We start from the raw sequence: 144,179 nt of genomic DNA, 5'->3' as shown, positions 1-144,179 counted from the left end.
TTCAGTCAATCAACTCATATCATTTGAAGTATGCAGTGTGGATTCTAAAGAACAAACAGCTGTCTGAAAAATGGGACCCTGCTTCAACTTATTCTGTATATTTCAGCCCCAATCAGATCCTAACTGAAACCAAATTTAAATCTACAGAATTTTGTTTTGTTGCTATTGAACAGTATGTCCATACCTATGGCCCTCGAAAGTGCATCTAAACAAGCCACTTGCAACTAAACAAGCCAAAGTTGACTGTTGAAAGGAGCTGAAGGCTTCAGTTAGCTTGATCTGTCCCCCTGCCCTCGAAATGGTGCAGAAACATGACTTTGCTACAGGGTAAAAGTCTTCCAAATTTCCAGTGCTAAAACCACAACTTTAATACTGACCATGGGTTGTTTTTTGTTTGTTTGCTTTTTCTTTTGCTACTAAATAAAGAGTAAGCAATACCAATATGCACTTACTGATCAAAGTGGCACCCAGGTTACTACATGATCTATCATTACTGATAAGTTTTCTGTGTTCCCATTATATTCAACCTGCTTCTTGTAAACCATGACAAAAAAATACGTTCTACAGCATGTTCATCATAACAAAAAAAAAAAAAAGAAAAAAATAAAAACCACCAGCAGCAGGCATCAAATTCACCTTATGCTATCATATACAGAGGACAGAAAATGTTCCTATTCTCTCTTCTCATCTCTATTTTCTCTTGTGGCACATTTTTAAATGTACCTGCACATTAGACATATGTAATCCTATTATTTCTGAAAGGTTTCATTAGTATATGAAATAAAACTCCTGGGTATTATGCTGGTCATACCTATTCTTATGTAAATGAGCAAGCTTTTGAAGCAACAGTACATAAGTTTCTTTAAATGAGGTTGAAGAAGTCTCCTAACTGCAATATACAGTGTCATTATTGCTTCATTCTGTACAAGAACACCTTTGGCAAATTCTAGAATTGTCTATAATAACCTTTGTTGCAGTCAGGCTTTTCTCCTTCTATGCCATAATAGACTGAGACTACTAGTTTACAATATTGCCTATCATGCAAGTACAAGGCCTGGCCTTTTGTACTGTGAATTTTATTCCATTTTTGCTATATCAGTTTGGCAGAAAATATCCCACTTTGGTTTTCTATTAAAGATGCCTCCAAGCTTTGTCTTAGTGCATTTCATCACCATGCTCCTAGTCATTTTGCCAAATTTATTCAATATACATATTGACTGAAGGGCCCATGACTGATTTTTGCAGAACTTAATTAGTTAACTCCCTCTGACATTTCTAACACTCCATTTTTTTCTCTTCAGTATGGTTTACCTGTTTCATATTTCTTCCAATGATTTCTATCTTTGCCTGCCCTGAACCTTTATGATTGCATTGATCTGCCTTCTTACACACTGACAACTGCCCTGTCCTCCAATAACCCATGTTTACTTCTTTCTTAGGGCACCACAAAAATGGCTGGAAAAAAATTTCCTGTCAAGTGTCCAGCTTCATCACCTGATTTTTTTATCCAGCTTGGAAAGGGTTTGGGTTATTTAGTAAGCTTTGGGGTTTTTAACCTTTACTGATTCTTTACAATGAATTGCAGACCTTTCTCTTGATAACAGCATTCAAATTTATGGTAGAAGTACTTTCTAAACAAAAACAAAAAACAAAAAACCAACCAAACAAACAAAAACCAACCAACAAACAAACAAACAGATTTGTCTATTATATTCTCTTCATAAAATATTTCACAAAAAAGTGCTTAATTAATGGTCTTTGATGGCTGTGAAGGAAAACCTCTATGCAACTCAGCAACATCAAGGTGCTGTGAAAAAAGAAAATCCTCTAAGTGAGCTATTAATAAGTTTCCCAAGAGAATGAACATCCAGTGGTTCCTCTTCAAACAGACCAAGAAACTGTTTTGAGTCCTGTTTAGAAAGTTAATAGGAACTCGATAGGTCAATTTAAAACTTCTGATGTGGATCACTGTTTCAGTCTTTAAAGAAAAGTGTCTAGAGGAAAAGCTTATTTTGTATTCCTGTGTGGTGTCATTGTATGGCCTATTGCCTAACACTTTAATGCTTTCCATAGTCCAAGGCTATGTGAAGGTTACTGACAGGCTATTCTTCCATTTGCCACCTTCTTCATATCTTTAGTTAAGGGCTAAGATACAAACCATTATTTTAAGCTATAAAACCAGTTAAATAGTGAAGCTGCTGCTTTTGAAGAACGCTTTGTTCTGTCAATCCATTACACTTCACACCTTGTCAAAAGCAAGTGATCCTTACTCAGTCAAAGTATCTAAGTGTATATGCTAGTGTATAGTTTTGAATTCTGCATGTTCTTTAAAAAATGATACCAGTTACTTTTCTGGTATCAAATTGTTGGCTATTATCAAACATTTTTTCCTTATTTGAATTTTCTCTTTAATCTCAACCTGCAGCATGAGTTACTTCGCCTGTTTCCACTAAATGAGGTGATGTTTTGTGTACAACCGGTGTTTATTCATAACATCAGTTCTAGGTATCCCTCATACAAATAGACCACACCCATGACGTTGACATTTGTTAAGCAAAACAGTTTCTGAAGAAGTTAACTATCAAAGTGTCAGACAGCAATCAAATGGTTGATTACGATTGGATGAGAATTGTCACATTTTCCTTAAATAAAGGGAAAAAAAGAAAAGGTTCCCATAAAAGTTTAACAGGACTCCACAAATTCAGATACCATTTTAGAAGCTCATGCTGTGGTATACAACCTTCTTTTCAAACTTTCTCTACCTGTTCCTTTGTGGTCTCCAAGGTTCATGGAAAATAGCCTGCCTTTGAGCAACAAGTTCCCTGTTCTTGAGGGGAAACATACCACATCTACATTCGAACTCAATCGAAGTTGATTTTCCATAAATCTATTGGGATTATATGTTTATCATTTTCTAGGATGAATGTAGACCCACACGTTTCCAACAGAAAGCAAGAAATAAAATAAGCAGTGTTCCTCCTATAAGTAGCACCTTTTCAACTTTTACTGTATTTCCAAACACTGTATGACAGAACTGACTGGTCTTCATCTGTAGGGTTCAACTCCTCCATCTGAGGTCGAGAGCAGGCTCAGGACCCTGCAGGATACATAGACTCTTCTTCAGTCTTGCAGACCACCAGAACTGGGGCTCTTGACACCAGGTTCCTTGTGCCATCGATGACCACTCAGCAGTAAAGGATGCACTTTCTCATTCTTCCTCGCACAGTTTGTAGGTGGGGCTCCCTTCTTGTAACCCCAGCTACCACACTAGGAAAACACCACTGGTGCCCTCTGCCAGGTTCCTCCCCACTGCCTGGTATGCCATATTCATCTGCGTACTTTGTGTACAGATATTATAGTTTATGGGTTAAATATCTTACTGCATTTCACACAGTCTCTGTGTGTGATTAAACACTGAAAGTTTGCATTTCCAGTTCTTTTGTCCTTCCCACTCCCAGGATGACCCTTCTATTCATTCTCAATTTTCTTGGTTTACAATGTGCCCTGGAAAACCTGTTCAGCTAGTTTTTAGTTTCTTCAGTTGATTAACTTTTCTGTTACTAAGCCAGGATCAAGAATACTTTCTGGTAGCTCTATTCTGTCTTCTTGCTCACTAAACTTTGCAATATGATTGATTACACTTGAATAAACTGGAGAATAATGGTAGAATAAGCGTTGTTTGGTGCCCTGACACATGACCACTGCTTTTTTTTCCCCACAATCATGTATGACTTTCTAGAACAATAAATTTAGTATTCAGATTGGAATAAATGGCTATATCTCTTTAGAGAACAGGGATCTATAGTTTTTAGTGGACATCTTAATGTATTGTCTTGGAAATTGTCTAATTTTCTCTTTTGACACAGCCCACAGTTTTCATACCAGGCATCAAATGACAATAATTGGCATATTCTGGCAACCTGAATGATACAGAATCATTCCACAGCCAGCCTGACTCCTTAGTTTTTTGGTTTTTTCCTGAGCAGGTTTCTAGCCAGGCTGCATTGCTATCCAAGCCAGAGGGGACAGGCTGGGATGAGCTTGGATCCATGCCATAGCAGAGGGGTTCTGCCTGAGCAGCTGACAAGTGACATGGAAGAGTGCAGCTGAACCAAGGATGCTGGTGCTGCACAAAGGTGCTCCCATTATGCTCAAAGCATGAAGACGAGTGATGTGGCGAGTTCTCTGTGCTCCTTTGCCTCTGGATCCTGGCAGTCATCTCTTCCCAGAAGCCTGGGCTAGCACTTACACAGGGGGACCCAAATTTTAAATTCCCTCATCTCTTCCATTCCAATGCTTCTAGACATCAACATTCCCAAAGACTGTCAGCTACCTATCCCCATCAGTAGTCAACCCTCATTAATTTTTCTTACAGATTCTCATCACCCTCTGAGCCATGTTAAAGAAGTTACAACTCATATGCAACAAAGTTTTTACTGAAGGCTTTAGTTTTAGTTTTGCTTAATGGCATAAAAGCTAGAAACATGTATTTTTTTCCCCTGTAGAGCTTTTAGAGTTGTTAGAGTTAGCAGCTTTTAAGCATTGCTTCAGGTATGTAATTTTCAAAAGTTAAAATTTGACAATTTAACTCTACCAAAAGTTCTTCTTTAGTCACCTGAAGTCTAAAATGTTTGCCCTTTCCTGCTCTATCCTGGTCTTTTAAATATGGCCAATTTGCTTCACTTTAGTGTTAGCTACATGCATGAAGCTGTATTTTTAACCTTCCTCCGAATCTGACTACACAAAAAGTCACATTTAAGTTTCTGAGCTCCACAGGATAGGAGGGCAATGTATGTTAATCTTCCAGTTTAACCTCTTTTACAACATTACCACACGTTTTTTGTGACATTTCTTTGGGCATTAAAGCACATAATTTTTTTCCTTTCACTGCAGTGGCAGTGGTCATTTCTTTAGCTTTTGTTAAGTAATAGAAAAGTCAAACCATATTATTATTCTATTACTTCTAGAGATGAAAAAATACAGAAAAAAATTCTACCTTTTCATTCCATTTGGGGAGGGAAACAATAATTTTTTCTGATATTTAGTTTGTGGTGAAATTGTGATTTGTAATTGGAATATTCTCTCAAAATAGACTGGAAATATTAAGTTGTAGAAATCTTCAAAATAATCATAATGAACACAGTAATTTCAAGTTTTAGCTTAATCAGGCATGCTCTGATTGGAGAAACTAACAAAGAAAATATGAGGTATGCTAGCATTACCAAAACAGGAATAGAAAGCTTTCTCTATAAAATGTCTATTATTTGCATACTGATCATTCATTACAGCACCAGAACTTTTAATAAAGTTTGAAAATATACTGACACATTTGGTTAATCTTTAATACAGTGCTGTGTTAACTAGACCACAATATGCCTAAAATATGTCATATTCATTTTGCAGGCTTTATCTCTGAAAAATATTTTTTTTCTTTATCTGTATGCCCATGCTGCTGCTACTTACTTACTATTTCTAAGTCCTACAAAAATGACACCTCTTTTTCTATAAGCCAAAAAGATTGGTACCTTTCTGCCCCCTAGACAACATTGCTGTTCCATTTTTTTAAAGATTAAAATCACTCAAAAACAGTGAAACATACATTACATATCCTGGCATTCAGTATTGCTCCATCCTTAGTACCCACATAATGACCCACTAGTTTTCCCCAAGGCCTTCCTCCCTTTTCTAGCAAAATTCTTGCAGTCCTTCATGACTTCTGGAAACCTTCTGGAGTTCAAGTAGTGGTTCTACCATGTTCCGTTTAAAACACTACAATAGGCACACTGAAGCTTTCCTAGTCGCCAGCTTGCCACTTACCATATTTATTCAATAAGGTAGAATATTTGCATGAGCCTTCCATAACTCCAGATCACATTTGAGGTCTTAGCAACTCAGAGACTATTTCTACCTCTTAGTTTTGCTAGAGGCAAGTTAGGCTCAATGGCTGCAATGACACATTAATTTTGTTACTTCTTTACTCCTATATTGGCAATTCAGGAGTCATCTTCCTACACTGCTTTGTCACTATTCCCATCCCATAAGCTGCTTCTCTTACCTGTAGAGACTTTTTCTGTCTGGAAAGTGACTGGATGTCACATGCTATTTAAGGGCTAGCGTACGCAGACCACTAATTTCTGTCTCCGCTTGTGCCTTAAGAATATTTCTTAGGTATCTAGGATGGTGGGGACAAATTTTTCTGGTGTATGTTTTTCAAACTTACAGTGCAACATGACTGCAGAGGTTGGCCTCCTCCTTGCCACTAAAGAGAGGAGGGTGGGACCAATTCCTTGCAGAAAACAAATATCACATGCTGTGTCGTGAATACAATAACTGCACAAAGTCACCAGCAAGATGACATGCCCCAAAACTAGGGGCAAGCTCTCCTAAAATGGGATTGAAAACACAAGAACAACACATCATGTAGTGTACCACCTGACACTGACAAGCAGAAATCATCAAAGGAAAGAATGTAACAAAAGGCCAAGCATAGTGCAACTCTCCCTCTGGTTGTAGCCTCCTCGATTCAGTCCCTAACAAGAAAACTACAATCAGCAGTGGTCCCCCAGTGCCCAGTTGTGCAAGTTGTTCATCTCAAGGCCTGACCTTCTGTCCAGCAGAGTTATTCTCCATGACTGTGGCAATCCTTCTGAGCTCACTTAGATGCATTTTTTTGCTTACAGTATCCCATGCAAATGACTTACATAAATGAGTTGTGTCGTGCCACAAAGTACTTCCTTCAGATTGCTTTTTAAACACAGTGCCTGATGATTTAACTAAGCAGCCTATAGTTCTGGTATTCAACAAACAAACAAGCATCAATTCCCTATTATTTTTGTTCATGATATCTGTAATTTTACAGATCTGAACTTCCACAGAGATAGGACAGAGACAACTGTTGGAGAACTGCTTGTCAAGGCTAGATGGGTTAAAATATCATAGTGATTCTAAAGTTATATTGATATGTCCTGCAGCATCAAATTTAACACAGAAATGTAAAATATTTTGAATTATAGTCACTTAGAAAAACTAATTTTCCCACAGAACAGCTACTGCAAAGATTTATTCATCCTTTTCCTGTATTACAGGCTTTAGATCACCAACCTGATAGCCTTAGTGTGAAAACTAGCTTTTTGACACATATTAGAGGGTAAAATTAAAAAAAAAAAAAAAAAGCATGTAATTACATATTTTTCCAAGACAAAAGTAACAATTACACTGATAGGTAACAAAAAAAAAAAAAAAAAAGTTCTTTTGCACTTCCCAAAGAATAAGAGTTTTAAAGTTGTAACAATTGTCTCTATACTCCTTTATGAAGGTGAACTAGATGAACTACTGGACTTATTAGCATTTGCTTTTCCTTGCAGTGGTATTATGTATTTACAGTCAGCCATTCTTCCTTTTTTAAAGTTGCTGATATGGTAGTTATCAAAATGAAACGAGTCACTCACCTCTTGAAGCCACCGGTTCAGATTTTTACTGGCTCAGGTACTTGCCACACAATGTATTCCTCATTTTTAATTTGCTTTAGTGCTAACAGATAATAGTGTGCTATTTCTGAGTTTCAGCTCTCAAGGACAAGCTGGCATTTAAGGGCTGGTGACTCCTTTGCATGCTTCTTTGTGCCAGACCTAGAAAGGCCTGTGAGCAAAGGAAAGCTGAACTGCTACCTAACCAATGATCCTTTAACTTATAGCAAAAGTGACTTTCATCACATCCAGGAGGAGAATTGTAACTTGTCATAATTTAGCAGGCCTTGCATTTTAATCTGAATATATGAAAGTAATTCGAGGTTCTGTTTCATGTTAAGATGCAGTGTAACGTACGGGTTTCTATGCTTGTTTTATTATGTGGATTTGAATAGATCTTAGGCAGCCACTATCTCTGTCCCCTTTGTGCCTCAGGGTTTATTAATTGTGAACAATGGGTCACTGTCTCTGAGAATGAAGAGAGGCTAATGCTTCCTAAGTACATTATTGCCTATTCATTTGCCCCTAAAATCATTTGGCTAAATTTCATCTGTTCTTCCATCTGTGAAATCATCATTTAGCTGAATGGTGATTATGCAGAGTTGCTTTTCAGTTCTTCATTACTATTTAATAGCTGTGCTGTCTTTAAAAGATTGCCTTATTTATACTATAGCTTGAATACTTGAATCAACTGTGACTTCATTTATGATGAACCCTCTCCTTTTTCCTCACTGAGTTGCAGTGGTGGGAGCTCCAGCATAGCTATACTACTGGAAAGCACCATATGTTTTTTTGTCTCCCTACATTCAGACCTGAAATGAGCAAGTTTAAGCTTGTCTCTCTACACCAAAGCCACCACTGTGAGTGTTGAACTGTAGGTGAAACTGAACTATGCTTGAACAGGGTTGTAAGTGATAAAAAATTTTACACCATTTCCATGTAGTTTATCCATCATCCCATTTCTTCTTAATCACAGTGGCCTCCTCTGGCCATAGAAATCCTTAGATAAAACGAAATGAGCACGAACTTCTATCTAGTACTATGTTTTAATGCTTGCAGAAGTACCAAGACCACACTGTGAAGTTTCTTTCTTTACTACCTGTATTAAAACTTCATCTGTACAGAATATTTTCTTGTGTTCATACCTGGGATGTATCATGGTATTACTGTGCTTTTGTCTTCTTTTGAAACTAGTTTAAATTTGTAGGGTTTTTTGTTTTGGTTTGGTTTTTTTTTCTGAATCTAGCCTTTTGGCAAAGAATCACATTCCTCTATTAATAAAACTAATATATCCTGCAGCTGATTTTCTAGCAAGAATAAAATTTAAAAAGCAAGTGAAGTTTGCGTTATCCTGCTGGTCCTAGAACAGGCAGTGTCAGGTTATTAAGCTGTTAGCCATGGCCAGCCTGTAACAGGTACATCGCACTCCTAAGCCACAGCCCAACCTGAGCCAACAATCCCTCCCTTATATTTGATAATCACTTGTCTCATGGCTCATCTCCACCAGTAGCTTCAGGGTACCCTTTCTGCACAAAGATAAGTACTGTCTTCTAAAGTACTTTGGCCACTGTCAGGCAGATCACTATTTTCCAGATGTATGCTATTAATAATGAACAAAAAAGAAATCAGAAAAAAATCACAAAACTTACTTGAAGTTGTATATACTTTACATTCTACCTCATCACAACTTACTCTCACATTTGAGAAGCACGATAAGAAAGCAATTGATTTTAATTTCTTTCAAACAAATGAGCCACAGTTCTCAACTGTGGGGAGAAAAAAAAAGTCCCCATTCAGGGTGGAAGAAAGAGTCATTTTGTTCCCTGCCACAGGCTTTCCTACCAAATGGAATTTAGGTCTACACAGCAAAATCAAACCAAATCTGATTGCAGGAGAGTTAGGCACATTTTATGCAGCATCAGTAGATGTCTTATGTCAGGCTTATAACTCACTGAGCATCCTGGCAACCTGCTCTGGGAACAGGCTCTTTCTGCATTTCACAGTGAAATCACTGTAGAACTGGCATAGCCAGGTATGTGTATGCCCACAGTCCCTCTTCCTGCTGTTTAGATAGATCATTAGGGGTTTTCTTCAAGAAGGTATAAATACAAGCATTAACTTAACTGAGGATTTGCTCTGAGTGGGTATAATCTTAGAATAAAAAAAAATCTTCCTAAACTTCATATTTGGAGAATTATTAAGCTTTTGGTAGAGAATAAAGAGATCTTCTCCTTCAGGTCACTAGTAAACTATCCCAAAATTGTTTTATGATGCTATATTTGTGTAGATATTAATAAACCAATCTTGAACTAAGCTATGTCTTAAAAGTGGCCCTTGAATTTCAGAGAGTCATGTCAATGGTCAACTACATTTAAAAATATTTACATATATCTTATATGACAAACATGAAAAGGTAATTTTTTTTAAATTATTTTTCCACAGTCCATTGTAGGTCTGTGCAAACTTTTTTGGTTTTGTTTTTGCTTTTTTTTAAAAGGCATCATTGGTGGGAATGATGCCTGACTACTGATTATGAGACAGAATTATTTTAGGGAGATTATTAAGGCATATTACAAGCTTACTAACAAAAGTTAATGTGTGTTGCTTACTGATCACACTCCTAGGATGCATAGAGGTAAGTGCAATATACCCTGTAGCTCATAGTGGTGTGAGCTTATATTTTCTTGTGCATAGACATTGCAATGCTGACCTCCATTTAGCTCTGACACAGCCAGGTCTCCAGAAAATTTGTCTTGGCAATTCAACTGCAAAAAGCTAAACAGATTAAGTATATATTTTATCTTGATCAACTGCTAGGAAAATTAATATCCAGTTTTGCCTTATGGGATCAAAACATCTGCCCATAGAATAAGGAAAAACAGAATTGGGTAAAACTGCATATCTCTCAGTCAGTCTCAGTGGGAGTGAGTCAGCACCAGTGAGACCACAGGAGTCCTCTTCATAATTCCAGTGCTAACTGGGTATAATCAAAGTGTAATCTTAACTGGTTTAGTCTATAGCATATGCTTCCTTTTCCCTACCTCCAGTAAATTAAATTATAAAGCTTTTTTTGATGTTATAACTCTATTTGTCTTTACAGAGGTACATTTACCAGTTGAAGTTCAAGTTTCCTTAAATTTGCAGGCAAAAGTGCCTGTCTTTTATTAAGGCTCATTTTTTTTTCATAAAAATAGTGTCACTATGAACAGTCCTACAGGTTCAGTTTGGTTGTTCTGTTCAGCTTGGCTTCGTCTTTACTACTCTTGACTAACATCCAGGTGTTTCTGCCAACAATGCTTTAATCAAAGCTAGCTATCAACCTTATGTGTGCCCCAGATCAACAATGTGAGCTGAAAGCGACCATTAAAGACATCCATAGAAGTGTAATTATCTTTGCACCAAATGTCACTGTGCCAGTTGATAGCTATGCTTGCAGCATGTCACCGTCTTGTGAAAAGAATGCAAGTAATGATAGTTCAGCTCCCACTATTGGCAAACAAGCTTCTCACCTGCTTCAAAAGAAGAAATAAGGACTTTAAGGAGCTTTTTTTGAAAGGGCTATTATTAATAGAGAAAATTCTCTTCTAGTGGTCTCCAAGATTGTTACAAAGTGTATTTATTCTGCTGTTTGTGTCATATTACAGTGATTGGCAAGCTAATAATTTAGCAAGATCTTTCTTCCAGCCATTGACAATTAACCTCTCTTTAGTGGTCAAAGCAAGATTACCATGGCTCCTTGTCCTTCTTAAATAGGCATAAGATGTTGTTTTGCCCTTTTGACATCTTGCTTAAGATTACAGCAGGTTGGAAACCACCTGTTTACCCATGTTGTTTCAGACAGGGTTTGGTGGGCTGCAGTTACCTTCTCTCTGCAAATGTTTTTTTTGGTCAATTCTTGACAGTAGATAATACAGTGCTGTCGTGTGTTATCCCACAGGTGAATCAAAGGGATGCATCTACTAACATGGATGTGGCTTCAATAGTCTTCCAGGTGATCACTGCAAATTGGCACATCCTAATGCCCTGTACCTGCCTGACCATTTTACCTCTTGATTTTAGCTCTTTTTGGGTTTATTCATGATTAGGTCTCATATAATGCATTAGTGAGAATTTGAAAGTATTGAACTCTCGTGCTACGGACAAAAACACTCTTGTCCATTTAAGAAGGGAACTATTTTATTTCAGAGTTACCACAACAATCAAGGACTGGAAAAATACATGGGTTTGTAATTCATGTGTGTAATATGTGACACTGTGGAGCACTGTGGTACAGATTAGTAGATTTTAAAGAATCAGTGTTACCAGAAGTGCAGAAGGAAATCTATTACTAAGAACTTTTTTCTCTACTATTTGTTAACCTGGACATTTTCAGAAGTCTTATCACAGTTATGAGGTCTAACTCACACTTCTCGTCAATAATCAAGGAAACAATATATATTATTGAATATGTATATATTCTCATAAATCTATAGTATATTTTACTTATAGGAGGCCTAAGAAAGCCAGGAAGTTTCAAGTATTCATTTAAATGTCACCCATTACACCAAGTAATGCAGTCAACTTTCAAATAAAACTAGAATTTTATCAAGAACAGGATGGCAAGATTTATTTACAGACATTTTGTGCTAAATTATTGAAGTTTTACATATTCCCTCAGCACTTTTAAAACAACTAACAAATCAATAGCAATAGGCAATTTCCTGTCAAAGTTAGAGAAAAAAACAAACACACAAAATACATACCTGCCTTCCTTTTTCTTTTTCTTCCTACTTCTCTGGGAAACCCACTTTTGGATCTTATTCCCTCACCTCAGCACAAAATATACAGCTAACTCTGCAGGACTATCTCAGTGCGTCTCTGGCCTTTTAATGGTGTGGTGGGATATAATGCCAGCCATTGAAGTATCATATACAAAGATGTGTTGTACAACAGAAAAAAAAAAAAAAAAAAGAAGATACAAACCTTGCCAGAAATAAAATAATTCTATATCCCAAATCTCTTGACCACAGCTTTCCTTTCAACACTGAAGGTTTTGAAATTTCTAGACAAGGGAAACCAAAGAAACAAGTTTTTGTATTAATTTTAAGTAAAATAAGTCATCAGTGTATTTCTGCCCTGCTATATCAAAACAAACTTTCTGCATCTGTCCTTACTGAAAAAGAGGTGTTCCTTTTGTGTCTGATTTTTAGTGATACAAGTACAGCTTTCCAGAGTGCATCCTCGGATCTACTTTGTAACACTAATGCCAGTTGACTTTCAATGATGACAGTGAAATATTTTTAGATGAAGTATGCACATATGCTTTTGTTTTCTGATTTCATTGGAGGATAATGTTTAAAAACAAACAATCAAACAAAACAAAAAACAAACCAAACAAACAAAACAAACAAACAATAAAAAACCACAAAACCCACTTCTATATTTAAGCAAACAGCTATATCACCAGAAGCTTTGTTGTTCTTATAGGAAAGTTTACAGAGCATAAGTTTTAAACATATTAGAGGAAATAAATTATGATGTCTTTGTGTCAGTCTTTGAAATATACACACACACCCCCAAACACATGCTTAGCTTGGGGCGAAAATCTACATATGTTTCTGATTCTGGTAATGTTACTGTCTGTTTGGAGGATTTATTTCCCAAACCAGCACATACCTTCCAAACAAACTCAGACTGTGAACATAGGTTCTCACCACAAAATTTCAAAATATTTACATCTTGGAAGCCAAACTATGGAGCCAACTAATTCACCTCCAGTTTATATTATATGTCTGTGTAACTAAGAAGTGAAGTCTGAAAACTGAGTTGCATTCCTTACTAATGAAGCAATTGAAAATACTTCTGCAAATACAGCATCACAGCATTTCTCTGTCAGTCATTTACATTTTAGCTGACCGATTTTCTAGGGAAAACAGTGATTTCACGTCTGCTGTCTCGATCAGACACCTCAGATGTGTCAGTCATTTGCATGTGGGGTACCTGGCTGGGTACCCCACACAGGCTGCTGTGCTGCAGCACCTCAGCAGCGTCCCAGCACTGGTTTGGGTGGCAGGCACCTGCCCCAGCCAAGGCAATGTGTGGTTGTCACCTCTGCCACACTGTTAGCTGGCTACCTTGGCCCCAAACTCCAGGGGTCTCGATGATATGCAAGAAACTACCTTATGCTTCAGGTATGCTGAATTTTCTGTTTGCTCATAAAAATGAAATTATGACTCAAATTTTAAGTGAAATACACTACAAAGTCATTTTTTATAAAGAAAATTGAAGTTTATTTAAAATTTTTATAAGTCGACATCATAATTGTGTTTTGCTAACACACAGTATTTTTTGTACAAGTAGCTCAAGGTGATTCCCAGGAGAAGACACACTTCTTTATCCCCAGTTACATGTGGGAAAATCATACATCAAATCCAACATGGGGTTCTGTGTTTCACATAGTAAGTCGTTAGCGCTATGACAGTGATCTTCAGCTGTGGAAGAAGGGGTGATACACAGTTATCCCTCAAAAGCTTAGTATATCAAAAATATCAAATATTCACTAGCAAAATACCCATCAAATGTGTAGTCCCTTTAATTTTGCTACACTTACATGTGCAAGTAAAGGAGAAAGTAATCTGAGCACAAGTATAATAGGCAATATTTGTTTCAATAGAGGTGAAACACAGATCCTTTCAAACAGTGCACACACTACATTCAGTGATAGGACTGAAGGAAAAATACAAAAACTAAGAAACTGAAAAAGGAGTATTCCATCACAAAATAAATCAGAATGGGAAGAGGTTACCTCATTCAAACAAAAAATATAACTTCCTCGGAGAATGAGATAAAGCAGTAGTTTGAAATTAAATCTGAAACAGTAAGCAAAACCCTATTATCTAAAAACTGACCTTGTATGTGGGACATTTTTCTTAAGCAAGAAAAAGTCTTCTGACACCCCTTTTAATATCTGGGAGCCTAGCAATGTTGTATTTTGCTGGCAAAAGACCTTGCCCTGCCTTCATGCAAAGCACATGCAAGTTTGCTTTCTCATGTAGTGAGATGGAGCAAGTCCTGCAGCCATGTTGAGCTACTGAATCCAGTCTAACGGTGCCTTTCAGCAGGGCTGAGCTCAAACTACTGGAGAAATTAGGAGAGGCTCATGCCTGGTTGCATAGAGGCACCCCAAAATGACTCCAAGCAAATAATAAGCTTAAACTAACTTTAATTTGGAACTGAAACAAAATGACAGAAACCAATGCAAGTGGGGGAGTTAATCCAAAATCAGTAAGCACTCCAACAACATTTAATGAACTGCAGGTTCAGTATACCAGTTGGAGGTATTATTACTGTACAAGCACAAAAGAGTTATGATCCGGAGCATGTACACGTTGACTCCAATAGAAGCCTCTCTCACTCCAGAGTACCCAGAAGAAACAATCACTTGTCTGGGGTGGACAAGGACTCACTCAAGTTTATATCCAGGAGAAATGATCACTCAGCAAGGAGGAGGTGAGGGCTCTCAATCCTGGGAATCCTCCTTAGACAGTGTCCCTGATCTAAGAGGAGGGCTCTGGTCACAGTCCTGATGCTCCAAGAAGAACACTCCAAGGGGGCCTTTGGTGGGGGTCCCACTTTATAGCCAGTCTGGATCTGGCAGTGGTCATTGTGAGCACGGTCCAGAAGCTTCTCTGGGTCTGGGCACCTCCCTGGCTGAGGACCCTGTCTGTTGTACTGAGGGTCTCACCACTCCTGCACCCCCAGCTGGGGAAAGGTGAATGTGAGGAGTCACTATGCCCTGGGGAGAGTCATCAGCCTGCTCCTCAGTAACAAGGTGCACACAGAAAATCTATCTGTTTCTTTTCTTTCCATACTGTTTTGCCTATTAGGTGTTTTCTCTCTTTTTTAAATGAAATCCAGTTTCCTCATTCATGTTCTTGTCTGAGTTCACAAGCTGTCCTGGCTCTCCCGTGGTGCTAGGAGGAGAAGGATGAAGGAGATTCCTATCAAAGCTTTGGCCAACTTGGCTTCTTGCCACAGGCTGGAGCAGGAATTGAGAGTCACTGAAAATAACAGGCTTCAGTGCGGTTCACTTTGGCAGCTGCCACCACCAGTGTTGCTGGTCTGTTTTCCCCTGTCACATTGAAGAAATTCACATTTACAACTTCCTCATACTGTGCAGGGGACAGGTGTGAGCAACGAGAGTTTACAGACCCCTCTTTTCAGATTTTTTTTTAATTAGTCTGAATGGGGAGGAATATTATCCAACTCCAGAATGAACAACTGCAGTTTTTCATATATGCACAGACTATATCATGCTCCTTGTCTGAATATATGCCATGTAGAAATCTCCCAGGCATATTAATAGCCATGTTTTAATGTCCTGTATTAACAATGTAAAAAACAAATGTTATACAAATATCCTTCCTAAATTATCAGAAGTAGAGTTCCCCAAATTCACAAGACTTACACAGACCAAGTAAGCAACACAAAACAGAAAAATGTTTTAGTGTCATTTATGCTATCAGCAATTTTCAATTCCATTTTGAAAAGACAGTGACATATTAAACAGCTTTGTCAGAATACATTGACAAGGGAAAATCTCATAATTGAATATCTCTGTTTGGACTGGAGCTTTTTGCTCTTATCAGGACTGATTTATCAGTTCACATGAGAGAAGTCTCCAATACTCTTGGAATGATGTGTTGTCTTTTATTATCTGTATGAGCACATATGGTATCTCACAAAATTCAAGGAAAGTGTTTTAGCACTATACATCACTGACGATCCATCTGCAGCAAGAGTGCAGCATAGAGATTATTCAACGAAACTGATTCTTCTAAATAGACTTCATTTGAAATTTTGTTTACTGAAAAGCAAAAAACCAAACAACTTGTAGAACAGAAAAATGTCTAAGACAGTGGTCAGCACCATCTCCTGCCACTCAGTGATTAGGTGTATGACAGAGAATGATACTTTTCTCTAAAAGAGATAAAGATGATAAATACTTGAGGGATTACTCACTAACTTATGGAAGAGGTTTTTTTTCTGGGGGAACATGAAAAGAAAATGTCTGTGCTGGCTGAACCTCGACTACTGTTTGCTTCCTTCTTCACATCTCCTTGAGGTTATCTCCAGAGCCAGTGTGAATCTCTACAATCTTTTGGACTTTTTCCGTCTTTCCACTTATGAGCCACTTTATTTACTGATGATTGTGAAAACTCTGAAAAGCCCAACATCATTGGCTTGAGACCCCTTCAAGTATGCACAAGCTGAAACTTAAAGGAGATCAAAGAACTGCTGAAGGATGGAAAGAAAAACTTCAAAGAGTAGAGAGTACAAATTAAGCTAAAAAAACAGGAACAACTTCCTGGTCCCTCAGCCAAGTGTAGTTGTGAAACAGTCAAGGGAAATAACGGAAACTCCATTGACTAGAAAAACCCACAAAAAAGCCAATGAGTGAATTAAATCCATTCCATGACTTGTTTCATACCCTACATGCATATCTCCCACAGCACTTTAGGTCAGGCTATGTCTACATTCAGAAAGTTCCACTGATACCTTCAAGTCAAGGTGGAAACTAGACATCTTCTGGTAGATGTCATGATGCCAGCAAAACCATTACTGTGGGCAGTTGTTCCAAAAGAAAAGATCTTTACATAATTCAGGGAGTTGCCAGAGAGATTGGGCCAACAGTAAACATCTTCCGATCTGCTGGATCTGGGTCTATATGAGAGGCTTTGTTAGCAGAGTTACATAAGCATCTGTAGACAAGACTTCAGCTGTCAGACCTTCAGGGTAGCTGAGCTCACATGTAGTAATGCTGACCCAGGAATAAAAGCCATAAGACTATAGATTGACTTACTAGCATCATACAGTGTATTCATGCACTAAGTTTCACTTTATTTGTTAACACAGTGGAAAAAGTATGCCTTGTTTTATGCAGTCCTATAATTCATCTTCAGCAGAATTACAGCTTCATTTTTGCACATGAACGAATGCCAAGCCCTGGCATTTTAACATAATCATTTCTATCTAATTGTGATGCTAGCAAGACTGGTAAATGTGTACACATTTTACACGTAAGTAATGAAACACTGGCGAGAGCTTATGAACACAGTGATGAATTTATAATCTAAAACCAAGCTATGGTATACTAGTGTAATAAGAGTTCATAATTCTTTCTGCAGGCTAAGGAATGTCAATAGGCTGCTTCATAAAATAATGAATGTTTGTAGTAATAATTTCATGGGTCGAATGCAATTTAATAGCCTTTATTTCCAATATAAGTTCATGAAGAATATCAGTGGTAAACAGGTTCTTATGAAATATGTCCTGTCAGAAGTACTATTAAGCTATTATTGGTGTGTTGGTTGCAGTTTTACATGCTGTTACTGTTTATGTGATGATCCAGTTTCATAAAATTTTATGTGCCAATTAAAAGCTGGACATTTGCAATGGCTTTACTGAATATTCTTATCGATCAGTTAGGAGCTGGCATGACTCTGGATTGCATTAGTTTTGTGCTTGCCCAATACATATAACTTCTGAGTGGCTTTTGATTTACACAGTGAGAATCCATAGGCACTTCACATTCTTTGCCTCCATCTGCCTGTGTGAATTTGTGGTGTCAGAAGGTGTCACATTCACCACCCAAGGGATTAATTTCCTAGTTATTCAACAGGGAAAAGGCGAGCAACAGCATCCCACACACAGGCCTGCCAATGCGCTCAGCCTTGACCTGCCCCTAGGGCAGAGCAGATAATGCATTCCCTCTGCTGTTCCCTCTTTAATAAGAGCACCAAGAAGAGTGAAAATCAGTGCTATTAACACTCTTCTGCTAAGAAACGGACCTCAGATCTTCTACCTGTGATTTGAACCAGTGACATAAAGAAAAAGACTTTGTATACTTTTATTGAACTTTGAGATATCTGGGTTCAGCATTTAAATTATACACTTATTTTATATTCAGTGTGTCTCAGACACAGCAAATTCGGTGATTTATTCAAGGATTTTTTTTCAGTAGCAAAGCTGGCCATGGCAGTTCTCATTGCCTATTGCCACTCCCTCACAATACCCCGCTCTCCCCATTGTGTTTTAACAACTGCTTGTGCAGTGAACCAGGTTTAAAAATGGAATGCCATGAAAAAATTATACGAGAACAAAGTGGGAGCTAAGTAAGCCAGCGCTGATATCAAAAGAAAAAGATACGCTACTATGTTCTTGGTTCATCCTGTACTAGTTATGATGAAGGTGGTCCTAAGTATTTATAAATTAACTACACTGAATAGTACAGAATTATTTTTACACTCCAAAGCTTGCAGGATAAATCTATATAATGAAGTAACAAATCATTCTGCAACTGCCATAAACTTATGCTCTGTGTGCGAGCAACAAAAACCAAACAAGAAACTATTAAACTGGTAGTGAGGAGGATGCAGCAATGTATGACAACGACAGCAGGAGCCTGACCTGAGTTCTGACTCAACTCTGTGCAAGTCATTTACAAATGCTTCATTTTTTCCTTTAAAATCTAAATAAAGAAAAAATTCACCTTTCACAGTTAAGAAGCTCTGAACTCTAGAGGAAATGAAAGGAGTTATATAAGTGCAAATTACTGTGCTTGCTCATTTATACTAAGAAAATGTCCATTTTTCATTAAATGTTTTGCGTTGTTCAGAAGAATGAGATCCATATTTTGAAGTAACAAACCTTATTGAGCCCATTCAAATGTCTGGAATATGTGATTCATTCACTGTGTGCAGCAGCATTAAGCTTTGCAATACCTTTGTCTGCGTACCATAGTGAGATTGGCTATGATCTCAAAGCCTGGCAGCCTAGGGCATGATTCAAACTTGGATGGGAGATCTTACGAATGCATGTTATATAGTTTTTTGCCTCAGCAGGTGTCACATTTCCCTGAGTCACTGTTGAATTAAGACCTTTATTTATCATTAGGAAGCAGTGTGCTTTTGGAAGTGCCCTTTACCCAATAATAAAGTAATACCAGGAACCCAGTCACATGGGCAAACTTCATTTTCTGTGGTGGTGTTTTATCAGGGATACTCGTAGGGCTCATAACCCTTATTAGCTGCAAAGCAACATCACATACTTGTTTTCTTTTAGAGAAACACCAAATACTATGAGGTCTTATCTCAACTAGTTTATTTTATCTTAATCCCCTTGGAAAACAAGGGTTTCTACACCTCTTGGCTGTAAGACTAGCCAGTCTGCTAACTCCTACACAGTGTGCCAGCCTGTTGGTCAGTGTTTCAGAGGTTGGTAACCAGTCTCTCTTGGTCTGTTCTGTTTTTATTACTCTCTCTCACCTCCATCCCTATCGGCAAACCTTAGATCTGTTCCTCCCTAATCCACTTTGATGTAACACCATCCACTAACTGACTCACCAGTTAGCAACCACTGTTCTATTTGCAGGGCAGCTGTTTACAGCTGTCTGAAGTAGGATTATCTGCAGAGCCAGTCCAGAAACATTTATGGACTGTGCATTCCAAGTAGTCGCACATTGCCTGCACGTACATATTTTAATTTACTACTTAACATCCTCTAATGTGATGGATAGAGATATTGCCAAAAGTAAAAATAAGCTGTACTTACTACTATAGAATGGGGACAAGAGATTGAAAATTTGAGCAGACAGTTCCTCCACATCAGTTACAAAATTCTAAAGACAGAACAACAGGACAACCTGAGTTTCGAGCCTACTTTGTGACCTGGCCCATCCACGTGCTGATCTCGACTCTAGTGCATCAGAATAGCCTCCAAGCTGCCAACATCAGCCACTTACAGCTGCAAGAAGTGAATCTGCCTTCACTGGTGACATCCTACTAACTTAAGATGTGCCCACTGGGCACAGAAAAAAAATATGGAAGCAGACTGGTAGCTCTGGATCACCTGGAAATCCAGCAGTGGAGGGATATGCACTGAGGAGACAGACACACCACACAGGGGAGTCATTAGTAGAAGGTTGTAAAGCGATCTATATCTGACCTACGAATCTCTAATGCAAAAAGTGTTTCAGAAAAAAATGTCATATAAATGTAATGTATTGTTAGGTTTCACCTAGTGTTACTTAATTTCTCATTCTTGTATTGTTTATGTTGCAAAAGGTAGATGTGCTCAGTATACTAACAAGAGTAATTAATGCCAACGTGTCATTTCCAGGGACTTGCTTTAGGCACTCAAAAGCATGTCCTGTTCCATGAGTTCTAGCAAGTGTGTACATTACCAAAGACTTCCCTATAGAAAGTGTGTTTGTTGAAGCAAATAATTCTTAGCTGCTTAACACTTGCTGTGCAAGTTCTTGGACTTGTTAGTTCCTTCATACCAAGCTCAAGAGAGATCTAAAATCCAACCTAAAAAGGCCAAACACCTGCAAATGTTCAGTGCCTGTTAAACCAGTGGTATTGACATATCCTCCTTTGGATCCATTGGTGAGGCTTTTGCAAAACCTTCAGAAAGACAGCACTCACTTTTCCTTCCTTAGACTTGCAAAGTATTTATATGCTCATGGCTGATGGCTTCCTTGAGATGCTTAGATGGAAATTAACAAAACCATCCATGACCAGATTTTCAGAATTTTGCATGACTATACCTCTCACTACTGAGACTGGAGGAGGGATTTATACTTGAGCTTTGAATACAGGTTGGGTAAAATTGTTTGGCTGTGTCTGTGATGATGTGCATCATCACAAAGGATTCTGAACATGGATTACATCAGTGGGGAATGTAAACAAATCCTTCAAAAGGACAAATGAAGATAAACATACAAAAGAATATTGCCATGTACCTTAGTTGCATGGAGATCCAAGTCTGGAGTTATAAATGAAGTTCTGTATCAGCTGCCATTTGAAGTGGATTCTGAACTGAATCCAAATCTGACAGAAGGCTTCATCTTGTCCTTCCCCACATCTGCTCTCATGTTTGAAATCTTATGAAGTCAATAAGTAGGTCTCAGCATCACTGAACTCAAGACTATGTCCTGAACAGGCTTCAGACTCGAACTCCTTGTCCCAGAACAGCAGAGCTTTGAATGCTGAATCCATATGCCAGAAATACCACCAGGGTTGGGAGTAAAGTGGGATTACATCTATCAACTGCAGTGCTCACTTATGGCAGTTTATACTGATCATGCAGTTATAGCATTTTTCAAAATTTAGTCTTCAGTAGCAGTAAAGTGAAATAATTGTATTGCATGAGTCAGGTAAATGGTTCGGTAATGATCCAAAGACGAGCTTTGGAACAAGGCTAATTTTTTTTAGAAACTGAGTTAACAAGTTTCAATTCAGCAGGGAAAAACATGTATGAGTAAAAATACCTGGGTGATTCCTAGAAACAGCTCTGTCCCAGAGCAGGAGCTGTAAGTCTTCACACACCAAGTGACTCATCAAACAAGAAGTCCGACTCCTGTCCATGGCTGAAATTGCTGAATAAATTGACAGTTATTAAGCATAGTTGCAAGTTGTGAAGCTATTAAGGTGGTCCCCTCTGCCATATCTTTTGGTCATATATTGGGAAAAAAAATAGTCATCCTTAGAAGAGAAGCCTGGGGCTATCTAACAGGGTTAAAAAGTGGTTTGTAAGCACATGCCACTTTACCGACTTCTCTTTCATTGTTACTGGCAGCAGGAACTTGTCAAATCAATATGATTCTAACATACCAGCCCACAGACTTGTGGGGTTTATAGTTTTATTAGGAATACATATGTGTGCTCCTTCGTGCTCTCCTTAGCTCATTTTTTTCACAGCAGGAATCCTCTCAGCATATTTGGCGTGGAGGCACATCAGCACACTACCACCTCCAGTGAGTACCAAGAGGCTTTCCAACAAGAAGCTGATGAACCCGCAGGACTGGAAAAACATAAATGTGAGAGGGGAAGTGTCGGTCTGTTTCATTGTGCCGCTGGCTTTGGAAATCATTTCCTAGGCAGCTTTTTCCAAGAGGCTGCTTGCCCCATCTGCCCGCTGCCAGAACGCCCATGCCAAGTTGGCTCCGCAGCTCTCAGCATCAGAACATGACAAGGGGGCTGTGACACTAGGCTGGAGCGGTGAGTGGGACAGTGGTTATTACTCATTAGCAGTAAGGGAAATGTCCACGGAGAGACCACTTTGTAGCCATTCTTTGCCTTGGGGGTGTCCTGTAGCAGTCACTGCACTAGAGGCCTAATTTATTGCCACCCTTAGGGTAAGTATTTCTGCCACGGAAGTGATGTTTGCTCCCTGCACGTCCCAAGAGAAAAGAGAGAAGGTTAATACTGTCTTCATCTTTAGTCATTTTTTTCACATGTCACCACACACAGTGTGTGTTTCTTTGCCGAAAAGGTCCTTGGGCACTTTTGCATATTTCAATCAGTCACTTCCTCATGCTTTGCTGAGTCTGTTTGTTTGCAGTCTGGAATTGCTGCTTCATTCTTTGTATTGTTTTCTGCAGTGAGTGGAGAAGGCATGTTACCCTGCAAGCTAAAGGTGGTGCAGGCTGTTCTCAACAACATCACTTTAACATAAACCTGTACAAATACAGGTTTTGTTATTTTGCTTTGAGCTTCAGGGAACTTTCCTAGTTTTGCTGCTGCTGCTCCTACAAAGTGCGCAGCTCTCCGAAATGGCTGTCTGCCTGCTAGAAGCTTGCTTTCAGGAGACGGGAACTGGCATTTAACATTTATTCCAGTACAAGAATTTAAAGGAAAAGGTGCTTTTTATTCTCATTTTCACATACAGCTTTTTGTTTGCCCTCCTAGACTGAAAAAAAGGTTAAAATCAGACAACGGAAAGGCAAACAGGCCACTTCACTTGCATGAATGCTGTACCTAGTAGAAAATAAATGACTGGCTTTTTTTTAAATTGAAATTGCCCTTTTTTTCCCTTGTGTTTTCCTCTGAACAGGGAAAGGGGGATAAAAGGAGGGAAATAAAAATGAGTCAGAAAATTATGAATGACATCTAAATGAGTTGCATGGGAAAGTTAGAAAGTTCAAAAATAAGGGCACTGAATTAGGATCACATGTATTAAGAACTAAGTGTAATAGAATTAAAGCAAGATGTACATTAGAAGTTCACATTTCTGGGGTATAGCACAAAGGAAATGATAAGTGAAACCAAGATTTAGGGAGGCTGCAATGCACATTAAAGTTAATATTGGTTGAAGAGAGAGAAAATAAACAGCTAGGCTGAGTTTGTTTGAATTGAGGTGAAGAAACAAAGAAAGTAGTTTCTGATTGAGGTATGATTTCCAAAGGAATGCAGACAATTGAGGACGTGAAAAAGCTGGTACACTGATGACAAAGCAGGAGGAATAAAAAATATATATATATATTTATATATATGCTGTATTCTACTTGCCTGCTTTTGCCACTGAGTGCATGAGCCCTACCTGATCCCTTGACAGCACAGCTTCAACGCAGCTCTGAAAGGTGCAGGAGGAAAACAAACCTGGGGTCTGAAAACACACAGACTGCTCAGGGAGCACATGCAAAACAATGAGTCAGAGCTGTTTCATGTGAGAAAAAGCAACATTGGTCAAAGCAGGGAATTACTTTCATTTATTTTGTTGCTGGCTGACAGTCTGTTTGATCTATGGTTAATGTAAAACTTTTGGACAGTATTTTTAATCTTAGTTGCTTAAATGAAGGCTTTTATGTCCATTTTCAGCACTGAAATGGAGGACACCTGTTTTTCAAAGGTGATGACTTCAGCGAGGTTTGTTGTGGCTCTGTCAATTCCCAGTTAGCTGCCAAAATACAGATTTAGGAGCCCAGCTGTAGTCATCCAAGTACAAAAAGTCCGTCCACAAAGCGTGCTGCTGAAGTGTGGGTGCATGCCTTAAGAGTTCAAAGCAAAGCTGTGGAGAAAAACATGATACGAAAACTTTTTGTTTGTTTTTGAGTTAACTGGGCTGATTTAGATGGTTATTTTATGTGTGTATTACACCACTGCATCAGTATGTGGGTGTGCAGCAAAACTCTGATCGCTCACAGCTCCTCTGAACAGTTGGGTTTTCTCTCATCCTCCGCTAAGTCAAATTAAAACTTTGGCTTGTTAAAAATTTAGCATGCATCTTTTGGTGAGAAAAATTAGTCACTATCATGCCGTGGTCCAACCCCACCAGCCAGTCTCAGGGCAGTGAGGGCAATGCAGGTCAGTGAGCTATGCTGGGTGGAGAAGGCAAGTGTTGGACCAGCGTTCCCAGTACAGAGCTCCAACCTCAACCCTGCCTGCTTCTCACATGGCTCTCATTTCCCTCTTCTCATGTAAAGCCCCTAGAAGTGTGTCAGCAGGAAGGAGATGAACTCACCCATAAAATGCGATGTGCTTTCTCTCCTGAGGCATGGTCAAAATGACTGATTTATTCCCTGCCCTTGCTCTGTGTGATGTCCAGCACAGACAGATGTGTTGTGGGGGCAGGAGAAGGGAGTGGGGTGAAGCAAAAGGATCTGTAGAGTTTTCACCTGTTTGAAGTTTGTGCTGCTGGGAACACAATGCATGACAAATCCTAAGATTGCCTACATTGTTTATTTTTTATGCATTCTCTTAAATATTACTTTGTTTGTTTATACATAGGGAAGGTACAAATGGCTCAGGTAGTAAATTAAATTGTTATTTTCTTTCCTGAATTTCATTTTATTTGCACCGCTCTCTAGAGGATAAAAGTTCCTGTAGGCTTCCCTTCTAATGAGATAGCAAAAGCTTTTTACAATATTGAAACACTGACAAATAAGGCAAAATTATATATTAAAACAAACAAACAAAAAAAAAAAAACACCAAACCCAACAACAACACACCAAAACCAAAACAAACCACAAACCAAAACCAAACAGAACAACAACAACAAGCAGAATAGTAGAGGAAGTACCATTTAGTTCTTCTGAGACAACTGCCATTAATTTATTCTACACCATTAAACTTTGACTTGTTTAAAACGTAGGATGCATCTATTTGTGAGAAAAATGAGGTTATCACTCCTTGTTGACTCATGGCTTTTTCTCATTGTTGGCACAAACCCTCAGCTGAAAAAAAGATAATTATGAAGCTTTTTTAATAGGTATTACTATGGTTTATCTGAAAAAGATGTCCAGTTCAACACTTTTTAATATTAATCAATCAAGTCTTCCACGATCCTTGAAAGGTCCAGATTAACATATTGATTTTACATATCAGCATTTTAACACCTCTTCATGTAGGGGGCTGGAAAAAATGAAGAGCACCAGAAAAAGGGAACAAAGAAGTCCAAAGAGCATATTTAATTGTCCTGTTAATAGCTGATAGAGGCTTTTGATAAACACTGTCCACCCAAGTGCGCTAAAAGCCACACTGAATATCCTTCAGTCTAACCAGCTGCAGGATGAATTGAAGTACCAGTTGAATAGATGGTTAGCCAGGACGTAATATCCATGTTCGAATCCCTGGATTAGTCTTGCAGTTTACACGAGGCAATCCCTGAGGTCTGTGTTGTAACTGTTTCTCATCATCCAAGGATTTCCTTTGGATTAATTAAAAGATTAATGTCTGGAAATCCTTTGCATTTCCTTTCAGCAGCATAAGGAATCAGTGAAGTTATTTGCCCAATTAAACATCTCTGTTTGACTTTCCACCCTTATTTTAAAAGTTTGACAACACAGATAAATTAATATTAATGACAGTTGTCTGCCCTTCCTTGGCTTATCTGTGCTTCATCCTCAGCTGCTGCTGTTATTATATGATGATTTGGGATTTTGTTTGTGTTTAAACTTATGTAAATGGAAGCGCAAATTGGACAGAGTGCTGCAGTTCCTGACATGCGGCTTATAAAGCCCTCATTCCAAAGATTCTTCTCGTTAAACGCACACATCTGAACAACTTTCTCTTCACAAAGTCCTCTCTAGACAGTGAACTACTGCTCTCCTTCAAAAATTTCTATCAGAGGATCTTTCAAACAGCTGACTGCTTTAAAATCCTGCTATTGTCCCCACCTGCTACAAATAGCTTAGCCAACTTTGAACCAAAACCCAAGTCTTTTTACTGGATTATGCATTGCAAAAGGCTTTGGATTATTTTGTATGACTGGACCCCTTGTTCATAACAAGAAGATTATTGTATTAAACAATAAAGAATTTTTGGACTCATGAGGGTTCATATCTTTTAATTCATTTGCTAAAAACTTCAGGATAGAAGGCTCTTGATAATCTTCTAGTGCAATTGACACCACAGTAAATGGTACATTTCTGAACACTAAAAAATACTACGCACAGCCCCTCTCATACTCTAGGTGGCAAAATGAGTGCCACTCATTTATACTGTATATATACTGACTGCAGCACTGAGGGTTGTTAATTTGGCTTATAGTTCAAAAAATGCTTGAGAACTGACAAATTTTAGCACTAGTTATTATTCTGTTATCAGCATTTACATATGGCTGACTGTCTCACAATCTTTCTATTTATTCATGGTTATTTACCCATGGCATGGGTAAATCAAATGAAATTCACAGTGGTAGAAGAGGGTGTCCAGTGAGAAATCCATCATGTGGGAGGTTCCACAAGCACCAGACTCATGAAGCTTCATTTTTTGTGAAGTATTGTCTCATGGCTGACTGTCTTTGTCTTTTTCATTCTGAGCTCAAGGTGAAATTTCTGCCATGGATGGACATTTATCACACCCTCTGATGTGTGCATTCTCATGTTCGTAATAAGGTAGGAGCTTAAATGGCAGCATTTATGACAAAAAGGCACAGCAACGGTCTTGTTCACCTCTGTGACCACTTATTTTCTTAAAATTTGTAGGAATTGAACTATCTTTTAAATCTGTATCTCTCTATCAAAGATTATTGAAATTGGCCAACCTGTTTAAATCCACTCAATGGAGGTAAAAATGCGTATTACCCTGTTTCCATAGGGAACAGAGCTAAAAATTAAGTGGCCTATTTTATAACAGTGGTTCAGATGAAGTGTGTTCCAGCACCATGACCCTGATGAAGTGAGGAATAGAAAGTACTGGAGTCAGACCTGGTGTGAATGAGGGGAGAGGAGGAATCTTGCAAGTTCTGATGATAGCCCGTGTAGCCAGGCTCGTATCCGCCCACGTGGCCAAGGGGATATGTACAGGTCTCTGAGGCTCCAGTGATCTTTGCGAGCCAAAGTTTCTCTGTGAAGAGATGTTAGAGGAAGAATTAGCTGAGATCAAACAGGCGAACAAGGAATTGGTTGGGAGTGAATGCAGTCGAGCAATGCTTATACAAAATGTGATTAAATTGCTACCCACAAGGGAATAAGTACTTGAATAGTGGCAGGAAAGTATTTTTTCACCAGGGATGAGGCAGAATAAGTGCAGATGCCCTCCAAGAAAGCCAGCTACTTTATTTATATCACCACTGAACTCATCTCAGGACCCCACGTCCCATAGGAATTTTGGTCCAGCCTTTGCTTTAATGAATTTGACTCTCTCAGGATAGTAACCTGGAGAAATTTCTGTTTACTTGTAGCAACTTGCTGCTACACCGTGCAATCTGCATTGCCTTACAATGTCTTCTCTTACTGTAATAGCCAGCGACCTTGGAGTGATTTGAACTGTAAATAACTTCTGGGGCTTATCACACAAGGAACAGTGTGCAGAATAATAAAACTGTTACTGTACTTGATACTCTGAGAACTCCAGGTTAGCCTCACCTCCAGCGCAGCAACTAACTACCTTCTCAGGAAAAACAGCAGCAGCTCCCTTCCCCGAGACAAGGATCCATGCTTTGAGAACAGATGGTGCTACTTTCTATGCCAAGCATTCTTCACTTCACTATTTATTAAATTGGCCAGAGCAGAGCGTAAGATCAGCTCTCAAATAATACATGTGAGCTGGGATGTGTGCACTGTTCACGCTGAAACCCCATTTATTCTGAGAACCTTTTATGCTCTTAAGAAGTGAAATATGCACATGACTGCAAAAAAAAGGTCCTCTGTGATTTTTCCTCTAGCTGATTTGTTTTTAACTTGGTTTCTGGTTTATTCTTTGATTCCTTTTTATTTAAATCATTTCTGGAAAATCACAGCAATTGCTTTATTATGCCCTCAATACAGATGGTGTTGGTGCCTAAAGCTGGTGGAGGGGAAGCACGACTGCTTTGACTTCATGTCTTTCTGGTGACCCCTTTGAATCCCTCCTGTGATTTAGGTACATAGTTCTTCATTATTGCTTTATTTCCTCCTAAATTAAGTGCCAAAACCCCTATGTCTTCATGACTAACATGCCCATAGTTCCCAGCAGAGCAGAAAGCAAACTTTCTAGCTTTCCCTTGACTCATCTCTCCAGTAGTGACCCAATATGCTGGGACACCTCACATGGGTTACAGATATTTGCTGTTCTAGAGGGAGAAATTGAGACATTTAGGCACTCAGTATTTCTTAGGATTCAGCCTAGTTGCTACCATATTAATCTTCTCAATTTCAGCTGCCTTGTCAGCAGTGTAATATACCGCAGCATTATGATCCACATTAAAAAAAAAAAAAAAAAAGAGGCCAAACTGAGCTAATATCTGTGAAGCTGCAGTTTCTGGAAGAAAACAATTCCTGTTATTGATTATGACTATTTGATATTTTTGTGTTTTAGAGATTGCTCTGAAAGAAAAGTATGACCCTGAAATAGAAGTTTAAAGCACTTCAGAATGGCCTCAAGTGCTTGACAAATGCAGTTATGCATAACCTGTAATCACTATCTAGAGGGGGGCCTACTCTGCCCTCAGCTGTGAAAAATCACACACCGTGTTTCTTTACAAATGCCTGCAATCGCAGCGGCAAGGCTCCTGACAGAGGCAATACGAGCCACAGGCACTGGAGCTCCGGCCTGTGAATATCGACTGCCCAAAAATGCAAGTTGTTTGACAGAGCCTATGCCCTCTGATCACCTTCGCATTCACTGCATAAGCCTCTCTTCTTTTTCTGCTTTTACCTTTAAATAGAAAATAATTCTGCCTTGTGTTGCATTATATACCATGTTTGTGTTTTCGGTTTGAAGACTGAAAACGGATCTTGTTGCAAATAGACATATGTTCTGGACAACTTAGCTCCTTAAGTAAAGGGATCCTAAGGCTACAAAGATCAAAGTGGCTAAGAAAATGTTAAGTTAGGGAAGTTGTTTAGTGGCCAAAGTCCTAGATTTACAAGCCAGTGGATCCTGCATAATCAAAACAGGTCTCTTACAATTGGTTCCAAAGTCACACTGGTAGGCAGGTTGGAGGACCTGCGGGATGGGTTTACTGAAACTCTACCACCTCTGGAAACAGCAAGCAGTGGTGGGAAGGGAGGGAGAAGGCAACCAGCTGAGCTAGTAGGGCAGCGGTAGAGGAGCTCTCACCTAAGATTGCTCATTTTTCTTTCTGCGTGGCTGGAAGCCATGCCTATTTCCATTTTGGTAGTCCTCACTAGCCAAAAGACTTCAGGAAATCAGCTCTTTTTTTCTTTAGTCAGACCCTCACTAATGCACAGATAGAGCATTGCACAGCATGCTCATTAAAAGGAAAAGTTATGTACTGGGATGTTGGCATAGAGTTGGGTTTGCATGAGGAATCAAATATTCCAAACAGGACAATTGGTTGCTGCTCAGTGGCAATGGGGGTGTCTGTTGCAAGGGTCCTTGCAGCAACATCTTCAGCTGGATCAGGAGACACCACCCCTCAAAACACTGTTTAGCTCATTTTTTATAAACCAGCAAGCCATGGTGCTACATAACCAGCTCAGCACATGCATATGTCATTGCTACTCATACACCTTAACTACAGTAAAAACATCTCTTAAATATCCTATCTACAGACATAAGACTGTACCATATGACCATTTCTGGAGGAATGGTTTCTATTTTCTATTTACAAATGTTTTATCTACATACAATCCAATCACTTCTGCAGCAGGGACACTTTGGGACATCCAGGATGTTAATAAACACATTTAGGCATACAAATTAGACTAGACACTAGTAGGAGTTTCCTTGGGGATAATTTCTAGAACTGTTCAAAATTCCCACCAGATGGACTACAGTAACAATCAGTTAACTACTGTATTACAAAGGTCCAGCCAATCAACTAGTTTCTAGCTGGTCCATCGTCTCGAACCAGTCCATTATCTCATCTATGATGAGATGGTTGGATATTCCTGAACAACCCAAGGGACTGATGATTTGAAAGTACTAGGTGTGCCTACAGGCATAGCGCTCCTACCCAGCTACACTGCAAATATAACTCAAAAACAAGCTTGATTTTTCCTGTTTATAACTCCCAACTTAAGTCTCATAGCTCTTGCCACACCTAGTCTCTTGGATGTAGGATGGAGAAGATGTGGAATAGTTTTCCTGCACTTGATGATAAATCCTCTTCTGAATTAGAATCCCTTTTGCAAAATTTTTTTTCAGCCAAAGCCAAGGGTGATCACTCAGATATTTGTCTTCCCTCCTTCTAGGTGGAGGTGGGTAACTGAAGTCTGAGCTGCAAGCTGGAATGTGGTTTCTGATTTCTGTATTTTGAAGGGAAGATAACAGTTCTAGAATACCTGTTATTTCCTCTACTTTGAGAAAAGAATTAAGAGCATGATCTAGACTTCCATTAGGTTGCCTTAATTAAAAACATATTGAGTTTTTCAATTCTCAACAAAGCTGAAAGAAAACTTGAATTCGGTCTGATAATTTTTCTACTGGAGATACAATTTATTAATATGAAGTTAGCTTCATATTTGAGAATTACAGTAACCCATAAAGTCTATTACTCTTGGTACTCATATTTCATAATGAGCACACTTCTAAAAAGAGGCAACTAAAAAATGGTCTGAGGACAGGAGTGTGGGGGGAAAGGGAAGAAAAGGTAGGGAAGGGAAAAGGAATTTTCTATCTATTTTGATGTAGTAGCACTTATTTCAGCAAAACTACTGTTTTACACAGAATGAGGATCTAAACTGACATGACTAAATCAGTACATAAGCTTCTGACTCACCTAAAAAACAAAAAAGCTGAGGACTCAATGATCCTGGCACTTTATCTTTTTATATGCATTTATGTAAAACAATCATTAAAGGTTTTTACAGTAGTACATTTACTTCTTCCTCTCCAAATAATGACATTCCCATGGTAATCTTTCTTATCTTCAAAGCTTTCATCCTAGCTTTACAGGATTTCTACTGTACAACAGCAGTGTTCACTGAACGCTATCAGCAATGCTATAAATCCACCTGTAGATATTCCAGTAAATGTTCTTTGAGACAGTTACCTTCTAAAATGAAAGATGTAGTGAGCGAGAAAATAATACGAACCTTTTCCCTTGGATCTGGACTCTGCAAAGTCTTGATCTCCCTCATTTTTAACTGTTTGACACAGGAACTTCCAATACTCAATTCCTCAGTAGAAATGGTCTACAGCTTACAGAATCAAACACCTTGTTTTAAGGTTGAAGTGGCTCAAGTAATGCACATGTAGCCAAATTACACTCCGTTTCCAAATTACATGATTGATTTGTATCAAAACAACAGAAAAAGTCTACCTACAAAGTCTTAACCATATGTATTCAGGCAGCTTTGTCTTTTAGCATGAATGTTCCTCAGAGCGTCCAATAGCTTTCCTGTAAGATCAGTGATATTTAACTCTGTGGTTAGCTAGTAAAATATTAAAATAAATTACTGAATGCAAAATAAAAGCAAGAATAATTGCCTAGGGGTACATACTTCAGTGATACGCATGTCACTTGTCTAGATGAAATGATTCCTGATACAGTTCTTGGGGAATAACTCCACTTAATTCCTTCTTCCTTTAGCAATTACCTTCTGAACAGTACACCAGCTGGTGTACAGTGTTACATGTGATTTCACAGCACATGTCATTAGCTTCTTGGTTTTACTTATTGCCAACACTGTGTGATGGGATCCATGCACTCAAAATACAAACCTACTGGAAGTGATTCTTATCTCAACTTAATATTTGGCAATGTAATCATACAAGAAGAAATCAGTTAAAGCTATATATCTCACTTTTTAAGCATATCTGTGTTTGCACAGCTGTGAAGAAATTGTATTCAGCTATTTCTTAAATCACTTCAGGTAACCAGATGAGTTTGCTGGAATGAACAAACACGGTATCAGTAAAATAGAGTAGACCTTAATGCATATCTGAAAAAATGCTTTTATTATTTTAATGTTTATATTATATGCATAAACCAGTTTCCTTATTGTATGTTTTATACTCACAATCAGTTTAAGTGAAGGAGATCAGAGTCCTAGCTAGCTGATTGTCTTAACTGAAATTCTTTCACCAGGCTTTTGGTTTCTGCTTTTCCGTCCTTGTTATAACAAACATCTTCACGTTTGAAGTAATAAAATGCCGTACATTCCCATGGACAAAACCAGAGCTTAAATAAAGCTCAGAAAAGATTTTGCCCAGTCCACATGTCAGACAAACTTGTACAGGCTCAAATTGCAACAGAAGACAAAGATCAGAAATTCCTAGTGGTCTGTACATATGCATTCACTAAAGTTGTTTGTAATTCTTGAGTAATATTGATAGAATTTTGTACAGGCAGAGAGGAAACAATGAGCAGTTTATAAAAATCTCTTTTACTAGGAGTTTGTGAAGACAAAAGCAAACAAAGACAATGAGAAGCCTGCATTCAGATTCCAAAGCTATTTCAGTCATGGGAATGCAAACATGGGTCAGTCTTGTTTTTCAGTAAGATGTGATGAAGTGACTCATAATACAGAGACCAAGCACGAATTAGCACGGTATTACAATGACATGGATGCTGAAAATGTGAGAATTATATACAAGTGAAAGAGAACTCTCAAATTATGTCCACGTAATCTGCATAAATACATGTGAGTTTGTGTGCATGTGCAATATGTGCAGCCTCCCTCCCCCTGTCTTCTAGCACAGAAAAGCTTAAACATAATTTATTTTTTCTTATACTCTTTTACTTATACTTCTTCTTATGCTGGATCACTTTGTGGTCCCCATCCCCCAGATTCCCACAGTAAGGTGGAAAAGGAGGTTCCATCAAGAAAATCCAGTCACATTAAACTGAATGGTGAACAGAAGTCATTTTCATCTAGTAAAGAATTTACCTAAGAAGTTTACTTTCTGTAAGCACCAGTTCTGCAACAACTATCATTCAAATGATAATCCATAGGTGAGGGGGAGGGCACTGTCTTTTCTATGACTATATTAAGTTGTAGGAGTGCTTCAAAAATAGTGCCCATTTTAGGGCTGAGGTCCTAGAGCTCTGCGCTTCGTTCCCAAATTTAAGGCTTCTAGGAGAGTTTCAAAGGATGGAGGCTTACGCTTAGTCTCTGTTCTGGCCCTTGGGTGTTGGGCATCCCCTTCTCCCCACAAGCACCAGGGGGTGAGGTGAGCTGCCACCAACTCCCACACTTCCATGCTGCAGGAAATATTGCAAATATTGCTGCTGCTGCACACTGTGTTAGCTGCTTTGTACATCTCCTGGGTCTCAGTGAATGGCAAGATAATAAAGTGTTTTTCTATAGAGTGCACTTATACTTCCTACATTTATTCTGAAGTCCTGGACACAACTGTGATATAATTGATGATGACGACAATGTAAATTACAGTCTGGATAGAACTTAAAATATCTAAGATACAGATTATGTTTATTATGATGTGGCTTCAAAATTATATCACTATGGTTTCAGAGGTATGATAAATATCAAGACTAACACTAACTCTGAAAATCTGATGCCTGCAATAGCTTTTTAGGTCTGGCTTTTTAGCACAAAGATTGCAAAAGGAACATAAACTGAGTTCTTGAAGTTCATTCTCATATACATATGGGTATTAAGCCACACTAGACACTGAATTCCATTTTCAAACTGTCATTTGGCCACATACTATTTCATCATGATGAACATAAATTAGACTCACAGGTTTTACACAGGTATTCACCATAATCTTTATGACTAAAACACTTTCTTATTTTTCACTTACTATCACTGTGTGGAAGTTTGCAATTCTGTACAGTCAGTACTCTGAGCAGTAAGAAAACATCTTAAGAATGCATTTTTAAATGAATATCACTTAAATACTAAAGATTTTAGCTGCTATGCATGAGAAGTAATGACCCAAATTGCAATAACAAAAATAAGCATCTGGGGCGATGCACATAACAGAATTATTTTAATGGGATTTGTCAAGATACTGTTTTAATATGAATTTGGGGGGGAATATGCATCTATTTAAACATCAGTATTCTCTATTTTTTTTCTAAGTCTACTTTTTAGGTTCCTGAGTAAGCAGTGACCATAAATATTAATGGGATAAAAGTTTTTAGAGCATACTTAAATAGCTATAACATCTTTCTGAGCCAATATTCAATTAATTCTTTAGCATGGCAACTAGATATCTTTTCTGCTTAAGTTGCTATGCTTTCCAGATAAACTTGCCCAAAGAACTCAAGGTTCTGGTCATCAGTGATCATGAAAGTAACTAATGAATTAATTACAAGCATAGATTTCAATATTCTGGTCAAACGCTACTTTAGAAAAACATGATTTCCTTAAGTCCTCCCAAGTTTTTGTTTGGTTTTATTTTTCATTACCTTTTTAAAAACACCTCAACCATGCCACCCCTTCCAAACACCCTAGCCTTAGCTCTGCTAAATTGATCTCATAACTTAAAAGAGGACTGCTGAGGACCTCAACACCTGTGAAATGTCACCATATTTCATTGTAGTTTGGCAACCTTTTTAATTATTATTTTGCTTTCTGTTATTTTCTTTGCTACTTAGGTTTTTTTCTTCAGCAGAAAGTATCTGCACTCTATCGGAACATCAAGACATACTGTTAATCTCAGCATAAATCTTAATTGTGGTAAAATGGGAAAAATGTTCCCTTTTGACAAATCCAGAAAAGACTTTAAAACAGTCAGTGAAGTGGGTTGATACTGAATCACTACTGTTTGATATGGGTATGAAATTTTCATAATAACCTGACAAGTGTTACATGGCTCAGTTTCAGGAACTACAACTCAGTGTCATGGCAGAAGTTTTTGTGTATGGCACTAAGCTGGAAAAGAAATCAGGTGGAAGCCAATAAAAAATTACTGTGATTGTATGTCAATGTGCATATAGGTCTCCAAAATGTTAATCTCTCATAAACTTCATCCTCCAGTGGAACTAAAGGGTTTGTCATGTGGATTAAAAATGTAGGGATATGTTTTGTAAATTGCTCCCCTAGTGGGGTGCCAGAAAACAAGTTCACATTTGAGATGGATGCCTCTGAAGGGAGAAGTCTTAGAGTGGGAAACGGGTTTGTAGCACCATTTTTATAATTAGTTAAGGGCAAATCTCACAGAAACAGCTATTTTAGACATGAACTCATGTGCACATGTATGGTTATGTCCTCATACACGTGGAGAGAATAGTACCAGCACACACCATTATACCGACATCCAAATAAGCCTGTTTGTGCTTTGGAACCTGACACCCCTGAAGGTGTATCATTTTAAAAGATGCACATACAAAAGCTGCATATACATAGTTGTGTTTGCATTTGTGTTGGAGAAAACCTCAGGAGGGCAAGAACTCTGATGTTTATTAGAGCCTCCAAAGTTTCAACACCAGGCTGCTTGTCATTCCTTTTGTAGTCCATTAAATTGTTGGTCTCCACTGTTGGTCCCTTAGTGCTAATGGTGTTTATGCTTTGAAGGGATAGCAAAATAAGAAATAAAACTGACAGGAATCTAACTTGAGTAAAGTGTAAATAACTAAGCAAATTCAGAGCTTCCAAGAGGTAAAGCTACTGCATTGCTTGTGCATCTGAGAAAACAGGAGTCACATCTGGCAATTAGCAGAGTTGGTACTGCACTACGGAGCTGCTCAAAGATTCAGCACTCGGAATCAGATGGAAGAAAATCCCGCACTTTCCCTTCTGCAGCTGTTCTGAGTCTGGGCTGGTTACAAGCACGGCACCTACAGCTGGCATTATAGCACAGTTAGCAATGCACGTACCTAGTAGCGACCAAAGAGGGTGGTAACGTTGTTCAGAGAGTATGCAGTATCTCTCTGCCTTGTATGCTACTGCACTAATTTTCGATTAAAGTATGCTTGAACACTTTTCAATATCCTTTTCCCACCTGTGCAGAGGGCACTAAGCTTGTCTCCAGTCACATAAAGTCTGCTCAGGTGCATAATTTGTTCTTTAGAAAAAGATGTAAATTTCATATGACTTGCATAAATTATGATGAGTCTTAGTCCAAAATATATTCAAGGACTGGACTTCCCTTTCCCTAACTTATATGCCTACAATGCAAATGCCTATACCTGTGCTAGTTAGCTCAGGCTTTACAGTTGTTCAAAGTGAGAAGCAGACAGTTTTAGACATATGTTCATCTACTCTATTTTAGTTGTCCACTCTAGGATGAGATGAATTGCATCACAGAAATGCTTCTTCCTTTCTGTTGTCTATTAAGGAAATCCAGACTGATGATAATAAATTTACAGTTCATCAGATTAATCTCCCTATGCTTTTTAAGTTCAAGAACGCCTTTTACAAGACACTTCCTCTAGGTGTTCATGGTGTCATCCTGAGCCTTGGAGTCCTTACATACAATCCATGTGACAATTTAGTGGCCTTGGTTGAGTTTTTCTTACCCTCTTGTGAATTTGTTTTCCTGCAGGCTTACACTGGGGAGGGGACTGCTTGTTAAAGTACTAAACTTTTAAAGAAGTTATCACCTGTTACATGACTTCCATGAAGCCATAAAATGTAGTTCCAAGAGAGGTTGTCATAACCTTCCAAAGGGCAACCTTGGCGGTACATACAGACTCAGGGATGAGAAGCTGGAAAGCAGCTCTGCAGAGTGGGATCTGGGGGTTCTGGTCAACGGCAAGTTGCACATGAGCCAACAGTGTGCCCTGGCAGCCAAGAGGGCCACCTGTGTCCTGGGTGCATCCAACACAGCATTGCCAGCCAGGCAGGGAGATGATTGTCCCGCTCTGCAGCCTTTCCTGGAGCACGGTGTGCAGTTCTGGGCACCGCAGAATAAAAAGGATATAAAGCTACTGGAGAGTGTCCAGAAGAGGGACACAAAGTTGGTGAAAATTTTGGAGAGGAAGTCGTATGAGGAGCAGCTGAAGTAACTTGGTTTGTTCAGTCTGGAGGAGACTGAGGGGAGACCTCATGGGGCTACAGCTTCCTCACAAGGGGAGGAGGAGGGGCAGCCACTGATCTCTTCTCTTTGGTGACCAATGACAAAACCCAAGGGAATGGGAGGAAGATGTGCCAGGGGAGGTTTAGGTTGGACATTAGGAAAAGGTTCTTCACCCAGAGGGTGGTGGAGCACTGGAACAGGCTCCCCAGGGAAGTAGTAACAGCTCCAAGCCTGACAGTGTTCAAGAAACAATTGGATAACACTCTCAGACACATGGTGTGAATTTTGGAGTTGTCATATTCAGGAACAGGAGTTGGACTCAGTGATCCTTGTGGGCCCCTTCCAACTCAGGACATGATTCTATGATTCTATGGAAGGATGCTAGCCATAAGGTGCACCTGCATTGCCAAGCACCTTTGCAAGGTTTCCCAGAGGCAGATGGACATGCCATAGGGATGCAGCTGGTTGGTGGGCAAGTCCAGTTTCTTTAGCTCTGTGCTCTGCTTTGCCCCAGGAGGAAGAAGCTGTCTCAGCTACTCAAAGGCTGAAACTGGATCTGTTGTGTTGCTGAGGTTCCATCTACTAATTACCTTGAGGATTTCGTGTAAGGCCTTCGGGTGACTTTGGAAATGGTCTGGAGCCAAAGGAAGGAAAGAGGCATGAACCTCTTTCAGTCGTAGAAGTCTGAAGCCAGTTAGTAGAAGGTGCTACACTTTAGAGCACATGAATTTGTTATCCTCACCTACAGCTGCAAATTCTGTGAATTATAGTGATGCTACATGGAGATGAACAGTGCAAAAATCATTGTTCTATGGTGTTTTTTTTTTTAAATTAGCCCAGTGAATTTTATTCATATAAAATATCAAAGCTATGCATTTGCACCTACATGGATATTTTAATATCGTGAGTTACCTGCTCTGAATGAATCTGATTAACTACCAGCTGAATTTTACATGGAGAGCAACAAAGTTCCTTTTGCTAGCAGGAGAGCTGGTTTTGAGTGTTCAAATTCTTGTTTAGCGTGATCTATGGGTAGTCTGGAATCCTGTAACAGGAAAGATTTTGCAGAAAATAGCTGGCTGCCTGATAGAGTCAAAAAGTAGCTGCTGCAGCAGTAAATCGCTGCCATAGTTTTGCATAAAGGCATGTCTAAATGGGGAAACCGAGCTTTATATTTTAGCAACACATATGAAAAATGAAAGTGTCACAAGTGACAAAAAATGGCTATTTCACCTGGGAAGGGATACATATAAAATCAAAGCCTGCCATAAAATTGGATTCTATGATACATTTCCAAATTGGGAAAAAAAACTAGCAGATTAATGTTGTTTGTATATTTTCAGCAGTCCTGCAGTCACCTTGTACTTAGCATTGGCCATGAAATGATGGCAGAATCAAACTTGGTAAATATTTATTTAGCTCTAAGGTATTAAGACTAATCCCCTCAGTTTTCCCCTCTGTTTTCCTGTCACACAAATGTGAAAAAGTTGGCACATGCAAACTTTAATTCACTACTAACCCAAGGGGATATAGAACCATTTCAACTTATAGAGGTGCTTGCATAAGTCGTTACAAAATAATTATATTTTTGCTGCAATATAGGAGAAGTAGTTTAAATTTTGCAGTGCAGAGGCTTTTAACTGACTGGTGAAGCACAGGTCAAAGGCCTGACGTAATGTCCCTGAACCCCATCATTCCACAGGGAGAATTTTGTATTGAGGATTTCTGTGGGGCAACCAGGAGCCAACAGATGCTTGGTGGAGTTTCACTGAATCAGCTTTACATTAGTTCAGAAAATAAGTAAGTGAAAGAACATGGTCCAAATCCTTTTTTTTTTTTTCTTTTGCATCAGCACAGCTTCTTTAATACTTAACACTTGTACACCCTGGAATCATGCCATGCATCTTAACTCTTCTTTGTCCAATTTATTAGTTATGCGTGTTGCACTTCCATGCCAAAGCTCTGACGTGGGGCTCTGGTGTGTTTCAAACATGTCCTCCAGATACCCACTTCTGAGTGCAACCAGCTTTCTGCTCCTGTAGCTGTCCCATTCTGCTTATTCAGCAGATCTCCAAGTCCTGAGGAAGTAAAACAAGCCCACGCCTTCCCTTGTATCTACCTATACAGGGTGGCCTTATGCCACTCTTTCAATGAACTCTGTGGGCTCCTGATGAGGTCCTTACCATGACGGTTTTCTCCTGCAAAGCTGTCACATCATACCCCTTACATCTTTCAAAGGATAGAGTGAATTGAGCCAGGCCTCTTCAGAGCTCCAGCTTCATTTCTGCTCTAATATTCTTCATTTCTCAGGACCGAGTTATGCTAGTCATGCATTCACACATGTGCCCACCTTTACTTGCTGTGTTACCTATGAACATTGAAGAAAATATACCAATTACATTGTCACACAGTTGTGGGGTTTTCTTCCTCCCAAAATGTAACTGGATCTAAATGGATCCGCATACACTGGGTTATTGACACCTACAGTCATTACTAATACAGCAGAGTAAATTATGATCCTTTTTAGTTAAATAATTACAATAAAAAATAAAGGGAAAACTCTTCTGCTACATAGAAATCAAAATGGACTTTTTCTGTGTTTTTTTCATTTAAATGTTGCATTTTGTTCTCAGATTATGTACTTCTAACTATTTCGTCTTTAAAAAATACAGACCACTCGCCAATGAAAAATGTTGCTTGAAAGGAAAAGCCAAAACGGATTCATTAAAAAAATGTCAAAATAAGCAGTTGGTGTTTCTAAAATGAAACATTTTAGGTCTTTTTATACTGCTTCCATATTTTCCAGTCGTAATTATTTGCCAAATTACACTTATTGGTGTGAACAATTTCAGTCACTTTAGAACCATACTTCCAGTGACTTTTCCAGTAATTGAAAAAAAAAATCTATCCTTGTTGTTATAACAATAAAGGATGTAAAAATATTCACTGTAAAATGGAGCAGGAACAATAGACACAGTCATAACAGCTGAATAAGAAACAGTATTTCTGTTCCAGGAAAGTAGCTCAGTAGGCATTTTCCAAGCTGTCTACACTTAATAGTCGTGAGTGGTCTATAGCTGCACCTGAAAGCAAGTCTTCTAGCACCTCACGTAAAACATTCCTTCCTCTTCCAGGTCAAGGTTCCTCTCTTGCCTGTGTTAGATTCTGTATTTGAGTCTCCAATAGCATATCCTCTCATCAGTACTTCAGCAACTTCTTAATTTATCAGTGCTCATGCCGTTTTCTCTCTTTACTGAAGATGTCTAATGTAGTAAACATAATTCAGTAAATAGGGTTTTACATGTTTCAGCTAACTTTTAGTCTTAGAGATTCTCATTCGCACCAGAATTTTCTGCCTTTTTGAAAATGGCATATACACTGTTGTGAAAAGTCTGATTTAAATTCATCTACATTGTCTGGTTAAAAAAATTGTTTTGGTGAAATTTCCCAACTCACTATAACCAAGTCAGATCAGGGCTTCTACGTTGCTAAGATTAACACACAGACTGAACTCTACATGTGTCAGTGACATTGTTTTGTCACACCTGCCACCAACCACACAAAATAAAGTGTATGCAGAAGTCTTTGCAGGATAAGGTCACTCATAAGTCAATTTGCATCTAACGTACCTATTTAGATAAATGTATACAAGCATAAGTGGATAAATGCTACATGTTAGAATGATGACTGGGTTGCAAACATAATTTTGTTTTGCTTAGAACCCAAGAAATGTTCCTCTAGTAGCATGTAACTAGAAAATCAGAAATTACTGTCTGTCTTTTACCTCTGTGCCCCTAATTCTTAAAAGATGTACTTATGTATTACTGATTAGAGATATATAAATATTTAATGGCATAAACCTCTGTCCATAATACACTGAAATCAAAGACTATAGCATTTTTCCTCCTGGAAAGGAGTTGAACAGTACACAATTTATACTATTTTCCACATACATGAGAGAGAATGCAATGTCTTCTGTTTATTGACTGAGCAGGCAGAGACAGCACCAAAATCATCTTTTCTTCTCATACAACCGGCCAGAATGCCAACACCCCAGTTCTTACACATGGTTCATATCCTTACAAATGAAAATGTTTATTATTGTCTCATGTAAGTTGGTTTCCTCCCTTATTTCTAAGATTATTAATAAGAACAGAAGCAATAAGAATACAGGTCATTCTGATTTTGGAGAAGCTTTTTTTATTCAACTGTCTTTCTGAGAGCTTGTGACCTTGACGAAGGCTTCTCATGGGAAACTGAAGTGATACAATCAACAAATGATGCAGCTAAAAATGGCTGTCGGGGCTTGGACTGAGTATTTTAGATAAGTCTCAGCCAAGGATCTATGGAAAATCTTATTACAATTGGTTATACATTTTGTGCTATCAAAGTGTGAAGATCTTCTGTCCTGGTGAAAATGCACTTCATTTCTCATTGAAAACCTACATGTTTTTGTGGGTTAATTTCTATGTTGCCATTTATTCTTGAATGCTCCCTCTCCCCAACAAGATCTGTTAGAATCACTATGCTTCTCAAATAATCACAACTATTTATGCAGTTGATTTAAACCTCATGCTAGTAAAACCTTTCTAAAGCATTGCACCACTATTCAGCTCATAGAAAACCATCAGTTCCTGAAATGCTTAAAAGAGCTGGATTAGGGGTGGTAGGGCTTAAGGATGATTGAGGCTATCTGTTACTTCTCTGTATTTTCCTAGTTAGTTTATTGCTTCATTCAATTGATTGCAAGCAGAGGAAGAACATAACTGATAAAACTAAAGAAACTCTAAAACTAACATAAAATGGCCATTTCAGCTTGAAATTATTAAATTAAATATCCAGACCACTCAAGGCTAGCGGCAGAAGTCCACAGTGGGAAGGTGGATTCTTCTCTGAAAATGCAGCGAATGAACTGGATGCTACACAGCCAAATTGTAAATACTAATACATTTTTGTGTTCATATAACTATAAACAGGTAACAAAGGAAGAGACTAACAGAAAAAAAATGCAGTTCCACAAACTTGGCTCTTAATCTGCAGAACTATGAGATAATGCGGCTGAGGGCTCTCACTGCCCAAAAGTGAATACAGCCACCACTGTGGTGCTTCATGACGGGGTAACTCTGGGAGAAAAATCCGAAAAATAGGATTTGTCAGGTTGGCATCGTTCTTCATGCTCATCAAGTTGTTTAGAGAGCTTAGCTGAAGCAAAAACTGAAGCAGGATAGCAGCTGGTGCAAAAAAGATCCTTAAACAACATTTGATAGACGAAGTACGTGAGAGAAAGCATGGCTCTTTGGCTGAGGGAGGGAGAATTGTAAAAAAGACCTCAATTTATTTCTGCCATTCTACCTATTATACCTAGGATTACTGCAGAAAACAAAGAAATAATGGTGTTGTTCCTTTCAAGTGCAAAGCGTGACTGACTGTGTTTCATTCTGCCTCTATTCCTTCCATAGATTAAAGCCAAGAGTTACAACTGTGTTTTCACAGCAAAATATAGATTCATGAATAAATCAGTAAATAAAAATGATGATTTGCTGCAGGGCAGATGTTAACAAAGCACTTGTGGTAATTAAATTGATATCAAAACCATTTGTAAACAACTCTAGGATTGGCAACCGTCAAAAGCCAAGAGATTCATATTTAATGCTGGTACTTTACTTCAGATGTATTAAAAAAAGAGACACCATATGCTCAGGGGTGGGAACAGGGTGGGTATACCAAAGTAACATTATATAGAAACTATAATAAAATCGCTGTTGAAGAATTGATCCCACATGACATGCTGTTGAATGTACTTGGATGTAAACGAGCTGACAAAAATTAGATAATTAAATAAATAATTAGGCCTTGGAAAATGCTGTTGAAGGATAGCATTAAGGATGCGACTAATTTTACAAGGCATTAGCAGGTGTGAGTTTTTGGTCAGGTGAAATACGTTTTACAGCCTTTTTTTCTCAGGGTATTCACACGTACATGTAACTTAGAGCAAGTTTTCTTCCTTTTAATTAGGTTCTTCTCATACTTAAAGATACCAGCTAAGCCCGTATGCTTCCTTGATTGTGTCTGCTAAAGGATGACATTAGAAGAACGTCAGGTGTTTCAGTATTGTACACCTCACTTAAGATATTCCTTCAAGCTGATTCATTTTGTGTAGACTAAAGAAAGGACTTTTGTATTTCTGTGGCAGGGTGGCCTGTTTTGGATTACTTAATCCTTTCTGAGTGGATTACTGTAAATTAAGGGAAAAAAAATTCTCAGGCCTTGTGAACTTTTAAATAAGGTGTAAGTATACCCTTGCCCCTGACCCCTCCCCTGACAAAAACAATATTATTCCAAACATCATTTTTGCAGAATCTGGAAACATTTGTGAATTTGGGACAGTTTCCAGCAAATGGCAGAATATCTCTTTCTGGAAGACCAAAACAATGAAACAGTAAATATTTCCAAAATGAAATGTTGGTACTTCACATTTAAATGATGCCTTTGTTTAGAAACTGACCTAACTTGAAGGGGTCAGTAAGGTTTATAAAAGCCAAAAATCAAACTCTTTTTTTTTTTTTTGGCACAAATGAAATGACATTTTTCCCATATATTGGCTGGATGACCAAAGAAAAAAAAATCCACTATTCATGTGCCCTTAATCTACACAGATTTTTCCCTTCTTATGTAACAATTTTGATCATGAGGTGATTTCTAGGTAAAGGAGTTACATAATTGCAATTTAAACGTAGTCACTATCAATAAAGGCGCTCCTTTTCTTCACAGATAAAAGAGTATTAATTTCTTTATAAATGCAGCTTTCTCTTGTATATGGGAATAGCTGAACTGATGCAAGGTATTTATGTAGATGAGGACTTCAACCTCACTAACGCTTTCCGTGTGCACCGGTGTACTTCCCTTCGTGCAATGACGCTCCCTAGGACAGACCAATGAATGCTCAGCTGAAAGCCAAGCTTTAAAGATTTTCTGTATGCTTCTAATGGTATCTATTATAAAGCTGTATGGAAACGAAGCACTCTTTGTGTTTGTTTTTAAAATTTAATAAGATTTCTTCAGTTTACGTTTTTTTTTTTTTTCGAAGTATCAAAAGCGTGTAGGTGCATTCTGGACTACCATTTTTAGGCTGAAAGTAGAAAAGCAAATTCTGAATTCAGTTATACATGTAAAAGAGTAAAAATAGCTGTCTAAAATGAATGTGCATTCCTCTTTGCCACACAAAGTTTTAAAATTATTTGTATGTGCTCAAAAAATCATTCAGAGACTGAAACCTTCATTTAGTTTCATGTCGATACTAATTTTTATAGATATTAAAAAATCACATAATATAAACTGCAATGTATGCAGGCTTCATACAGTGGAAACCTCCAGGTATAATAAGGTGATTTTCTTCTCCATTCCATGGTTCACCATGGCATGTTTCAATCTTATGCTGGTTTTTGAATTGCCAGAAGTTAACATGGTTTCAAGCACAAAACATGGATGCAAGCAGCAGAAATACAGCATGTTACTGCAGTTACCTTGTGATTTTACCTTGATGCATCTTTCATATATTGCAAATCCAAGCTGTATCCCTAGGACACAGGCAGGCACAACCTTTGGGTTTGTGTACTCCACTCATCACACTGTGGAAAACCTGCTGCCTTTAACAATCAAGCCACAGAGGAAAAGGAAGTGGGAAAGAAGAAAAGTAAAGTAACAAGATTACACCATTTATAGCAGTTAAAATCTCACCAAGATGTGCTCATTTCTAAGGACAAGAATAAGTGCTTTCAAGGAAAATGAAAGGGCTAAGGGAGGAACACTTAAGAAGATGAAGAGAATAAGTCTGAGAAGAAAAAACAGCAAGTTTCTCCAGGGAATTCTAAACCTGCTTCTTCTCCCATAATTAAGTGAAGCTAGTGTAACAGAGCTGATACTAAAAATGAACAAACGTTCCCATTAAAATGAATGTTAAAACTCGTTTTTCCTTGAATCAAGAACTAACCTCCTGCTGGGGCTGGGACCATGTCAGTGAATCAGGACAATGAAAATATCATTATCAAATGTAGGTATACACTATAAAATTGTGACCTTATTGGGATATATATATATTTATATATATATATTTTTTTTCCCCCAGAAGTCATTTTTCTTCTTTTTGATCCTGTAGAAAAGCAGATTCATTTCAGTTTTTTTTAGTCACGAGAGAAACATCTACTGGGATAGCAAGAATCCTCTTACAGAGCTGAATCAGGACTATCTTGGGTAATTACCCCTCCTCCACCACTGTACCATGTGGGGGCTGGATGAAGCGGCAGGTCAGCGGCTCTCCCTTGTGCAGGGAAATCAGCCAGACCATGGCGGTGTGCCTGGGGGTGTCATTTTGGCCACTGGAGAGACCACTGTCATGGGCAGGGAAGCAGAACTGCAGTATAGGGATGTCCAATTGGCACCCAAGCAGATTGGCAGCACCGTCGGCTTCTGGCTAATAGTTTTGACTAGAAAGCAGCACCAGGGGAAAGGAGATGAAAAGTGAGGTTTAGCATCCTCCCTCTGCTACACCAGCTACAGATCAGGGTATGGTTCTTTGGGTTTCTTTCTCTCATTCTAACTGTACCACAATGCCACTGCTTCTGAAACCTCATGGTAACAGCTCCTCTCCTCTCTTCTCTTCCTCTCTTCTCCTCTCTCTCCTGCCATTCCCTTCACTTTTCTCTCTCTCACATTACTGTGCTCTCTTTTTGCTCATCTTAAGTATACTAATGCTTGTGTCTAGAAAGAAATGTGGTAGTTTTAGAACAAAACAAACAAACTGTGCATTTGTCCATACAGACACATATGAATCAAGGGTGTTTTGTATTTATTGGTGTAATATATCACAATTCAATATAAGTATACATTACCAGTTACAGAAGAGAGAAAGGCAAGAAAATGGGCTTACGGAAGGAGAGCAATACAGTAAAGGGAAGCAGAACAGAAAAAAAACAGAGGAAGCATTGTCCAACTTGCAAATATTCTTCCGAGAGGAATCCTTAAGTTTTCTGCCCTTTTTTTCAATAAGGTAAGTGGCAAGCAGAGAGACCTAATTGGAAACCATGCCATTTCCTCATCTATTATTTTTTGTCTGTCAGAAACGCATATGAGGAATTTACTCAGCTGGCTGTGAGTCTTAAACCTCTTGGCTGAGACAACAGGAATCATGGGTGCATTGTGTAATAGACTGGATGATATGGACTCGTAACCATGGGTATGAAATGTGTTTAGGGTGATTATTGGCAATAACTGCATTACTCCTTCGTGAAAAAAGCACAAGCTTTGGGACTTTTCTGAGATACATTAAAGTTCTTGCACAAATGTGTGAGAGCAGGGCCACTCTGAGTACAAGAGAATCAGTTTTCTAATTGTACTTTGCAATGAAGAGGGAGTCAGTCACTCAGACTTCTCCTTAAAGGGATAGTCTTTGACTGAAACAAGATTTAAGTATGTCATCTTTAATAAGCAAAGTACTGGGCAAATGGGTTTTAAAAATATCATATACCATGTGACTGCATGTATGTTATTCTTGGCTAAGCTTGCTTATGATTTGAATCAAAATATTATGATAGATTTTTCTATGACATGACTAATCCAACTTTACAATATATTCTTAATCTTAGTCAATTCTTAATAATAGTCACAGTTATAGAGCACCCTTCCCCCCAAAACTCCTAAGTGTATCCAGCACTACTACAAACAAAATTTACCCACAATAAGCCAAACTCTGTGCATTTTGGGCTGTTGCCTGAGCCCTTCCCAAACCCATTCAAGGACAACCAGAGCACTGAGTCCACCACTGGGTCAGGAGATGGAGGCACATAAATATGCAGCCCACACTCCCCAGGCCTGCTGGAACCACTGTCAATCTCGCCTGCTGCACGGCCTACAGGGATGCTTTATCCGTGGACTTCTACAAAAGGAATTGGACAGGCACCTTTCTTCGCACAGCACAGAAAATAGCAACTCTGGCGGTTGTTTTGTTGAGGCATAGCCACAGACACAACTGTTCTGACTTTGGCTGAAGAATTGATGAAGAAACATAACCACCTGTTAGCGAATCGCAGAAACTCTGTGTAATAACAAGCCAAGTATCTCATCCAGCTGGAAGCACATGGAAAAAAAAAAGGCAAGTTTTGTTTGGGGTTGTTTCGGTGTGGTTTTATTTTAAAGGGTCATAACGGGTGGTGGTGCGCAAGCATTGCCAGGGAGGCCCCGTCCCATCCATTCGAATGGAAGCGAGAGTTTTCAGAAAAGCACATTGTTCTGCCGCAAATCTATTTGCCGATTCCCACTGAAGTGAATAGCCCTTCATTCCAGCAGGAATTTGCGCCGTCACTTCAAATGTTATGCATATAAGTTAATTTCACACTGCTTCAGGACTTTGTTTTCAAATGATGAAAAGGGTTAAGAAGGGAGAAATAAATGCTTGCCAAACACCCCAGTCTAAATTAAGGGTAAGGGCTTTCTTTTTCATGATGGGGGGAAGGGCAGGTAGGTGGACAGTGGCCAGAAAGGGAGGGAAATATGGACTGGAAATGAAGTACAGTCTTTTGTCCTTCCACAGCTCGAAAATGCTTTTGAACAGGACTGCTGCCAACTGTGGAAAACCATATTTTTATGGAAAAAAATAGCAAAGGATTTACAAGAACTGAGCCAGTGTGTCCTATATGCATTTATACAACATTATGCAAGACTAATTGTTTGGAGCATCATGCCTTCAGGAGTGTTCTAAGCATTGGGGAGCCAAATTTAGCCTTGATATCATGAACTCAAATTTCCTTTTGTATCACAAATTCCCCAGGATGCCTGATTACAACAGTGCTGAATCTGGCACTGGAAGATGTTACCTACAGACTGGGCACAGTTCTGTTTAAATGTGACAAACTGCATTTGCTTCCTTAGCCTCCATGAATCGATGCACATATTTTGGTGCTAGACCTTCAAAACATTTTATTTTAAACAGACTTAATGCCTTTTGTTGTTTTGGAATGAGAAGAAATGAAAATATTATAGCAGATGACAATTTGATTATAGTTGTTACAAATAGGATTTTAAGGGTTGCACTTTCAATTACACTATGGCCCCATTATATTTCTTGTGCATCCTAAGAGTGCTTTAAACTTGGTGTAAATGTAATTATGAGATGTAATTTGCTTTGACTATTAACTATAAAAGGGGATTTATCTATACAGGACTCATCTATACAGGGAAATGCAATAATTACACCCAATTACAACATCTACCTGGAATGTAACATCAGCAAAGCCATACCAGTATAAATTATTCTGCTACAATTACGCTTATCAATTTTCCCATGTAAAAAGGCTCTTAGCATAAATAAAAATTGGACTCTAATGATTAATTCAGTATTACATTTACCTAGGATTATTGGCATGGTGAAATATACTGGTTTCCACAGAATCAAAACAGCAAAGAGTCTAACAACAAAGGGCCAGGCTTTAAAAGTATCAGCAGAGTGGGAAAGCCTCTTTTTTTCCCTTTAAACAAACCATCACACAAATCTGTTTACGCACTTTCAGACAAGACCCTGTGTACCACCTGAGCAACCCTGAGTCCTAATCCCAGAGCAAATTGGCATGAGAACAGTTTTGTACTGGCTGAAGATTAGATTTACGGATTTACATTGATTTCACAAAACTTTGAAAGTCCTTTCAGTTACATTGGTTTGCATAGCAAAATATTGATAAATGTCTAACGTTCATCACAGCTAGCAGTTTGCCTCTAGTATCTCTTTGCCTAAATTCTGTTTTGTTTCGCAGTTACAAATTAATGAGGCCAGTTAATTGGCAAACATTCAGTGTAGCTGAAGACTGGATGAACATACTATTGTGAGCATCTGATAAACCTAACCACGCATAGCTTTGAGAGAAACTGCTGTTCATGTCCACCATTAATTATTACATATTGCACTGTACTGGGGAAAATGTAGGGCTTATATGGAACCTGCTCCCAGTAGATGTCTCAGCAGTAGGCATGGCATATGCAGCTATCCAATATTTTCCTTGAAGTTTTGCAAGGATAGTGCATTTGAAATGAAAAAGCACACCTAGATTGTAAAGAAGCAAGATTCTCAACCCAATTCTTTCGGGCTTCTGTATTTTGCTGTCGAAAATCTGATTTGGGGATACATCCATTGGCATTGTGCCCACGTCACCAACATTCAGATCAGTGCCAAGATGCAGCTAAGAAACTGTGTTTCCTAGAAGAGTTGCCTTTAATTTTGTGACCTGATTACAGTCTGCTTTAATTCCAAGACAGCCCTTAGCTGGACTCCTGGGACCTTGGGCAAAGGCACAAATCCCCTACTCACCTACAGAGTGGGCACTTTGCCCTGTCACCTCACAGCACTGGTCTCCGCCTGTGGCTGGGGCACCATGGCTCCCTCCGGAGCAGCTCTGCCCTCATCCATGACAGCCTTACCCAGAGCAAAGGTATGTGCTGTGCCACAGCCAAGAATCCCCGCAGGCGCTGGCATGACAGAAACCCTCCCTGCTGCCCCCGGCCCGCCCCAGACCCCTCTGCGAGGGCTGCACAGGGCCATATTTGGCGATTTCTCTGGAGGGCTCACGCTGCTCCCTGATGCCTTCAGCCCCAACCTCCTCGTTCTGCCACAGTCTTGACTTCGGGTACAGCCATCTCTTACGGGTTCAGGATGGGGTCCGCATCTTTTCGCACCCGTGCACTCGATGCTCCCTCTGAGCTGCCGACGCCAGCCGTGCAGGGAGGTGCTGTGGGCACGGGTGCCCCTGCCCAGCACCCCGGGGGGTGACCAGGTAGCGCATTACGTGCCTCTCACGAGGGGGTTGCCAACGGCAGAGTAACGGGCGAGGGGACGGCGGCGGGAAAGTTTAGTGTTGGCAAACCCACGGGGATAAAGCCGAGCGCCCGCTGCCCCACCCGGGATCCGCTGCGCCCCGGTCCCGCAGCGGGCGGGCGCCCCCGTGGACGAGGAACGGTCGGTCGTACGGAGGAGAGAGCTGCGCCGGCCGCCTTCTCCAAAGGAGCCCAGAACGGCCCTGACCGGACCCCCGGCGGCCGGGCGAACGCGAACGTCCGTCACCGCGCCCGGCGGAGCTGGCTGCGACCAGTCCTCCGCCGTCCTCCGGGGGACCCCGCCCGGGACATGCGCTGCTGACCGGTCCCCAGGCCGCGGAGCAGCCGCCGCCCGGCCCGGCAGCGCGGGATCCCTCGGCCGCATAGCTCCCCTCTCTCGCTGGCTTCCCGCTGCCTCAGCCGGGCCCGCGTGTGCCGGACAGCGGCTGGGTGGACTCGTGTCGGAGCCTCCCTTCCCCGCAGGGGCGAAACGGGCCGGGAGGGGCGGAGGAGACCGGGTGGCTGCCGGGGGCGGCGGGAGAGGCGAGCTAGAGAAGGCGGGAGCGGAGGCCGGGCGGTGAGTCAACCGGGGCGCGCGGCGCCCCCGACCACGCTCGGGGCGGTGGCGGGCGGGGCGGCAGAGGGGGCGGGGCAGGACGTACCAACAACCCCCCGGGGGAGGACACTCTGGTACCCCCCCTCCCCAACAGCTGCCCGCGCCGCCTGCGTTGCCAAGGGGAACCCCCCGGTGCGCGGGCACATCTGCGAGTCCACAGAGCGGGCCAGGAAAGGCGGGGTCGAGGCGACTTATCCCCGGGAGGTTGGAAAAGTGGGGGGGACGGGGGTCGAGATAGACGCGCGCGGCACACACCTTCATCCCCGCCCCCCCTCCCCGCGGCGGGGTGGTGTGGCCCGTTCTGAGGAGGGCGGGGAGCGGCGCGCAGCGCCTGCCTGCTCAGTGACACACGCACCCGTTGCGGGGAGGCGGCGGCTGGTTGGGGAGAGAGCGAGCGAGCGGGCGGGTGTCGTAGCGGCGGCGACTGGGAGCTGAGCCCGGAGCATGGCAGAGGCCGAAGCCGCTGCGGAGGCTGCTGCTGGTTTCCCCCCTTCGCCGCCTCCTCCCGCCTGCCGGGAACTTTTTCCAGCGGCCGGCGGCCGTGCCTCCCCCCGGTGGTGGTGGCAGCGGCAGCGGCGGCGGCAGCGGCGGCTCCGCTCGGCGGTGTCTCTCGGGCCGGGGCTGGGGCTGCTGGGGCTGGTTTTCTCTCGCTTCTGCTGCAGTAAGTGAAACTTTTTCCTGTTGGCGGCCGGGGCAGGGCGAGGGGGCGGGTGGAGGGAGGAGAGAAACCCGAGCCCCGGCAGCGCCGGGGGACTCGGCCGAGTTGGGGGAAACTTTGTGTGCGCGCCCGGCGGGGCGGCGGTTGCCTGCCGGCCGCCTTCCGCATGGGCATGGCGGGGGGGACGTGGCCGCGTTCACGGGAGCTTCCCCCGAGAACGACTGTGGAAGAGGGCGGCGAGGAGGGCTCGGAGCCGGAGCCTACACCGACCCCGGGAGACCCCCGGGCTCTTTCCTCCGCCTTCTCCCCGAGAACCGCCCCCCCCCCCCGCTAGCGCTGCCGCCGCGACTCGCACTCGCTTCGAGGCCGCGGCCGGTCGAAGCGGGTGCCGGCAGGGCCGTTGTGCCGGCCGGCCCGTTAGCTTCACTTGCCGCGGCGGGGACCGTTACGAGTGTGGGGCCCCGGGACGGGAGCCGCCCCGCTTAGCGCCTCTCCGCGAAGTTTCTTCGGCGGTCGGCTCCGCGCCGCCCGGCTGGCTGGGGCGGCCGCAGCCCGGGGCGGGGCGCCGGGGCAAGTTTGTCCGCTGCTGATCCGGTGGTGGGGCTGGTACATCCCCCCCCTCTCCCCCGCCCTGGCGGGCGGCAGTTTTTCCGCCGTAATTCCCGTCCTGAACGGCAGAATTTCGCTTGTTCGCGGAGATTCACGGCTGCTCCTCCCTCCAGCTTGTGGGAAGGACAGAACGGTGGGTCTTCATCTTCTCCGGGTGTACTTCGGCGAAGGAAGAATTCACTCTTTGCTTCTGGTGTTGCTGGCTTCTTTCGTTGTTTGCTCTTAATTAGGGTGAAATCGGTGCTAGTTACTGTTGGCTTATGGTTTTAGATCGCTTGTTTCTTGTTGTGAAAATGTGTGTGTGTACTCTGTATTACCCTCATCTCGGGCAGCTGCTGCTGGGGCACTGCGGTGTGGGCCCCCCATGTGGCTTGATGTGACCGCTCGTAGGAAAATGCTGCCCCCACCCCCCCTGCTTTTTTCTGTGGAAAACAAGAAAGCAACGTAGCAGTTGGAAACGAAATCAGAGCAGGATTTTTTTTGTTCTTCTTTGCTGCATGCAGTGTAGCGTGTATAGTGTCATCTTTACAGCAGTGAAAGATGAGGGGGAGGAAAAAAAAGTGGACTTGGGCAAGAGCACATCGAAAACCATCATCCTGCTGTTGTATTCCCAGTGCAGTAATGAGTAGTTGGCAAGGGTATTTTATTATAGGCTACACCGTGTCCTTTCCCTTGAAGGAAAGAGGAACAAGTTAGAGGAGGTAGTCTCTGGAGGTTCATGTGATAAAAATACTGAGGAACTTGCAAGCTATGCCATCATAAAGCCATTGTATAGTGTCTGAGAAGTGCTTTTTCAGGGAGGGAGTTGAGGCACTGCTGCTGTAAGATTGTGCTCTTGCATGTAATAGTCTCCCCCCTCTGGCAATGATGTAGCTTTCAGAAAAGATAATGATTATTACTAATTTAAGCTTAAAGACAGGCATTTGTTCAAAGAGCACCCTGTGAAATTGTGTATATCTGTCCCTAAAGAAAAGCAACTATAGGAAAGACAGAAGGGTTTATTTTGGAAAAGGAAGAGTAGTTCACAGTTATTCCTTGTTCTGATGGTGAATCTGTTACTGTTTTAATTTACTGAGAGCTAATGTGTTCACATAAATTTAATTGAGAGGACAGATGTGGTCCTAATCAAGCTGAATAACGACTGCAATACTTGTTACAGCATAAGAGTTCTGCGAGACAAGGTGATTCTCTTGTTAGCCAGAGATTATGAGGGTGCTTCTTTAGAGAAGATGAAATATATGTATGTGAAGTGGTCTAAAAGTTGAATTGCTTGTGCAGAAATTTTTCTGTGTTGCATATAGTATGTCCTGGCTACAGGATCAAGTCTCTAAATTGTCATCTTTCTTATTTTTTTAATAGATCATCAGCTATTAAACAAAGTTACTGTTGAAAAACTGGAACAAGATCTATTGCCTTATTTTATGTTCTCTAGATCTACTTGGCTGACTGTTTTTAAAAAGTGTTTTTCTTCCTCTTTAAAATACATCCAACAGTTTAATTTCTTACACATGAAACTTTGGAGTTCTTAGTTGATGACAAACACACACTTATTAGACAGCATTCGTCTTTTTTGTGGTAAATTGACTTCTTCAGTATTAAGAAGGTGCCACATTTCAAAACCTTAAGGCTTGAAGACTTGGTTTCCATAGTGTTGGCAGACTTCTTGCACTAGCAGTGTTTTTCATCTCCCTACTCTTTTCTGATTAAAAATGTGAAGTTGAAGACTTGGCCTAACCCTGCCAAGCTATTTTTACATGTAAGTATGAAGATAATAGTAACAATGAAGTTAAGAGCATGGATGTGCTGTGTCATGGGCTGGCTTACTATTTTAGACTTGGTGAGTGTAATTCAGATGTCAGTCTTCCCAGATTCCTTTTGACGTATGTGAACTTCACTGATAACACTTCAGAGCATTTGCCGAAAGTGGGAATGTTGTATTGAAATAATGTTCTTTTTCAAGCGGAAAATTTTGAAGTATAACCTATGGATAAAAGGGGGAACTTAAAAACTACTGATGACTTTCATACAGTGAGGTAAAGAGCAGGGAAGATGATTTTTTTTTTTGTCAATATCTTAGTTTTTACAGTACATTATTCACCCCTGAAATTTCCTACAATTGTTTTAATTATCTCTGTCACTCATGAGTGTGAGGCAAAAATGATGGTGGTTGTTAAGAGTGCTCATAAATATATTTTGAGCATGATTAGATGTTGATGGATCTCAAAATTTCTGACTACTGTTGGTGACCATTCTTCCTACTGGTTGGTCATTTCCGATAATTCTAGCGGAAGGAAGAATTGAAAACAGCACTACAAAAAAAAAAAAAACCAAACATGTAGAATAACTTCACTGTAAAATCAGATCAGTTTTTATGCAGTCATTTTGACTGGCAGCTGGAAATGATGAGTTATTTGATCTGTAATTCCTCAGACAAATATTACCAAAAAACCTCCAACACTCAAAAAAAAAAATGAAAGGGGAAGAAAAAGAGCAAATGCATGTGGAATCTGAAATAGCAGCAACTCCAGACTCTGGTGGAACTAGATGGGTTGGATAATGAAGGTTTGGATAACACAAGTATACAGTGTACCATATAAAAAAAAATGAGGTTGCAAATAAAAACAAACAAAAACAAACCCACAAAACAGTACCAAAAAAACTCAAAACAAAATAAACCAACCAACGCAAGCACCCAGAAGTCTGGCAAGTCTATACTTCAGGATAACTCAGTATGTGGTGTGCTGGTTTGGAACTTTTCTTAGCTCTTGTTCGTTGTGGTATGTCTGGTCGTGTTCAAGATCACTGTTGAACTGTGGTGCTCATGAAAAATAAAGAGAAAATAACAAAATGTAGATGCTAATGTTTTAAGAATATATATAGTATAGGTTTATAATCCTTGACTGCTATTTAAATTGTACAAGACAGTTTCAATTTATCTGTAGCACTACATGGAAATAGTGCAAGCTGGCATTGCTCTGAAAGAGATAGTTATAAAACTTGTATGGACAGGGTGAAAGCAGGTTACAGTAATAACAATTTTTAGGATGAATGAAAAGTGAGGACGCCAACTAACATTTTTGGCTTCTACTGTGCAAGGACTCCCATCTATATGGAAATGTAATGTTATTTGAGTTAAGATCTGAATGCTTTGAGTATTATAGAAGAATTGTGATGGTTGTTTAGCCACTCGTGCTACATAAAGGTTTAAGAGCTTATTGATTTAAACAATGTGTTTCTCTCTTGCCTCCTTAATTTTATGTCATGGAATATGAAGATTGCTTGATATTTAACAAAATGATCCTCTAGCAGGATTTATATTTCTTTTAACATTACAGAGTTGAGTATCTTGTTTGGAAACATGGTCAAATCTAGGTTGTTCTCTCTCCTATCACCTTTATGTAGTATTGCTCCCAGGAGGATATTGAGAAATGAAGGACTGTTCTGTAGAAAGAGCATGAAAATATGTGCCTTTAAAGAGCAGCTGTGTCAGCTGATTACCCTTCAGGTGCTGGTGTTAGAGCTTTTAAGGTGTGCAAAAGCACAGATGTAAATGCATCTGCTGTGAAATGGGAAAAGAAATTTGCTATGTGTTGCTTCAGTAAGCAGTGTGTGGGGCTAATAAGTAGTGTTTGTGGAGCTCAAAGAAAAATTGAGTTAGAAGCTCTAGAATTAACAGTCTAAATCTCAATTTTTAGAAAGAAAGTAAGTAGGCAATGGAAGTAGGGTAAGAAATACAAAACCTGGGATACAAACCAGTAGAAGGTAATTTTGCAAAGTGCCAGCTACTTGCAGTGCTGTTAGTAAATGTCCCTTTCTTAGTGTTGATTCAGTTGTCTGTTGAAAAGCAATAAACTTGAGGAGTGTTTCTTTCCAGCCTGTGTTGCACCAGTTGTTCCTGTGGAGGCAGCTTGACCTGCAGTCCTGTGGTTGAATGCGACTTTGTCCAGAGCTCTTTATCTCGGTGTGGCTGCAGATTGATTAGATAAGTCTGCAAAGAAGTGAGGGTGCTGAGATGGCTTGTGTTGTCTGCTTGCTCTGGAGTCTTGGTACGTTGCTTCTTCAAGGTGAGCTGTGTGGTGACAGATCTATTTGCTCTAGCACTGTTTGTGTTTGTACTTGGGCTTCTTGTTTCCAACTTCAAATGAATATGTTGTATTGAATCAGGATTATTTGAACTTTTTTTTTTTTTTATCCTGATGACTGCTATATTGACTGGTATACAGACACTGATGCAGGCATTCCTGTGAGGTATTTTCTTAGGGACCTGACAACTGAATACTAACTGAATGGCTAGATTTTCTTAGTGAAGAATAGCTATAGGTGCAATTAATTAATATTTGTTATGCCATGTGTTGTTGATGTTTGTTGTTTGTTTTATATGATCTTTAAAGGTATGTTCTATCCCGAAATGTTTTATGGTTGTACGTGCAGTTTTGTGTGTGGTGTTTGGTTGGTTTTTAGGATTAGGCTGTTTAAACCAAGATTTTTGAAAAGTACCTATTTGAAGGATGGTCACATTCAGTGCCTCACGTGTCATAGCTATTTGAAATGCAGTCATATATTTATATTGAGAGGATGGAGAAGGTGATGGATGATTGGAGTAGGCATGAGATAGGTTAATCAAGCTTTCTTGTTAGAGGTAAAGGGGTCATTAACGGTGTTCGCAATTCCTGGTTAGAAAGCAGATGGATTGCATAGAAAAGAGTGTCATGGAAGTATGGGAAGAAATCCCAAGAATAACCAAGGAAGAAAAGATGGGAATGACTGAATGTGGATAAAATACAAGGAAATAGATGAGAAGCAATTAAACAGTAAAATGTGCAGTAAAGATGATGTCAGGGAAAATTAATTTTGTTTTTCCATCCATAAAATGAGGAGAGATGAAAAAGCTGTTATGTGAGAATTTATCTTACTCCCCTGAATGTGAAAAGACAGTGAAGTTGTAAAGTAGTGGGTTAAAATGAGGTCTAGTTATGTTTAAGTGCGACTCTTGAGGGGGCTCACAGCCAATACTTGCTGTGGTTCTAGAAAAGCTAGACTGGTGGTTGCTTACTGCACAACTTAGTATACAGGCTCATGGGGAAGAGCTTCAAGGCACAGAACAACATCTTCCAAGTCATAGTAAAAACACCAACCAAACAAACTGGTTTTAGTTACCCACTAGATGAATACTGCAAGCATTATTTTTCTCTTCATTCTTTTAAGGTAATTAACTTTTAGACTTGGTACTCTTTCAAATGTGAACTCAAATTGTTTTTTCTGTCCATGAGTTACCAATAGAATAAAATCAGCAGCAAGAATAAAAACCTTTCAAAGTCTTGAAACTTAATCTCTGTCCTTTTGCCTGTGTTTTCCAAAGTGTGGGGAAATGAGTAGGTAAAGTTTAACATCAGCATGTTGTCAAGAAAGTCACTGTTCAGGTAGTGGAAAGTAATGAGCTTCCAGACTATCTTATCACTACTGCATTCTTCTGTTCAGTATTTTTGCTTCTTTTAAGTTGTTTTTTTCAAGTAGTGTGCAGAAGTAAAAGCAGTTTTAATGTTATAATACTTTAAAAAAGCATGAGTTCGTATTGTCAACTTGAAGGCTAGTCAAGCATGTCTTGCCTTGAGTTGACCTGGTATACTGGGATTACCTGCAGCAGTAGATGGCTCTTGCCGATTTCCCCTCTCTGTCCCCCCTCCTATATCAGATTTTCATTATCTGTCATTTAAGATACCTTTATATGTCTATAGGGATCATTATTTTCTCCTATTAGTCAAAGCTGCTATGACATGACAGTTTTTCAACTTCCTTTAGTAGAATATCTTCTCGGGATTAGTTTGAACACAAGAGAATGTTTTCCTTAAGTGACTGTTGTTTTAAATACTTAGAAGGTGCTAGTGCTATTACTGTAATGCAGTGGCACATGCAGAATTTGAAATAATTGAAATGGCAATCTCTTGCCAAAAAAACATACTCACTTAAAGATGAATAAAGGTTATTCAAACAGGTCTCCATAGTTGATGTGCCTGCAGATCAGGGGAAGAAATAAACTAAGATAACTTGATTAATGTATTAGTTACTTTTGCATCTGTTATTTTCACTAGCCTTTCGGTTAGAAGATTACAAATTAGCGTTTGACTTTTTCTTAATCCTGTTTCGTGTGAGCATTCTTTGCCCACTTCTGTTGCTTCTTTTTTACCTGCAATACTGCCCATGCTGCATATGGTTAAGCTGAAAACTAATTATTGCTTGGACAAGTGCACTTAATAGCAGCCTATTGGATGAAGAGATGCTGGAGACAGAATGTGAAAAAGTTGAGATTATGTTCAAGTTGCATAACTAGCTTTACTTGCCTTTTTTTCCAGTGTACATAATCTGGTAGAACAATGGCCATTTTAGTCAAGCATAAGTTAAATTACATCAAATGCAAGGAAATTGTTCATAATAGCAGAGGTTTGAGGGAACAAAATTTTTGACTTGTATTAACTTGCAGTATTTTTTCCCCAAAGTCCTTCTTTAATTTCTACTACATCACCTGTTTGCCCTTGCCACAATAAAAATGTATTTGGTCAGCTCTGCTGAAGATGATTACTAGAGGTCAGAGAACAAAAAATGAAGAGCTGTTAAGCTTAATTGCATTTTTGAATGTATTTATAAAGGTTGATAGTATTTGCATTATAAAACTCACTGATTGGCCCTTCTCCAGTGATGCTGCTTCTGTGCTTTAAACACTTCGATGCACTCTTGACTTCTAAAGGTAAACTTTCTTGAAGCAGAATGTTATGACTTCTTTAAGGTACTTTAACATTTAAAGAGGCACTGTAGATCTAAAGAAATCAACTATGAGAATGGGATGGTTGTGACCGCACCATTAATCACTACTTTGGAGGTTTAAATGCATCTTGTTGAAAGTTTCAGTGTGTTATTGGTGGCTGAGGTAGAACAAAGTCGTCTTCCTCTGGTAACTGGCAAGTGCGATATATGCATTTATCTAGGATAACCTGTATACAAAGAAGTATGCAGAGTTCTGCATAGTTGTGTTTCAGCAGTTTGTGGTGCCATAGTTCAAGATTCTGCATGTAGCTTATATGGCACGGGATTGGAACTAGACAATCTTCAAGGTCCCTTTCAACCTAAACCATTCTATGATTGTATGTGTATGAGACAACTGTTAAGTTTAATGGCTGTAAAATACTAAGGCTTTTGACTATAGCCAGATTAATTATCACAGTTGATGCATCAGTGTTTTTACGTGAACATTTAATAACTGATGTTACCTGCTGACAAATCAGAATATAAATCTGTTTTTGATGAATACTTTTGTGTAAGCTTCATGTAAGGTCTTTTAAAAATTCTGCTGGGAGTGTTCTGCCTTGCTGAGGACTATGGGATTCTAGGGAACTGTCAGTGAAAGCTCCCTTGGTGGTATAGTTTGAGAGAGCTACTCTACAGTTGTGTTTGCCAAGATTCAAGAGGCATGACTTAGGTGTGATAAATTGATGTGGCTGCAAATAAGGTGAAAACTGAAGTGAAGAAAAGGAGTTGTCTACACAATTTAAGACTGCTCTGAAAAGAGGTCCTGAATTGATTGCTCTAAGTACATAGGACAAGACTGTGGACAAAGGAAGAGTGCTATGAACCTTGAGAGTCTTTTAGCAAGGTTTCCTAAAATGTCCTTGTAGCCAAATTGGTGAGATATGGTTTAGATTAGTGGAATATTAAGTAGGTGGAAACTTGTGTGTACTACTGGACTCTGAAGTTTCTGAGCAGCTGTATGAAGTCCACCTGGACACTTCTTCCTGGTGGCATGCCTTTAAGGATCAGTCCAGGGCCAGTATGTCTGCATTCTGTCTCTTCTTCCACTTCCAGCAAGTTTGTGGATGCTACCAGATTGTGAGGGGCAACTGATATGCTGGAGACTAGGGCTAATTGAGTGGGACATCTGTAGGCTGGAGAAATAACTGGCACAAACCTCATGAATAAACAAAAGCAGATGCCAAGTCTTTCTGGGACAGAGTGACCCCATGCAGCAGTGCAGTTGTGGTCCTAACTGGTGAAAAGCAGCTTTACAGGAGGGAACATAGGGGCCCTTGTGGGTTTAGTATGTGCCTTTGTAGTGTAAAAGGAGCATACTGGGCATGGTCAGACAGTTGAAGGAAGCAATTATTCTCTTCTATTTGGAGCCTGTGAGACTACATCTGGAGTACTATACCCAGTTTTGTGCTCCCAAGTACAAGGCAGATACTGAGGTGTCTGCAGAAGGCCAGTAAGGTAGGGAGTCAGGGGCTGAGAAGTTAGTTTGTTCAGCTTTGGGAAAAGTCTAAAATGGAGAATCCTAATTGCTGGCTATGACTGTTTAATAGGAGGTGAGAGAGAAAATGAAGACAGGTTCTCCTTAGATATGCACAGGGAAAGGGTAAGAGGCAACAGACGCAAGCTACAAGAGAAATTCTAACAACGTCTTGGCAGTATGTTTTTCTACATGGAGAATGAAGCACTGAAATAGGTGATAGAATCTCTGTCCTTGAAAATATTCAGAACCTGGCTATGGTATGACCCTCAGCAACCTGATCTGACTTCAAAGTTGGCTCTGTTTTCAGTTGGGGATCAGATTGGACAACCTCCAGAAGTCCCTTTCAGTCTAAATGAGCCTCATTTTGTGCATGGGTAGACAGGAGCTAGTATACTATAGCTGTGATCCCTGGAAGAAAAGAAGTGGTTGGAAGTCTTTTTCTATTAAGATTAAAATTTTAAAAGTCTGAAACAAGATTTTTCTCTAAAGGAATCACACTGCTAAAGCTTACTTTAAAATTAGATCCCATTAACTCCTAGTGTAATAACTTCTAGAGAATCTCTTAAAGACGTGCTTCCATGTCTTCTGTTACTTCAATAAGTAGCTGATAAAACCAGTCCCTTATAGCACAGAGCTGAGTGGCAGTGTGACAAATACTGAAAATGTAGTTTGGCAGTAAATAGAACAGCTGTTATACAGCATTAACACGCTTGGCTATCAGCTACCAAGGCTTACTGTCCTAATGCAGTTCCTGGACAAAAAGGGTTAACTTGCTGGAATAGCTGGTAGTCAAACTTACTTTCACCTGGGGCCACATCAGCCTCTCCAGTTGCATAGTTACGTTTATACAGTCCAAAAATTAGATTTGGCCCTTTGAAGGCAACCACGAGGCTGATGTGCCTCCAGTGAAAATGAGTTTGACAACCCTGACCTAGGTGTTGTATTGCTGATATGGTGGTAGCTCCCACAGATTACAATAATTTTGCACTTAATAACAGATGCTTCTGTTATTAGATGGTCATTCTGGCACCATCAATTCAACATCAGTGAATAAATTCCAATAGTCTGTACCTATCTATGTTAAAAAAGGACTGCCTGGTATTACAGTTGTTTCCTGTGCAAAGAAAACAAGACAACAGCTGCTGTTCAGTGATTTCAAGATCCTTTGGATTCTGTTGTGAAATCAAAATACTTTGGCCATAAAATTTTTCTAGTGTAAAGTTTGCCAAAATATTTTCCAAGATCCTAAGTATAATATTTTGTCCTGACTGCCTACAATATCATGGGGTTTTTTTTAAATGGGATATTAGAGTACAGTGACAGTTTAAAGGATTGAGGGTTTTTTTCCTCAGTGGGAAAAATGATACCTAGGAAATATCTGCGATGAAAATAAGAATTTACAAAGGCCAACGCTAATGTAATTGGAAAGCTTTTCACAATGAGCTGTGTGTAACATTCACTTGCTGGCTAGCTGCAGTATCAGACGTGCAGGCAACATGAAGAAGGTAAGGGTTGATGGTCTAAGTTGAGCGTGGACTTAAGAGCTAAAAAAAAAAAAAAAAGCCAGCAGTGTCAGCAATGCAGGGGGCAGCAGGCATCCACATGACTTTGTAATGTAGCTGCTAACACATTAGATCGTGTCATGGGCAGCTGAGATTTAGGCATGAAATTTTTAGAATCTGCAGATAACATTCAAACTTTACAAATAATTGAAAATGTGAAGCCAGTGTTTAGCTGTCTTCCTGAATTTAGGAAACTTTGCAACTTCATGTAGTGCAAAGTACAACCTCCCCTCTCCTCCCAAAGACCTCTGTTCTTTCTAGAGTAGGTGATACGTAGGAAGACAACACTGGAGCAGTGAATTACTGAAGGGAATAGGGACTTTCCTAGGGATTGATAGTCTTGTTCCTTCATCTAGGACATCACATGTCAGTGTTCCTGACCAGTTTTTAGTGGTTTTCTAATTTCAGTGCAGGAGGTACAATTGTGGGGGCAGGGAATGCTGACTACAACTGTTGCTGTATGCTTAACAGAAGTTTAGGTCCTTCCTTGAAATAAATTTCACACACCCTGCCTGGGGAAAAAAAAAACCCACAACCAACAGGGGAAGAAAGAAAAAACAAACAAACAAAAAAACCAAACCAAAACCAAAACAAAAACAAACAAACAAAAAAAACCACACCAAAAAACACACACAAAAACAAACAAAAAAAAACTCACAAAACCCAACAACTATGAGGAAAAAAAAGAAGGAAATATTCTGTTATCTGGGTGCTTATTTTAAGAAATTCAGAATTTTTACTTCTACAGAATTTTTTTATCCTCGAACTTCCTGTAAGGACTGTGTACACTGAAAACACCAAATGCCACAGGCAGTTTGTCTGAATGTGCCATGTTCCTTTCTCCATTTAAAGCTGGGGCAATGTCCATTTCTGCTTGGCTTCTTTTTTTTTTTTTTTTTTTTTTTTTTTGCTTTAATCCTTCTCTGTAAAAGTAATATCCCATTAAAGACAATTAAACATGTTAATGTACAAGTTTTTTCCATTGCTTTTGTTCTCTCAAAATGGCTGAAATGTTATGTGTAGTGTGTTGTGGTTGGTTGGTTTTTGTTACCCTCAGGAGATGTTATTTGTGCTTCAAGCTTCTTTCTTAAGTTTAATAAGAATTTCCTAGACACTCCTTCTCTATATGACACAGCTTTAAATGGCCATCATTTCAGCTTGTCAATACCAGTCAGCATTGCTGGTACTCTGTGTTAAAAGTAATTTGGGGTTTTTTTTGTTGATTTGCTAAACTATCTTGTGTTTATACTGAATGAACAAACTTGCCTAAGACAAAGGAGAGCAATCTGTGTACTCTTTGTCATTATTGACTGAACAGTTCAAGTTGTCTTTCTTCCTCCTACCTCTGCTTTTTTATAGGACTAAGCCATATTTTACCTACTCAACTTAAGCATGATCACTTTTTATTAGACCTTCTGTTTGAACATAAAGTTAACGAAATTGTGAAATCCAGAAATTGGTGGTTGTTTCTCAGAGTCCATAGACAAAGGCAAACTTAAGCTATTGTTAGTAATACATGGAGAAATGGTCTCTGAGAAGTGCAGTATAGTATGGGACAAACAGAAAGTACACAAAGCTATTAAGTACTGATGTAGTACTTACATGTTTATAAATAGAGGCATGGAAATATGCCAATTCTTGATTTAGATCTTTATTGCTTCTCATAGCCAACTGAGTTGACTGTCATTCCAACAAGTGTGCCATGCAGTCTTACAGTTAATATGTAGATTCTGGCAAACTTTTGCAGTTTGCTTATGTCAATACTGGGAAGTGTCTGAAGGATCAGGTATTAATTTGCAATTACTAAGACTCGCAGTTACAGACCAGCCAGCCTTTAATACTTCAATACAATATTATTGGCTTGAAGTTCTCTGCTGTAAGAATACCTTAGTTGCAGTGTAGGTTTATAGCTTTGCCAGGCACTGAAATACTTGCTACTTTAAATGAAACTGAGAAAAAAAAAAATTTTTTTTAATTTCTGGACCTTTATGTAATAACCTAATCGACCGAATGGCAGAAAGACTTGCTTATGAAGATACCTCAGTCAGCTATTGCTTTTGGTAAAATGCGGGGTCACATTTTGGTTTGCTAATTCTATAGGTCATGCATTCAGCAGTATCTGCAAGGCATATCAGCACAGTGGTACCTTTACTATCTTTCAAAAAGGTATCAACAGGGAGATGTTGTGAAAATGTTTTTAAAAAATTATTTCTATTTAAGAAAGGTTTTTAACTTATTGGCTACTAGCTCCTATTTGTACTGCTAGGGGAGTACCTAAAATTGTAGTCTTAGCACTTTTAGTTATTAGAGGACATAAATATTGCTTAGTCGTTTCTTCATGTTTGTGCCTAGTTCTGTGCATCTTAATAGTGTCTTGTTTTGTGTGGAAGATGTAGTGTTGTTAGAAAGAAAAGGAGTGTGATAGTTTTTAGAGGGACTTTCTTGTGAGGTTTGGAGACACCTGTCTCCTGATTGATTTGGTATCCTTAGATTCTGTCCTTCCTCCCCCCCCCCCCCTTTCAGGGCCATTGGATCCAGGATGTTATGGAGAGACTAAGTCTGGTCTTTCGACTGCTATGTTTTGCATATATCCATGTGGTCACCCATGATTCTGCCAAGGGTAACCCTGAGTATTATTAAGAGTGACTGAAGAACTCTGAAAGCAAAGGCAAAGGACATGACTGCAAGTTCTCAACCTGGGTGCATATCCCAGTGGGTGTAAAAGACTTCGGTAGAAGTGAGTGCATTTTGCTGTTGTTGGAGGTAGGACTTTTGACTTCACTGAGCACTGAGCTGTCTTTGAGGAACAAGATCTACTGAGTGAGAGTCAGAATCTATCTGACAAAGCAAGATGGGAGTTTTCTTTCCAGTAGGAAGGCTATAAACTAGGTATGTTGAGCTGTCCTCATATTTTCTCTCTTCTGAAAAGAAGACATGAAGAGCAATAAAGAAGTGCCTGAGGGTAACATGACGGGAGAGGTTTTTTTTTCCCCCCTCCCCTTGTGAAGGCAGCACAAATGAGCACTGTGCACAACTGCAGACTTATCACCTCACTGGGATGCTGGCACCTCACTGGGATGCTGGCAATGTGGTTGGATATCTTGCATGACTGGAGTAGTGCAATTAGTTGGATCCATGCCATTCAGGAAGTTGAGAAAGGTAGTGCTTGATAGAAGAGTGTATAGAATGTATGGAGCTTTGCCACTGAGCAGGTGACAAGCCAGTTAAGCTTATGGGTAATTCTAAGAGGACAGACCAAAACAGTTGACACCATTAAGTAGCTGCTACTGGTGGCCTGATTAAAAAGTAGATGCCTTCTTTAAAGCCTTCTTTAGGCATCTGGAAGAAGCCTCATGATTGCAGGCTGTGGTGTTCATGGGAGATTTCAGCCACTCTGGCATCAGCTGAAAGAGCAATAGGGCTGGACACAAACCATCCAGGAGATATCTGGGGTATGTTAAAGATAACTTGCTGATAAGGTTGATCATGGACTGACTAGGAAAAATTCTTTACTTGGTCTGTTATGCATAAACAAAGAACAACTTGATGATACAACAGGTTGTGGCCTTGTTGGCCGAAGTAACTTTGATACTGGAGTTTGAAATACTGAGAAAAGTGGTCAAGACTGATACTAGAATCATAACCCTGGACTGTAGAAGAAAGATTTTATCTTACTCGGGAATCTGCTTGTAATGTTCTCATGGGGAAACTGTTCTGATGGGCAAATATGCTGAGGACAGCTGACTAATCTTCAAGAAAAACCTCGTCAAACTACAATAAATGTCCCCTGCAATGTGCACGAAGTCCAGAGGGTCTGGCAGAAGGTCAGCATGGAAGAACAGGGAATCCTCACCAAGCCTCAAATCCCAGGCTGCGTTAAGCATGACAGCAGGTTGAGGGAAGGGATCCTTTACCTCTTTTTGGCACTGGAACATTGTGTCCAGTTTGGGACTCCCCAGTACTGGAGGGACACTCAGATACCAGGGTGAGCCCAGTGGTGACCTACCATGTTCATTAGGGGCTGGAGCACAGGGTGTAAGAGGAGAGGCTGCAAGAACCTGGGTTGATCAGCCTGCAGAGGGGAAGGAGCCTTTACTGCTGCCTGATAGGAGCATGTCAAGAAGGTGAAGCAAGTCCATCTTCAGAGATGCAGCACAAGCAGGAATGGGAACAAGCTGAAGTGTGGGAAATTCAGAATAAATTTAAGGAAAAAGTACTTTTCTGAGGGAGATCATACACTGGAGCAGGTGCCCGAAGTGGTAGAGGAATGAATCTTATTCTGTGATGATATTGAAAACTTAACTGAGTCAGTCTCCAAGCAGCCTGATACAATTGGACCTACTTTGAGTAGGACTGAGCGGCTTCTATAGGTCCCATGCCTCTTAACTCATTCTCTAAATCAGTATTAGAGCTTGTTTTTCCATGAGAAATGCGTTATGAAGAAATCTATGCTTAGGAGTTCACTTGTTTGCGGTAATTGGTAGGTGTCTTGGTTAGAAATTATGAATACCCCTTATACCCGTGTCAGAGGTGACCTGTTGAACACTTCGGAGACATCACAGGCTTTCTGTGAATGCATTTTCTCTAAGAGCTAGCACTAATAAATAGTGTTTCCTGGGATCTGAGCATTCTGAATGCCTGGGTCTGACAGAAGAAGTCAGAATGATTAAGTGAAGAATGTCTTGCTGCTAATAACTTATACTCTGGGACAGACATGAGCTTTCTAGGTAAGCTACCAAGATACACATTGCATTTACCCCTGTGATTAGTATGGCAGTGTATGTTTCTATTGCTGTGTGGCAGAGTACGGGCTTTCTACTTTCTAATAAAAGACAGCAAACAGCAATGACAAAAATCCTATACTGATCACTTCATATTGCATTTTTGGATTCTGATTGCAGTTGCCTTGTCTTTCGGTTAGTCTATGTAACTGCAAGTTTATTATATGATAGTGCTGAAACAACTTGGAGTGCAAGTTGTTTGTTGTATTTGGTGTGTGTCTCCTGGAATATCAACCCATGTTTTTGCAAGTTTGTGGCTGGGTGAAATAGGCTATGCTGCGATGTCACTGCTAACTCCTAGATTTTGAAATGAAGCAGGAGTGATAGGCAGTAACTCTTCAGACTTCTGTGATATTTAGTGTCCAAACCCCACCCCTGATTTTTCTCTTACACTCAAAAAAAAAAAATAATGCTGACAGGTATTGTGATAGCATTAAATAGTGCTAAATTGATTTTCCAAATAAAGACTGGTGAAGTTTGGAGTCTGGAAGGAAGTATGGCAGAGCATTTATCTGCCCAAACCTTCAGTTAGCAGTCACTGTGGTCTTGCTAGTGTCTTTTTCTGGGGAGAATTCATATCATTGAAGCTATGTTTTTGGGTGGTGCTGTAGGATAGCAGAACCTTGTCTCTTGTGCTTCCTGGAGTTTGAATTACCCTGATTGAACATAACTTCTTGCTGCTCATAACAAGTTGGAATAAAGATGATTTACACAGAATTATGGAAGACCTTATGAAACTGAGTGATTTCGTAATGAAACAAGCTAAAGTCTAGATAGATGTTCAGTGATACCCATGAGCCTTCCTTTGTGGAGGGTGGAGTAAACTATTTGTATATACATCTATAATCACCTCTGAGCTGATGATTTCTATACTTGGAAGGAAGGCTTTGGGTATGTGATAGTCAGTTCCATGACTGATTATTTCCTGTGTTAGTTATCTTTAAAATGGTGTGGTAGGCAAATAATGTGTTGAAGTAAGGGAACAAAACAGAACATGCTGTGCCAACATGTAAGTTGGTTGCTTACCTGTTCTTCAAATAGTCTGTTCAGTTTTAGTCCCTTGATCTTAAAAGCAAACAAACAAATCTAAAAAATTACTGCTCTTAGTAATTTTTTTTTTCTTGGTGAGAGCCTTAGTGTGACAAGCGATGCTGTTAGGTTTCCAGGTGATGGGGAACTATATGTGGAGTGCAGGGAAGGAATCTCAATCTAGAGCTACCATCATGATCAAAGTGTCTTCCCTTTTTGAAGCATTTTATCAAGGAGATATTGAGAGATAAGGCTACAGAGGTGGTATTAGTGATTAAACTCCCCTGCCCCAGTCTGCAGTAACTTATGTAAATGGTTCAGGGCACACATTTATTTTGCATTCAGATATCAATCTTTCTATGCCTTCTTTTCATCTATACAGTGAATCGTATGAGCAATCCTGCTCAAGTCAGGTGTGTCTTTGACTTAAATGCTGTTCTCACCTGAAGGAAAAATCTTCCTGTAAGCCTCACCTCCTTCAGTGGCACAGCTGAGCATCTTGCATCTAGTTCTGAATGTTGTAGAATAATGGTGACTTATTGCAGCTTGAATATCTCAAGTTTATCTCTAAAAGTTTGGGCTGTGGACTGGAAGCTGTGTTATCTTCTCAGTTTTGCACTCTTAAGAGGAAAGAGAGGCTGTCTTTGCCGGAGGTCTCGCACGAAGGCAGCTGCACATACAAAGTATGAACTAGGTAGTATATTGTTTTGAAACATGTTCTCTGTCATATTATGTTGGCATCTGTGTTGAACTTAAAGTGTAGTAATGCTAGTTTTGAAGCTTCCGGACTTGACTCTGAAGAGCATACTAGAATGAAAACCTTTTAAGAATGACCTGATGTCCAGAAAGTGGCAATTTTTGTGTCATGTGTCTAATTGCCTCTTGGTATCATTAAAGGCAGTTGGTAGTAGGTGATGCGACTGACTTAAGTGCGAATGAAGTTCTATGTACTTCATTTACAGAAAGCAGAAAAGCTGAAGCTGACTAAAACTGAGTGATTAGGTGTTACTCTAGATTTCCTGAGTAGAATTTCTATCATCACCTTGAATTCACATCCCTACAAATAAGTGAAGAAATGGAACTTTAAAAATAATTTTTAAGCAAGCAATGCTAAACTTAAGTCTTAACCTCAGGTTATAACATAACTTATTAATGAACATACTTAAAGTGAGGTTCTTTTCTCAAAGCTGAAGGCTGTCTCTTATTTTTCCCAGTTTTGTCATTGAGAATAAGAAAACTAGTTTTGAAGTGATTTGAGAATGTCACAGTGACCCAGTTGAGGACAAACCGGTGCTAACAGAGGTTTTGTATGGATTCATATATGCAGCTTTGAAGAGTTAAAAGCTTCTAAAATACACGACAGAAGCCAAATATCTGCTTGTGGATCAGAGTTCAAGAAATAAGTAATAGAGAAGACTGATTAGCTGCTGCCCCTCTGAAGAAAACCTTTACTCAAAAGAGTAACTGGAAAGGACACAAATAGAAGAAGCAAGTGATGAAAAACATTTGAGAAATCAGCTATTTAATTATGAGGTTGAATATAACATTCAAGTTAAAATCAAAAGCAGTAGACCTGAGGATGAAAAAAGTAGTTGAAATTGCTCTATCTTAGTAAGTACATATGTGCTAGCTAAAAGCACTGGTGGTCTTGAACACAGAACTTTTGGTTTCAAAAATTTTAGGTGCTACTAGCTGAGCATTAAAAATAAAATTAATTTGCCATTCTAGATGTTTTATGAATTAAATTCTTCTTTTGGTTTTTGGTAATTTCTTAGTGTATAACTGTTAGTTCCTTGATTTGCAAAGGAAGTGAGGGTAGTCTTGAAGTACAGGTAGAAAAAATGTGAATCAGCAGGTTGCTAGTTAGGAGGACTGGGAATGAGAAGACTTCTAAAAGCAATGTAATCTGAAATCTTTTCAGAGTAGTGAGGTCTGGGTGAATCAAATGGTCCTGAGAGAGCAAGTGGTATAAGTGTATGGAATGGATAACTGCAAATAAGCTCCTGAGAGCTTGTAATTGAGTCCATCAGCAGTTGTGTCATATCAGGTAACAAGAATATGAAGAAAGACCAGATTATTACTTTATTAAAAATGCCTGTTAATAATCTTATAGTAATTAGACCATCAAAGTCCTCAAACTCATCATGCCTCTAACCTAGTGCATGATCAGTTGAGGTAAGTTTGGCTGCTTCTTTTTTTATATAACTAAACATCAAACCTCTCTACAGGTTGTGGAGGTTTACTCTTTTGGCTAGCATGTTCATTGAGGAATTTAGTTTCTGTAGCATTAAATATTTTCTTCAGCAAGTTTTGTTGTTGCTTGGTTTTGTGGTTTTCTTTTTGTTGCTTCAGTTTCTCCTTCCTAATCTGCACAGGCATACTCAGCAGTGCAGGCATTCTCTTTTTGCAGTATGAGTACTTCAGGATCTTTATTGGGTTGCCTTCTTTGAGAACAATGATTTCTTCCTTGTAGGTCATGTTTTCAAGGCCTTTGAGCACAATTTGTTTGCTTTCAGACACTAGGTGGCTAATATCTGAAATATTACGTTAAAGCTGAACAACTCCAGATGGAGCTTCACTGATGTTGGCTAGAGCAGAGTGTTTGCCTCTATAATAGCATGTTCTAGAGTGACACTTTCAATTCTCAGGACATAATCACTTTATACTTGCTGTAACTTTCCAGATAGTCTTTGCTCTCTAACCAGTTAATTAACATTCTGTATCTGGTACTTGTTCCTGCTGACTACTATTGTAACTTGCACCCATTAGAATTTGAAGCTTTTTTTCAGACTGGGAAAGATTTGTTTTGTGGAACTTCACTTGTTTTTCTGTATCTAACACTGTTAGTTGGCAGCCCCATTGAGAAATAGAGCAGAAGCGCAATGCCCGTTTTGACCTCGCGCTATATCTGTTAGATATTTTGGTTATGTGTTTAAACTGGATGCCACATAGGAGAACTTTAACCTTTTCATCTAGATCAGTTTGTCAGAAATATTGACTTATCTTTTGTGTTTCAAAAAATTGTGAAGATAGTTGGGGACTCTTTAACAAACTTATCAATGAAATGTTTGAGTTAGATGAATAACTGCTTTTTTGATCTCTTTTGATTTTTCCCTTAGTATATTTATACCTATTGCTCTGGTACTTAGGGAATTAATTTTATTTAAATGGGAAAGTGAAGCATTTTATGGTGTTGAGGGAGAGGGAGTGCTGTATATTTCTATGAATCCGTCTTGAACCACTTGTTTACTCTTACTACTAGTTTTTTGAGGGAGTGGGACTAAGAATGAGATGTTTTCCTCTAGTCCTGCTTTTGAGGCTGACCTATTGTTTGGAAAAAGAGCACCTCATAGTTTTGCTTGTTTCCTTTTCAAGGGAGAGGGATTTAGAGGTTTGTCTGGTTAAACAGAGGTTGGAATTTTCATTATGGAAGAACTTCCAGCTGCCTTTTAGCTTGCCTCACTTATTAGTTCAACATGTCTTGTAAACATCTGAATGCTTAGTTTCAGGATAAACACAAATGTCTTAATTTGCAGTGTGTTAACAAACATAGAAGATTATAATGTAAGAGCATGTAAAACAGACACTGATGCTAGTATGGTTTAGGTTGAAATTCCAGATAAAACTTTAAAGTTCATGGGACTTTGTAAACATTCTTTGTGGCTAGTTAGATTTAAAGCTTTAACCTTATAAAATTGGATTTCTAAGAGTGTCCTTCAGAAGTCAATTTGAATTATGGGCCTAACCTTTTTTAAACTTTCCTCTAGTGTCTTGGATCGTATTTGGTTTCCTGCTGCTTATAATACTGAAGGTCTGTGTGCAGTATGGTAGGAAACAGACTGTGCAGGGGCAAAGTGTGTACCCTATGTGGATGTAGTGAAACTAGAGCAGAAGCACCAGGTTAATGTGAAGAAAACAGCATTGTAAGAATAGTGGCTCACAACCATGACTGACTTAAGTGCAGAGGTGTGGAGCTTTTTTGAAGCTCCAACTCATGACTGTATGAGTTGGGCTCAAGCTATGTGAATGTTAAACTCTGAGTTTAACTACCTTTTTTCTTAGGCTTTGTACTACACTGGAGTAAAGTACCTGTTTCTAATCTGTTTCCTTGATTTCTGTAATGAAAATGTCAATCTTGCTGGTAGTGTTTATTGTGGTGCCGTAGAGGTTTGCATACTTTATCACCTTGGCCCATTTGTATTTGGATGAGAGTATTTTGTCCAGTATTGTGTTACCTGGCCTTTTAACAGCCTCTTGGTAGAAATGGTATGATATGTATAAACAGCAGGTGGAGTTTCAAAGTACATTCTGCAGAACATCCTGTGATACAACTTTGAAAGTTTATCTCTCTTGAGCATGATGTTTTGAGTAAAACCCAAAACCCTTCAGCAACACTTTAATCTTGATTGAGACAGTATGGAAATAAAGATATTTTTTTCATGTACTCGCAAACTCAACTAGTTCCTGTGGCCAGTGTCTTTAACTACTAAGTTTCTTGAATTTATTTTTTTTTTTACAGTATTCAACTAGAAATGATGCTCCCCTTACTATAGCTTTTGTAAGCATGTAGACCACAGTCACCCTAAATGAGGTCTGTGTTCATGTTAGATCAAGTTAAGTTTTTAGCCTAGTTTTGGTCTGTTTCTAGGTATAGAACATTCAGAAGTTAATAGGTGCATTTCCAAGTGGTGAATGTGCGTGACAGTACTGATACATCAGTACAATGGGGGAAACATAGGAATATGTCATTATTTAAACAGTTGTCATAATGTTGCTATTTTCCTTTTAGTATCAGGCAAAATTGACCTCTGGAGTCAAAAGATTGGGTCTCTTGAACATTAATAACATGAAAAAGCAGCCTGAGATAGCTGTGAATTGCAGAGAAAGGCCAAGAGGATTTCAGTATTCTTGGCTTCAAACCATTCAATTGCTACACCTCACTTTACCAAAATTCTTTTGCCTTCTGGTAGGCTTTTGTATGCCTGTTATACTGTTGTAATAAAATTCTACAAGGTTTTAAGAACTGTTCTTCTAAGATAGAAATAATATACCTCTGGTTTGCTTAAAAAGAAGACAAAACCACCCCCCCAAAAAAACCAAACCAAACAAACAAAAACAACAAAACAAACCAAGCACAAAAATGCCCATGATTGTCATACAAAAAAGGGCACTTGAGCTGAGTCTAGTAAATGTAATGTTTACAGAAGCCAACCTCATGCCTGTTTCTGTTACCAGTGCAACTTCCCCCCTCAACTTTATTGGTAAACTAGCACTCCACTTCAAGTGAAGACTGTGATAAAGCAGATCCTTCTTAGGTAAGAACATTGCTAGGTTGTAATACTGTTTCTTTGATGTATGTGCTTTTTCTTTTTTTTTCCTAAGTGCTTACTTAATAATTCTAACTGAAAGCTAGTGTTGAAGCATTTTGTACTACTTAATCTTGAATTTCTTTCAGTCCTTGGTTCTGATCTTTTTTTTGACACAGTAATTTGATCATGCTCTGGTACTCAAAAGACACCCACTGACTTCTTCCCAGTAATTTAAGCATATATTTTTATAAAGCCTCAAGTTGAGGTTTCAGGCTTGCTTTCTGCAGTGTCCTTAAGTGATTTGATTCTCTAGCTAAACAAATCTTAAAATGCCACTAGATTGTGTGGTTTTGCTCTTGTTGTCTCTGCATTGCCACTTGTGATTGACTGGGCAGGGAGTGCACCAATATAGAAGGCTAAATCAAGAAGAAAACAAGTGAGTTTTTGTGGACAGGGCACTCTTAGGTACTGGGTGCTGATGCAGGAGAGGGAGTGCTGGAAGAATGAGTCTAAGCTTTCTGATGTTGGCTAAAATTAAACTGACCTAACAATAATGCTTAGCCTGACCTTAAGAGTGTTTCTTGGGAAGTTCTGCTGACATAGCAAATTGCTGTCACCACAATGGGATGTTCTTGTTGTTCTGCTCCACTCTTGATTGGAACTCTTCTTAGTTCCCTGTGTTAGTGTGTGCTAAGGCCAGATAGACCCATGAGCTGAATAACTTGCTGACGGAGGGAAAAACTTCACGTTTTCTGCTCTTCTGCAGTTTGGGTTTATTGTCTTGTGGAAACAGTTGACAGCTAGGGCAAAATAAGTGGCTAGAAATTGTCACTGTGGTCTCTGTGTTATGCCAGTGGTGTGCCGTTAAGCAGCCCACAGTTCTATATCAGGTAACAAAATAGATTGCTTTTGTGATGAGACTCGTACATAGCTGTTCCATATAGAAAATATCTAAATCTACTGTTTATTACAACAAGTAAAAAGGCTGTAAGTGTGGAGACTACTCTTATTTCATAGCATGAGTATTTTGTTATATTAATAAGGTCATTATATTTTCAAGATCCTATATTTCCTTGGTATCTTTTTTCAGTTAGAGAAGCTCGATTATCGTTTACAAGTGAACAGGTTCTGTTAACATGGTCAGTATTTGATAGCTCCTAGTTCTGTGTTTTTTTGATACTAGAAGTGAGTTTTAGGGATTTTGTTTTTCTTCTTCAACCTGTTCTTGGCAAGTTAAGTGAGAATGGTAAGTGTCTTCCTGTTCTGAGTAAGATTCTTGCAATGGTCTGAAACTGTGTTCACCAGCTCTCCAATGTAAACCTCATAAAAACTTTGTTTTTGGAAAAAAGATCAAATCTGGTGTTGATCTGAAATAAAACAACAGCTTGCACAATTTGGACCGAGATACATTTGCAGTACTGGGCCTTGAAATCTGGTCTGTGGTGATGAGAAGGGTGAGTGGGAAAATGAAGAGATACTGCAGCTAATGTTGGGGAGGACGCCAGGGATGTCACAACTGTCAGAATTCAAAGGGCCAAAACCAAGTTCCTCTGGAAGGTGTTTTACTAGAAATAGTAGAACAAGAAGCTTATACTTTCCTTCTCTGCACTCTCAAATGAGAAAATCCATTGCTCAGCTTTGAAATTATTTCATCATAAGATTTTAAGTTGAGGCAGGGCAGTCTCCTGGTATGTGTGGAGCCATGAATAGTAAATTACTGTTTTTTTGTAAGTCCTCTCAAGTTGTTAAAATTAGAGACAGAGAGGAGCTGTCACAGTTTGAGAAGCTGAGATTTGGACTGTCAGTGTCTGCATGCAATTAACAGGGTTATCTGTGAAATAATTTGAGAGTCTTATTAGCATGTGTGGAAATAGATTGGAAAATAGGTGTGTCAAGTAGATCAACTAGCAGTAGTATCCACCTACTCAGCTCCTGTTAGCTTTAGACACAAGGTAGTTTTGTGATAGTCTCAGATATGAAGTATTACGAGCATGGATTGGATCACTGATCAAAAAATCAGTTAGTGCATAGGGACTTCGCTAAAACTGAAACATGTAAAGGTATTTGAGATGGCAGTACCTTGCTGCATATGAAACAGTACTTGGACAACCTCTTGCTGATCAAAACAAGGTAAATCCCCTGTCTGTTGCATGTGTGATCTTAACAGTAGTATGAAGTGTTTCATGAAAGGAGGAAGTGTGGCTGAGTGGTAGACTAAGACTTCTGAAACGTTTTCTACAGGGTGAATTAGACAGTTGGGTCAAAGCTTTGAAATGAATGGGACTGGTTTCCATACTGCTGTATGATACTCGAGTGATTATTGTAACCCACCAGTAAAACTCATCTTTTATTGCCTTCAATAAGTTGGTTATACAAGTACCTCATTCCATGTTTCAGACATGCTGGAACATATGACCTGTCAGGTCACACATGATTGAGGAAATAAGAGAGAAGACATAAGCTATTTTTTTGTGTCTTACAAGTGAACAAAAAAGGGGGAAAAGATACACAAAAGTGATATCAAATCTAAAGAAAAATATAAAAAACTTCATGATGCTGGTTTTTGCCTTGAAGTTATAAAATAAGAACTTGATTAGTAAGTGAATACAGATTGTTTCCTTAAGGGGTACTGAGAATGGTGATAAGCAAGGACTTCAGTATTGTGCAAGTGAAGATGGTTGGATTTCAAGAGGAGGAGAGCTAGGCTTTATTAAAACAGTAAATGTGTCTTATGCATCAGTACCTTTGATCAGTCAAGGAGATAAGTAATGTGGCCTTCAAATGTCTTGTTCTTCAGAATCTTGTGCATTGTAAACCTCTAAAGCTTTAGTTTGGAGTACACATGTAGCTGCTAGTCATTATGCTCATTAAGCACTCATTAAGTACGATCTTTGACCAAAATATTGACTTGTGAGTGCAAGTATCTATGTCAAAGGAAATACCTATCTTAAGAGTCCTGAGTCTTGGAGAGCCCTGCCTATCAGCATAGTAATTCACTTTCCTGTTAATTTGATTTCTCAGCAACTAAAAGAAGTTAGTTAAATAATAACTGGCTGAAGATTAAATCCAAAGATGCTATGCAAATTAAAGATGTGGTGTTCTCACTTGAGCTTTAAACTGTTTTAAGAACTCTAAACATGTTGGAGTATATATACTGTTACATAGACTATATGTAAGTTCAAGTTAAATAATTAGCTTAGATGAATGGTTTTTTTTGTCTTGGGAGTCTGAACATGTATTGCAAGGTGAGAAATGCGTAAAATTTGGTGTAGTGATCTACTGGCTCTACTTCCTTTATTGGAGAAGGTCAACAATAAGATGTAACTGTTGAATGTTCTATAGCTGCGAGTGTGTGCATATAAGTATATATGAGGCCTGCTCAGTTCAGTCTGTGGATCCTGGAAGTAGCAGCACTGAAGAAGTTTGACTTCTGAAATATTCATGGACTTCATGTGAGAACACGATATTCTCACGGCACAAATTAGCTGTTTGAAGTATTCTTTGGTGGGGAAGAATGTTTTATTTTCACATCTTCAAAAAAGGATAATTGTTAGTTGAGTAGAATCGTAGAATGTCCTGAATTAGAAGGGACCCACAAGGATCATCGAGTCCAACTCCTGTTGCTGCAGAGGACAACCCCACAGTTCACACCATGTGTCTGAGGGTGTTGTCCAGTCTCTTCTTGAACACTGTCAGGCTTAGGGCTGTGACACCTCCCTGGGGAGCCTGTTCCAGTGCTCCATCACCCTTTTGGGTGAAGAACCTTTTCCTAATGTCCAACCTAAACCTCCCCTGGCACATCTTTCTGCCATTCTTTCAGGTTCTGTCATTGGTCACTAGAGAGAAGAGTTTGGTGCTTGCCCTTCCTCCCCTTGTGAGGAAGCTGTAGCCCCATGAGGTCTCCCCTCAGTCTCCTCTTCTCCAGGCTGAACAAACCAAGTGACTTCAGCTGCTCCTCATATGGCTTCCCCTCCAAACCCTTCACCAACTTTGTAGCCCTCTTCTGGACACTCTCCAGTAGCTTTATGTCCTTTTTATCCTGTGTTGCCCAGAACTGCACACAGTGCTCCAGGTGAGGCCACACCAGTGCAGAGCAGAGTGGGACAATCACCTCCTTCAACTGCAGTATTGACTTTTTAAATGTACTCTGACCATCTTTATGTAGCTAAAGTTTCTACTCCAGGGGTGTCAAACTCATTTTCACGAGGGGCCACATCAGCCTTGACGTTGCCTTCAAAGGGCCAAATGTAATTTTAGGACTGTGTAAATGTAGGAGTCATTACAGTTCTACAGTCCTGCTCTAATTATTGGAAGTACAGTTGTCAAAAAAAAAAAAACAACCACAAAACAAACAAAAAAAACAAACAACAACAAAAAAAACAGCTTGTGTGTTCCTCTGTCTAGAGTGATGTCTGTACCTTTCCAGAGGTCCAAGCAGCTTTTTTGGAAGTTCACTTGTAGGGCTTTCCTGTACTAAATTTGTTGGAGTTATATACAGATGATCATTATGTTAAGGTTCAGTACAGGTTAAGATTCAGTAGATTTAAATATTGCAGATTGCTCATTTCTGAACAAAAGCATCTTTTTTACGTAAGTGACATTACAGGTTATGTATGTTCTCTACGTTCTGAAATACATTGCAGAATTATAACTTGTGAGCCTTGTTTAGATAGAAGGTAGAAGGCAATAAATAGTTCAATACTTTCTAAGGAACATTCCACCTTATGCTTAAGTATAGCAATGGCAAGTGGAGACAAAATTTGGAGGAGAATTCTGTTCAAATAGTTGCTTTCTTTCCAAAGTCTGTCTCAACAGTATGTATTAATTTAAGAGGCATAAGACAACTAGGTGAAATGTTCTTTCACTGCTTGTGGGTTAGTTATAGTAGATAGTCTCTATATGAAACTCAATCCATTTTTGAGTTTTCTTGCTGTTTTGTTCCCCCTTCACAAGTCTCTCTTAGTGACTGGCCTATCAACAATCTTGGTGTAACATTCTGGCTTAGTTAGATTTATTTGTACAACTTAATGGTTTCATATTATTGGCTTTAGTCAGTAGTTTTATACTGAAGAAATACATAGCTTAATCTTTAAATCACTTGTTTAGGTGACTTCATTGACTTAGTTATGGTTTGAACACTGAAAAATCAGTTGATGGGAAGTGGAAAGCTTTCAGCAATGGATTAATACATAAAGGCATAAAGAGAATTTTTCTCCTGAACACGTGGTTTCTCTTTTGTGGGAACTTGTGGGCTGAAAAGGCCGCTAATGTCTCAAGCTGCATGACATTTTCATGCTTATGAAAATGGGACTACTAAAATTTAGGCTTGAATCTTGTTTCATGAGTGAACTTTCTCAGTAACAGCTTGAGTACTGATTTGGTAACTGAAGAGAAAATCAGAGCAGTTGAAATGACTGTTAAAACTAAGGCACAGTAATAAGAAATACAGTGTAGAATAAGACTTTGATTCTTTTTCATTGTGTTAGTTTATTCCAAGAGAAGGAATGATTGAAGTTGCTGGAACATCTGTTTGGCCAAAGAAATTGTCAACCTGCAGTTTAATGAACTGCTTTGTCCTGGCAGATTTCCTTTCTTGAAAGGAGGTCATATAAAATGCTAAGCTCAGAATGCAGTTGGTACTGTTGAAATTACTTTAAGTGTTAAATAGAAATACACTGAATTTGAAGTGAACACTGGACTATACCTACTCTTGCATATATACTCTGTTAATGCAGAGGGAAGATCTAGTGCGAAGACACTGCACTACAGTGTAGCAGAAAGATTGCATATGTATGGTATTACATATCCTTTGTTAGAAACTAGGATAAGGAAGCTGAAATTATTTTCTGACATCGGCTGTAACTGTGAAGATGGAGTGGTTTGTGGTGGGCTTTGCGGTTGTGGGGATTTTGTTTGGGGTTTTTTTTTGTTAATTGTTCCTTTTCGTTTTAAGTAGTTACATGCATGGTAAGTGGTAGACGTTTCACTTATGCATTTCCCCTTAAATTGTCTTACTTGTGAGTATTATACTTCTGAAAGTCGAAATTAGTGCAGTAATTTAACTTTTTACCTGATGCTCTGGATCAATAATGACTGCTGAAGTGCCATCTTCAATTACTGGGGTTTTTTTTATTCAGTAAATCTGAATACATGCAATGCTCATATCTTGTTAAATTCACAGAAAATTCATACACCAGTTACGCAATTATTAGGTCATTTTTGTAGAAAGTTGTGTGTTAGTGGTAGTATTCTCTGAAGAATGTTTGATCTAAACTTAGCTTTCATGTTTCTGCTTAAAACATGCTTTTGTAATGCTGCCACACTGCTGTGAATCAGCTAGAATATGGTTATTCACAAGAAAGTACAGAGAATTCTCTTTGAAAAAGGCAAGCTAATTACTGGAGAAGGTTTAATGTGACGACTTTGAGGCATAACCTCCTTGTGTACCAACTAATGATTGCTTTGTTTTTAGGTGCCTTAGCTGGACCAGTTGTTGATCCACATGTGACAGCAGTTTGGGGGAAGAAGGTTGCTCTGAGATGCATAATTGATGTAAACGAAACAATAACACAAGTTTCTTGGGAGAAGATACATGGTAAAAGTTCACAGACTATTGCTGTTCATCATCCTGAATATGGAATATCTGTTCAAGGAGAATACCAAGGAAGAGTGTCATTTAAAAACTATTCACTTACTGATGCAACAATCATCTTAAAAAATGTAAGCTTTTCTGATGCAGGAGAATATATTTGCAAGGCAGTTACATTCCCGCTTGGAAATACACAGTCATCAACAACTGTAACAGTACTGGGTAAGTCTACTTCTTAATGAAAGGAGGTCAAATTAATATCCAACTTGTTAGTGAAATTCTGTAAACTTATTAATACATTTTATTTTACTTTCTAATGCAATGAAAATACAAAAAAATGTGTTCGCAAGTCTTTAACAGGTGTCTTGGTGGTATTACTAGTTTGATTGAGGAGACTACTTTTGGGTCTTGCTTCTTTAGAACTTGCTCTTTGTTTGTCCAGATATTAAAAGTAAATAAGCAGTTTGTATTTAGGTGTGGTGCTAATCGAAACATCTAGAAAGTGCTTTAGAACTTAAAACTGGCAATGCTGTTACTAGGGACTTCTGTCTATGTGTGTGCTGAGAAGCTGCCAAACACAGTTTTAGCTGCTACCTTGCCTAAATCCCCTCATAAATTTGTTCTTAATATGATAAGTTAATGTAACTGCTTAGGGCTGGCAATGTAAACTGTTCTCTTTACAGTGTAAATGTAAAGCAAAACAACCTAGACTACTACTGGGAATTATCGGAAGAGTCAATTTAAGCCCTTGACTGGTTGTGGATAGCCATAATGCGAAGCTTATATGAACTCATTTTTTTCACATAAACTAATTTTGTATATCTTGTTTAGGTTTCAGTATTGCTGTCATAAAGGACTAGTATTGAAACAGAGGTAGACTTAGGTGGTAGTACAGTATGGGGTAAAATGATGATTCTATCATGAAACTTGAAATCCTATTGACTTCCCTCTCCCTACATTATAAGAAGGTTTAATACTATAAGTTAACTTCTTTATCCATGGCAAGTAGTCAAGTGATGTTTTCTGCCGTTGAGGTGGTCCTCAATGACTATTTTTGTAAGGAAAAAGAAAAAGCTTTTTAGGATTTTTCTTTCATTTCTTTCATCTCTGCTTTTCACAGTAGTAGGATACTATATGAGATTAATCAGATGGCTGTAGTGCACAGTATGTAAACTGGTTTTCACTACAAGATGGGGTAAAATAAATCCATCAGAGCAAGTGGCTTAATCCAATTCAAATCAATTAACTTGGCCAGAGGAAATTCTATGTGATAAACAAAGCATATGGCCTTATGGCTCTCTCTTTTTACCTCGTCTTCTGACTGTACAAGTGATTATGTCTGTGGCTGTGTAGTAATCTTTTAAGTTTCAGCTATTGTGCTTTGTCAACATACAGTAGAAGGTTCTTATTGTTTTCCCTCATGCTTTCTCCTCAGTCCCTGTTTCTAAGATTTTTTTTCAGATCATTTTAGTAGTCGTGTCCATTTAGCCCTTCAAATTTTAGGTTTATGGAGAACATGAGGAACAACTTGGAAAGCAAATGGATGGCCTGTGAGTTTATTTTACGTTTGAAAATGTAGAAGGACAGCAACTTGCTTGATAAGATAGATAGATATATATATAATATATATAAAATGAAAAATTACAGTTGGAATAGGTAAAGAAGTATTTGTCAGGCCAACAGTGGTCCTGATCATAGTTTTTTTTGTAGTTCATGGTGTAAATGGTTGCTGACAGTTTAAGCCTCTCAGTGACTTGGTATCAAACCTCAGAATTCAAAACTCAGCTACTATTTGCAAAGATGCCTTTCTGTCTTAATTAGCAGCTGCTTAGCTTGCATGTACAGCTGGGTAGCCAACCCTCTGGACTTTTGTGTTCTTTGGCCCCAGCAGAGTGTTTTCTGTCCTTTTGAAAACTTGTTGCTACATTGACATCTAGACTTAAACAGTGAAAATACTGGGCAAGTAATAGTTTTCAGAATATGCATGTAACTGAATAACTTTCAGCTTTACTGGCCTGAGCTGATCACTTCCAATCTCAGCAGAGTCTTAAAGCATGGAATAGCTCCAATCAAAATTTAAAACTGATGTGACTTTAAATCAGCTTTATTCTGACTGTATTCTCTCACTGTTCTAAACAAACTCTCACTTAAGTGAGGAGAGAAGTTCATGTCCTAGGCTGAAACTGTTTCCAGTCCAAGCTGCAGTGACTTTTTCTCTAGACCCTGTCTGTTCCTATTTAGCAAAGAATTAGTTTCCTTCCTATATGTAGTGGAGATATGTAACTTAATTATGTAGTAGGATGCTTGTACAGGATAAGGCAAAGACACTGAAGACATATGGAGGAAAAATAACTACATGATAAAATGTCCTTTATTTTGCCAGAGTGCACTGATCACTTAAGACCATATTTAGAACCCCTGTCTTATGCTGCTTCAGTTTAACAGACTTACCATGTATGATGACCTTGCTCACTCCCAGTTTGATTCACTTTATGCTTCATGTTGTCTTAAGGAAATACACAGTAAAAGAAAAGGTTAAGACAGTGAAAGTATGAAAATGCTTTTTGGGTCAAACAGGTATGTTTGCCTTGTCTAAAACTTTGGTTCTTCATGGTTAAACTAGGGGAAAAAATGGAGAATTGTATGCCAAGCTGTTTGTTTCTCAAGACTAAACTGGCTGAAATGGTGTCTGAAGGCAGAAAAGATGATGTGTGACAGGGTGGCTTGCATGTTGTGTATGACTGTTTTAAATACTTGATTCAGTTTGACTCTTACTGTCTTACTAAGCTAGGCTTCTTAGCATGGGTATTGATAAAGTAGATCTTGTTCTTCTGCAGGCTAGCTCTTACCAGTGCTACAAGTGAAGAATGAGTTGCATAGATGAGAATTTCAAAGGTAGATGTAGGTCTGTCACCATGAATAGATCCCAGACACACTAATGAATAAATTCTTACAATAAGCATTTAAGGGAAGATGTATGTCAGACAGTATGGCAAATGGATCCTCTCAGTTCTGGTAAAGTAATGAATGGTGTTTGCAAGGTGCTAGTTGATGACATGTACCACACAATACTCTGGGCCAAGAAAAAGTATCAAGTAGAGAGAAAAATCAGTAAACTTGTCTTAAACAAAAAACACCACCCGAAGTCAAATAATTAATTAGTGAGCATGATAAGTTACACAGAAGTATAAGGCGTCTGGTTTTGTGGGGAGAGAAAATAAAAAGTAGAAATACTGTTTTGGAAAGAAGTTATTCCAGTGAATGTCAGTTGTGATGAAAGAGGGCCTGACAATTCCTAGGGTTGTGCTGTTGCCAAGGAATTAGTGAATTTAATGTTAAGTGGAAATAATACTGTTTTTGTTGTAATCATGCCAATTTCATCCAGACCTCCTGTGCACAGTGACAGAAGAAAATTAGTTTTAAAACTAACAGAAGCAGTTGAAAAAGGCTTATGAAGTACTTAAATCCAAGAAGAAACTTTGAGCCCTGGAAAATTAATGCAGTAGGATTTAAGACTTGCTCTTTTCTGGATGCTTTGGGTTTTTTTTCTGTAAAGAAGTGTAAGGACTTGCACAATAAAACATCTCTGGTTGTCCATGTGAATGTAAGGGGAAGCTAGCTTACACAGGGTTAGATTAGTTTGTCAGTCAGTAAAAGGGATAGCACAGATGTGCAAGCTAGTTGAGACTTCCTAAACAGCTGCATGTCTAGCTTCCATACTTCATCCACCATTTCTTATGACTCAAATATAATTCATGCTGTAATATTGCTTTGAATTTGTGTAATTATTCTTCTCCTAAAACATATGAATGAGCTAATACATGTGAACTGACCTTTGGATATACGGACTGAATAGACAGAGGTTACCTACTCTGATTATTTAAAGGGGATGGGGAAAACTGCCACTGCCTTGAACTCTTACACTATGGAAGCAGGTTCTTTCTGCTTTTGGATCTTTGTGGGTTTGGTGGCTTCCGTTCCCAAACTAAGCGTTATTGCCACCTTCTTTTCCATTTGACCTGAATAGAGCATGATGTTTCTACTGAATGGGTAGAGCAGCTTCTCTAACACTTCAGTATGGTTCATGGGGTACACTGAGTGGTCCTGGGACAAAAGAGGGCTTCTGTGAGTCTGTGTATATACAAGTTACACTTAAAAAAGCCAGCCAAAAACCCACAAAAAGCCCTACTAACCCACACTTAGTGTAATTTTTTTGCCAAGTTGAAAACAGGAACTGTTGCCCAATGTGAGAGGCAAGATGCCAGTGGCCCCTTGTAATTAGGGATTCATTCTCAAGGTATCTATCTCAATCCGTGAGTGAAACAGCTATTAATAGAAAGGCTATAGAAAGAGTAACTGGAATTCTGCTGGTTTTGCTTCAGTTGCTGGGACAAAGTAATTCTGAAGGATAGACTATGGAACTGAGTATCTCACCAGCAGTTGCTTTTCACTTTTCAGCATGCAGCTATTTGTTATAGTTGGTGTGTAGTCCAAGAATCATGATTTACAGGAAGATGTGGCAGCAGAAGCCTAACCATTAGTGAAGTATAAAAAAAAAAGCACCAAAACACATTGGATTTATTCTGAGTATATTCTATGAAGTCAAGTAGTTTTGAATAATTCAGCTTTGTGTTTTTCTGACAACTGTAAAACTAAGAAGTACGCAAGGCTCTGAAACCAGCCAGTCTCACAAATTTCAGATATCACTTTAGAAAGCAAAGTATGCTTTTTCATAATAATGGTAATCTTAAGAGAAGCTAGGCTTTTTGGAATCTATATTCTGTGCTCTGGCTACTGTCACTTAATACTGGAAGCCATTTTTTTCTTTTAAAAAAAATAAAGTGAAGCAGTGTACTCAGTAGCCTGCTTTGGGTACGGAGATCTGTGCTACCTTAGTTAAGACTTCTTGTTGACTTACGTATCCTGTCACAAAAGGGTAGAGGAAAAATTCTGGGGTAGTGTACTTTTTTTTTGAGGAAAATTCAAAGAGTAGAATATATGAAACTATTTCCAGCTGGAACAATTTGAGTCTGTAAATTCTGACGTGAAAACCTAGTGATAGCTTCTAATTTAACTGATTTCACTATGGTGGAAATCTGGAAGGGGATACAGCACAAATTAGTATTTTATGCTTGTAAGACACTAAATGTCAAGTTGGATGTTTACTTCTGCATTTCAGTAATACTACAGAAGCTATTGAAAAGGTTACTACTAGTGATTTGGGTGGAACAAGGCAGTAATGTTTGTTAAATCAGGGAAACCAAATTATGGGTCAAATAACAAAGCTATATAATGTCAAGTTCTCTTTATTAGGTTTAAAGGCTTTTTTTCAGATGATGGAATGCTTCATAGGTACATCAGTTCAAATATCCAAACTCATTGCAGAAAGCTTTAGTTGTTGCTAGAGTTGGAGAGCAGGGAATCAAATTTTGAAAGAAGCTATGTTAGAGATCTAGAAGAGGTTTATTTACAGTAGGGTCACTAACAAATCACAGAGGGTAGGCGATCAGAGAAACCAAGTAGAAAATAATCCACTCTCAGTATCTGTCCAACCAACCCTCAGTTTGGTAACGAGGTATATTCTTTAAGCACTTGTAAGCATAGAAGAGAAAGCGCATTTCTATCAGGTTATCTGTTTAGTATAGTTACCTTTCCTTTTAGTGTAATTGAGCAAATAACGAACCACCCTCTTCAGACATGAGCAGGAGGTCAGATCCTTCCACTTGCAGATTTCTTGAGTTCTGGACATAGTACTGAGTTCAAACTTTTTACTTTTATAGAGATTTACTCACAAGAATCTATATAGACAGAATTTTATTTATCTACAGAAAAAAATATTTGTATATCAAGCATACACAAATTTTATATAAGGCTGTATTTGTGTGCATGTTAGATTTTTTTAATATAAAGTATGTGTATGTATAATAAAAATAATTTTTTAGAGGTTAACTGTCCTTTTCAGCATGGAATCAATTTATATTATACTTATCAACACTGAATTAAATAGCTTTGGAGTGGCACAAACTAACAATACAGATTAGTACTTTAAAGTCTAATGCTTGGAAGTGCAGCAGAATCTTAACTTTTTTTTGAAAATCACGGTATAGTTTCAACTTAATATCTTATGCTGTCTGTCAGACACTGCGATTAGAGCGCTGTAGTTGGCATTTTGAACCTAACACATTGGAATTCCCTGTTAATGCATTAAATGTAGTGCATGAGCAACATTTAACTTTAAAGAGTGGACAAAGCAGTATCAGCAGGCCAGAGCTTTGCAGAGCTATCATCTTTGACACATGACATGGTCTTATTTCTAGGATATCTGATTAGCATGGCATTTTGCAAATGGATTAGGTCTTGTCTTTAAAGCTGTTGCTTTGTACAAGAGAGAGTATTTCTTGTTTTAATGTACTTTTTTTTTTTCCTTTCCTAGTTGAACCTATTATGAGCTTAACGAAAGGACCAGGCCCTCTAATAGATGGTGCAAATAGGACAGTAGCAGCGACTTGTACAGCAGCCACTGGAAAACCTGCTGCAGAGATTGAATGGGAAGGAGGTCTTGGTGAAATGGAATCCAGCTCTACTTTGTTTCCAAATGAAACAGTGACAGTTGTCAGTCAGTATATGATTGTCCCTACACGCTTTGCAAGAGGAAGACGTATAACTTGTATTGTGAGGCACCCTGCTTTGGAAAAGGAGATGAGATACACTCATGTGTTGGACATACAGTGTGAGTATTCTGTAAGGTAGTTACTACTTGGCACATATCTTATGACCACCCTCTTTATTGGTGTATACCTTCCACAGGAAGGATATGAGCACTTACTGCTTCAGGAAAAAAAGGAAAATTAAAGCTGTATAGAAAAGCATGTGGTAAGAGGTATATCAGGCAGGAATAGGAACCTAGAGTAACTGTATGAAAAAAAAAAAAAAAACCAACAACAACAAACACACAAAAAAACAAACAAACACAAACCAAATTAAAACAAAACTAGTCACAAAGCTGGGATACCATGATGTTTCTACTGTTTGTTTTGGATATTGGCTCATGGGTAAACATTATTATTCATGTTTATATTTAACGTTGAAAGGATTACAGATAAAAGAGCAGAGTCAGTTGATCTGTAAACTGTTTATATTGCTTTACAATTTCAGCAATATTAAAATTTTAATGAAGGTTCATGTTTGAGATGACAAGTTGAAAGTAAGTGATAAGGAGGTCAGTAAGTTATTTTCAAATTGCTCACTAAGCTTTTTTCACTATGATTTGCATAAGGAAACAAGAACATAATATATAAATTCCTAATATTGTTGTTCAGGTTGTTCATCTAATTCAAACCAGTACCAGGCTTGTTGAATAAGTTTATTGCTTTAAAACACATGAATACAAAGTGATATGGCTTAACAACTCTGCTTAGCTAAAACCAGTGAAGACAAATACCTTTAGGCACATGATCCATTTTTTGTTAGACAACACATACGTGACCAAAACAAGCTATTTCAAGGGTTTTTTTGGTGTCCTGTTTCAGTTGTGTTCTGCTTTAAAGTTCCTGAGTCATAGAAGTCTGTCAATTCAATTAGAAGAAATTTAATGGCTGGAAAAATGAAACTTTGCTATTTTGGTTTGATCAAAATGTCTTCTGGGTTTTTGTTCTGTTTGGTAAAGAATCACTCATTTGGGCATAAAATAACGATTAGTACTTGTATATTTTTTTAATGTTGAAATGAAGTTCTAGATTGAAGTGCCATTGACACAGAAACAGAAGTAAAAATTATTTGTTCCCATTAGTGTATCAAACAGTGAGTAAGAGAACAAAGTTCCATATTTAAAGTGAAATGAGGGGGCAAGCTCATCTTAAACTTACTTTTGGCTGAAATTAGTGCTAAGGTATTTTTCAGAACTTATGACAAAGTTGTAAGCAACACAGCAGCAAGTGAGAAGCAGAGATTTTATGTCTGTGTTGTCTAGTCTACTTTTAGTCTTCCGTTATGCATACAGCTTTTGTAACTATTCCTTCATCTCTGCTGTAGGAGCTTATACCAAATCATACTGGTTCTTCTGTTCTCTGTTTTCTGAATGTTTCAGCTGGGACTCTCTGGCTTATCTGAAGTGGCTTCCTTGCTTTGTAGAGGCACAACAACATAATTCTACATTATGAAGCCAGTGGATAACTTTTAACCTTTTTAACTGGCATCTGAGAACTTTTTGCTGATTTCCTCATTGCCTGGCTTCTCAAAATGCTGCTTCTGGTCCTTTGCTGTATGTTGTTAGTGAGAAGTAGCTCTAAGTTACCATTCCTCAGTTCAGAAGAAACTAATCATGTTTTTTTAGAAGTCCTCTCACTTCCCCAAAGTGCTCTATGTTTGCTGAAAACACACAAAGGGTAGTTGCACCAATTAAAACAACTTACTGTTCCCGATCTGATTTACTGCTGCATATTATGTTGTAGCTTGGAACTATATTGGCGTTTTGTATGTATTTTGTTAGTGGTGGTTTTTATATGAAACAAAAAACCAAAATCCACCCTCTGCTCCAGTGAGCTGACCATTACACACAATTCATGTTTAGAGAAAATATTGTTATTTTTAAAAGGTTAAATCTTTTTTTGTCAGATGCCCCAGAAGTTTCCATAACTGGCTATGATGGAAACTGGTTCATTGGAAGAGAGAACGTTCAGCTCAGATGTAATGCTGATGCAAATCCATTACCTATGGAATTTATGTGGACCAGGTAAATATTCATAAAAAGGGGCTTGCTGCATGAGTGAAGTGGTATAATCTCTAAGTTTCCAGTAAAAGCCTGTTTTGAAAACAAGAAGTATGACTTGTATTGGTTTGTAATGGTATTATTTAGCCTTTTAAAGGCTGATACAAGGAGGTGTGCGTATGAATATGGGTAAGTGGATATCTTATAAATTTACAGGCCTGAACAGGGTGTCATTACTCTCAAAATAAAATGTTTTGTAGTTACTATAATATATACAGTATAGTCTATTTTATTAAGTATATAGAGCAGAGCCCAATAAATCTAGTATGGATCCAACTATTATTTCATTAGTTCTATTTTTACTTGAAGTAGAATGTAAACACTTGAACAGGCTTTTGTGTATGTACATCTTAAAATCTGGAAATTAGAGTTGAGATGGCAAAAACTGCTTATTGAGTTATGAGATTTGTCATCTTTTTCAAAAGTGCTCAAGCAGTTACCAGGACACATAAATGTGGTGTTTTGCATAGTGATAGAAACTAGGTCTTGAACATAAGTGTCTTGTGAAAGAAAAAAAAAAAAATATATATATATATATATACACACACACACATATATATATAAAAAATTAAAAATCCTTACATAACAGCTGTATTTCATGAATGAATGTATTGGGTGGACCCTGCTCTGAAATTTTCTGCTTTGCTCTTCGGAGCCCTGTGTGTACTTTGGGCAGGAGACAGGAAGATAATAAAAACAAACATAGATCAAAATCTGTCCTGTGAAGAGGGGAAAAAAAAAAAAAATAAACCTAGCTATTTTAAATTTATTTGTTGCCTGTAGAAACAAAGGAAATAACTTCCCTAAGGACAGTGTAAATTTATACATAGCTATGTTATAGTGCTTCTGTTGATAAAATGACAGGAATATATACTGATGTGAAGCTGTAATCCATTTTCTTACCTTCTCAATGGTAGATATAATTTAGTGTATAGTAACAGTAGTCATAATGTGGTTTGAAAATGTGCTATTGATTTGGAATTGTTCAATGGCAGTTTGACAGAAAAATAAAACATAACTATAACTCATAGACTCATAGAATGTCCTGAATTGGAAGGGACCCACAAGGATCATCGAGTCCAGCTCCTGTCCCTGCACAGGACAACCCCACAGTTCCTCATATCTAGTGTTAAGGTCTTGCTGGCAGTTTTCCTCCTATTAGGGAAGATTTTGAACCTCACTACTTCATGGTCACTGTGGCCAAGGGAGCCACCAGTTGCCACTTCTCCCATGAGACCCGCTCTGTTAGTGAGAATCAAATCCAGGAAGGCACCTTTTCTGGTCAGTTCCTGAGTACCTGTCTCAATCCTAAAAGCAGCCATTGAGACCTTAAGTCAGTATTGCGACTAACTCTAGTCAGAATGGCATGGCTACTCTCAAGTAGGTTCAGTAAATGTGTGCTTTCCATATGTGCTACAGTAGGCTTCCATCCAATGCTTAGCTCAAAATTGGTGTGATGAGAAATTTCAATGCACAATTCCTATGTTTAAACAAAAGCATGCTGGGCTTTCAACAACAGCATCGCTTGTTTCTTCAGGTGAACTGAGTTCTCAGTTCTCTCATTTGAATTTGAGATGTATGTAAGAACTAATCAATACAACTTCTTTCCAATTCCAGAAGAAATATACATATTTAAATACATTTAAAGAACTTCAACCTTCAGAGGTCACTTAAACTTCCTAAGGTTAAAGCTGAACCAACTTTTACTAGAAAAGCTTAACTTTCTGGAATTAAACAAGAAGCTGTAATATTAATGAATTAAGAACTTCAAGGGGAAAAAAGTTCTGCGCAAAAGGAGGACAGTTTAATGAAGTGAAAACTAGCTATATTGAAATTGTGTGCTTTCTTACTGGTTTCAAATTAAAATAGCTTCTAGAACTACTATACCAAAAACTTCACCTCTTGGAAGCAAAGGTAACATTGTATTTGCTAGAATAGTAATATTTCAATGGTCAATAATATTTTAAAATGTTTCGTGTATGAGGACTTTTAAAATAGAGCTTTCAAACCAATTAAGTATTTTATATGTTTTTGAAATACTTTTGGTACTATGAATTATGAAATGCATGCTTAATCACTTTTAAACTTTATATGCTGAAGCAATTCTGGGCAATAATCATTGTCAGCAAAGTGATGTTGTCTTGAACCTACTCTTGTTGTAGGTCACATTTAGTGTTAAATTGGAGGGGTTTTTTTGGAGTGCCTATTTTAAAGTGTCAGGGGTGGCTTTTTGTTTAATACTACTTTTAAAATCATACTTGCAAAATACTTCCAAGATACTGAGACCTTGTCATCACATATTTGAATGTTGACTTAGTCTTGCTTAGTTGTTAGTAGATTATTAGATAAAGGCAAAATGGGATGCAATGGCATGAAATTACACAGCTGTTTAATGGGCAGCTCTGTTAAAGTAGTTCCAGGGCCCTTGCTTAGTGCTTACACAGTTGATACTGCAGTCACATGCAAAGTGCTGCAGGGAAGTGATAAATTTGGAAAAAACAGTTGATTGGAAACCATTTATTTAACCAGTTGTTTCCCTGAATGTATCACCAAGCACCAAATTTGGTTTCAGTGCTTTAGATGGAAAAGTGATGGGGATGAGAAGGGACAAGTTGAGAGGGAAGAAGCTGCTTGAATTTTTGCTTAGAAATCCTAGTCAAATTCTCCTATAGATTGTGTACTGGCAGAAATACTTATTGTGACAGCTCAGCTGGATGCAAGAGAACAGGCAGATAATCATGACAACAGTCTAAGTGCTTCTTAGTTTGACTGTTAGTTTTCAGAGCTTGAGTTGGATTGTTCCTCCAAGTTCTTTTGAGATAATGTTTTCTTAGTTGTGTTGGTGTGCATTTGTAGACAGCTTCTTAGTGCCAGCAGATCTGACATTTAAAGGAGTTGGCACAGAAACTAAATGTTCAGGTGGACACTGAGGATATCCAGTAAAAGCCCACTGACAATGTCAGGGCACAGTGAAAAGGTCACTCCCTGGACTATTACAGATATGATTTTAAATTAGTTATATTTAGACTTTAGTCAGAGATTCACGGTTAAAATATGATTTTTCTTTTAGGTTGGATGGACAATGGCCTGAAGGATTGCTATCTGTCAACAACACTCTACAGTTCAGTAACCCATTGACTTACAACTACACTGGGACTTACATCTGTAAGGTGACTAATGCCCTTGGTCAGAAAAGTGATCAGAAGACCATCTACATATTGGGTAAGTCTTCTCAGCAGAGACAGTGTATTAACTTGGATTTTCTTTCAGTCGTTGAAATGGCAAACTGAATAATCAGTTGATGCATAAAATACTTATGCCTTTTAATTGTATGAAAAGCTATTTGAAGCATGGACTTGAGAGGTACAGTAAGACTTGGCATTAAGCTGATACTTAATAATGGAAACATACAGTGGAAATTCTTAAGGCTAAGCTAGTTCCTATGGTGTTTCTGAGACTATTTCTTTGTCTTGGTAGGTGAACTTTGCTGTTTTCCAGTGTTAATCTACATTTGGCAAGACATAATGTCTGCAATAAACAGTGCTTTATCTGTAATATGTTGAAAAAACAAATGTTAGTGGAAGGGGAACAACTACATTTAAAAAAGTCAAAGATTCTCTGCTTTAATTATGTTCCAAGTCTGTGCATTGTATTCCAGTTAAGCATGGTCTCCTTTTTTCTGGATGCAGATACCCAGTAATCATGAAGTTATCTGACACAGAGCTTTTGCTGATCTACTTTATATAATATGGCAAATTTGTGTGTGTTTTTAGCACCAGTGCTGTTGGAAAACATTCTTGTATCTATTAATACAATGTAGTTAATGTTTTACTGTGGCACATTCTTTGTGAAAGAACAACATGACCTACGGTCTATGTGAGTAGTGGTGTACAAGTATGAAAAAGTGCTCAAGATTTTCATAATGCATTAACTAAAGTATCTAATGCCTTGCTTGATCAGTAAGTGCTAATATATTATAATTTCTTAAAATACAGACATGAAAATTAAATCTTCATTCTGTTCTATGGTGTTACTGCTCTTCAGTAAGTTCTTGACATGAGTTATTCCACAATGTGAATTAAGTGTTGGAGTACATGTTACCCAGTCACAGGATACAAACATAGATGCCTTCTTCCTAAGAACTTAAAACTAAATATGAACACTTAAGGGTTGAGATAAGAATGTAAACTTAACACTAAAACTGAAGTTACAGGATGTTTGAAGCCACATATATCAAAATTCATATTTGATAGTTACCCATATCTCCAGAAGAAAGGATAGTGTTTCAGTCAGACTGACATAACTACACTGCAGGCTATTCTGGAAGACTAGTAAGTTCTAATTACTGACTAGTTAATGAGCTAGTTAACTGGAAACTTCTAAATAGTTTGAGACAGTGTAATTATTTGTAAACAAATTATATAAAATCCTATCTATTGAAAAACTGAAGTGCTGCAAATTAGTATGAAAGTCACTTCTGTAAGAAGTTACTTTTAGATGCTTGGTTCTAATGCTTCCTTTATGGAGAAGAACTCATGGCTGTGTCTCAAAACAGTTACTATGACTGTCACATTGTAAGAAGTATCAAGTAAAAAAAATTATTAAAAAAATCATTAGATTGGATGAAATATCCTCCTTTAATGTAATATTCAAACATACTTGCTCAGAAAATAACAGTACAGTTTTTAGCTCTGTTCTCAGTCCTATTCTAACTGTAAAGAGAAGGGAAGTTTTTTCAAGTCCCCCAGTGTTCGAGTTGTCAGATCTGTGAATATGATCTGCTGTAAGTAGAACTTTACGCTTTCTACCATGACTGTCATGTATGGAAATATAAGACTATCATTTAAATTACGTTTGTGACTAACAGACTAAAAAGGGGCCAACTATGAAATCATATATGATGTTTCTTAAGATGAATAAATTTTTTTAAAAAGCATAATACAAATATGTGCTAGGCAAGCTGTAGTGATGGCTTATATTCTAGTCTGTGGGAAATGCAACATAAACTAGCTTACTGCAGAGATGATTAAGCTTGCAGTAGTTGATCTTTGGTGTGGACTGATGGATACTGTTAAGGTGTGTGCTGGTTTACAGCGTTGTTCAGCAGCTTTGTTTTGCTTCAGTAATTTTATTGCAAATAGTTGAAGTTGACTGTTTTTAGGGAGTGTCAAAACTGAACCTCAGCTAGCTAGAGATCATAGAGGGTCATGGTTTTACAAGTTATGCATACCAGTCAAAACAAATACTTTAGTTGACATTTAAATTCAGTTTTTAAAAACTTCTTGTTAATCTTTGCATGTGTAGCATGATCAACATGTAAGAAAACACAGGTCTTTTTTAAACAACTTAAAAGAAGTCTGATGCTGTATCACTACAACTAATGCTTAGGCAAGTCATACATGTAACTTTAACAACGATGCAAGACCAAGCATTCAGCACTCTGCTCTACATGCCTTAGAGAAGATTATGCCAAACTGATTAAAAGCACTGTATACTAACTTTTAGTATATAGGAGACTTGATTAATATGAGAGAGGTGAGGCATTCATAAAGCATAGCACCTGTGGGTTTTTTCAGAAATTGGTATTAAGAAATTTCAGAAATTGGTATTATTTTGTTTTAACTAAGAATAAGTTTTCAGTGTGACTGGCTCTTTAAATAGCTGAAATACACTTAAAAGGATGCAGGATGGATAAGTGACTATGAAATAGGAAAACTGTTGATTGTAAATAATAGTAATTCAGGTTACTCTACAGAGGGAACATAAAGACTCATGTCAGGAGTACAGAAAATAAGACTGAAGTAGTAAACTTTAAGTCAAACTGCTTACCACCTTAATATTTGACTTAACTGAGTAAATCTTATCTAGTAATGGTGGACATGGCACTGCTGTACTATGGACCAGTCATTTAATTAGCTTATTTTTCTATCTTAGCTATTTTCCATTGTCTAAAACTTGGCAAAAATATAAATGGAAACTTTGAAGCTAACAAAGCTGTATGATCACGCCATCTTTCAAATTTTAATTACGAAGCTGTCAAAGAGGATTTATGAAGTTAATGTTTCTGAACAGTCATGATGCTGGTAGTTGTCAAGTTTTTTAACTGCTAGAAAAGAATAACTATTAAGTTGAAATGTGTTGTAGGACTGGAATGTAAGATGAGCAAAAAAATGCTGTTAGTCCTAACGTGCATTGTTAAAAATAAAACTGTATTTTTAATAAATTCTATTGTCTTCCTAACCTTTATGTTAATACTCCTCAGCTGGGGTTCGGAAATGGAAGTAGTTGACAGGGAATAAAAGGTAGAGTCACCAGCACGCCTTTTTTTTTTTTTTTTCAGGAAATGATACACCTTTATATAGATAGGGGAATGCTAAAATGGTGTTTAAAGCTAGAGACTTCTTAAAATATTGGGGTTATGGTACAGATATCTTCACTGCTTCCTACTTTTCAGTGATGTAAAGTTAAACTTGGCTTGTGTTGTCCAGCAAAAGCAAGTCCTGCTCCGTATGGACTTGGGTGGTGATCAAGTGTTGTTGAAGTTCCTGGCTTACTCTAAGAGCAGCAGATTTTCCAAAACAAGCTGTCAGCTTAATATGTAGAGCACTTAATCTTTAGTATAGATTTACTCTTTTTTTACGCAGGAGATTGGGCTTTATTTTCTTGGCTCTGTGTTCCCTTGCCTTTATACTGTTCGCTGAGGCTTCCCATTTCTCCATCTGCAAGAAAGAAAGGTGATGTGAGAGACTTGCATTCAGATAGGAACATTCTTGCTTCTTCTGTCATCTTTTCAAATGATTGTCTTTGGAAGACTTTAGAAGATATTTTGATAAATTACTTTTTTTTTCAGCTGTATAGAAAAGAGGGTCCCAGGATATCCTAACTGCTAGCTTGCATGCTGATATAGTGGGCTTTGAACTTTCAGCATTGTTCCTGAATATTCCTTGCAAGCTTGAGGTTGTGTTAATGATAAGTTTTTCTCATGTCCCAAATAAATGCTGAAATGTTCTACTTGTGCACACAAATCCTAGCTAGAAACCACAAAACTACACTGAACTTTGAAGATGAATCATTGATTCTGATCAAAGAAATTATTGGTTGCTTCAGGCTGAAACCAATCTTCTTATCTATCATGCTGCCAAAATGGGAACAAACTGAAGATAATCCTAAATAAAATGTTTAACTCCAACGTGGAACCTGTGTACACAGGATGCTTTGTAGGGAGAGGATTACACAGTGTCTTTAGCCACTACTTGACCTTTAGAGTAGAAATGGTTGGTGAAACAATGATAAATTTCAAAATCATTTAATCTCAGAAATTCAGAAAGACTTTTTTCATGGAAAGGCCACTTTCCCTGCTGTTATAGGGGAGCTGCAACATAAGCTTTTCACCAGTTGAAAGGGCGGGCTGTTTTTATAATACCAAACTATGTAGAGTTATCAAGTACTTTAATTTTTAGATACTTACCATGTAAGAGAAATTTAGAAATAACATCATGTTAAGAAGTAGAGGTAAATATGTCTGTGCAAACATACATATAATACATATACAGGCAGACACTTTCTACTCTATAAGATGAGAACTACAAAGACAGAGAGATTGTAATTTGGGCCAAGCCAACTCATGTTTGGATTATAAGGGATAGCAGGTTCTTGTCTTGTAGAAGGCAGAGAAAGCGATGTGGGAGTTGAAGTCTGGATCTTGACTAATGTGAGGTTTGTATTTTGTTTTTTAAATGGGGAGAACTAGACTTCATGTGTTTTGAATTAGACAGACTTTGACTGTCTGTATTAATACAAAACTAGCCAAGGCATCTTCCTTGCCAAAGCTTGGTTTCTGTAATGCTTGATGAATTTTAGCCAAAGGAGATTTGTGCCTCTATTGAATTTGCTTCTTCCTTATTACAGAGCTCATCACCTTACCCCTGAAATATTTCACAATAGGCTAAATTCAAATGGTATGTAGTTTGAAAATATTGTACTCTCCAGTTGATTTTTAAAATGGTGTGTTTGTTCATACCAAGTTAGGACTTAACCTAAGATTTTGAAGCTAATGGTCTTGTTCTAAGGGGGATCCATCCATCTGTTTGCCCATTCATCTTTCTGACACTGGACTTCTTGTTAGCTTTAAATTCCTGTGGAAGCAAAGATGGGGTCTGGACATTTGAATGAGAATGTACTGCAGGGGGATTGAGGGGTGGGATGTAGTGTTTGGGGAAATGAGTCATATCATGTAGTTGCATGTTTCTACTTGATTGTAGAAACTCACAGGCCCACAATAAGTTGTTTGTATTGCAAGAGCTGGGTAAACTGTGTCAAGAATTGTAATTTATGAGAAAAGTAAAAATATCAGACTGAAGCTGCTGAAAGTTGGTACTGACTTTCATGGGAAATATCTGGAAAATAAGTAATAGAGGAGAAAATAAGAATATGGTATGAGGGCCGTGGTACTTTGTTTGAGAGGGTATTATTAGAGGTTCATTTGAAATAAAGAGCAGATCTTGCTTGTCTTAATAGAAAACTGTCAAAGGCTTTGAAACAAAGCAGGAAAACTTGGCGTCTTTTTATGTATGGAGGCAGCTGATGGGTTTATTTCATACCAGAAAACAGGTTTTTGCTTTCTTCAGTTGTCTCCTATCCTGTTCTAATGACGGTGGTACCTATGTAATAGTAAAAGAAATTGGGGTGGGGGGAGGAGATTTCCTTGTCCTACTAATTAGTACAGGGTATATGTAATTAGGATTTGAACAGACCCTGAACATAGTAAGGGACAAAACCATATATCACGAGGTATTTAACCTAAAACCAAATTTTTTTCAGAATTTTGGCCACTTTAAGCTCCCTGGCCTGGATGGATACTTTGGTATGTTGTTGTGGTTTGTGCAACAACACAAGCCTCCATCAGTGAAAGAGAGATGTTAAACATTGGGTCATAAGTAAAATATTAAAAGAAAATAATGAGTAGGAAATCGATGCTTTTATTAAGTTAAGTGATATTTGAAACAATTAACTTAAAATCAAATTGAGCTTAATGTTTTGTGGAAAGTATTAAGAACTCGAAGAAACATATTGGTGATGACATGAAATGTTATAAGTAAACAGTTTGTTAGGATGAAAGAATATAGTCTTTCAAACCAACAGGAGTGGCATCTTTTGAACTTGGAGATAGCATTTGAGATGTGATTTGCAAGCAAAATGTTATGGAGTTAGAGGTAGGGAACTCTGGCATTCCTGATCTTAATATTGTTTTCTATTTGGGAAACTTCCTTGGTGCAGGAAGTTAAAAATCTAGTTTTACATTCAGAAAGCTCTGGTTGACCAAAAGTTAACTTCACATGGTCTTAGTTGTAATTGACCTTATAAACATGAAGGATGATTTTAATTTTGTCAGTCTTCAGCAATAAAAGGTACTGACACAAATAGACAGTACAAGTATTCATGGTTATGTGCTCTAGGAATACGAATAAGCAAATGCTGAATACATTCTACATTTGTAATGAATTTAAGATGAATATGTTAACTAGTTCGTGTAGATAATGCAGCTGGACAAGCTGACAGCTGGTGGATGAAACAGGTTTTGAAGGAAAAGCTTTCCATAAAACACTGGTATTTTAATATATTAATAATAGAGTGTATTTGCAACTTAATTTCACACATGTGATGGTTAAACTTGCCAGAATGCAAATACTACGTACTCATTAATGTGTATGCTATATTGTGGGTATGGAGGATTAGAATTAAGACCTCAATATCAAAGTCTAATAAATGAACAATTACAAAACCAGTTTAAAAAAAAAATATATATATATAAATAAATATATATATATAGCCTGGAAGAAGATAGTGCTGGTACCGTCTGAAATTGTATTTTAAGCTAACAAATATTGCAAATACATTTTAAAGGAAGAGGGGTTTAACTTCTTGACCTATGGATTTGTGGGACATGGGAACACTGGTAAACTTGAATTCTTTAATCTCTACTTCTTTGTTAAATTATTAAACTCATTTAAAATCAGTTTTTACTAAAATCATAATCCAAATATCTCCTGTTCATTTTGGTAGTGCATCTTCCTTGTTCAGTTTCCTGTCTTCTGTCAAATTAATTTCATTTATGTATAGCTCCCTAACAAATCACCACTTTTACATAGCCAAGTAATATAATCATGTGTTTTGTAAATCTGTATAAAACTTTACTTATTATGTCAAGCTTAAAAAGTTGCATTCAGCAGCAAGGTGCAGTCTGAAGTACATATTTCCATATTTTAGTGATCATGACAAATATGGCAATTTTATCTAGTATGAGATAATTGTATGGCCATCTGAGTAGTAAGATTAAGAATCATATGTATGGGTCTTTAAAGTTATGATTTGTCAAATAACTGGTAGCTTGACGAATCTGCAGTTCTGTTTTACTTTTTGTGGTGGTAAATGTAGGATGCCTCCATAGTATGGTGGTAGTAGTAGTTCCATGAATCTTGCTGATGGGAATTTAACTAAATAATAACATAATCTACTTGACCGTCAATATAATATTCTCTCTAACAGATTCAAGCTATAACAACATGTTCAGTGTTTGTTACTTTAGTGATTTTAAGATTACCTTGCATTGGCCAAGGCAAAAAGCCAGTTTTATTCAGTGTGGCACAGAAGTAGAAGCTAGAGTTGCATGTGACATTGCCATTGACTGGCATAATCTCAGGAAGCTTTCTCAGTGTCATCAGCCCATCACTTGCAACCCCGTATCTTCAATACAGATGCGTACATCTCCAGTAGACCTAAAGAACAAATGAAAAAACTGAGTGCTGGAGAAGCTTGGTGTCTGACAATCTCTTTCTTTTTTACTTGCATAACCTAACATTAAATTTAGAATTTAAATTTAAAAAGTTGATATTTTATATTGAGGAATAAATATGGAAATTTATTTGTGCATGAGGGATCAAATTGCTTTTAGGAGGAAGTCATAGAAGTAATTTGTACTTCAAATGTTACAGGGTTTTTTTTTTTAATTTTAAAATTCTGAAAGCTCCTTGCTCAAGTGTTATTTTGAGATTAATACAAGCCAGTTTTAACTATGCTTCTTTTACTAATCCCAAGGTGAAGCTGTGTAAGTTGTATTAATGCAACAAATGTTTTTTCTAGAGAATAGCTTAAAAATCAGTAGTTCACGTGTTGCTGACTGAGCACACAACTTATAGTTTTTCATTCTTATACTCAGTGTCCAGAATAATTTCCAAACTGGGAATTTTGTGTGGAATAATTGACTCTGTGGCATAACCAGTTAATTTGATCCAATATTCCTAACTGCTGGCTGGTAAGATATAGTGGACTGCTTGGGTTTTTCCTAATAGACAGCATTCTTCCATAGGGAAAGTAAAAAATGAACTGTGAACATCTGAGCAGGAAAGCTGCATCTCCTTACTTTAAGGAGGTCAAGCAAGATGTCTACTTAAAGATTGTTATATTTTTATTTTCTCCTCATACTTCCTATCCTGCTGCAGCATAGCTCAGAACCACATGTGATGAAGCTGGTTCAAAGCCTGTGGAAAGTGCAAGAAGACTTTCTGTAGCACAATGAACTTGAGAATGAAAAACTATTCTTGTAGAACATACCCATCAACTTTGCTTTCTTATAAACCCTTAACTGATTTAGCTTGCATTGACATTCTGTGCCTTTTCTGTGTCTTGTCTACTTCTTTGCTCTTTCCATTAGATCCTCCTACTACTACCACTCGACTGCCCACGGTTCCCTGGCATCCTTCGACTGATGGCATCACAGGTTTAGCAACAGAACCTAGAATAATAGATTTCCCAACATCAACCTTGCCAGCAATGCAGGAAGACACTTGGGGTACCGTCATCGGTAGTGCGGTGGGTGGGGCGCTCTTCCTCATACTTGGCAGTGTTCTGGTTGGAATTATCTGCTATAGGAGAAGACGGACGTTCCGTGGTGACTACTTTGCTAAGAACTACATTCCACCATCAGATATGCAAAAAGAGTCTCAAGTAGATGTTCTTCAGTCAGATGATATGGATTCTTACCCTGACAGTATAAAAAAAGAAATAAAGCATCCAATGAACAGCTTAATATCTAAAGATTATTTAGAAGACCCTGAAAAACCAGAGTGGAACAATATAGACAATATTAACAGGTACCAGGAGCGTTACGAAAGACCGATGGATTACTATGACAGTGGAACATTGGGAATGAAGTATATGGGTGGTGAATGTTACGATGACAATGAAGAAGACTTTGTTTCTCACATAGATGGCTCGGTAATATCTCGGAGGGAGTGGTATGTGTAGTAACCACTGAAAACTAAACATGTACCTACAGTTCATTTCATTGGCTGATCACTTTCGGATTGTTTATACTTACACAAGAGGAGGAATAAACTTTTTGAAACTGATTTTTTTTGAAGGTTTTTATATTGTGACCTGACAAATGGAACTATTGAGTCTGGGGAAAATGTATTTGAGCTGCTTTCTTTCCCAATGCTGTACTACTGTTTAAGATTTGAGTTTTACTGCAGAGTGCTTATATTGGTCTATGTCAGAGGTAAAAGAGACTAAATTAAAGTTGCCATTCTACGTTGTTGAAGAACAAATAGTGGCTGTCTTGGCTTTCTGATTTAAAATGGAGTTTACCTAAGGCAATGATCAAATATAATCTTTGGGGGCATTTACTTTGCAGATTAACTTAATTACTCCGATCTTGATACCATCCATGGTAAACTTAATGCTTCTGTATAGCAAATACTTTACCAAGTAAAATGAGTTACAGCAGAATCAAAGCTTTATTTTAAGGGTTTTCTGCACAAAAATGAATACCTCTTAGCATTTTAATGAGCCTTCTTGTAACTATGTACTTAAAAGAAGTCATTGCACTGAAAGTAACTTATGAACAAGATTTTGAGGAGTAACTGTTTAAACAGGTCAAAGGCTTGTCTTTGAATGAGATGAAAAATTATTTTTTATAGTCATTGATTTCTAAAGCTTATGCTAGTGTGTGTATATATATATATGCATACAGTAAGATATTTTGTTAGGCCTGTAATTGGCAAGATGTCAAAACTTATTAATGAATATGAGACTTTTTGCAAGTACACAGGGTACAATTTTAGAGACCTGTTTCTGAGGCTTTGTGAGAATCTTACCATTGAATTTGAAAGCTGGAGAATTGGACACAACTAGGAAGATTCCAATAGATTTCTAAGCTGGAGGCCAGTGCGAATTTGCGTGTTTTCCCAGGTGCCAATAAACATGAAGCACATTAAGAGGTGTCAAAGCATCTGCCAGAGTTTTTATGACCAGAAGTTAAAACAGCGGTTTTACGCTGCTTCTGAATAAGTTACAATGCTTGCTTTGAAGAGGGTAACTAGAATTTCAGATTATTAACAGGGAAGTGAACACTTGCATTGCTACTTCATATAGTGAAAATACACTCTCCAATGGTGCAACTACAGAATCTATGAAATAGGAGTTTAGATAAATTGTGGAGTCTCTGTACTGCAGTGGATTTGTTTTCCCTGCAAATAAAAGATTTAAGATGTTATTTATAATGACATTGTATGTGGGACATGTCATTTGACATCTGGAGTAGTTCTACTTTGTCTTGGGCAGGTTCACCAGACTAGTTCTGCTGGTTATGTAGGAAGGAATGAAATAACTTTAGATGAAATACAGAGCAATGATAAATTCATGATTAGAATAGTAGATCTTTTGAAGTGCCATTTTTAAGTGTTTAGCTGGAGAAAATGAAGCTGATAAGACTATTAGTATTTGAAACCTGAAAAGGGAAAAATCTCTGCTAATTTTGAAATTAAATGGGCTGCACAATTACAGCTGTTTCCTGAGTGTTCATGCTGGGAGGTCTTTTCCATCCTCATGGTCTTTGGTAGCTTACAACATTTAGAGCTTCACAAAAATAGTTGCATTGAACATTGTAGACAATACACTGTGATTGCATATGACTGCATGTCTTTAAAAAAAGATTAAGACAACAGCTTTATTTGAAATTCAAATGGCAAAACATCCCTAAACAACTTAAGTTCACATTTGGATTGATGAAGTAGTGGTACATGATTGACCAAAGTCTCAATAACAATAACAAATGATATTGTGTATATCTGTAGTTTGAGTGCAACCACTAGGGAAGGAGTTACATTTCTAGCAGAAGGTTCTTGTCCAAATTATTTCTGGAATAAAGACATCATACCTCTCTTCAAATAAAAACTACTTTATATATCATCTTTAAAAGATGGTGTTACTTGGAAATAAACGTGAACCATAAACCTGTTTTCCACATGGGATATTTTGCTTTTGTCTCTGTGGATTTTTTGTTTTGATTTTTTAAAAAAATATATATATATTTAATTCCTATGGGTTAAGAAGTTGAAATGCTTTGGAGTTGAAGTTGATAATAGGCATAGGACTTACGTGTGTTGCAATGTTTTGTACGTTATATCTGCTGTATAAAGAATTGAATGTAAGTACAAATGGCTGTTGTGTGAATAAACTTTTTGTTACATTCTGGAACACAGGTAGTGTTCTAAAATGTTTGATATATATTCTTAAAATTGCAGATGAAAAAGCATAATAAAACCAGAGGCTGGGTAGAAGAGATTTAATACTTTAAGCTGTTCAAGATGGGCTTTTTAGCATGTCCCCTTGGAGACCTTAAGCTTATAAAATTAGTACGTTTAGAAACTATTTTTAAAAGTATGAACCTTGAGAATGTTAAATATGGATAGTTGCTGTCCAAGCAGTTTCACTTTAAGTACAGCTGATACCCTCTCTAGGATTCATATTTATCAAAAAAAAAACAAACAACAAACAAAACAAAACACACACACACACACACACACACACAAAAAACCCACAACAACAACAAAACAAACAAACAAAAAACCCAGCGTTTTTTGTTTTCAGTTGCCGTAGCTCTGCTTTAACCATATTTCTCGGAGTGAATCAATTTCCATCTTTCTGACCAAAATATTGTGTAGCTGGCACCCTCATCTTAAGCGTTCTCTGGCTTTTGAGTTTGGCATGGTAGTTTGAGTTTCTGGTCATTCATCTTCTTAGACTAATAGTTTCTGTGCCTACTTGTTCCCCAAAGCAACTCAAAAAAAGCAAATTAAGTGAGCCCTGTGGTAACTGCACACAGTTCAGTTTCCTGTATGTTGCTACATTTCGTGGGATTGTCATCTCATCCCAAATGGGATTCAGTGGCTGAACTTTTCATTGAAAATACAGTACTTTGATGTTTTAACATTATAACAGAATTTACCAGGAGGGAAAAAAAAAGGCACTGTAAAATTAGTACAGTGTGAAACCGTCAAGAAACTCTTCTGGTCAAAGTCATAATCACCAGACTAAAGCGTCTTCGTGAATTCTGGGTCTAGTAGTGTATATTAGTTACCTCTAACTTTCTCACCTAAACAAGGGGGCACCCAGTGTAAACTAAACCTAAGTCAATTAAAATGCAGTGGTTAAGTGAGCCTTCCACTGATTCATGTGCCCATTCTTCAGGAGAAATGGGAATTATGGTTCTTAGGTATACAGACTGTTATCGGACAGACAAATGGAAGTTACGTCGGGAAAGCTGTTTTGTAAAATGGAACGATGATTGTGAAGGTGGTATTTACATTTACCTTCTGGAGTGGATTAGCTTCCTGCAAGTTTTGTTAACCTGTGACTTTATTCCTCAGCTTTAACACAAAAAAACATTTATTTCAGTTTTGTTCAATATATGTTTTTCCTGTTACTCAAACACAACTGCCTGATTGGTCCCAAGGGAGTGTTGCTGTCAGGTCTTTCATATGCAGTGAGAGGACAGAAAACCTTTATCTTATCGGAAATTGATTATTTTAAAATTACGAATGATGAAAAAATTGGCTTTGTCCAGTTAAGCGGCATATGAGCAGAACAGCATTAAAACTATGAGTAATTGATAAAACAAGTTGGATAGTTGTTTGGGGTTTTTTTGACTAGTGAATAGGATACATAGCTGAAAAGGCTCCTAAAATTCTCTCTGGTGAGAGTTTAAATAGAGGATAGCTGTGTGGTATTTGGAGAAACACAGCACATGATTATTTCTGGAGGAAAATAGCTCAAGTAAACTGCATTAGGAATGTGGTATGGGTACAGATCTGTGTTAATTTTCAACTGATTTGCTGTTATGTCTCTGATCCAGCAATTAGTGTAGATCAGAGCGTTGTTTCTTTATGCTACCTATATTTTACAGGTAAAAGTTTTAGTGAAGTTCATGTGAATTATTCCAACTGTGCAACTTTTTGAGAAGCCTGTTGTTGCAAGTTTAAAACACTGAGGTTGATGATGTTGACTTACAATATGATAGCAGGTTTCACAGTTTTATGAGATGTAAAACTTACTGAATTCCTAGCATAGTGAAATAGGTGAACTTTAAAGACTGACAAGGGTGTTAATTCAGTGTGAGAATAATTAAACTTTGGATTTGAGAGTGCTGAGGTCAAAAGAAAAATGCTTTTAAAAAGATTCTCCACCCCTATTAAAATTTTAGTTATAAAAATAACTTTCTCATAGGTTGAAGCGTGAAGTCTAGAGCTAGATGGTCTTAGGGGTTGCTTTTGTAAGTGTAAGCAAAATATTAGTGTGTTTGCACGTTCATTGCTCCTAGTGGTATATTTTTTTCCCCTGATTTTATGTTTCCCTTTTTCCTTTCTGCAGACTTCAGTGGCTTTAAAGAAAAATTGCCAATAAAGCCATAGTTGTCTAGCTTTTTGAATTAACATCTCAGTGGCTCATGTAAGTGCAAAGCATGTGTTCTGTGACTTCATCTTGCCTTGAAAACAAAAATAAAAGCATGCAGCTGGTATTTACTAAAAGTAGTCGATGAAATTTTTGAAATCATATTAATGATTTGTGAGCTTTCTTAATTCAACCAGTTTTTTAACTGGTTGACTGAAGCCAAGACTGCAAGAGTGCTAGCAAAGGACAAAGCTTTGTTTGGTCATGGGAAGAAGGCACATTTCTCAGAGCAACACTAAAATAGTGTATCTGAGTACTGAAAGTATGCGAACTTCTTAAAGATGTAATCTGTGCTATCACATTGCAGATGTGCCATTTAAGCAGACATCTTCTGTTGCTGTAGCAGGGGCTGTGATTGGAGCAGTCCTTGCTCTTTTTATCATTACCATCTTTGTGACAGTGCTGCTGACCCCAAGGAAAAAAAGGCCATCCTATCTTGATAAAGTGTGAGTACGTGTTGAATTTTTTTAAACCAAAAGTAATGTGCAGAAAATGTTTGTTCTATGCAGGAATTTAAATGAGTTTCCTTAGGAGCTGTTCAGCTGTTATAATTTCAGGGCTGTATTTTCAGGATAGAAAAATGTAAAATCACATGCATTTCTTTAAAAAAAAAAAAAAAGAAAGAAAAAAAGGAAGCTAAGAAAGAATGACTTGAAAACTAATACAATTTTTATCACTTCAAAAGTTGTTTGTTTGTTTGTTTGTTTAAAGAAAATTGCTCATTGATCAAACTGGAGGGCAGGGGAGAGGTCCATCTTGTCTGATACACAGACCGCAAGTTTATCATAGTTGTAGGTATAACATCAGAGCAAATTGACCATACTTTGCAGAAGTGAAAGTCCACAAAAATGTATCCTGATTTGTGTAAAATGAAGCAAGCACCAACAGATGTGTGCTTAGAAGTGACCGACTTAATGTGCTTTCTGGAACGCTGGTTGTTTCTTCACGTCTCTGGTGCAGACAGGCGGTTTGCATTTTTAAGCATCCAATGTGGTCAAATGAAAACAAGCAAACAAAAACTAAGTTTGAAAATATTCTGTCAGTTAAAGTGGACGATGTCTGGACCCTGTTTGGAATGTGCATTAAAAGTGACAATGGCTTTGAATATCTGTAAATAGAAGTCTTTCCGCACATGCTGTATACAGTTTGCACTTAAACTGAATGAGAAATGAAAATGTCTGTCATGTCTGTATATACTTAATGAGGAATAGAACAAAATAACTTCCAGCATCTAGCATAAAGTAAGTTTCAGCATTTAGATCTCTTGAGCTAGCAGCTGAGTACTTTCTAACATGGTTAGAAATACTGCTTTCTTGTTTCTTTTACATTCTTTAGCTGAAGCAAATCTATATGGATAGTGTTAAACATTTTAATTATTTTTATAGCCATTTGCTTTCACTGAGAAGGTGACAGTAGAGAAGTCTTACATGTAGTAGCTGATTGTAAGGCTTTCTCAAAGGCTTTTCAGAGAAAGGCTGTAGTAGAAAATGTTGCTCAAGCTTTATCTCATAACCTAGAAATGATAATAGATGCCAGTAGTGCCTAATTCTGCTTAACTGGAGTGTGTGTGGCATGGGAGTTCAGTCTGCTTAACACCTTACAGAATGAATAACAAATTATAGATGGTGCTTTTCTACAAAAAGTGTGTGGCTGAATTATTGCCAGTAGTGGATCTGTTAACATTACAATGTTCTGTATTATTTGTCATTGTTTGCTGACAGGTCTGTGTCCCTGAATGTTGAGTGTCAGATGATTTGGCAGCTAAAGTAAATAGTATCTAACTGACCATTCAATTGGACTTCACAAATATGGCATGTCATATTTCATTCTTTACTATAGGATTGATCTTCCACCCACTCAGAAACCATCCTCATGTGATGAGAGAGCATGCTCTGTACCACAGAAAGAAGTTATGCTTCAGGTGAGTAAGTCGTTATATATGTGTCTTAGGTAGGAAAAGTGTTAACTTCCATTATCATGTTAATTTAATCTGATTTTGCTTTCCTGGTAATGTATGGAGTCTTTTGATTGTTGGTTCCCAACCGTCTGAATTTTATATCCTTGTTGTTAAACTCATCCTTAAAGGTCAGGATACTGGTAGATAGATCCTTTTTGTATCTCTAATAGTGTTTGGCAGACTCTGATCCTTTTGAAGTAGAAAAAGCTGTAGTTGAAATTCTGTGGTGATTATGAGAATACACATAGCTTAATAAAACAATCTTCATATGGGGGAACAAATATACTTGGTAACTTAACAAGTTACATCAGCAGCATCACCTTCATTCTTATTAGTAAAAACTGCCATTCTTTTAAGCTGTTTAAGGTTTGAGTGTTGGGGATACATCGGATTTCGGGCTTTGGTGTAGCTAATTTACCACAGTATGGTTATGATTCCCAGTGAAGATCACTAGATCACTTTTAAATGCTTACAATTATGCAACTTCTAATTTCATATTCTTCCTTGAATTTATCAGCAACAAAAGACACTGTATTAATTCTGTGACAATTACTTCTATTTTTCATCTGCTCTCAGGGATAGCTTCATGTGATCTGAAGTAAAGCTGTCCAAAAGAAACAGCAATAGGCAGTAGAGTTCTTTACCAGTATTTAGTGTTTTTCTGGGTGCAGTCTGATATAACAGGATCATAGAGACGATAAACTGGAAAGCTAATTCTAGCAAATGAGACAGTTAAAATAAGCGGGGAGCAAGGAAGGATGAGGAACTGCCCTTCTTAGGTGCCACATGTCTTTGCACTGCATTGGGCTGCTTGTGAAACTCCAGGTCAATTCAGGAAGCTTCACTGGGCAACACAGAGGGACCTGTTCATGTGAGACTGCTTCAGTTAACAGTGTTGATTATTGCACTTCATATAATGAACCAGTCTGTTCATGAAAACTGTAGATCCTGACTGTAGCCCATGAAGTGTGATACTTTTTTGATCTATATTAAATCAGTCTGATTTTTAGATTTCTGCTTACACTGAAGAAAACTTTAATCACTTGCTAATGTTAACAAGAATTATATTGTAATTATTCTTAATGGAATTTTTGTTCCATCTTCATTACTTTGTATAAATAATGTTATTCTAACCATTGATGTGCTGAATTATAAGACTGAGATAATTCAGGTAGTCACTTGTTTATAACAAATACTGTTTTTCCAGTAGTCTGGTGTACCTTTGCAGTTTTAAGGACCTATAGAAGCCTTTTATCTAATAGAGGGATGCCTTAGGAAAAAAAAATCGCACACCTTTAAGATGGATTTTCATTAAGTTCTTAGTAACACTGAAAAATATTGCTATAGATTTTCTTCATGTGATTGCTGGTTATTAAAGCTCACCAAATATAAGTTACCAATAAAAGCTTTCCTCTTTCTCATGAAAGTAATGCATGGAAAAAAATATTCTGTATCACAAATACTATGTTGAGTAATATTTGCTAGTATTGTTGCTGAATAAAGCAATAAACTTTTCTGAGATCCATTGCTGCTTTTAGTAGCAACCTGATGATTATATCATTATGAAGGCATAAAACATTTATTTGGTAAAAAACATAATAGTCTTTTGTCTTCTGATCTTGAAAGTGGTAGAATGCCTAAGATGACAAAAAAAGTCGATGTTTTTCTGTGCTCAGGTTGGGCATCTTGTGCTGTGTAGTAGCTCTTTCTTCTGTCACTGCAATACTCAACAAGTGCAGTATTGATGAATCATACTTCTGCTAATACATTCATATGCTTTAAGTATTATCATAAAGGATTATCTTACAGAATCAGAAGGTATGGACTGTTGTGTTACATGTTCATCTGTAGTGCTACTAGATGGCAAAATGACAACAAAAGGAAATGCAATTATCTATCCTTTACAGAACTACTCATGAAGTATAACTTATTCTTTTCTTCTTCTGAACTGTCTGCTGTCTTTGAATTCTTTCTTGGTTTTGATTACTGTGCCTTCTGTTAGAGAATACTTAAAAACTAAGAAAAGCTGAAGCTGACTGTAGTCTTTGATCATATAATAAAATGCTTTACCTAAATATATTTTGTAAATAGAGAAAGGGCCCTAAACAGACTGAATCGAATACATTTCCCTCAAGCTGGATAAGTACAGTTTTAAGTTGTTTTTGGAAAGGGAGGAGAGAAATCTAGTTCTTTTTGAGGCTAGATGTTAACTATGCTTTGTTTTGAAGTAATAGATATTGGCATAACATTGTTAGGGTGCCTTTTCTTTTTCTTTTCTGTGGAACTCCAAAACTGAGAAGAGCTGGAGGCTGAGTCTTCCTAGCTGATAGTACCTATAATCAACAGGTACTCTGTTATGCCTGAGGCAAGAACTTCTGCTTTATCTATTAGAAATAAGTGTCAGCTTTAGCCAAGAAGTCATTGGTTGCATTGTTTGGGTGTAATAAACCAATACTTGAATCGCTGTAAAGAGGTAAGAGAGGCAAGTTAGTAGCCTGTCACGATGTTTAGTCACGTCTGACTGAAAGTCTGTACTAGCCACATAGTTTATGTTCCAAATGCTGTTTGAACTGCATTGTGTAGTCACAAATGAGAAGCACACTGGTGAACCTCTAGATAGTTCGGATGCAAGCTTCTGGTTACACTGAAAAGAACTGCAGATGAAGTGTCACTGCACTGTCAGCGGCAATAGATGATCAAATTTAACCTGAGTGGAAATGATAGGGTTGCATGAAGGTGCAAAGTAAAGTTAAAAGAGAGTGAATTAAATGGTGTCTTCTGCATACTCACAAAAACTGAGGATTGAAAGTGGATTGATTCAGTTTGAACTGATTCTGGCAAGCTGTTTTATGTAATGTGCAATTTTTTCAGTCATCTGTACAGTTATTGTTCAAATCATGTGCAGTAGCTTTTTTTGAATCTTGTGAAGTATTCCACATGCAAGTGAATAAGATGAAATTCTGCTGTTTGTGTCCCAGCAGTCAATAGGTAACTAGATTTTACCCATATCTGAGTAGATGGGTGTTGGTATTAAAATGAAGGGGGTTGTTGTAGAGATTTGATAATACTGGACAGACAATGTCTTTCGTAGTTACTCCTTCAGACTTGGAAGCCTTAATGTGCTAACATTAATAATAAGCTACATATATGTAAAAGCACTGTGTAACTGAATACTTAATTTCTCTGTACTGGTATTTGCAGATAGCTATTTATGTATTCATGTGAATCACTTGAGAATTGATAAGAACCAGTTCACTTATGGCCCTAAAAGCGTGAGACAGAAGTCCAAATGTAGGAATATGAAGTGGAACAAAGAAAAAATGGTAGTGTCAAGATTTTATTTACTCTAGGTTCATCTTTGTCAGCTTTTTTAGCAAAGTTACTGCTTTTGTCATGGAAATACCATTCTGTTACTCAGAACTATTTCTTGCATGCAATGTGAAAGAGCAGCGAGCAGCCTGAAGGCCATATCCTTGGTGAGAGAGGGATTTCTACTTGGCAACTGAGTTTTCAGGAGGATCAAGAGGAAGTGGAACAATGGAAGAATTCCAGTGGCTTGAAGAGGAATTCGTCTGTTGCATAATATTTATAAAAGCAGTGGAAAAGAAGTGCACAAGTTCAAGCAATCCTTTGAATCGTTACAGTTAATTTCACTATATTTCAAATAAAATGTCACTAAGAAGTAGAACTTATTTACTTGCCTAGAAAGACAACTGAAATGGAGTCTTTGACACTGTGAAATAACTCAGGTTTTGGGTAGTTGACAGGTGCTTCTGAAGGAAAGAGGAAAAAATGTTGCTTGGTATAATGCAATGCATGAATGTTCAGAGTTCTTGAAACATTCAGAAATTGATAAGGCTTTTTTGTAGCAACAGAAATAAAAGTAGAGAAGGGAAATTGCATCCCTGTAGGTAATTCTAGCCATGAGAAGACTGACTTTAGACTTGCAACTTTTAAGAACACCTCACATATTTAGCCAAGCAACCCTGTCAAACACTAAAGCTCTTTAATGGTAATATTTGTATTCATATTGAACATGAGAAAGAAGATGGTAAAATTGTATTAGCACAGTTAAAAGCATATAACACCATTTACTAGCTTATTATAATTCTGAATCAAATTTTAAAAGATCACTGACAGGACTTCTAAACCTAGTGTCATGTCGATTCATTTCCAGCCTAAACAATTCTATGATTCTATAAAATGTAAAGGTAAGACAATGCAAACTCTTGTAAGTATCAAAGCACAACACCCCAGATATACTGCATAGGAACACTGTAACTCAGCACCAGTTTTCTTTGACAGAACCTGATGATTTGGTTCTATCACTTGCTTCATGGCAGGAAAAGGTCCGGCTCCCGTTTCTAGCAAGGCTATTGTGCTTTCATGCCATGTGAGATTATTTCCTTTGTCTCTAGTTTTAATTGAATAAATACACCCACTGGAATTTCCCATTCTGGTTTCCAGTGTTTATTTAAATCCTGTCTGTGTCTGCTGTTGGTAGAAATTCTAGAGCAGACAGATTTTTGTGCTCACAGGACATTAGCCTTTGGTGATGTCAGGGTTCTTGTTCCCCACATGTTTTACCTCATTTTGTGGTGAATACATGGTCTTAGCTCGGGTCTGAAAGAGCAATGTCTCCTGGTAAACAGAAAAGTACATATTCTCAGAATAGATCTACAGATTACACTCTGAGACTTGAGGAGCAAATGACTTTAAAGGTAGGGGGAAAACAAACAAACAAAAAAAACCCCACAAAACAAACAACTAACCAACAAAAAACCACAAACAAACAAAACAACAACAACAACAAAACAAAAAAAAAAAACACACCAAACAAACAAAAAAACCTTTTAATGGAATTACATGACAGAAAACTTCATAAGCAAAACTTTGAAAAACAGACCTGTGAAAACAGTGAAAAAGAACGTTGGAGGAGTGGGGAAAGTAGAAAACATTAGATGAGTTTTCACCTTGTTTCACAATGAATTTACAGGTTGTGTTAAAGTCAAGTAATTCAAAATTGCTTCAAAATTTTAACTAAATAATGAATGTGGAAAAGTAAAATGTGAAGGGGAAGGAAGAAAAAAAATGAAACATTACTTGAGATTGGTGGTGTTGCTGCCACTGTGGAGCTGTTGGGAAAAGCAGTGATTATGAAACAAATGTGCAATTGTGCAAAAGCAATTGCTGTACCCTATCATGCCCCTAAACTAGTAGCTAAGTGTAGCATAGAGGGAAGAACTTAATTAGGAGTGATGATACCATAGTGTAAGCTGTTACCCGAAGTCATAAATCTCAGATAGCATTGCTTGTTACGATTAAAGTTTGCCATCCATTAACTCAGGTGATGATTAACTGCATGTTTAATTGTTTCAGTAACAAAGTTAATCCATCATAATGGAGACAAAAAACTTTGGAAAGGAAGGGATGGTTTTGAATCTTTTGTTAAGTAACTGACATCATAATCAATATATTGCTTAGCTCTAATGTAAAGCTTGTGGTATAATATTTATTTTTAAAAAGTAAACTAGTGCTCATGTAGGTTTATTGTTGAAAGCTAAACTGATTTTTAGAAACATAATTATTCCCCAAAGATTTTGCCAATATATCTGAAATGGAACATGGATGTATTTCTGGTATGATTCTGAAAGCCATTTGAGGTGTGAAAGGGATAAGGGAGCTGACTGGTAGAACTGGGCAAATGGATAAGAATCACCATATTAAACTCAAAGCAAACAGAAATCACAGTGTTATTTCTGAAATGTTTGTGAGAATGATATTGGTTCTTGATAATTTCATAAATGTATCAATCTACTGCAGTAATAATATATGCAGACCTCTGTTTAGGTTGCAGATTTAACCAGTAGGTGTTTTCAGACATTGCATTTAATATTCAGGAAAACTATGTTTGTCTTGAATGAGGTTTTAAACTCCTACTTATTCAAACTTCTTTGTTACAGAACAGGAGGGAGGGAGAATTCCTAGTCTGTAATGTGTCAGTTGTCTGAATGCCTAGAATGGGACAAATAATTTATAGTTGTTCTTCTGTTTTCTCTCTATAGTGCCATTATGCACTAGTGTAACTGTAAAAATATTGAGTTTACGTGCCTTTTAGTGAAGTGTTACTTGCCACAAAGTTGGGAAGTGGTTCAGATCAAAACTGACCCCTCTGAGAGCGAGCTGACTTTATTGTAGAAAGGTTTTCTGCTCATGAGACAGTGTTTTCAGTTGTGCTAAATCTTCCCTGGAAAAAATACCTTCATCTGGAGAGATGCATAGTTGCAGTACAGTGTTTCTTTTGTAGAACTAAGGTTGAAAAGAAGAAAGTGCAACTTCTGATAAAACTGTGAATGCCTAACAAAGAACTGAGTTCCTTGGGCTTTGAAAATAGGCGTTCAAGTGTGCTGTCTGTAGCATGTGCAGTGTATTCATTAGATGGAGCCCAGAAAAAGGACAAGGAAGCATTTCTTCCTGAAATGGGTAGAAATTTGTCTCCCAGATATAATCACATTAGAGGTAAGTATATAAACCTATACAAAATGACAAGTTGCATTTTAATTAATGGTTTTGTAAATAAGTTAGGTTTTTTGTTAGCCTATGAATGAAACTCTTACCACTTGCAAGGGTGGGGCATAGAGTTTCAAATGATTACCACTTGATAACCCATTAAACTGTGAATTTTTATGTAATTGTAACACGCTGCCATTGTGAAATATACTGCTTTGAAATTGTTTCCATCTTTTTGAAACACACTGTACATTGATTTTGGTGGTGAGACTGTTCTTTAGGAACCACAGAAGGACAAATAACTGCAGAACAAAGCTACTCCAGGGCTACTTGTGTAAGTAGGAGGGGGAATCGGGGAGCAGGACCCATCCAGTTGTCATTTTTCTCCCTGTTTTAGCACAGCGAAGGTTTCAAACAGCTAACGGGATTAATGAATTGAGCAATGGACTCTTATTTGAATTGCAGAAGAATTTACTGCTGTACATGGCTATGTTTTTATTAGCAAGCTGTGCTGAACAGTAGGAGCAGACCTACAGTTGCCATTCAGATATAGGGTGTTCATGAGATACACATTTGGGGGGATGTTACTTGCTATCAGCTATTGTCTTGTCCTATGAATAGAATGATAATTAGTTCCTGATGTACAACTAGCTATTAGGCCTTGCTAGACCTCTGAAATAATATTTTGGAGAGATATGCTTTCAGAAACAAGTTTTTAGGCTTCACAGAAAAAGGTAGTAGTAAAATGTCTAGGCAGTGTGGACTCTTAGTTGGAAAATTAGTTAGCAAAACGAACTTTGAGACAAGTTGTAAATGAGTTTAATTTTGCTGAAAAGCGTTGCCTTTGTTTTGTGTAGTCTCATTAGAAGTTTTTGATTTTTTGCTAGGAAGTACTTTTCTTAATTTGATAGAATTAAACAACAGAAATGTAGTCTACAATTAAATGCCTTTTTGGTTACATACTTTTGCATGGTATCAGACTCAGCATTTATCCGTATGATACTCGTGAAAACTTTTGAACTGATTTTGGATTTTGTGTTTGTTTTAACCTGTGGCTTATCTAAAAATCAATGTCATCTTAAAATAAAAAAAAAACTTTTTAGTTGTTCTCAAACATGCCTGTGCTTAAATAAAAAAGTACAAATTAAATATATGTAAACAACACTACTAAGTTGACGACAGCATATTCTTTCTGCCAGAGACTAGCTTGTGAGAAGTGTTCTAAATGGTAGTCACTTAAGACGCTTCACAAGGTAGAGTGTATTTTGTGATGACTGGCATTTTTGTATAAACCAAACATGTTCTGCAGTGTTGAATTTTGACTTGTGTCCACTGTAACTTTTATTCTTTCAGAAAGAACATTTTGCTTTGCAAAACCAGTACAGAGAGAAAGATGCTGGAAACTTGCAGCACATGGTAAATAATAAGATGTCTTGAATTCCTGATTGAAGCTTTGATTTCATCTTGTTCATTTAAATGAGCTTAGAAGAATGTTTTTCCTTAAGAGGAAAGTATTTGTCCATCCTAGTCAATAATTGATGAGTATGTGGGTTTGCTGTCTGTGAAGTGGAAAGAGTCAGTCTCATTTTAATATGCTGTATTTCCTAGTTAGTTTTGCTGACTAATTTAAATACATAAACACTAGAGCTTTGAAGTTCTAGTCGAATAAAATAACAAAACACAGGAGTGCTAACGGACTTCATAGTTTGTATTTTGCTTTTTAGATTTGTTCAGCCTTAAAATCTAACTTCCTTTGAAACAAAAGTTTGATATTAACTCTGAGTAGTTACTAGCACTTCTGTCGTTTGTTTGCTAGTAATTGGAATTTTTAAGTTCATGTTTCTCAATACTTACGACTGTTTGAGAGATCATGCACCTTTTACTTTGCTTAAAGCTTTAACAAGAATAGGAATTAGTGGTTCTGTACATGAACTATGGAACTGATTACTTCTTGTGTGTGTTTAGAAAGCTATGAATGGAAGACAACTTACTTGTGATGTTGAAGAGCCACAGGAACAAGAGGGTCTTCAGCATATGTATCCTGCTTATCAGCAAACATACTACAAGAACTGGAGCAGCAGATACCCACAAAACTCAGGACCTGGAAGAGTCTACATCAATCCAAGGGAGCATTATGTATGAATCTATACCCAGATGTCTCACCTTCAAGATATAAGGGGTTTAATACCTGTTGACTGTATAACCAATATGTCTCATTGGCTTTTATCTCTAAAACAATTGGTCTTTTTTCCTGTGGGAAGAAAATGCATGGAGAATTTTATATAGGTAAACCCTATGTAATTTAAGACTTAACTTGCTTTCTAGCCTTTGGTATGCATTCGTTTTTGTAGTTATACCAACCTGCCAAAAGAGCAGAGCCATTTAGCTTTATTAACCTTCATAGTCATAAGATGTATAAATTAGATTAATTGGTTGACACATGGCAAAATGTAGTTAAACTGTTTCCCTGGTTATTTCTGGGAGCATTTTGTCCCTGAATGGATATTTTACAATAAACTCGCCTACATAAAAGTGAGTAAATATAAGCAAGGCAACTGAATCCCTGGTGACATAAGCAGTCTCAAGCTGAGAGTCATTTTTTTGCATCTTAGAAAACCTGGGATAATTATCATTTTGACTGGCCTTAGCTATTGATTTCTCAACCAGCTCTACCTCTCCCAGTCAAACGAGCAACTAGGCTACCTCTCAAATATTGACTTGCTGTTTCATAACGTATGTTGTGTCTTCTCACCTTGTTAAAAGTGAAACAATTCCCTTACATCAGAAACTTTTTGTTTCGTATTGATCCTGGATGTCAGTTGATATTCTTGCTGGTTGTAGTTTCACAGAAGGTCTGTATGAAACTTAGTTATAGGAAGTAGATGACTAGACAGACAAAACTTCCTGGAAGTGTCTTATATATAGCTATGTCTTACCTACAAATTGCAATTTAGTAATTTTCCAAGTATGACTCCCATGTTAAGTGTTGCAGAGTGTGTCTTGCTTGGTAATAAATATGTTTCACATTCTTTGATTTCTTCTCAGTTTGCAATAAAACTGTCTACAATGTGTCCTCGTGTCTTAGCAAGAAAAGGAAAGCCTCAGTAGACTTCAAGTAGTTTTCAGCACTGTCCTGTTAATCGTAACCAGTCATGTGAAGTAACTGGAGAATGTCCTGATGTGTTGACAGTGCTAACGGTATCCCACGTGAAATTTAATGAGTGCGTGGTAATAGTTGAAAAATGCTCTCAGGATCTTTTTAGAAAAATGAGTTTTCCTTTGGATTAAAAAATAAATATTTAGCAAGTAAAAAAAAAGAGTGTATAATGTATTAGTGCTGAAATGAACTCACAGGACAATCTTAAAATATTTTAAGATGGCAGGAAATAAGACACTGACTAAAATTTGCTGGAGAAACTTAAAAGACTTGGGTGTATTCTATACATAGTACACAATGATAATTTTCAGTCAGATGATCTGAAGACAGAATGTTGAGAAGAATGGCTATGTCATACTGAACTAGCTATTGTGAGATAATTAAACTTCTGTGATACTAGCGTTTCCTCTGCCGATGGTTGGATTTTTCAGAGGGAAGAGTCATAGTTGTAGAAGCAATAGAATTGGAAGCTGGTATAGTCAAGTGTGCTGCAGGCAGGATGCCATTATAAAACCTGCATTCGTCTTCATCATAGTAAAAGTTAATGAGATCACCATCCACAATAGGGCTAGGTCAATATTTTCAGTTTGTTACAGGTACCAGCTAGAAGATTATGGCTTAGGTGCCCACATTCTGGACACTCTGCAAGTAGATGTTAACTGTTTTCTTGCTGAGCATGTTTGTGTTATATGGATAAAGTTGACAGCTGAAGCAATGGCAAAGAAAAATCTGGAGACAACCTGCTTTTCAGGAGCTTTCTTTGAACCAGTGTCAACTTGCTTTTTCTAAGGGACTGAGCACATTCATATAAACTGAGCAACTGTTTTCAACTTGAAAGCCTCCTGCTGTATTTGAGACCTAAAGAAGGGCTTGTGTGCCCCAAAAATATATTTTCCAATAATATCAGTTTAAGCAGCTACCTATTTCCACAAGTGCTGCCTCACCTGTCCTCACACTACTACAGCTCCAAAAACATCTGCTGTCAGAACATGAAAAGTATCTTGGCCAAATAGAATGACAGAATATTGAAAGGAACTATACTGCTTGAGATCATTTGATCAATATGACTAAGCAAAACTTCATACAAAAAATATTTGGATATATATTATAGGGTGTTTCAAAACTGTGTTATTGTGATAATGCTTCCACTACATTCATTAGTATGATGTGATAGTCAGCGGGTGATCATTTTGGTTCTTATTGTGTTGGCAGATTATGTCAAAAAACAATTATTCTGGGTTCAGACCTCTTCTACTGCTTTATTATTTGCAGATACATTATTATTATTTGGAGAGTTGAAACTTTGGGGGGAAAAAAGGAGGAAGGAAGAATGGTATCAACAAAGCTATAATTGCTGTTTTGAATTTGTAAAAATAGCTTAAAAAAAAGTCATTCAACTCCGTTGCTCAAGTTAGAAAGCTGGAATTGCACACTACCCATCAGCACAAAGTTTGCCCTAAAGTCATTAGAGAAATATATTATCATGTGTACCTGTTAGAAATGGTTTCTTTGTAATCTGTTCAGGGGCATTTAGTGTGTTAGATTTTTCTTAAATGTTTTTTGTAGTCTTAAGTGTGGCTGGACTTTGGGGGGAGGGAATTTGGCATAGAATGCTCTGAAGAGAACAGAAAAATATCTGCTGATCAGGATTTCCCACAGAAAGGATTGCACATACAGAAGTAAGTTTGATCTGCTTTTTTAAGATGTAGAAAATGGCCTTTTTTTATTTTTGTACATTTTCAAGTGTTTGTATTTGTATTTTGATTTGAATAAAAACATTGAAATAGAAACTTTTCATATGTTTAGATTTAAGATTGTGTAAGGTATAGAAGATGCATCCACTTTCTTGATGATATGTTTCTTACTCTCTGTTTGTACATGTGGAGCACGTGGGTTTTTTTCCTAACAGCACCACTTTTGAATATCTGTGGTGTTGGATGCTGAAAGGAAATACCTTTTCAAAACTTGCTGAATTTAACAGGGGGCATGTGGTACTTTGTGAAAATCCAGCACCTAAGTGAACAACCAAAATCATCGTTGAGGGAAGTAGGAATGGAGGGGAAGAGTATTAATTCACGTCTCTAGCTTTGATAAATGTAAATTGTCCTCTGCTCAAGAATATTTCAATTCTACAAGCCAGTCTAATTATAGGAAAAATAAGATGTACTATTTGGCATACATACAAAATATTTGTGGATGTAATACAAAGGAAGACTAGGAAAATGTACTAATTAAAAGAAGGGAAACACTTAATGAGATTATTAAAGGACTACTGTTGTTTGGTCACAAAATGATCAAATGTATTGAGTTCATGAAAAGTAGGAGGAGGTTTTCACCTTCAGAGTTCTTAATGTTTCCTGCTTTCTGGCAGTGTTACTGCTGTTTCCTTCTCTGAGTGACACAAATTTGGCTGCAGAATGCTGTATTGTTGTATAGATAAGTGCTTAAAATACACTATAGTTACTACTTTGGTGCCACAGATCTGAAGTTACTCTGAACCACCCTGGTGTTTGAAGGCTCTGCATGTGATTACTGTAGTAACAGAGCAGACAAAATTGTTTTGGCAACTTAAGTCACATCAGAGATTACTGACTGGGAGTGCTAAAGCTCCAGGAAAAAAAGAGAAAAAAAGGCCTTGGTTGTTCTTAACTGCTCAGTTGCCTGGTGTGAGGTGGCCCTGGGGGCTTTTGTCTAGAGAACTGGAAGACTGGGTTTGGCCTTTAGAAACACGTTGCTTTCCAATAGCAAAGCTAATGCTTCGTTGCTGCTTACACATATAACATGTCTTACCAATGTCATCAAAATGCTTCGTTGCTGCTTACACATATAACATGTCTTACCAATGTCATCAAAATAATTAAGTTGGACATTAAGCTAGCCTGCATTTTTAGTGTTGTTCCAAAGCTATGCTACCGGATTTCATGCTACTGGTGGTGTAGAGCTCTGGAATACTGGGGAAACTTAGAAGAACCTGCTTGGTGTAGGAAGACATGAATGATCTGGCCAGTTGTTGTGAATTTGATTAAGGACAGTTATGTTCTAATGAAGTGCTAAAAAGATATGTAGAAGTTATGCTAAGCTCTTAAGGTGATGACAGCTAGTAAAAAGCAAAAGATGGAGAGTGGCCGAATCTCAGCATGATAACACTTTACTGAAAAGTATGGCATTGTGTTTTTGGTAATTAGCTCCATATCTTTAGCTGAATGATACTGGATGAAAATGCACAAAAAAATAAATTGTGAATCTTAGTAATAATTATTCAAACAATGTCAAACCAAGCAGAGATGTGTTGGGCATTTTAATCTGCACCAACAAGTCTGTCAGTGCAGCTTTTCCTAGTCCTGTTTTGTGATCTTGAGTTGATTTTATGCTGTATCTAAATCTGGAGCCTTCAATTGCCAGTAGAAAATAAATTCTATTTAGGAGCATGCAAGTCAAGCTGTGATTCTTCTGCCATTTGTGTGACTGGTAATCAAGACACTACAAATGGAATTTAGCTCACTACTTTGAGACCAAGTTGGAGATGAAGTAGGCTGCAGTTTACTCACTGGCTTAGATTAACTTGAACTTATTGTGCAAGGGCTACATGCAGAATGCATAGAGTATACTTGATATATTAAGAAGTCATTTTAATTTGACTGAGTTTAGCCTCAGATTCATTATATTCCAACTTGAAATGTATTTTTCCACTGGGATAAATTAAAATTATAATCTAACATGGATTTACAGGAAATAACTACTTTTTTAAAATGCTGGTTGCCAGAGGAAGAAGTTTAAATATTTGCTGTTGCATCGCATCTGAATTTATTCTGGTTCTGGTAAAACCTTACCTTAGTGGGTTCTGAGTTTTTAGGATGCCTGTGACAGTATTTCAGATATGCTTACTGCTTTTACTATACCTTGATAATTTAGATGTCTTTGACTAAATCCTTGTCTGCCACTTTTGCCTCTGATTCCAATCCAGTGGCATACGATTTCTGTCTAAATGCTGGGAAGTAACTTCAATTTTGCATCTATATGGAAATAATAATCCAGCTATACCACTTAAGGATTGTAGGCAAAGTGTTTAAGAGATGCTACAAAGGATTTACCTGTCTTTTTTTTTCCACTTGTCCTTTTCCCAATGTTGAATTTTATTTGTTCATTATTGTCTTGGTTATCTGAAATCTTGCTCCTAGTGGTCTTGCTGCATTAAATCCCATCTGTAGGGGATGGTGTGTCTGCAGTTTCAGTTTTCTGACACTTCATCTTGCCTGTCCTATTAAGAAGTTTCGTATAGTTCTCTGTATGACTTGAGATATTCTGGGCTTGAACAGCTCATTAGTTGACAGCAAAATATTTTGGGGCAGTGTTTGCTTGTTTACAGCATTCAGCTCATAATGAACTTCAGAAATTGAAGATTTTCTGGCTCAGTTATGGCTACGTGCAGTATTAGGTCAGGTACAGCACATCAGTGTACCAGCAAAAGGTGCTTCAGTCCTACCAGTTGCATGCTGGTCAGGGAGAGACAGACACCTGTTAAAAGATTAAGTGTGCTCCCTCCTGTCACCATAGTGTATTGTACTCATAAGAGGGGGAAAAAAAAAGTCCACAGATCTACATAACTTTTCTGAGCTGCTGTAGTAATTTCAGAACAAGTAGTCTTAGGTACCATTTGTGACAAAAGCTGAATTCCTTGTCAAGTATGGTGGATGAAAACAGAGCAGTTTGATTTCTGTTTGATTAAATGGGCTCTTTCAAGACCAGACCAGCTACTGATGTGACTGTAGCTGCCCAGGTTTAGTCCCACAACTAACAAAGTTCTTTCCTTCTTTGACGTGAGCAGAGAAGAAAGAAACTCCTATGGGCAAATAAAATGCCTTTGTATTGATCCAAGTAGCTTTAAAATCCAGATTGACTAGATAACATGATCTGGAGATTGCTTCATCCAAGTAGGCTAAGCAAATGGAAAAAAAAGACTTAAGGTTGCCTGAGGAAGATGTGTGTGGTTTCTGGGTACAATGCTTCATCGCTAGTGCTTGTGACTTAATGTGTGACTTACTGTCAACTGGATGTATTTCCTGTGGCCAGGAGTATTGCTAGAAGTCCTGGATTAGTAACACATAACAAATATTTAGTAAGGCAAAAAGTCTCATGTATTTGGATGTGTTTTGTGTTGGTTCTTCAAGCACTTTTTAAATTGTCTGCTAAAAAATTGGGTCCAAGGAGTCCCACTGCCTTAAACTAAAAAGTCAAGCCATCTGCTTTAGGATTCCTCTTGCACCGAAGATCAGGAGCTCTTCCTGGCTAGACCCAGTGCCTGAAGCCATATGGCACAGATGCATCTATATACCACAAAGTTGCGCAGTCTTTAATTTTCCAGAGTTGGTGTGGCCATTATCAAGGCTTGTGTTTGGACAGAAAGATGACTTTCCAGAATATCTCATTGCAGGATTTTTCGTTTGATCAGCACCAAAGCCCCTGGTGTCTACTGACTTTGTACACCAGATGGACCTGTCTTTATATAAACCAGAACCTGCAGGTTCTCCTGCCTGCCTTCTGCAATGTGCATCTACCTAATTTCTGTTCTTTAACAGGGAGCTTTACAGATTCACAGTGTTTCCTTCAGTTCAGTTTGGGGTTATTAGTTAAAGTAATTCAGATTGAAAAGGTCTCAGACACCTTAAGAAAACCTACTTTGTTCCTTTTCATTCCACAGCTTGCGTGTCTACTGCCCTTTCCCTACACCTTCTCTCCTCTTACATCTGTAGGATTCTTCTTTGCTCAGTTATCTTTTTCCTTTTTACCCCAGCAGGGAGAGGCACCAGTCTTTACCCTAGGATTTCATTTCTTTTTATATTCTTGGCTGAATATTTCCCACTAATGTACCTAGTTAGGACCTTATTAAGGAGAAAATATCTAATGCATTTCTAAGATGAAAAATAGGTTTTATGTTGTACCATTTTTCTCTCATCCATCTGCTCTGGCTTTTTAGGACACTGTTAACTAATTTTTGACTCTATATGGAAATTATTGAGATGCAGTGTTGCATAATTTTTTCACCTCTTTTACATTCTATAACAGCATGAGATGTATGTGTGAGAAATTTTCAAAGTGGAAAATGGGACATTTGTCAACATCTGCTACCCTTATAGCCCGAAAAATGAAGATGCAACATTGAAAATGGTTAAATCACCTTACTTTTCAGGTGATGGATGACATAGAGTAAGCAAGTAAAAGAATAAACATGGAATAGACTGTAATAGCTTGGAGGAAACAGTCCTCTGCTTATACAAGAAGGCAATATATACCATTTAGACTACTCTCCCCTTGCTTTCTTGAGGCAGGAGAGCTAGTGAGGTGGCATGTTCAGTACTGGAATTTCATGACAAAATATTGTGACCTCCTAATGGTAAAAATGAGTTCTTTGCCCCTAGCATAATGAAGTAGTGTTAGCAATTGACCAAAAAAATTCTCTACCAAAGCAGTGACTGACTTCTCAGTTTTCTGAAACAATTTTAAATATACTAAAGGTGACAATTGTCTAGAAAGCTCTTCAGTTTCTGATATATCCTAATACCAGGAGGAATCTGGTTAGTTTGGGTGTTGATGCTATTTAGCTGAATGTTGATGGGTATAGTAGGGTATCAAAAACTCAAAAAGCCACAGTTTTGAGACAAAGTGAGACTTGTCACTTTCAAATGTGTTACTATGAAATCACATCCAAGTTTCACCATCTGTTTAAGATTGGATCGTATACAAGTTAAATAGCTGCATAGCTGTCCCCTAGACCATAAAAGATTCACCTAGAAAGCTGAAAATAAGGGAATTTCTAGCGTCACCGATCAGGCTTGAGTGCATGATTTGCACAGCAAGCGTAATTGACCCCACGGATATCTATGCAGAATAAAATGCCTAATGGGTACTTGTATCTAAAAGCATTGATTATACAGTAAGTAGCAAGAAAAAATAAAGAGGGAGGAGGTGTGGAAAGAAAACAGCTTAAACTACAACTGAATAACCATAGCAAATAGTGTCTTGGCTCCTCTTGCGATGGAAGATTCAGGCTTCAGATAGAAGTCTTTCTCTTGGAAGAATGTAAGCAATCTTACCTGAAGATTATTAAGAACTTTGCAAGGCTTTCTTTGAAAAAGTCATCAGCATTTTCTGTCTAAAGACAAAGCCGTTGGGAGTGGAAATACACAGATGGAGATGAGTGGATGCTAGAGATGCTCACTGCACCTTTGAATTTCAGATCTCTTACTGAAGTGTCTCTTCCTCTTCTTTTGGGCAGCCTAGTAACTTAGGCACAAGGACTTCTGCAATTCAGGTTCTTCCGACATCTGCAATTGGCAATGGTACCAAATTTAGTGCTAGAGTTGACTCTGCCTGTCCCCTCGCCCCTTCCCTCTCCCCATCCACCCTGCTGACACTTCTAGTGGTATTTTGAGGATTTTTTTTTTTTTAATGCTAATATTCTAGAGTTAAAGGAACTGATATTGGTGCATTCCTGAGACATTGATTTAAAGAAACTATGGCAGGCCAGAGTATGTTTATGTATTAGCAGGCTAATGGATGCTCTGAAAGTGTTTCGAGCTGCTTTGGACCTACTCCAGCACCATTAGACAAGTCCCATCTGAAATAGCCCTGACTTGCATTAGAAGGAAGAACTTCCTTATGAGAGCACATGGAATCATAAGTGTATTAGTGGGCTTTTTTTTTGCTGTTGATGTTTTATTACAGTTCACAGCAGAATGTTCATAGTCAGCATCTTAATTTGAATACATACAATTCATCTCTTCCCATTCCTGAGAAGACTTTCAGTAGACAGAAAAAAACAAAACAAAACCACACACCTAGGTGATATGCAAGTAAACTTGAATTTGAAATGACTGCATTAAGTGCTTATACTTAGTTAATGCAGTTTGTATGGGAGCTCACAGTGTTACTCTCTGGATATTTTGTAATAGACAGTTGTGTCTGGGAAGCTGTGCACTTACTATCATGTGCCCAATTATAGGTGTGCCAAAGTTTGCAAAAAGTGGGAGAATGCTTTTTTAAAATTACATACCTTGAAGTTGCCCAACTCCAGTTGGCCAAGTCGCTGCTGGTGCAAATAAAAATATTTCATAGCATCCATTGATACCACACAGTAATAAATCCTTTTTTTTTTTTTTTTTTAATGTGCAGGGAAATAAATGAAAGAAAACTCTTCTAAGCTTCCTACACACAAATTGCATATGACGAGATTCTCTGCCCCTTTGTGCATGTGGCTTGATGTAGGTCAGGAAACCATCCATTCCCTGTCATGTCCTACATCTTAGTATTTCTTACAAGTTTAATTGTATCAATAATAGCACACTCCAACACAAAATATTTGTTGGATATTATAAGTGGAATTTTGCAGTCTTCTAGGAAATGTAAATATTTTTAATATTTCCCCTGAAACTTTAAATAAATTCCTCTTAGGAAGATAGGCTTGCTGTTCTTCTGAATTTAAGCATTGTTTTCTTTCCTTGGAGATGGAAATTTAATTTTGAAAGATCAGACGTTGTTGTCCATGCTTGACTGACACAATTAAGTCCTAAACAAGAACCCTCTATTTGGGGCTTTGTAATAATCTCTCCCTTTGTGACTTTGAATCTTCAATCTTCTTACTGAGCTTTGTCTTTTCTATGTGTTTGTGCATTTAACAAGTGTATTTGGAATGACAGTTGTTGTAGACTTATTGGCATACCTGATGTTTTCTGAAGTTCCTGCAATATTTGGTGCAAGCTGAAAAGAAGAAAAACAAACAAACTGACCAAGTAGCAAGTTGGTACATGCTTCCACGCAAGTGTAAAAAGCCCATTTTAAAGGCCGTCACTGTGCTTTACTAGAGCACTAAAGAAGTGAGGCTAAAGACAATAGTGATTCTTGAGGAGTACTGTGCATCCGGATAGCACTGACTCTATCTCAGGATAGCTTCAGTTCTATTAAGGAGCTTGTATCTCACCCTGATTAGTATCAGGAAATAATTAAAATGTAATCCGGCTCTCTTCGTTGGGGATATTCTTGAATCCTTTGAAAGGTGTCAAAAAACTGTCTTCAATACTGAGTGTTCCCATAAATGAAGTAACAAGATAATGTGCCCTCTTGGAGATTTTTTTAATGCATGTTGGACTCAATACCAGCAAAAGCACACAGTTGTTTTGTAAGTGCAGATGAATTAAAAGTTCTGGATGTTTATAGAGACTCATAGGCCAGCAAGGCCAGCTCTTCTGTAAGGCTGGAATTCTAGAAAGTCACCATTTGAAGTCAGCTAGGGAAGGGATAAAAGATGGAATTCAACCCAAGTGTAAAATGTATCTCATGAGTAGTTTGTACATTAATACAGGCGAGCTGTCTGCCCTGCTGTTTGGGTTTCTCCTACCTAGTCCCCAAGCTTGAGTCTTTTATTTACAAACAAATATCAAAGGTATCTTTTTGTGTGTTTCCCTCTGTGAATTGCTTTGCTCTTATTTAAATGCTTTTTGTTCACAAAGCATGTTAAGTGAACACATGGGGCTAGTTGCTGTAACTACCTATAATATGTTGTATTTATCTTCAATTAAAACAATAAATATCAGGACAAAGTTATGGCATCTTTCCACATAGGCCTTTACAGGTGGTTATGAAAGACAGCTGAGAGTTGTTGCCAGGTCAAAACATCATTAGGTCTGTGACTGGCATAACGAGTAGTTTTCCATTTGTGAGGTCAGTTATAAGATATAGAGGAATATAAAATGATATGACCATCATGATGCAATGCTACTGCACCCTTTCAAGTGAATTTTATCTCTCTGCACGTAGCTTTTCCCTGCTTCTCCTATTAAAGTGAACACGGCATGTACTGTGAAGGTGCTTATACTAAACTGAAACACCCTTTTGTTTCCCAAATTGCAAACCTTTGAAAAAACACAAATGAAATTCTAATTTGAGCTGATGGTAATTTTTTTCAAGAGAACTTGGGCTTCCTTTTAGCCATTGTGCAATCTGAAGATGCATAGTTTTATTGTGAAGTGAAATACTGTTGCATCTCAGAGTCTTGCACAAATTCTGAATACCAGATTACTGGAAAAAATATCCTGGAAGGAAAATAAGTTTGTTTTATTTCTGCACTGCTTCAAGTATGTGTTCTTCCTCAGTATCCTCCCTCATTCATGTTTTTGCCTTTAATAGCTGTGTCTCAGAAATGTATTCAGCTGTGACATTGCATAATAAGTCAGAAATTTTTCTGAAAGTGGACATTTTGCTGATAAATGAAAGTAATAGTCTAGGCAGATAATATATATCTCTTTAGTTATACATCTGTTGATAATGCCGCTCTTCTCCATTTATTTTTGTCTGAGTGCATCTTAGGATGCAAGAGTGATCCGAGGAAAGAAAACAAGCCTTTTGCATCAGGATGGGAACACCTTCAACAGTTTAAAATGGTATTGAAACAAACTCTTTGTGGATCGAAACATGCTCATTCGTGTGGCGTAGTCTGTCACAGGTATAGCAGCTGTGAGTCAGCGCAATGTCTCTGTATGAAGCTGATGGGATAGCAGGTGGTTTTGGTTGCGATGTCACCAGTCTGTGCCATACTGAATGCACACTGTTCATCCCACGAATCCCTGCTAAACACTGTGATGGGCTGTCAGTCCTGAATCTACTCCCGTGCTTTTGAAGCGAACCATATGGGGTGTGAATGTAATTAAAGGACTACTTCTTTTGCAGTTGCTTGCCGTGACTAAAAGTACCCTGAATGCTTAAGGAATTGCATAAAAAAAGACTGAAGATTATCTTGGTGAACACAGGAAAAACTGATAGGATGTTCCTCTTAGACAGAATTACATATGGTAGCAGAATAGCCTCAGGAGACTGAACTGATGGACTGAATTTACAGATGAGGAGGTTTTCTGGAAAAAAAAAAAAAAAAAAAAAAAAGAGAAAAAGTGTCATACTTCAGCTTCAACTGTATGCTTGCTTCATTTTGGAAGTCTGGAAATTTTTGTCACCTCTAGTCACTGCAAGAGACTTGGCAACCGCTGTCTTGAATTGAGAGGGTCAAGACTAGGCAGAGTAATTTGACGTGGGGCTTTGCAAATCCAGAGAAAGGGAATACAATGATTTTGTCTGACCTGCTGCCTACACTCTTACTAATCCAGCCCAGTAGGTAGTTTGACTTCATTGCTTCAAGGGCACACTCTGACTCATGTCCATGTTATTATTCACCAGGGCCCCAGATACTTTTCTGTAGAGGCCAACATTTGCTCTTTGCTTGCTCAGTTCCTGTGATTTTTAACATACGGATCAAGTTAAGCTTCTGTAACTGAGAAATGGAATCCTGATATATACTTAGTTTAATGCATGTGTGTACTGTGCATATAGTTATGTTGGGTAGTGGTCACTAAACTTTGACCTTGATAAAAATCTTAATTCTCTCATAAAGTGAAGATTGGCGTTGTGTGTTTGGTCACACTGTGGGTTTGTGGTTTACTTGTTGTCATGCTGCAGGGGTACGGTTCACTCTTTGCTGCCATGGTAATGAATCGAAGGCTGTATCTGCAAACCAGACAGTTATGGTAGGTGCTGCTTCAGACGAGCTCAGTCTCTTTATAGTGCCTTTAATACTACTTATTCACCTCCAGAGACCTGCTCCAGCTGAAATATTTTATTTAACAAACAAACAAAAAACCCAAACAAACACTAATTGTGGGTAGGAAAAGGAGCAATGATACAGTCACACTTTATTGCTCCTGTTGCTTCTTAAATTCTGTTGTAAGGACAGAATCACTTTAGAGAGTAATCACCTAGTGTGGTTTATTGTAAGGTAGCTTCATAAGAGGATAACTTCTAGTAAATATATTGATTTGTGGTGAACCTAACTGGTCTTTTATCTTTACCATAGGTTTTGGGGAATTAATTCATAACTAAGACTTTTTATGGAACTTTTCCCAGTTTTCAGGAAGCTGTGTCTAACTTGGTGGGCATGTTGACTCCTTGTACAATAAAATCACCTTTCACGATGCTCTCTTGGAATCTGTTTGATTATTGTTGTGTTCAGATCTGGAAGGGTGAGGTATTTGGAAGACAAAGCAGCCCGACACAGTGAACTCTGCTGTCCTGCAGGCATCCTTCCCTTTTGGCACAACTCAAATATCTGGTTTAGGTGAAGACACAGGTGGATTTTTCTCTTAGTCACTGGGTGTTCCACCCAGATTCAGGGTTTATGGAAAAGGAAGTCATGTTGGAGATCAAGGGTTATGAGTAAAAAAGGACATGGCTTGCTATTTGTCAGAATAAAGACCGACGTACCTCTTTGTGTGTCTAGTTTTTGGTTTGGTTTGGTTTTGTTATTAAAAAAGCTATATGCTATATATACACACACACCCCATATTCCACTCCCTGAAAACAACACCAGAAAGTAGCACTGTGGTGTTTGGTAACAAACAGTTAATTATTTGTCTTTAGAAATAATTAAGTCAAGGGAGGGAGTCATGGTCTGCTTTTCATTCTTTTCTTAGCTATTGATCCACTCTGCAGCTTCTGGGAAAAAAAAATAAAATAAAATAAAAAAATAATCTGCTGTTTTGACCAGTAAGGAAAGAGAGTTCAAAAGTGTTGTTTGCTACTTGTGGTTAGTGGCTCGGTCTGAAGTAGGCACTTTCCATCTGTAATGCAAGCACTGGAAGGTGGCTGTTCCCAGGCTTCACTAAGGCTGCCTGAGGCTGACAGTGCAAACAAGCTTGTAAATGATGTGATGAACAGTGAAAGAGGGACAAGGATTAGTTTTATATTGCTAGTTAAACACCCTAGTGTCCAAGCAGACTTCTCTTGGAAACTCACTTAGGTAACATTTATGAACCTGGGGATAAATGCTGTCTGAACTGACAGCAGCAAATTAAAGTATGGCTGCTGAATTACCCAAGCTATAAATGAAATCAGAGCAAACACAGAGTACTTGTTGCTTTAGGTTTTAACAGATCTTACACTATGTACCTTGCCAGTCTTGCAAAGTGCTTACTGCAACTTTGAAATTTTGTGTAGTCCCAAATATTTTATTTGTAGAAAACTTAAGTAGTGGCCACGCTTCCCAGAGATCTGAAGTGCTTTCATCTTCCTGGTTTAGATGACTGGTGGATCAAAAGCCTTAGAAGGTGAAGCATTACCCTGTTTTTTACAAATGCTTGAGCTCTGAGATGGTGACAGGGGAAGGTATGTGAGAAATGTCACAGTTAAATCTGCTAGGACATAAAGAATACTAAAGAACTTAAATGTAAGACTAGTAGGATAGCTCAGGCTGTGAAAGTAAGCTTACCCACTGTCACATCTAGTTGCTCTTATATTCAGTTTCACAGGCTGGCATTGCTTCATCTGTAAAGCTATTGTTTTGTGAAAGACTACTTAAGCACCTGATAGCTCTGCTGGCTGGAGACCTCCTGATTTCCAGCTTACAGGCATATTTGGTAAATTTATATTTACTCTTAAGATGAATTGTCTTCGGTTAGAATTTTTCCATTCTGGTGTCATGGTTGTTGTCTCTTAGTGCATCTTTACACAGCAGCTGTATTTCTCCCTTGGCCTTCACAGGCCCGGGTTAAAAAAGCTGAGCTCTCTGACAGTAATGTCAGACTATTAGATGTAACCACAAGTAGTTCCCAAGCCTTTCCTCCATCCTGCTTCGCTGTGAACACTTGTTACTGAGGCTTTCAAATCTCATACCAAATACTCCATCAAACTGCACACATAACATTCATGTTTTAGGTATTAGCGTTATTTATTAAAATGTAAAAGAGGGTTGCTGGTTTGTTGTTTTGTTTTTTTCCGTCTGGACACATGGAAAACAGCAGGAGGTTCCTTATCTGCATGTGGTTCCTTTGCCACATGTGGTGGCATTGTAAATGTTCTCAGTGGCTGGCAGAGTAATTAACCTGGCTTTAATTATTGGAAACACTATTTTTGTTGTAGGAGGATACGTAATACAAACATCAAGGCATTAGGATGAAATTAATTCCATCAGAGTGGCCAGGAAGTCCCGTAGAGCAGACTTCTAGTGCACTTGAAATCCTACCAATTAGTATGGTGAACTCTTGGGACACTGTGAGTGTCGCTGGCTGGTGAGCTGCTGGTTGAACAGGGCACCTTGAGTAAGTCAGGTATTGCTGGAACTGTAATTGCGTGTTTGCTCCCACCCAACGTTCTTCTGTGGCCTGCACAAGGGGCCTGCTGACTGGAGGTCAGTGAATGATTTGTGATGCATTTAAAGCCTGATGATTTTTCCATCTGAAATAGATACTTTTGTGTTCACCGACAACAGGATGGGAAGCTGGTAGTTGTAACAGCAGCAATGTCTTTGGATGAGACTTCAACAGGTTGCAGTGGAAACTGAAGCCCTGAATGCAACTCATATAGACAGCTCCACTGCTAACAGTGCAGAGGGTGACCAAATGAAGCCCCCCCACGACCCAGCATTTTGAATAGTAGAGGTACATCCAGTGAAGAGCCAGGGACGAGAAAGGGGCCACAAGGCTAGGGACCACTCTGAAATGGGGAGGTTTTTTTCAGGTGGAGATGTGTTGGTTTATACAAACAAGAAGGTGTTTGCTAGACAGGGAAGGGAATCCGCCACCCTCATTAAGCTATCAAGTGGGCAGAAAGCAAGGTTCCTGTCCCTGCTCTGGTTAATTTTTCAAAACAGAAAAGCTTCAGTAGTGGATGTTGAGAGCCAGACTAGGACGGACTGAATAACCATTATTAATCCCCATGTTGAAGTGCCCCCGCACAATGGAGGCAAAAGTTGCTTGACAATGAGGATTTTGGATTGGTTTTTCTTGACTCCTCCAGTAAGTATGCTCAATTTGCTTGTTAAGTCTCCTGGGGTATTTTGTCTTCTTACAGAACAGCAACAGGTGCCTGACTCATTGAAGAACAAGAAAATACTGGCAGCTCACAACTCTTTCAACACTGATGACTCTTTCTAGCCTAGGTATAGTCATGGTAATTCTATCTGATTTTGCTATGTCAATTTAATGGTTTATAACTGCTTTGATGTCTGCTGCTAAGCATGTATTGCTCTGCAACTCTGAGATGTCAGTATTTCGCTGCTGGGCAAGTTATTAAATGTCTTGAATGTGCTTCACCAAATGTACAGAATATGTTAGGATCTTCCAACATAGAAAACAGTCTAAAGCTTAGGTGCTATTTCTTATTATTACTACAAAGTAGTACATGTTAGAGGCATGACTAAGCCAGGCAATGGTGAAAATTTAAAACAAATCCTCCAGTAATGTGATGACAAATAAATGGTACCTCCCCAGTATCCCAGCACTGTTTAGATGACGATGGAACCTGAATTGTTTTAAACCCCATGCCATTTGTTTTGGCTGGTTTTCTAACGTGTCTGAAATAGCAAGTCAACATGTGATCCATCCGCTGCAAGCCCCATAGCAGAGGACCAGCTAAACTCTGGTCAGTGCTAAACTTGCCAGTCGCTGAAGCACAGCAGAAGTTAGACAAACAGCTACTGTCTCATAGGATTTGCAGCCTGAGCTCTCTTGCTGGTGGTGCTGCCATCTATGCTGAAATCTGAGGGCTTGTGGGTTTCTTTGCTTTCTGAAACTAAACTCCACAAACCAGTGTTGCCTTGGAGAAGTGCCATGTAATCATCAAAGGCAGATGAAGAACTAATTAATTGCAGAAATCTGACTGCAATAGTGATGATACCCCTGGGATATAAAATAGTTACCATTAAATTCAAATAGCCATTTTCAGGGAAGTGGTATTTCCTTCAGTATAATATAGAGCTGACTGATCACCTCTGTCGTGAAAGTTTAGGCTGTGATGGATGCATAACCAAGGATGTGGATGCACAACTAACTATGAGTGAACAGGCACATCTAATTTCTACCTTTTTTCGTACAGATGTGGACATAAAGTAATCCCTTTCTCCACTTTCTTTTTAGCAGTTTATGTGTAGACTACTTAATTCGTGGATTTCCTACTCAGAAAATATAACTTGAACAGCCTGTCACTGGTAAGCAGGAGACAATCAAATGGTCAGAGAAGACAACAATACAGGAGATGGTCTTGCCCAGAAACATGCATGTGCTTGGGTCACAAACTTGTGAACTGAAGATGCGTAAAAACTTCTTGTTGTTGTTTGCCATTTTGTTATTGGTCTAAACATGATAGTTTGATGAAAGGAACTTGCTGACTGACATGACATTTCTACATAACTGTTCTCCCTCTGCTTTTTTGTATTCTCCCTATTCAGTTTTGGATAGGAAAATCTTTAGTCCTGTCTTCCTGTCCTAAGCTGCTCGCTGAAGAGCATCATTAAGGAGCAGCACATAACATGTTTAAATAGAGGTGTTGCTTTACTAGAAGTGATGAAAAATAGATATTTCACAAAATGCATAAAGAATTTAAATTCATTTGGGAAACTGCATATAAATGCACATAAATTCTAAGGATTTTGAATTGTGTTAGTATGAATACACTGATGAGTCTCACATCAAGGACACAGCAAAAACCTCAAAAGGCTGGAGAGAGGGGTGAAAGATAAAGCTGTTTGCAATTTGAAAGGAATTTTTAGTTGTTAAGGAAAGTAGTTAGGCATAGGAGGCAGGCTGCCTTGTTCTGCAATGGCTGAGGGAAGAGGAAAAGGAGAGATGCCACACGCAGTGTATGTGTCTAGTATGTCAGAAAGGAGCTGGGATGCCCTTTCGGTGTTCTCTTTGAAGCTCAATATATGTAAGCTCATCAGTCAGCGCAGAAAAGGGCAGAGAATATTTCTGACCTGGTGTTCAGAAATGCCTTTGAAGCGAAGACGTGGGCTTTTTTAGAAGGTTGCAGGGATGTGTCCTTTCTGGATGTAAATGTAAAGTGGCACATGTTGTGCTTGTCCAGGCCTGGTTATATCCCCCACATCTCTAATCCTGCACCTCAGTAAGAACTGGCAGTTTGTAGTTGCAGTAAAGCCTGGATCAGCAGCATGGAAGAATCTGGAAAACAAGTATTCCAGACCCCTTAATTAATAATAAAGAAAACTAAACTAATCAGAAGGTCTGCAAGAAACCTTTCACAGTGGCATGGCATGTTGAGCAGGATGCCTGTGAGGCTCTTCCAAGTGCTGAGTAAATGGAGAACTTACCCAGACTGGCCAAAGATGCGTTTCTGCAGCCGCTTCAGTGTTTGAGCTTCATTTTCAATTCTAAAGGCGGATTTGTAAATGCCTAATGAGATCTGTCTGGTCTCCAGCTGTGTGTGTGGTTACAAACACTGCTGACCTGTCTCAGCTCTCTGATGGCTGTAAGGAGGAAAACAGTCCTTAAGGAGGGGGCTGGGCTGTGTTTCTGGCCCCCTTCCCCAAGCCGGGGCTGCCCGTCGGGGAGTGGAGGGGGGCAGGAGGGGAAGCTGGGTGCTGTGGGGTGGTGTTGGCTATGAGCATTCAGAGCATGGATCTTAGGGAGGAGGATGTCCTTGCCAACATCTCTAGCACGTGCCTTGATTAGAATATTGATTTTTGGGGAAGTGCATTCAGCAGGGAGGGCGAGTCCGCTATGTGTGAATGCTGCTGGGCTGCAGCTGTGAGCCGAGGGCTGAGTTCACACAGGCTGGCTGACTTCAGGCTGCAAACTTGTTGTGCTTCCGCATGGATCTGCAGTGGGAAGACCTGGCTGTTGTTGCAGTGAAGTTGCTGGGCTGGATTAGCTAATGGTTTGAACTGGTGAGGCAAATACTGCTGTCTCAAGACTGTTCATTGTATGAGTGCTGGAAAAACTGGTGGATTTGTAATGAAGTAGAGCTAAGTGGGAACATGAGGAGACCTGGCATTTGCAGAGCAGTGGACCTTCCTATTTGTAGGTCATCTTACTTATAATAAATTGCTTTCACATTGAAAAAAAGAAAATAGTAGATGCCTCTTTGTCATAGTTGTCTGCTTTTTTTTTTTTTTTTCCCCAGTTGTTGCAGTAGCACTGAAGGGAACACTGCCAATGGGAGTTTCTTTACACAGGATCCCTGTTCCTCATCTTCTGTAGCAATGAGCTCAGGTATAAGAGTATCCATTCCTGCTACAATGAAGGATGATGCTTGGTAAGAAGTGAAAAACTAGTGGCACTGAAACACTTCGGTGGTATGTTGGTCACAGACAACACTTGAATGCAGATAAGTAAATAACAGAACAAGAAATCTGCAAGAGGCTGGTGCTTGTGGTTAATTATGATACATAAAATAATTTCAGTAGGATAAATGCAGAGATTTCATTTCTGCTTCTTGACAAATACCAGACACGAAGTAATTAACCCTCATTGTAATGACTGCCCCTCAAAATCTTTCTTCTAGGGGGGCCAGTAATTACTGAAAGAAAGAAAATAGAATGTAGGCTTGTGCAATAAATGTCTACAGAGTTAACCTGGTTAGTTAACCTAGCTAAGCTTTCAGGAATTAACCTCTGTCTCTGCTAGGATTTGAAAATACTCCATACAGTGGCAAATCTTTAGAGAGGTAGAAGTCGAGCTGGTTCTCAAAATAAAGACACTTCATTGATATAATTGTTTGGATTTGTATTGCTTTACCTAAGATGAGAATCTGGCCAGGAAATGCAGTGCCTTGTACTGCTATCAGAAGAGACTGCACAATGCACAGATAGGTGGAAACAAGACTACAAAATGGAGAGGAAAAACAAGTTCACATGGGCAGTTCTGAACTATTTGAGAAATTCTGGTTCATTTCCTCATCACAGGTCAGTGGCAGAAGGGCTAAGCATATGTCAGTGGCTGAGATTTATTCCCCACAAAGATGGTAAAAGCTCACTGGAAATTACAGAAAAGCTCTTTAGAGGACAATAGTGTCACAGGGTGATGTATTCTGCTGCTGTTGGGTTTGAACATAAGCTTGCTACCTGTATGAGTTTGATTTAAAATCTCCTTCCCTACCAAGGAAACAAATCTATTAACTCAATTTGTTTAGGCTTGAATCTGTAACAGTTATTATGCCTCCCAAAGCTTAGCAGAATCATCTCTGAACTCAAGGGAACCCAGTATGTGATTGCTGTTGTACAGGACACAGTGGACCCCATGAATGGTGCTCATGGCAACAGTGCAGTATTTCAGAAATGTGAACATGCAGCCATGGATGCAAAGAGCTGTTTCTCATCAATAGCACTGAAATACGAGTTAACTAATGCAGTCCTTGCACAAATCATTGGCTGGTAGAAAACCTGTTCTCCAAAAAGTTTTCCCATAATCTCTAGTGAGCCTTTTTCTTTCATAATAATAATAATAAAAAAAATCTTAGGTGAGTGGCACACTTGCCATCTCTGCTACTGAATTATTTATTCATTGCCCACACTTACTTGCTCATTTGAAATCCTGTGCTGTCATGTACTCATCAAGGAAGTTGTCTTTCTTTAGTCCAAGAAACTGCTCAGACTGCCCATGCCCAAGCAGCTTACTCTTCCTTGGAAAGAGGATGTTTTGGAAAAGATGGTCTTCCTGCCTCCCACTTCCTTTGGCCCCTTAGTTAGATTTGGAACCGATGAATAAAGCAAGAGGAAAATATGGTGCAGAAAAGTGATGGACTTGGGCTCAGAATGGAAATAATAACTGTACAAATGTTGGATCCTGCAATAGATTCTGGTAAATCCATGTGCATCAATATTCTCATAAAGTGATTACGATGGTTACATAGAAATGCCAAGGAAGGAATATCTATGAAAGATCAAGCCTGACGCTTGAAAACTCACCCTGATGTCACACTGGAAATCATGGTTTAGGATGTGGTTGAAACTGATGGTAAATGAGTAACAGGAAAGTCTTTCAGAGTAAAACTGATGCTGTTGTTGTGAATCTTGTTGTCCGGAGCTGTATTACTGTGAGGTTGTACCAACAATTTTTGGATTAAAGCCTGAACCCACTTTCTAGCTTTCTGCTTGTTTATGACTTGATGTAGGTCCATTTGCTGCCATTCTGGCTGTATTTTTCTTTGTTCTTTTAAACACTATCTTAACAGTCCAAATGCCTGATCCAGAATCTGCCATTTGAGAAGACTAATGTGATGTATTTTCCCTGCACGTCAACCATGTCCATTCTGTTTCCTTTCTCTAAATCTGCATGTGGCAAGGAGGGACAAATGTTACACAGTGCATGGATATGTCCCAGAGGACAGTGAGTCTCCTGAAATAGGTAGGTGTTCAGCCTCTCACATGAGTGACATTGCAGTGTCAGGAAGGTGTCCTGATGATCTAATGAGTATTGTGTTTTACTCCTGTGTTTTGCAGCAAGATTATGCTGGTCTTGGGTTGAGCTGTACCTTTTCTCATCACCCTACTGCCGAGTTCTGTAGTACCATCAAAGACTAGAGTGAAAAAAAGAGCTTAAATGACATTGTTTGAAAGAGGAGGTGGGGGGGGGAAACAGAAAAGAAATGGGGTCTATGTAATTGTTGCTTCTGTGCTGTTATTTGAGTGTGACTGATCATTCCAGACATTTAAAACTCACATGTACTCAGGACACTGGCCTGGGGAGGCTGATCTGCAAATTGACAACCCACATTGATGTGGAAACTGTACATAGTTCTGGGTTGCCGTGGTATTGGAGGGTGCCAGGGACACTTGTAGTTGAAATTAATACCATGTGAGCTGGTTAACAGCAAATTCTGCTACATAAGTAGGAGTTAAAAGGAGGGCACTAATAATCAAAGCTGTTGAATATGAACTGTTGAAAGATAAAATATTTCTGACTTCCTACAGCTCTTTTTGAAGGTTTTCTGCCTTGGGAAAGGTGATGCCATCAGTTTAAACTTCACTGGCACTCTGTTATGCTGGGCCTGCAAACAAAGATTTCTTTGTAAAGACACTGGTTTAATTCACATTTGAATAATCTTATTCTGTAAAGATGGTAGAGTGATCTATTTTTCTTCTCTTTGAGAAAAAATTATTCCCCAATAAAAATAAGGAAAAATTATACTGCCATAAAAGCATCTTAAAATAGCTTCTATCTGGAGTTAGTAACCTTTTTGGTGGGCCACAAAACAATTTGCCTGCCAAATGATAGGTGAATCATGCCTGTAGCAATGCTGGAAGCTGGGAGGTTGCCTCTGGGAGGAAAAATGCCACTGAGCAGCCAAGGAGCAGCGCATTGCCTTTAAAAGAAGGCAAGGCTCCCAGCCGACCTGAGTTCAGAGCATGCCCAAAGCTGGAGGCTGCCCCTCTGCCCAAATGCCACGGCTTCCACCAGTGCAGTGTGTCAGGCTGATCTTCTCACAGCCTATGTTGGGCAGATGTTCCAGAGGCAGCAAAGTCCAGAGATTGCCTTGACTGATCTCTGTGAAGCTGCATCAAGAATAAATTGCAGCATATGGCAACATGCCAAAAATGCACATCTTGGAGCTCATACATGTAGTTGCCTGTGTAGTTACAAAATCAAATAGATCTGGACACTTAAACTAAGAGAACTGTTGCTCAGGTTGGGATGAACTTTCCCATTAAACCTTAAAACTAAGTCTTGAGAGAAAGGTAAACTTTTCAGTTAGTCCAGGTAATGGTATGGAAATCATCACAGGTAACTCCAAAGTCCAGGCATATGTGAAAAGGGATGAATCGCTGTGTCTTGCTTCTTAAAAATTATTGTGGTAATACTCAGTGTGTATTGACATAATCTCTGGGAAGTTTTCCAGCAGTGTTTTATCTCTAGCATTTTTGGATCAATAACAAAAAATTAGAAATGGTAAAGCTTTTTCTCTAATGTCTGCTGCTGACTGGCTCAAAAAGGATTCCAGTCAACCAATTTTACTCAGAAGCCATTGTCTCTAATTCTAAGATGCTGATTAGTTATAATAATATGCTGCTGACAATTGATGAGTCATGCCAATAGACAGATCAAGAGGTTTGAGGAACAAATCTAAATATAGCAGGTACAAAGAAATTGGAGAATCTGAAGTTTATTACCAAAGGCATTGCTAGCACAGCTGTTGAAATACATGTATAAATATTATAAAAATTGTTTGTAATATGAAAACCCTGTTGTTTCCACTTGCAGTGATTGATCTGACCAATAACTTGGAAAGTTCTTATTCAAGCGTGCTTCTACCTGTGCAATGCACACTAGGGCCAGTGTGCTTATTGCACATCAAGTTTTATTTTTGCTGCAGAAAGTCAGATTGGATTTTTAAAAATCTTGCCCTTCCTTTTTCCTGTTTCATTTTTTCCATTGCTAGAAGAGGACATGAAGACTTTTCAGCCTCAGAGCACATATCATGGTATGTGGTGTAGAGTCATGAGCAGTTTGTAGGAGGGGTCATTACTTTTGCATGGTTTAGATGTTCAAAAGCGGCACTGCACCTGGACAGCAGCTCTCTAGAGTGGCAGAAGGACAAGTGCCAGGTATACAGATGTCTTAGTCAGCTGTTGTAGGTCACAGTCAGATGACAGAGGCTGCTGATGGATCTGTCACGCACTACCTGGTAGCCTTTAACTACAGAGGAAGAAAGAAATGCCAGCTGCAAAAATTCAAGCAAGAAGCCTGGAAGAAACAAAATCCAAATGTAAATTGCTTAAGAGAGGAGGAGCAGATGAGCTGCTGGTCTACCTGGTAAATGTAGAGGGGTGGGGAGGTTGGGTCTGAAAGGACTGTAACTGGTGTTACTGGTGTGCTTCTGGGTGCAAGAGGCTGGAACATGTAAATGTACAGCTTCCTGCAACAAAACCACTATTTGTCAACCTGACCAAACATTGGGGGAATCGCTACATGTAAAAGTGCTATATCTGTTCATTTTGCTTTATCTACTGATACTTCAAGGGGGTTGTGTGGATTCAGATGATGCTTTTGGTGCAAGTTCTTTTATATGTTTAATAGAAAAGCGAAGGGTTTCATATGGAAGCCTTTTTCTTGAAACTCAAAGTGAATAAACGGCCCTTAAAGTCAGTTCATTTGGATATTGTTATTGCCTGTCAACTCTCGGCATCATAGTGATAGAGACAATGTTCTAGGTGGTATATGAATACTGAAGAGAAATCTCATTTTCAGGAATTCTTATTTCTTTTCAAGAGAAGATCTTCTTCTGATTTGTTTGGTGATTTAGCAGCCTTCTGTGTGTATGTTTTTCTGGGTTTTTGTACCCCGCTTTAAAAATAGTAATTTCTAAAAATCACAATTGCTCAAATTCTAAGGTGTTCTTTATTGAATTCATAAGAGTTTATACCTTCTACAAGTTATTCCATCTGTTTTTGATCCCTTAGGACTGCCCTTTTGATCCTTATCTACAAAAGATGTCAAATGGTTTGCAGCTCGGTTCTGAAGTCATGCCTTCATCTCTCAGCTTCCCTCCTTTATTACTTGTGCAAGCTACTCTGCGGACAGTCGTATAAGTGTTATAATGGGAGGAGGGGAAGAATCAGGTATACCCCAAGTGCCCTGCAACTGTATTGAATTTCACAAGGCATACAGCCATGTAAATACTTCCATTTCAAGTTCTTGAAGGGGGATGTATCTAACAGCTTTGTAAAGGAAAACTAAGTGATGCAGAAGGTTAGTTTCCACATAAATTTAGAGATGTAAAAAGTACAGGAGATGTGAAGGAGAGGAAATGTTTAAAACTTTGCAAAATATGATAGTATTACTTTTAAGAGTCTATATCTGAAACTGTCTTGGCAAGTAAAAAATGTTGCCAAACAGCAGCTTCACAGTTTTGCTTATATGGCTGCAAGAGAAATATGTGGCTGTGGAAAAACTTTGCTGTGAGCATGTGTTAGCTCAGGTTATCTAGCATGAGCCCAGGGTTTGTGCAGCCTGTCTCAGAGAAGGCTCAAAGAAGCCCCTCTGCTCTAAGAAAATACACCAAAATAAGTGTTTGGCAGACCAGTAAATCTTTTAACTCTAGAAGAAAGGCTTGTATCCCCCTGAGCTTTATTTAGGAAGCAGGACTTGCCTGAATTTGAGCCTCTGCTCAAGAGTGGTATTTCCACACCTTCCTTCCCTCAGCTATAGCAGCTGAAGAATTTGATCAGGATCCCAGATGAATCAGAAGTCTGAAATGAGCCTATCTCCAGAAAGAGTGTCTATGTGCAGTGACTGCTGTGCAGGAACTTGACTCAGTTACGTGAACGTGGGTGCTCTGGAGAATAACATGGGGTGCGATGAGCTGGCTGGTGCTTGGAGGTCGCCGCTCTTGAAAGGTAGAGCAGGTTCTCTGAATAACTTGTGGCCTCAATATAGATGGTGACTGATGTAGTGAAATGATGCTGAATTGTTCTGTAAACAGTAAATAAGGCAGGTCCCTAGGCACTAAAACAATGGGAGGTTTCCTTGCTCAGCCCACTGGTTACATGCCAAGTGGGTTGACAATTTGTTGTAGCTATTTAATGGCATGTTGTTCAAATAACTGGGTTATATGTGGGAGATGAGGAATGATGACAGCTTTTACCAAACTGCTTTAGACCATGGAGGAATTACTTTGTGTGTCATATGAAGTTAAAGGTTCAAAGAACTTGTGGGTGGAAAGTGTGATAATTTTGACACCAGAGCTCCACTGAGGGGAGAGAAAACATGCTCGTTGGGTAGCCACATGCCTCAGTAGATCAGAAACGTTTTTTTGATGTCGATGTTTACCTTTGTAGATAGAAGGAAGAAAAATCAGTGCTAAAATATTATTTGAATGTTAGGTTCAGCACATGTAACCTTGTATAAAGAAAGAAGGAAGATATCAAGGCAATAAGACAAATGTTAATCATAATTTTCTTTCTTGGATCACTATTAAGCAGCTGTCTTATTCATTGCTTCATTTCCACTAGGGGCCAATGAATTGGAATTACAGCACTTTTATAGCTGCATCTGCCTGAGCCCACTTTGGAAATGTTAGCTCATTAGCAGGAAGCCACTCTAAAATGTTCCACCTTGCTTGTCTTTGGCTCAGCACAACCAGTATGCAGAGAAAGCACAGATTTTTCTCTCAGATATGCTAAAAAAAAGGACTGCTGTTGAGTTTCGTGCACATGGATTGTGCAGTGTGGACTCAGGACCTCAGGGCATGTGTCGGATTGATGTGTCGGTTGATTGCAAGCAGTCCTGGAGTGTGAGTATTGTCTGTGTGTGGGAGGATCCACATATCTTGACTGGAAACTTAAGATCAAACTGTTTCATAATGTTTCTGTTGTTTACTTTTTCCAGCTGGGCTGTTTACACAAAGATCTCTTCTTTAGTATTGCAACATGTGCGTTTCCCTTATTGCTTTCCTCTTCCACCTCTGTGAATCAGCAAAGACTTTTATAAAAATGAAAAGAGAATTAACTTGGCAAGTACTCAAAGGCTCTTAAGGCTAAAGAAGGGATAGAAGCGGATGTTCAAATGTGACTAATCCTGCTTTTTGTCCTTTGTCAGCAATGGATGTTTTCAGCCTGGTGTTGAATCTGAGTATGAAGCATGGGAAATAAGCATAAGGCGTAAGGCCATACCAGCCATGGAAGTTTTTGGCTGAAATGCAGCCCCTTGAGAGTTCTCAGGTCGAGGTTCAAGGTGGTTTAAATTGCTGTTGGAAATTTCAAGACATGTTCTCAGCTTCTGGATCAAGAGGTTACATTATTACACGTAAAACTAGCATGCAGGCAGCCAGGTGTTCTCACACTCACTGAAAACAGTAGTTTATACAGGAGACTATGGGAATAGTATGTCAGACATAAGAGAGGCTTAGCCAGTTGTGTCAAAAATCTTTCCAGCTGCTCCCTGCGATTCTTTAGAGGAAAGTAAATCATACAGAATATCTCAAAGACAATCAATGAATGTCAGCTATAGTACAGCATATTTGCTAATCCAGCCATTTTATGCCCAGTGTGACATTTGCACATCTTCTGGACATAGATGATTACTGCATGTGCTCACAGAAATGAGGACTTGCTTTCCTATGCTTCTGTGCGTTTGTAGGCTCAAATCACAGATCATTCTGGAAAGCAGTTTTACAGACAAGAACCTGGGAGTCGTGGTGGACAGCAAGGTGACCATGAGCTAGCAATGCACCCTCACAGCAAAGGCAGCCAATGACATCCTGGGCTCCATCAGAAGTATTTACAGCAGGCTGAGGGAGGAGATCCTTACCCTCTGCTCCTCTACTGAGCACTGGCAAGATTACATCTGGAGTGATGTGTCCAGTGCTGGGCTTCCCACTGGAAGAGAGATATGGACATATTGGAGAGAGTCCAGCAAAGGACCACAGATACGACTAAGGGACTGGAGAATTTTTCATATGAGGAAGGGCTGAAAGAGCTGTGACTCGTCAGCCAGGAGAACAGAAAGCTTGAGAGGATCTCAGCAATGTGTATAAATATCTGATGGAGGGAATAATGAAGACAGAGCCAAACTCTTCTCTCTGTTGCCTAGTGGCAGGACAAGAGGCAGTGACCATGAACGGAAACACAGAAAATTCCATCCAACTCCATAAGAAAAACCTTTTTCTTTTTTTTACTGTGTGAGTGACTGAGCACTGGCACAGGTGGCCAAGACAGGTTGTGGACTCACCATTCTTAGAGATACTCAAAGCCTGACTGGACACAGTCCGTTGCAATCTGCTCTAGCTGACCCTGCTTCAGCAGGGGTTGAACTAGACAATCAATAGGCCCTCCTTTCCACCTCAGCAATTCCATGAGAACAGAGCTGGGTTGTATCTGACATGGAATCTTGAATGAGGACAACTTCATTCAAGTAGAATTTGGTTTAGGGTGAATAGGTTCAGCTCAAACAGATCAACTGTTCTGGTTTTGTGAATATATATAACAGTAGAGAATGTCCTCACAATCTTCAGTCTTCTACAAGCTGCACTCTGCGTGGTGCTCTGTGTAAGGAGGATGTAGCACTGCAGACCCTGTTGAGCATAGAAGGGTATGTTCTTCAAAGGAATTCTTCTTCCCTTGTAGGTCTCAAAAGATAGCTGTAGGCAATTACTTGTTTTCACAAATTGGACTTTTCTAGATTGCACCAAATATTCCACTATGAAGTCTTTTCAATATGTATTAAGGAACTGTTTTGCCTGAGAATGTGGCTTTTTTCTCTGCCAGGAGGTGGTAACATCTGCTTCTCTAAGCTACATTATATTTGAAAAAAAAACCTATTTCATTTGGTTTATGCTGTCAGGACTTGACTGATTTTTTCACAGCCTAATAGATTAAGATTGACTATATTTAGTCTCTGTGAAAG

At 38.5% G+C, this 144,179-nt stretch overlaps 1 protein-coding gene across 3 annotated transcripts; it reads left to right on the top strand.

The window, feature by feature from the left end:
* The first annotated feature begins 51,331 nt into the window (after positions 1-51,331).
* Positions 51,332-116,884, top strand: NECTIN3 (nectin cell adhesion molecule 3). 3 transcript variants are annotated; one of them, XM_082069829.1, is made up of 9 exons: positions 51,332-51,679; positions 79,717-80,055; positions 86,267-86,563; positions 88,447-88,564; positions 91,671-91,822; positions 105,696-105,834; positions 107,228-107,309; positions 115,209-115,271; positions 115,821-116,884. In XM_082069829.1, exons 1-9 carry the CDS (start codon positions 51,463-51,465, stop codon positions 115,995-115,997), a joined length of 1,584 nt encoding a protein of 527 aa, XP_081925955.1. In that variant the 5' UTR covers positions 51,332-51,462; the 3' UTR covers positions 115,998-116,884. The 3 variants fall into 3 exon arrangements, with proteins under 3 accessions (XP_081925955.1, XP_081925956.1, XP_081925954.1); XM_082069830.1 differs by having other exon boundaries at positions 51,333-51,679; positions 115,825-115,845; XM_082069828.1 differs by lacking the exons at positions 105,696-105,834; positions 107,228-107,309; positions 115,209-115,271; positions 115,821-116,884 and adding an exon at positions 100,311-105,301 and having other exon boundaries at positions 51,339-51,679.
* Positions 116,885-144,179: the final 27,295 nt, after the last annotated feature.

This window comes from Streptopelia decaocto (assembly GCF_964273445.1).
Source record: "Streptopelia decaocto genome assembly, chromosome: 1".
Lineage (NCBI taxonomy): Eukaryota > Metazoa > Chordata > Aves > Columbiformes > Columbidae > Streptopelia > Streptopelia decaocto.
The sequence above is the reverse complement of the archived record's forward strand: the minus strand, read 5'-3'. Positions and strand labels throughout refer to the sequence as shown.

Coding starts and splice junctions, on each gene's coding strand:
- NECTIN3 (XM_082069828.1), top strand. CDS start 51,463: ATGGCAGAGGCCGAAGCCGCTGCGGAGGCTGCTGCTGGTTTCCCCCCT. Junction 51,680..79,716: donor TTTCTCTCGCTTCTGCTGCA/GTAAGTGAAACT, acceptor CTTTGTTTTTAG/GTGCCTTAGCTGGACCAGTT. Junction 88,565..91,670: donor ATGGAATTTATGTGGACCAG/GTAAATATTCAT, acceptor TTTTTCTTTTAG/GTTGGATGGACAATGGCCTG.